Source organism: Triticum aestivum, chromosome 7B (genome assembly GCF_018294505.1).
Source record: "Triticum aestivum cultivar Chinese Spring chromosome 7B, IWGSC CS RefSeq v2.1, whole genome shotgun sequence".
Classification (NCBI taxonomy): domain Eukaryota; kingdom Viridiplantae; phylum Streptophyta; class Magnoliopsida; order Poales; family Poaceae; genus Triticum; species Triticum aestivum.
Window position 1 is genome coordinate 613,381,523 of NC_057813.1, and position 144,179 is coordinate 613,525,701.

The following is a 144,179-nucleotide window of genomic DNA, read 5'->3' on the forward strand; positions in this document are numbered from 1 at the left end:
GACAGAGCTCGGATCTTGGCTGGCTTTGCTTCAATTCCCCTATCGGATACGATGAAGCCCAATAGCTTTCCGGCTGGTACGCCGAAAACGCATTTTTCCGGGTTGAGCTTAATGTCATATGCTCAGAGATTGTCGAATGTGAGCCTCAAGTCGTCTACTAGAGTTTCGACATGCTTGGATTTGATGACCACATCATCTACGTATAATTCCACTGTTTTGCCGATCTGGTTTGCCAGACATGTCTGAATCATGCGCTGATATGTTGCGCCGGCGTTTTTGAGCCCGAAGGGCATTGTGTTGAAGCAGAATGGGCCGTATGAGTAATGAATGCCGTTGCGGCTTGGTCTGGCTCTGCCATATTAATTTGGTGGTAGCCGGAGTATGCTTCGAGGAAGCACAATGAATCGTGTCCTGCAGTGGCGTCGATGATTTGATCAATGCGGGGGAGGGGGAAGGGATCCTTTGGGCAAGCCTTATTTAGGTCTTTGAAATCGACGCATAGGTGCCAGGATTTGTCCTTCTTTGGTACCATCACCAGGTTTGCTAGCCAGTCCGGATGTTTTATATCTCTGATGAATCCGGCTTCTAGTAGTTTTGCTAGCTCCTCTCCCATGGCTTGTCTCTTGGGTTCAGAGAAACGCCGAAGAGTCTGCTTAACGGGCTTGAATCCTTTTAGGATGTTCAGGCTGTGCTCGGCCAGCCTGCGTGGGATTCCTGGCATGTCTGAAGGGTGCCAGGCAAAAATGTCCCAATTTTCTCGTAGGAATTCTCTAAGTGCGGCGTCTACATCAGGTTTTAGTTGTGCCCCGATGGAGGCCGTTTTTGTAGTGTCCCTTGGATGGACTTGGAACTTGACTATTTCGTCTGCCGGCTTGAAGGAGGTGGACTTGGATCTTTTGTCAAGTATCACATCGTCCCTGTCCACCGTGGAGCGCAACACAGTTAGTTCCTCGGCCGCCAGGGCTTCGGATAATGCCTCGAGGGCCAGTGCGGCTGTCTTGTTTTCGGCGCGGAGTGCTGTGTCCGGATCACTAGCAAGAGTGATGATTCTGTTGGGTCCGGGCATTTTGAGCTTCATGTACCCATAATGGGGTATAGCTTGAAAAATTGTGAATGCTTCTTGCCCTAACAGAGCGTGGTATCCGCTGCTGAACGGGGCCACTTGAAATGTGACCTCCTCGGATCTGTAATTATCCAGCGTGCCGAACACCACATCCAGTGTGATTTTCCCTAAACAGCATGCTTCCCGGCTGGGGATTATTCCTCTAAAGGTTGTGTTACTTCGCTCAATGCGGCTCCAGTCTATTTCCATTTTTCGCAGGGTTTCCTCGTAGATGAGGTTTAGTCCGCTACCACCGTCCATGAGTACCTTTGTAAGCCGGAAGCCATCCACTATCGGACTGAGGACCAGTGCAGCTGGTGTTCTGGCTGTCCGGAATTTAGGTTTGTCACTGGCATTAAAGGTAATAGCCATGTCACTCCATGGGTTTATTGTTGCTACTTGGTAGACTTCGGTAAGGCTGTGGAGCGTTCATTTCCTCGCATTGTTTGATGCGAAAGTCTCGAAGACTGTTGACACTGTACTGGCGTTTCTGGGGTGGTGCTCTGCGGATTCTGGAGTTAGAAGCTCCTCGCCACTTCTGGCCACCTACCGGAGTATCCAACATGCTCTAAGGCTGTGAGTTGGTGTGACTTCCCCTAAACTATGAATTTTATAGGGTCCATTGAGCCATCCCTCCAGTATGGTCCCATACCCTATAGAGGTTTTTTTTGCTGTTTGGCTCAGGTGCCTGGCAATAATGCGCCCTTTTGTTTCGGACTCGGATTGTATTCAGGGCCGGATTGTCCCAGAATTTAGTTTTGGTTTTCCGAACGCTTTCTGTCGCACAGTACTTTCGTATTATGGATGTCAAGTCAGCGAAGCGTGTAATTTCGCGGCGACTTATGGCATTGAGGATTCCGATGTCCGTGCAGTTGTTATAGAAGAATGAAATTGCGTCCTTCTCACGGCAGTCCTTTATCCTGTTCATAACCAGGAGGAATCTGGGCCAGTAGTGGTGTACTGTTTCCCCGGGCTCTTGCCGTATTTGGGATAGATCCCTTATATTTGGGTGGGCGGGTGGATTTAAATCAGGAACCTCACCCAATCTAAGACTCAGGAGCCAAGAAATTTCCGAATTCGGAAGCTTGTTTTCTTGGACGTTATTCAATGAATCAGGCCCGCTGCCTGACTTTAGGTTCAGGGCTTGGGCGACATCCTCCCCTCCGCGGATGTCCGGCTTGGAGGGGTCAGGAATCCGAACACATCTGGTCCTTAGGATGGGCGAAGATTCGCCGCATTGTTCTTCCACCACTTCAATGTGGTGGGTGACCTGGGGAGAGTCGATCTCTCTCTGATCAGGTTTAAGCCCAATATGGCTGTAATCTGTAGCGACTCCCAGGGGGCGATGCGATCCAAGAGCTTGTTTAGGGAAGAGAGCTCCATCGGATCTAACTGCTCGGCAAGTTCCAAGCTGATCTGGAGATTGCTTTCGATGACCCGAGAGGTCATCGCCGGCGCGGCGGCCGAACAGGCGGTCATCAAAAAACTGCTTAGCCGGAGAGTTTGGCCGACAGCCAAAGCTCCTTTAGCAACAGTGCTGTCTTTAAAGACGGGGTGCGGCATCCTTTCTGTCGGTGACGACACAGAGGAACTCTCAATGAAAGCACCAATGTCGGTGTCAAAACCGGTGGATCTCGGGTAGGGGGTCCTGAACTGTGTGTCTAGGCGGATGGTAACAGGAGAGAAGGGATACGATGTTTTTACCCAGGTTCGGTCCCCCTCGATGGAGGTAAAACCCTACTCCTGCTTGATTGATATTGATGATATGGGTAGTACAAGAGTTGATCTACCACGAGATCAGAGAGGCTAACCCCTAGAAGCTAGCCTATGGTATGATTGTTGTTCGTCCTACGGACTAAAACCCTCCGGTTTATATAGACACCGGAGAGGGCTAGGGTTACACAGAGTCGGTTACAATGGGAGGAGATCTTCATATCATATTGCCAAGCTTGCCTTCCACGCCAATGAAAGTCCCATCCGGACACGGGACGAAGTCTTCAATCTTGTATCTTCATAGTCCGGGAGTCCGGCCAAAGGTCATAGTCCGGCCATCCGGACACCCCCTAATCCAGGACTCCCTCACCTTCCTTTTGACAACATCATCGGGAATACCTGCAAGCTTAAATAATGAACAAACTTCATCCACAAAGATAAGGTGTAAATCAGGATGCAATGTTCCATCTCCTGCAAATGGATTAGCTAGCAGTTTCTCTATCATACCCGAAGGAATCTCAAAGTAAATATTTTCATAAAGTTCAGTAGGTTGAGGAGAAACTCTTTGCTCTTCTGGTTGGGGTGAAGATACCCCAAACAAGCCCCTCAAATGATTAGTTTCCATAGTGACAAGTAACAGAAAATTTCAGCACACTATATAAATGTTTCCTTACCAAGTTCCACTCACCAAAAGCGCTACACTCCCTGGCAACGGCGCCAGAAAAGAGTCTTGATGACCCACAAGTGTAGGGGATCAATCATAGTCCTTTCAATAAATAAGACTGTCGAACCCAACGAGGAGCAGAAGGAAATGATAAGCGGTTTTCGGTAAGGTGTTCTCTGCAAGCACTGAAATAGTAGGTAATAGATAGTTTTGTGATAAGATAAATAGTAACGAGTAACAAGTAAATAAAGTTCAGCAAGGTGGCCCAATCCTTTATGTAGCAAAGGATAAGCCTGGACAATTTCTAATAATGAGAAAGGAGCTCCCGAGGACACATGGGAATTATCGTCAAGCTAGTTTTCATCATGTTCATATGATTTGTGTTCGGTACTTTGATAGTTTGATATGTGGGTGGACCGGTGCTTGGGTACTGCCCTTACTTGGACAAGCATCCCACTTATGATTAACCCCTATTGCAAGCATCCGCAACTACAAAAGAAGTGTTAAGGTAAACCTAACCACAGCATTAAACATATGGATCCAAATCAGCCCCTAATGAAGCAACGCATAAACTAGGGTTTAAGCTTCTGTTACTCTAGCAACCCATCATCTACTTATTACTTCCCCATGCCTTCTGAGGGAGTCCTGGATTGGGGGGGGGGGTATCCGGACTCCCAGACTATATACATCGTCCGGACTATTGAAGCGTGAAGATACAAGACTCAAGATCTCGTTCCGTGTCCGGATGGGACTCTCCTTTGCGTGGAAGGCAAGCTTGGCAATCCGGATATTGTATTTCCTTCCTTGTAACCGACTCCATGTAAACCCAGCCCTCTCCAGTGTCTATATAAACCGAAGAGGTTGGTCCTTAGAAGGCCGATCACAATTACAATCATAATCATCAAGCTAGCTTCTAGGGTTTAGCCTCTACGATCTCGTGGTAGATCTACTCTTGTACTACTCGTATCTTCAATATTAATCAAGCAAGAAGTAGGGTTTTACCTCCATTGAGAGGGCGCGAACCTGGGTAAACATTGTGTCCCTTGCTTCCTGTTACCATCAGCCTAAGACGCACAGATCGGGACCCCCCACCCGAGATCCGCCGGTTTTGACACCGACATTGGTGCTTTCATTGAGAGTTCCTCTGTGTCGTCCCTCCAAGGCCCGATGGATCGTCTCGTTGTCAGGGACAACATCACCTCTGGGGAGCGCTGGCTGTAGGCCAAACCCTCCGATCATGGCCGCCCCTTCGGCCGTCGCACCAACGATGGCCTCTCGGGTCATCACTCATAACCTTCGCATCAATTCGGAACTCGCCGAACAGATGGATCCGATAGAGCTCTCCTCCCTTAATGAGCTCTTGGATCGCATCACCGCTCTGGGAGTTGCTACGGACTATGACCAGATCGGGCATAAACCCGACCAAAGGCACATTAAATCCCCGCCGGCCACCCATGAGATAGCGGTAGTGGAGGAACCACACGCGGATTATCCCTCAATTTTGAGGATGAATTATGTCTGGATCACCGAGCTCCGTGAGCCGAACACCCTCCCTAGGGAAGACATGACCCGGGTCCCAGACTTAGAACCGGGCACTGGGCCGGAGAAATTGGGCAGCACCCCGGATCCCGAGCCGTCGGACTCGGAAGCTCCCATGCCCCTGGGTGCCAGATCGGATCAGAATCCGGACTCAACAACTACTGCGCACCCGGACCTAAACCGTCTCTCCCATATCAGGCAAGAGCCCCAGGATATAGTACATCGTTACTGGGCCAGATTCCTTCTTGTGCTAAACAAAGTCAAGGACTGCCGCGAGGAGGACGTACTCTCCCTTTTCTGCAAAAACTGCACAAACAAAGGAATCCTTAATGCTATAAGTCGCCGTCACATAGTGCACTTTGCAGACTTGGCAACCATAGTATAGAAGTACTGTGCAATGGAAAGTGCCTGGAAAACCCAAACAGAATTTTGGGATAGTCCGGCTCTCACCAAAACCCTTGTCCGAACTAAACGGGCGAGCTCTTGTAAGTCGGCCGACCCAATCCCCAAGAAACCAAAGCCCACCCCAGGGCGGGGAACCGTATTGGAAGAATGGCTCAATGGGCCATGTAAGCTCCACAGTACTCCGGACACAATACCTACTCATAGCCTTAGGGCATGTTGGATACTCCGGCAGGTTGCAAAAAGTGGCGAGGATCTTCTTGCAAGCCATAAAGCAGAACAACATCTCGCCAACGAACACAATACGGTACTAACAGTCTTCGAGACTTTTGCCTCAAACAAAAGGCGCAAGCGAGCTCATTGAAGCTCCACTGAAATTTGCCATGTGGCAAAATAAACCCCTGGAACAACACTACTATAACTTTCAATGCCAGTGATGAACCTCGATTCCAGACTGTCCGGGCACCAGCCGCCTTGGTCCTTAGCCCAATCGTGGACGTCTTTCGTCTCATCAAAGTGCTCATGGAGGGCGGAAGCGGATTAAATTTGATCTATGAAGAAACACTCAACAAGATGGAAATTGACAAAAGCCTCATTGAACAAAGTGGCACGACCTTCAAGGGAATTATTCCTAGTCGGGAAGCGCGGTGTGCGGGAAAAATCACACTCGATGTGGTATTCGGCACCCTGGAGAATTGTAGGTCCGAAGAAATCACATTCCAAGTGGATCCTTTTAGCAGCGGATACCACGCCCTTCTAGGGAGGGATGCGTTTACAAGCTTTCAAGCTATACCCCATTATGGGTACATGAAGCTTAAAATGCCCAGACCCAATGGAATCATCACTCTAGCCAGTGATCCGGACGTCACACTTCGCGCCGAAAACAAAACCGCAGCACTAGCCCTGGAAGCACTATCCAAGGCCCAAGCAGCCGAAGAATTAACAACACTGTGGGCCACCGTGGACAGGGATGACGTGATACTCGACAAGCGACCCAAGTCCACCTCATTCAAACCCGCGGACGAGATAGTCAAATTCCAAGTCCATCCAACGGACCCCACGAAGACAGCTTCCATCGGGACACAGTTGAGCCCCGCAATGGACACTGCACTGCAAGACTTCTTACGTGAGAATTGGGACATTTTTGCTTGGCACCCATCGGACATGCCGAGCATCCCACGCAGATTGGCCGAACACAGCCTCAATATACTAAAAGGATACAAACCGGTCAAGCAGACTCTAAGGTGGTTTTTAGAGCCCAAACAGCAAGCCATGGGGGAAGAGCTAGCCAAACTACTCAAAGCCGGATTCATCAGAGATATCAAGCATCCAGATTGGCTGGCAAATCTGGTAATGGCACCAAAGAAGGACAAATCTTGGAGCCTATGTGTCGACTTTAAAGACCTCAACAAGGCTTGCCCCAAGGATCCCTTTCCCCTCCCACGCATCGATCAAATCGTCGATGCCACAGCAGGACACGACTCGCTGTGTTTCCTCGACGCATACTCTGGATACCACCAAATAAAGATGCCAGAGTCTGACCAAGCTGCAACAGCTTTCATAACGCCATATGGCCCTTTTTGCTTCAACACTATGCCTTTCGGGCTTAAGAACGCCGACGCAACCTATCAATGCATGATTCAAACATGCCTGCAAAAGCAAATCAGCAAAACAATGGAGGCATATGTGGACGACGTGGTCATAAAAACAAGACACGTCGAAACCCTAATAGATGACTTGAGGCTTACATTCGATAACCTCCGGACTTATGACATCAAGCTGAATCCGGAGAAATGCGTTTTCAGCGTCCCCTCAGGGAAACTGCTGGGCTTCATCATTTCCAATAGAGGAATTGAAGCGAATCCGGCAAAAATTCGAGCTCTGTCGCAGTTGGCTATACGAACAGACCTCAAGCACATCCAGAAACTAGCTGGATGTGTGGCCGCTTTGAGCCGCTTTATCTCCAGGTTAGGAGAAAAGGCACTACCTCTTTACCGCCTTCTTCGGCGCACCGAACACTTCATGTGGACGGATGTAGTGGCAGCCAGACTCAATGAAATAAAGACCTTACTGGCCAGTAATCCAGTCCTAACAGCGCCAAATATCAGCGAGCCTATGCTGTTGTACATAGCTGCAACACATCAAGTTGTAAGCGCAGTGCTCATCGTCGAACGAGAGGTTGACGGATACAAATTCCTGCTCCAAAAGCTGGTTTATTATGTATCCACAGTCCTCACCCCATGCAAATCCCGATACCCACACCATCAAAAAATAGCATAGGCGGTCTTCATGGCATCCCGGAAGCTGCGACACTACTTTCAAGAGTGTTCGGTTACGGTGGCCTCCGAAGTACCACTCAATGACATAATAAATAACCGCGACGCTACGGGCCGGATTGCTAAATGGGCTATCGAGCTCCTTCCGTTCGACATAACATACAAACCATGGCGGGCCATCAAGTCGCAAGTACTGGCTGACTCTATTGCCGAATGGGCAGAAGCCGAACTTCCTAAAGAGTACGACGCATACCACAACTGGATCATGCACTTCGATGGCTCTAAAATGCTGGCCGGATTGGGAGCGGGGGTAGTCCTGACTCTCCCACCTGAGACATGGTCCAGTACGTCCTCCAAATATTATACACAGACTCCAACAGTGCAGCCGAATACGAGGCTCTGTTGCACGGTCTTCGGATGGCAGTCTCTATGGGCATCCAACGCCTAGAAGTGCGCGGGGATTCGTGTCTCGCAATATCACAAATAAATGGAGACTTTGATGCCAAGTATCCGAAAATGGCGGCCTATCACAATGTTGTCCTCAAGATGTCAGCTCGGTTCGAGGGGCTCGAATTCCACCATGTGGCTCGAGAAAACAATCAAGCAGCGGACATCCTTGCCCGCATCGGTGCTAAACGCGACCCTGTCCCACCTAACATATTCCTGGAAAGGTTGTTCAAGCCATCTGTAGTATGGGAAGGGGAGTCCGGCAATACTAGCACGGATCCGAACACACCCCGAGATTCCGAACCATCAGACATAATCGGAGGCTCTACCACCGAAATAACATCTTCGGCCCATGAAATCATGGTTGTAATCGCCCCGTGGACCGAGCCTTTCTTGGCCTACCTAAATAGGCAGGAGCTCCCCGAAGACCAAAATGAAGCACGCTGCATCGTCCGGCGTTCTAAAGCTTACAAAGTCTATGAAGGGGAACTCTACAAGAAAAGTCCTACCGGAGTGCTCCAAAGATGCATCTCTGAAGAGGAAGGGTGGCAGCTCTTGGCTGAAATCCATGCCGGACTGGGTGGGCACCACGCCGCGGCTCGAGCACTAGTCAGAAAGGCCTTCCGTATAGGCTTCTAATGGCTGATGGCCCGAGCAGACGCACAGGACCTTGTCCAACATTGCGTCGGTTGCCAGCTCTTTGCCAATCAAAGTCATATGCCCCCTACCGCTCTCCAAACAATCCCCATAACTTGGCCCTTCACAGTCTGGGGGCTGGATATGGTCGGACCTCTTAAAGGGGGAAGCCATAAGAAAAAATACTTATTAGTCATGGTGGACAAGTTCACCAAATGGATAGAAGCCAAACCAGTCAAAACAGCCGAATCCGGACCAGTAATAGACTTCATATCCGGGGTCGTACACCGATATGGTGTCCCCCACAGCATCATCACTGATAATGGCTCAAATTTCACAGCCGATGAAGTGAAAACTTGGTGCAGAAAAATGGGCATTAAGCTTGATTACGCTTCCGTCTACCATCCCCAAACAAACGGCCAGGTAGAGCGGGCAAATGGTCTCATCATGAGCGGCATCAAACCCAGACTAGTGCGATACTTGATAGAGTCGGATACGCACTGGGTCGAAGAGCTCGACTCCATACTCTGGGGGCTGCAGACCACGCCGAATCGCACCACCGGATATACACCATTTTTATGGTATACGGTGCGGAAGCGGTACTACCCTGCGACATAATACATGATTCGGCACGCGTACGCATGTACGAAGCGAAGGAAGCCGAGTTAGATCGGCAGGATAACTTGGATGCCCTGGAGGAGGAGCGCGACGTCGCAAAAGCCCGCTCTGCATTCTATCAGCAGCAGGCTCGACAATATCAAAGCAGAGAAGTGTGGGCCAAAACTTACAATATTGGCGAGCTCGTTCTACGCCTACCGGAGAAGAAGAAGGACAAGCTCAAACCCAAGTGGGAAGCTCCCTTCGTCATTGACAAAGTTCTCATGGGAGGAGCGTACCGCTTACGTAATGCATCCGATAACAGACTCGAGCCGAACCATGGAATGCGGCCAGTCTCCGGAGATTCTACGCCTAACGCCGAACTTAGTGTTTGTCTCCTTACCCCTCCTTTTTAATTATGCTCCACCCCTTTTGCTTTCTCGACCTTTTTCCTCTTCACACAAAGTATTTAATACATTGCGGACTCCTGGATCACTCCGGCCGCACTATGTGTGTAAGCAATACCTGGGGGCTTCCTATACGGAGGCTAAATATAATTACTCAAATGGCTTTTTGCCCATCACATATGCGTTTCTTTTTTCATATGTGCCTTTTCTTCACCATTATATGCATTGATATGACTTAAGATGTGGCCAAGCTGGGTTGCCTGGCTCCTGTGTTTATGCCCTACGTTCACGTTAATTCGGCTAGGGCATAAGGGGAGCACCTCTGCGATTGTTACTGCCGGTTCAGCCGGATGTGTACCTCAGACTGGTGAAGCCGAAAGCTAGTTTCCTTAAGAGAATATTTGGTCGGTGAACAAAAGATGTATTCGTTTATTACAACGTAAATCCCCAGAAGTCTTGTATCATGCGCCATCATTCAGAGTCCAGACATGTGCATTGTCGCATGCGTACCTAGGGAAAGGAACCCCTAACGGAACTATTCTCCCTGGAAGATGTTTCTTACTATCCATGTAATATAACATAACTAGTTGGGTACTTGTCTGTTCAAGCACTTATGACCCCTACGCCTGGTTTCCACACATACACCGGTTTTGTATAACTGAGTGGGTATTCGGACACACCCCGGACTGTAGGATCCGGGGGCTAAAGCGAAAAGGTCCGCCATGACAAATAATTTTAATCCGGCTAGGGACTAATTATGTCCATTGAATTACACAGTCACTTGGACTGACTATATTCCTCCTCTATACCATCCAACAGGAAATCTAGCTTACAATCCTGTTGAGAATATTTGGCGGCTAACACTACCTGGTCATATACTAGACTCACGGGAATCTCTTGCCCATCGGGCCCCGCCGGTCCTACTTCGGCCATATGGTTCGGGTCCAGCTTGGTGTAGCGTGTCTTCACCATAGCCCAGGCTTCTCTTGCACCTTGCTAGCACGCTGACATCTTCCACAATCGGAAGCGCCGCCGTGCTCCTTGAAGCATATCCACAAGCTCCCCATGCCATTCGGCAGTACGCTTGATGGCCACAAGGCCTGAGCAACACCCTGCATTACTTGTCGAGCTCGCTCGTGCAGTTGCGAGAGGTCTTGAAATAAATCACTTGTAGATGAGGGCATTACCTCCTTAGGGCGACCCGTTAACATTCCTGCAAGCAAAATTATTTCAATATACTTCCTCACCGAACTATCATACAGTTCGTCTAGGCACTCACTATAAATGCCGCGTCAAAGTCTTTTGTTCTCCTTCACGGAGTCCGCCAGCTGGGTGTGGACGTCTTTTAATTCTACGTCCAGCCGGACATTGGCATCTTGAAGATTGTTCTTCTCCTGCCTAACTTGCGTAAGAATGCGCTCGCCAGCCTTTAGCTGCCTTTTGAGATGCGAGTCGTCATCCCTTACGCCCTCCGGATTCACCCCAGGATTGTCTGCAAAATCCTCTGTTAGACTTATTATACCAACCATTTACTAACTGGTGCATCTTCATACAATTGAGACAAATGTTACCAGATGAGGCCTTCTGGGATCCTCTAACTTGGCAACCATGTCCCTTAGCTGGGCCTTGCATTCCTCCAGCACCCGAGCCAATTGTTCATTCTTATCTACAAGGACCTGTGCATAAATTGATCCTTAAAACAGTTGTTCCAACCATTTCAAGTCTCAGGGGCTACTGCTATACATGCCTATCAAAATTTCTTACCCATATATCTTTGGTATACTGGTTTGTCGCTCGGGCAAGCCCGCCTTGAGCAGCTTGGATGTATGCGTCTCCCGAATTGAAGGCATTGAATGCCTCTTTGGAAAAGATGTTTTTCCGAAGCATGTCCCGTCGGCACCGGTGATTCATGGTGCTCTCTACTTCGGAGTTTGTGGCCGAGAGCATATCCGCGTCCTCTGTCGGAGAACTATGCGGCATCAGCCCTGCTTCCGCCTCCGCTCTCGAAGCCGGTTCTGGAATCCTGCTGGTGGAGGTGTGATTGGTGGGATCCCCGGATATAGTCCGGCTACTCCTCTTCCTGCCAGGACAGAAAGGGTGTTGTTATACATCAAATACCATAATCGCAGGACATGTGTTTTTCCTTACCTTTGCAGCGGCGTGTCGAGCCTTATAGCCTTTCTGTTGATCCTGCCCGATCCGGACGCCCGTGGTCGACGAGTCCCTAGGGGCTTGGCCCCGCGCTCCGACCGTCGTCTCTGTAAAAAACACGACACTTCAAGGGTAAGGCATGACATCTGATGGGAGTCCTCTTCGGATGATAGGGTTGTTCGGCTTGGCTTACACGCGACGTAGGTAGCGGTCCGGGATAGTCGGCAATAATGGCCACTAAGGCGCCATCACAGCTCGCTTGATAAAATGTCCCATTGACAAGCTCCACGGTAATATCCGGACCTTCTTTGGGTCCTGGATCTAGGGCCCTTTCGGGGTTCTCTGGCTGCGGGGAAGGGTCGGAAATTCCTTCTACGGCCCTCCTCAGTTCCTGTTCGGAAATATCAAGGCAGGTAATATTAGCGAAGAACGCTACAATAAGTGAAGCAGGGAAAAGAATGGCGACTTACCCAGTTTGGGGGGTTGTACATGGAGAATCCATCTCGCGTTTTAATGTGGAGGAATTCTTCCTCTTCTCCTTTGTATAAATCAGACAATATCCTTGCCAGTGCAGTAGTGGAGTCCGTACCCTTACGGCCACAACGGGTGGCATCATCTTCCCCATTGAAGTGCCACATGGGCTTCCCCCGATATTGTAGCGGTTGCACCCCCCGTATTATGCATATTGTCGTAACCTCGACTATTGTCAGTCCAGACTTGGCCAATAATTTTATCCTCCTCATCGGGAAGTGTATTTCCCTGGTATCCTCCTCTTGGGGGCCCCGGGGGCGCCAACTTAGACGTGCCCTCAGCGGGACGTCACTGAACTTGGGGAGACCTGTCCGGACTGGATCCGGAAGAGGAACATCATCAATATAAAACCACTCCGAAGGCCAGTTCTCAGGTGCCTTCTTGGGAGTGCCGGATAGGTATCCGGTCTCGGCAATGTGCCATACTTCGGCCCCGCCCACTTTACGTATGGATTCCCCCTAGTTGCGGGGGACAAGGCAGAATAGCTTTTTCCATAAACCAAAGTGAGGCTCGTAGCCTAAAAATAGCTCGCAAAGGGCAACGTACCCTGCTATGTGTAGTACGGAGGCAGGGGTAAGATTGTGCAGCTGGAGGCCATAGAACTCCAGGAGCCCGCGAAGGAACAGGTGGATGGGAACCTGACGCCCCTTAGTAGATGCGGGATGAGGCATATTCGCTCCTCTGGAGATGGATTAGGAGATCCCTCAGCTTGTTCCCCTCCGTTATAAGTGGCTATTCCGGCTCGAACGGGGACCATGAATGCCAGTGGGAGAAACCCTTGGGTTTGTAACTCTATCAAACGGCTATGGGGAACTGAACACTCTTCCCAATCCCCCGGCTTGGGGCGGGGAGAGCAAGCAGAAGAGCTGCGACGACCGGCCATGTTGGAATGGTTTTTTCAGGGGCGCTCTGTTGGATGCTTGCTCAAGGGGGGAGAGTGAGGTTTGGATCTGAGAATCCCCGTCTCTTCAAATAGACGGTCAGCCTGAAGGATTGAAGGTGGCAAATGCAAAAATGCCTTGGCTCCTCGCATTCGCTCGACACATGGAGATGGTCATTATTGAGACGCTGAAGCCGAGGAGTACAACATTGATGGGGAGCCGGACACTATTCGTCATAACAGGTACTTTGGAGTATTCGGAGATGGAACCCGCCTTGCAATGCCGAAAACAAGACTGCGCGCCGGACTCATCGTCATTGAAGCCTGGTTCAGGGGCTACTGAGGGAGTCCTGGATTGGGGGTATCTGGACTGCCGGACTATATACATCGTCCGGACTATTGAAGCGTGAAGATACAAGACTCAAGATCCCATTCCGTGTCCAGATGGGACTCTCCTTTGCATGGAAGGCAAGCTTCGCGATTCGGATATTGTATTTCCTTCCTTGTAACCGACTCCATGTAAACCCTAGCCATCTCCGGTGTCTATATAAACCGGAGAGGTTGGTCCTTAGAAGGCCGCTCACAATTACAATCATAATCATCATAGGCTAGCTTCTAGGGTTTAGCCTCTATGATCTCGTGGTAGATCTACTCTTGTACTACTCGTATCTTCAATATTAATCAAGCAGGAAGTAGGGTTTTACCTCCATCGAGAGGGCCCGAACTTGGGTAAACATTGTGTCCCTTGCTTCCTGTTACCATCAGCCTAAGACGCACAGATCGGGACCCCCTACCTGAGATCCGCCGGTTTTGACACCGACACCTTCCTCTAGGCCCAAATAATGGTGAAGTGTCATGTAGTCGACGTTCACATAACACCACTAGAGGAAAAGACAACATACATCTCATCAAAATATTGAATGAATACCAAATTCACATGACTACTAATAGCAAGACTTCACCCATGTCCTCAGGAACAAACGTAACTACTCACAAAGCATATTCATGTTCATAATCAGAGGACTAATAATATGCATAAAGGATCTGAACATATGATCTTCCACCAAGTAAACCAATTAGCATCAACTACAAGGAGTAATCAACACTACTAGCAACCCACAGGTACCAATTTGTGGTTTTGATACAAGATTGGATACAAGAGATGAACTAGGGTTTTGAGAGGAGATGGTGCTGGTGAAGATGTTGATGGAGATTGACCTCCTCCCAATGAGAGGATCGTTGGTGATGATGTTGGTGATGATTTCCCCCTCCCGGAGGGAAGTGTCCCCGGCAGAACAGTTCTGCCAGAGCCCTAGATTGGTTCCGCCAAGGTTCCGTCTCGTGGCGGCAGAGTTTCGTCCCGTAAGCTTGCCCACGATTTTTTCCAGGGTAAAAGCTCTGATATAGCAGAAGATGGACACCGGAGGCCCACCAGGGGGCCCAGGAGATAGGGGGCGCGCCCTCCACTCTCCTAGCCAGGGTGTGGGCCCCCTGGTGTATTTCTTTCGCTCAAAAATTCTTATTAATTCCAAAAAAATGTTTCGTGGAGTTTCAGGACTTTTGGAGCTGTGCAGAATAGGTTTCCAACGTTTGCTCCTTTTCCAGCCAGAATTCCAGCTGCCGGCATTCCCCCTCTTCATGGTAAACCTTGTAAAATAAGAGAGAATAGCAATAAGTATTGAGATATAATGTTTATTAATAGTCCATAATGCAATAAATATTGATATAAAAGAATGATGCAAAATGGACGTATCACAGAGCATTGTAGACATAGAATATTTGCAAACTACATACGGCTCTGAATGTGACAGGCCCGTTGACTAAACATTTCTCACGAGCAAAACATGATCATACATTAGTACTCTTTGGGTGTTAATCACATAGCGATTTGAACTAGATTATTGACTCCAGTAAACCTTTTGGGTGTTGGTCACATGACAATGTGAACTATGGGTGTTAATCACATACAGATGTGAATATTGGTGTTAAATCACATGATGATATGAACTAGATTATTGACTCTAGTGCAAGTGGGAGACTGAAGAAATATGCCCTAGAGGCAATAATAAAGTTATTATTTATTTCCTTATTTCCTAATAAATGTTTATTATTCATGCTAGAACTATATTAACCGCAAACTTAGTACATGTGTGAATACATAGACAAAACAGAGTGTCACTAGTAAGCCTCTACTTGACTAGCTCGTTAATCAAAGATGTTATGTTTCCTAACCATAGACATGAGTTGTCATTTGATTAATAGGATCACATCATTAGAGAATGATGTGATTGACTTGACCCATTCCATTAGCTTAGCACTTGATCATTTAGTTTGTTGCTATTGCTTTCTTCATGACTTATACATGTTCCTATGACTATGAGATTATGGAACTCCCGAATACCGGAGGAACACTTTGTGTGCTACCAAACGTCACAACATAACTGGGTGATTATAAAGGTGCTCTACAGGTGTCTCCGATGGTACTTGTTGAGTTGGCATAGATCAAGATTAGGATTTGTCACTCTGATTGTCGGAGAGGTATCTCTGGGCCCTCTCGGTAATGCACATCACTATAAGCCTTGCAAGCAATGTGCCTAATGAGTTAGTTGTGGGATTATGCATTACAGAACGAGTAAAGAGACTTGCCAGTAACGAGATTGAGCTAGGTATTGACATACCGACGATCGAATCTCGGGCAAGTAACATGCCGATGACAAAGGGAACAACGTATGTTGTTATGCGGTTTGACCGATAAAGATCTTCGTAGAATATGTAGGAGCCAATATGAGCATCCAGGTTCCGTTATTGGTTATTGACCGGAGACGTGTCTCGGTCATGTCTACATAGTTCTCGAACCCGTAGGGTCCACACGCTTAACATTCGGTGACGATCGGTAATATGAGTTTATGTGTTTTGATGTCCTGAAGGTAGTTAGGAGTCCCGGATGAGATCGGGGACATGACGAGGAGTCTCTAAATGGTCGAGACGTAAATATCGATATATTGGACGACTATATTCGGACATCGGAAAGGTTACAAGTGATTCGGGTATTTATCGGAGTACCGGAGAGTTACGGGAATTCGCCGGGGACTATATGGGCCTTATTGGGCTTCAGGGGAGAGAGAGCGGGGCTGCCTAGGGGAGGCCGCGCGCCGCCCAAGGCCTAGTACGAATTGGACAAGGGGGAGGGGCGGTGCCCCCTCCTTCCTTCTCTTCTCTCTTCCCCTTCCTTCTCTCCTACTCCTACTACTTGGAGCGGGGGAATCCTACTCCCGGTAGGAGTAGGACTCCCCAGGGCGTGCCATAGAGAGGGCCGGTCCCTCCCCTCCTCTACTCCTTTATATACGGGGAGGGGGCACCCCATGGACACACAAGTTGATCATTCCCTCGAAGCTCTGCTGGATCGTGAGTTCGTGGGATGTCACCGAGCTGAACGTGTGCAGATAGCGGAGGTGTCGTACGTTCGGTACTAGAGTCAGTCGATCGTGAAGACGTACGACTACATCAACCTCGTTGTCACAACGCTTCCGCTTACGGTCTACGAGGGTACGTGGACGACACTCTCCCATCTCATTGCTATGCATCACCATGATCTTGCGTGTGCGTAGGAAAATTTTGAAATTACTACGTTCCCCAACATCTCAACATAGAGAGATTCAAGGATCAGTGTTCTTCGCAATCTCTTCAACCGCTTCAAGAGAAATGACAATGAGAATGTCCAGCTGACATTTGATCGCCTCACTGATATCACATATGAGCTTCATGCACTCTGCACCACTAAGATCACCAAGCACGAAATCGTTAAGACACTTCTAAGATCTCTTGACAACTCATTTGACACCCTGGCCCTGATGATTCAAGAGCGCCCTGACTTCAAGACTCTCGATCCGTCTGACATACTTGAGAGGTTCAACACACATGAGTTCCAGCTATCTGAGAAAAGAGATATCTATAGTCCCAACTATGGCCATACTCGCGCTTTGAAGGAAAAGTTTGTCTCCTCATCTGAAGAAGAATCTGATTGTAGTTCTGGGGATCCTGAAGATATTCAAAAGGAGCTTGCTATGCTTGTGAAGAAGTTCCAGAAGTTTGCCAAGAAGAAAGACTTCGGAAAGTCTTCAAGATCTAGCTCAAGAAATGATGAAGCTTCCTCTCGTGATCACGAGAAGAGAACCTGCCACAAGTCCAAGAAACCTGGTCACTACATCTCTAAATGTCCACAATGGGACAATGAGACAAAGAAGAAGAAGAAGAAGAAGAAGAAGAGCAAGGAATATGATTCTGATGACAAGAAGAAGAAGAAGAAATCATCAAAGTCTTCTTCAAAGTCTTCATAACACAAGAAGAGCTCATCAAGCAAGGCTCGTGCATTTGTTGGCAAGGAGATGGATTCAGAGGAGGAGTCGGCATCTAAGGAGGCAGAGGTGGAGTCTGGACAGGAATCTGATTCTGGAGTACCAAACCTGGCTCTAGCTTCTGGGTATGTCGCCAAGTCCATCTTCAACAGTAAAGACAATGGCCTCGTCACCAATGCTGATGCCAAGGATGAGGATGACTCTGCTCCCACCTACTGCTTCATGGCACGTGGTGCCAAGGTAAACTCACGCGATGCTTACTTTCAAACATCAAGTGAAGATGACTCTAAAGAATCTAAACCTAGCTACAAAACACTTGCTAAAATTGCAACTGAACAATAGAATGCTATGGAACATATTCAAAAGTTGTTAGACAAGCGATGACCTGTTGGACACGGAAATGTCCTGAACTTAGTCCTTAATTGAAGACATTAAAAATCTTCATGTTAAGTACGAGGAACTTGAAAGTCGTCATGAAACGCTCTCAACTTCTCATGAAAAGCTCTCCTATGATTATCTTCAAAGGAAGCAAGAGCTTGAGAAATTGAGATCGGCTCATGAAGATCTTCAAAAGGAGAATGAGTCACTCCGCGCTCAATAGATCAGTTCCTCTCAGGAAGGATTTGAACCACCATGTCTAAAATTTCTTGAGCGTGATAATATTGCCTCTGTTGCTGAATGTTCAAATGTTGCTACTGTTGGAATATCTTCAACTGCTAATGTGGTAACTAACCCCTCTGCCGAAGATACCACTACTATTGCTGATGAGAATGCCAGGTTGAAGACATTGCTTGAGGCAGGAATGTACAAAAGTCTCAAAGGGTAGACACTATGTGATGTCCTCAAAAAGCAGATTCTGAACCGAAACCCTAGGAAAGAGGGTGTTGGGTTCGAGAGGAAAATGAATGTTGATGGTTCTTACTGGATGCTCGAGCAGTACCCCAAAACCACATGGGTTGCTGCTAAGGGACCTTCAGTGGACCCATCTACCTTATCTGGCTTCACTTGTGCTAACCCAATTATCATTGATGAATCCTTTGATGCAAACTATAAACTATTCAGGAATCAAAATGGTGAGGTGTTTGCGAGGTATATTGGTACTAACTGCAGGAATGGACCACCTTTTAAGAAGATCTGGGTACCCAAAAGTTGTCTTGAAAGTATTCTCGTGAATGTCATCATGACACCACCAGGGAAGAAAATAAATCCCGGACCATATGCTTCATATGGTCCAAAGGCTTCATACAGACAGAGGACTCATATGGGTCACCCTAACGCCAATGTTTTGCAGGGAAACTATACTCAGACTTTTGAATATGAGCGTGTTTCGTCAAACCGCTATGTTCATAAGTCCAAGAACTTTTCTGCGTCTTCTTATGAGTATTATTCACCTCCTGCAAGGCTATTTGCTAGGGCTTCAAAGCCGAAGTTCTCAAATGCTGCACTTAGACTCATTGCTTCTAAGCCACCCCTGAAGATGTGGGTGGTTAAGAAAACTTAACTCTCTTTTACAGGGTAAGTTCTCCAACCGGAAATCAAAGGCATCTGATGCTTATGCTGGGGACCTTAAACATTGGGACGCAAGATAAAATGTCCAAATGGTCTTACTATGTATTTCGTCCCGGGATTCCTTGACTATCATCCTATTTATCCTAACCAAGATCTGAACTTTCATTGTCCGCTTGTTCGTCAAATGTTTATGCTTCACAATACCCTTGGTGAAGCCTATCCCCCAAACTGTACTAGAGGATATGACACCAAAGGCTTCAAAATGGATTATGTATAGTGGTTGCACTAACCACATGACTGGTGATAGAAGTCTTCTGATGGATTCAACCCTATGCCCGTCTGACAAAAGTCACATCACATTTGCTGACACTGGTAAAAGCAAGGTATTGGGTCTGGGTAGAGTTGCAATCTCAAGGGATCAGCACATGGATAAAGTGATGCTTGTTGAATCCCTTGGTTTCACCTTAATGTCTGTCTCAATGCTTTGTGATTTGAACATGATTATGATATTTGGAAAATATCGTTGCCTTGTGCTTACGGAATCTGACAAGTCTCTAGTCTTTGAAGGGTATCGAAAGGATGACCTGTATATGGTAGATTTCTCAGCAGGACCACAGCTGGCCGTATGTCTTCTAGCAAAAGCTTCAGAGTGCTGCCTCTGGCATCGGAGGCTAGGACATGCCGGCATGAGGAACTTGTATACTCTCGCGAAGAAGAAGCATGTCGTGGGCATGAGGGTGTCAAGTTTAAGAAGGATCATCTGTGTGGTGCTTGTGAAGCTAGGAAGATGACTAGGGCCAAGCATCCCTCGAAGACAATCATGATGACATCACAACCCTTTGAGCTGCTTCACATGGACTTATTCGGCCCTACTCACTACTCTACTCTTACTACCACTGCTTGTCTCTATGGCTTCATCATTGTTGATGATTACTCAAGATATACATGGGTGCATATAATCCTCTACAAGACTAAAGTGCAGGATGTCTTCAAACGATTCGCCAATCGTGCCATGATGAACTATCGCATCAAGATCAAGAACATCAGAAGTGACAACGACATAGAATTTAAGAACACCGGCCTCGACACTTATCTTGATACACTGGGCATCACTCATGAGTTTTCACCTCCTTGCACACCTCAGTAGAATGGCATCATGGAGCGCAAGAACAGAACCCTCATTGAGATGGCTCGGACGATGCTTGATGAGTACAAGACTCCAAGGAAGTTCTGGCCTGAAGACATTGATACTGTATGCCATGTCATCAACCGTGTTTATCTTCACAAGCTTCTAGAGAAGACATCATATGAGCTGCTAACTGGTAAGAAGCCAAACGTCAGTTACTTCAGAGTATTTGGTGCTAGGTGCTGGATCAAGGATTCACATCACACTTCAAAATTTGCACCGAAAGCACATGAAGGTTTTATGCTTGGATACAGAAAGGATTCGCACTCCTACAGAGTCTTCAACCTCTTTCACTATAAAGTGGTTGAAACTATGGATGTGCGGTTCGATGAGACTAATGGCTCGCAAACAGAGCACCTGCCAAATGTGCTAGATGAAGTCCCTCCTAGTGAACCTATCAAGCTCATGGGTACTGGAGAAATCATACCTTCAGAAGATCAGGTTGAAGAAGAAATCATCATTGCACCAAATCAACGTAAAGACAATGCTCAGCCTGAAGTCAACGTTGAAGCTGAAGACAATGATCTGCAAGGGCAACTTTTATGCCTTGAAGAATGGCTCCCTCTCCCACCCAACCCCCCACCCCGGCGATCTCCACCACCTCCGGCGATCTCCACCACTAGCCACCAAATTTTAGTTTCTCTCCGGTAGATCTCTCTGGCGTCTTGAGATCTACTCATTCCTACCCATCTTTCATGGGTTCTAATGATGGTTCCACCCTTGGCTTGGACTTATCCAAGGGTTTGGTTTTTGCTGACAAGGTTTTTCAATCTACGGGCTTTTCGGTGCATCCCATGGAAGACTCGGAGATCTTCACCATGGTGGTCTCTTTTGGACGTCATTCCTTCCGTTTGAATGAAGATTCGGTGGCTGCGACTCTTGAGGCAGCAATTGGCGGCTCGGGCATTGATCTCATGGTTTTCTTGATCAAGGATAAGGTATTTGGCTTTCAGGTATCTTGCAAGGTTTTGGCCATGATCATTATTAGTCTTAGATCTTTTACTTGTGATCATTTCAAATGTTACTTTCATCTTTGGAGTAACGGTGGCCCGAATTGGAATCGTGAGTTTAAGATTTGGAAATTAGAATGTGATGCCGAGTGGATCCTCGTTAGTCCTTCTAAGCGGCGTGCAGCTCTTGGGGTTCTTGCTATGCATTCAAGGCCATCAAAATCTTCATTCAAATCTTCAAGCTCTGTTGGCCAGAAATTATCTTTTGCAGTCTTTTAAAATTATAATGCTTGTCGAGATTATCGGTATCTGGCTAAGGAAAATTGCATTCGGACTACTGAAGATGCTGGATATTCTATCCCTCCACATTAGAGAGTTGTCATCCATCCCGTGCCGCCAGTGAGCCTCCGGTGGACGTCGGCGAGGCCATCCATCTTGTTTGGTACGGTTCAGGATCTCCTGCCGTTAGCTGATCGCTTGCCGCCTATTTCGGGCGGGATTTCGGGTGCTTTGAATGTGGACGTGCCAAATATTGTTGGGTCCAATGCACGTGCCATGGGCCCTAGGCTGCTCTCTGTTGGGTTCGACCGGGCTGGCCCGGCCTCTTCAGCGGATAATTTGGATATTCCTTCTTCTCAGCAAGCCAGGGATGATTTTGAGGATTTAATTTCAAATATGGTTGATGAGGTTCTCACGTGTCAAAAGTGTTTGAGGAAGGGGCACTTTGCTGCTGCATGCACGTCCAAGTTGTGGTGCATCTCTTGCCTCCGGACGGGTAATGTCAGGAAGGATTGCAACAAATTCGCACAGGTTTTAGGGCTTGTTTGGCAACCCAAATCCACTAACACTACGGCTTCCGAGGCGCGCTGCGGGAATATCTCTCTGACAACACTTTTACCAAACTTGGACCTCTCTTCCACTTCCGCATTAACTCCCTCATCCAGTTCCATCAGCCCTGGCCCCAAGACTCCATCAGCCTCGCCACCTGAAACCCCTCCTCTGTTGTTGCACTCACCGTCGTCAGAGGCTGAGCCTTCGGCTCCAATGGCGAACTTTCATCTGGATCCCCTGCTATATGTCCCCGCTGGCCACCATATCATCGATGGTGGAGAAGATCGTCTTCCAAGAACTTTCGTCACGCCGCATACCCCAATTGTGCGCCGCCATGAGGAATTTATGCTTGCTGAGGTAATGCCTATCCCCCAGCAAGATGAGATTGGCGCTGCTAGAGAGGATGTAGTTCAGTGGTTGCAAGCGCATGGAGTTCTAGTCAGATCGGCTCAGCCTTGGATTCGCTCTGTGGGACTTTTTGAGCTTCGCGATGCTGTTGTTCATTTCCATCTGCTGCAGCTCCCGCCACTGCCCCTGGTAATGACCGCTTTGTGTGTTTTATGAAACACGTTGAGGGTGAGTCCTTCTGCGGCGTCCAGGGTTTCCGTGAGGGCCTCCTCATGTTCCTTGGCATTCCCTTAGATCTTCGCAATACAGAGTGTATCAGAGCTGCTGTCAACACCTTTGGCAAATTCCACCATTGGGTTAGCGAGGATCCTTACTTGGTCAGGTCTCTGGTGTGTGCCTCTTTCCCTGAAGACATTCTAGTGCCACGTGATGTGGTGTTCATGGATTTTGCTCCCTATGGAGGTGCAAGAGTTTCTTGGACTACTCCCCTGTATATCTTGGGTGCAAATTTTGCTGAGAAGATGCCCCAAGATGAGGATTGGATGCCCATCAATGGCAATCCGCACCCAGTGCCTGGAGTTCCTTTCCCTGAGATGCCTCCTTTCAACTTACCTGCTTTTCTTGCTTTGGGATGGAATGTAGTGCCCCCTCCTCTACCTGCACCTGTTGGAAATATGCCCTAGAGGCAATAATAAAAGGATTATTATTATATTTCTTTGTTCATGATAGTTGTCTTTTATTCATGCTATAATTGTATTATCCGGAAATCGTAATACACGTGTGAATACTTAGACCACAACATGTCCCTAGTGAGCCTCTAGTTGACTAGATCGTTGATCAACAGATAGTCATGGTTTCCTGACTATGGACATTGGATGTCGTTGATAACGGGATCACATCGTTGGGAGAATGATGTGATGGACAAGACCCAATCCTAAGCGTAGCACAAAGATCGTGTAGTTCGTTTGCTAGAGCTTTTCCAATGTCAAGTATCTTTTCCTTAGACCATGAGATCGTGTAACTCCCGGATACCGTAGGAGTGCTTTGGGTGTACCAAACGTCGCAACGTAACTGGGTGACTATAAAGGTGCACTACAGGTATCTCCGAAAGTGTCTGTTGGGTTGACATGGATCGAGACTGGGATTTGTCACTCCGTATAACGGAGAGGTATCACTGGGCCCACTCGGTAGTCATAATGAGCTCAAAGTGACCAAGTGTCTAGTCACGGGATCATGCATTACGGTACGAGTAAAGTGACTTGCCGGCAACGAGATTGAACGAGGTATTGGGATACGGACGATCGAATCTCGGGCAAGTAACATACCGTCTGACAAAGGGAATAGTATACGGGGTTGCTTGAATCCTCGACATCGTGGTTCATCCGATGAGATCATCGAGGAGTATGTGGGAGCCAACATGGGTATCCAGATCCCGCTGTTGGTTATTGACCGGAGAGCCGTCTCGGTCATGTCTGCATGTCTCCCGAACCCGTAGGGTCTACACACTTAAGGTTCGGTGACGCTAGGGTTGTATGAATATGAGTATGCAGCAAACCGAATGTTGTTAGGAGTCTCGGATGAGATCCCGGACATCACGAGGAGTTCCGGAATGGTCCGGAGGTAAAGAATTATATATAGGAAGTGTTGTTTCGGCCATCGGGAAAGTTTCGGGGTCACCCAGTATTGTACCGGGACCACCGGAAGGGTCCCGGGGGTCCACCGGGTGGGGCCACCTATCCCAGAGGGCCCCGTGGGCTGAAGTGGGGAGGGAACCAGCCCCTGGTGGGCTGGTGCGCCCCCCACTTGGGCTCCCCCTGCGCCTATGGTTGGAAACCCTAGGGTGGGGGCGCACCACTTGCCTTGGGGGGCACTCCACCCCCCTGGCCGCCGCCCCCCTTGGGAGATTCAATCTCCAGGCCCCCCCCTGGGGGCCTATATAAAGGAGGGGGAGGGAGGGCAGTCGCACCCCTGAGTCTTGGCGCCTCCCTCCCACTGCTACACCTCTTCCTCCTCCCGCGGCTGCTTGGCGAAGCCCTGCCGGAGTCCTGCTGCATCCACCACCACGCTGTCGTGCTGCTGGATCTTCATCAACCTCTCCTTCCCCCTTTCTGGGTCAAGACGGAGGAGACGTCATGCTGACCGTACGTGTGTTGAATGCGGAGGTGCCGTCCGTTCGGCGCTAGGATCTCCGGTGATAGGATCACGACGAGAACGACTACCTCAACCCCATTCTCTTGAACGCTTCCGCACACGATCTACAAGGGTATGTAGATGCATCTCTCTCTCTTGTTTCTAGATGAACTCATAGATAGATCTTGGTGAACGTAGGAAATTTTTTATTTTAATGCAACGTTCCCCAACAGTGGCATCATGAGCTAGGTCTATGCGTAGTTCTCTATTGCACGACTAGAACACAAATCTGTTGTGGGCGTAGATCTTGTCAACTTGCTTGCCACTACTAGTCTTTTCTTGCTTCGGCGGTATTGTGGGATGAAGCGGCCCGGACCGACCTTACACGTACGCTTACGTGAGACAGGTTCCACCGACTGACATGCACTAGTTGCATAAGGTGGCTAGCGGGTGTCTGTCTCTCCTACTTTAGTTGGAGCGGATTCGATGAAAAGGGTCCTTATGAAGGGTAAATAGAAGTTGACAAAATCACGTTGTGGTTATTCGTAGGTAAGAAAACGTTCTTGCTAGAACCCAATTGCAGCCACGTAAAAGATGCAACAACAATTAGAGGACGTCTAACTTGTTTTTGCAGCAATTATCATGTGATGTGATATGGCCAGAAGTTGTGATGAATGATGAATGATATATTGTGATGTATGAGATCATGTTCTTGTAATAGGAATCACGACTTGCATGTCGATGAGTATGACAACCGGTAGGAGCCATAGGAGTTATCCTAATTATTGTATGACCTGCGTGTCAGTGATTTAACGCCATGTAATTACCTTACTTTATTTCTAAACCGTTAGCTATAGTAGTAGAAGTAATAGTTGGCGAGCAACTTCATGGAGGCACAATGATGGAGATCATGATGATGGAGATCATGGTGTCATGCCAGTGACGAAGATGATCATGGAGCCCCGAAGATGGAGATCGAAGGAGCTATATGATATTGGCCATATCATGTCACTACTTTATATAATTGCATGTGATGTTTATTATGTTTTATGCATCTTGTTTACTTAGAACGGCGGTAGTAAATAAGATGATCCCTTATAATAATTTCAAGAAAGTGTTCCCCCTAACTATGCACCGTTGCTAAAGTTCGTCGTTTCGAAGCACCACGTGATGATCGGGTGTGATAGATCCTTACGTTCACATACAACGGGTGTAAGACAGTTTTACACATGCATAAACACTTAGGGTTAACTTGACGAGCCTAGCATGTACAGACATGGCCTCGGAACACAAGAGACCGAAAGGTCGAACATGAGTCGTATGGAAGATACGATCAACATGGAGATGTTCACCGATGATGACTAGTCCGTCTCACATGATGATCGGACACGGCCTAGTCGACTCGGATCATGTAACACTTAGATGACTAGAGGGATGTCAAATCTGAGTGGGAGTTCATTAAATAATTTGATTAGATGAACTTAATTATCATGAACTTAGTCTAAAATCTTTGCAAAATATGTCTTGTAGATCAAATGGCCAACGCTCATGTCAACATGAACTTCAACGCATTCCTAGAGAAAACCAAGCTGAAAGATGATGGCAGCAACTATTCGGACTGGGTCCGGAACCTGAGGATCATCCTCATAGCAGCCAAGAAAGCATATGTCCTAGAAGGACCGCTAGGTGAAGCACCCATCCCAGAGAACCAAGACGTTATGAACGCTTGGCAGTCACGTGCTGATGATTACTCCCTCGTTCAGTGCAGCATGCTTTACAGCTTAGAACCGGGGCTCCAAAAGTGTTTTGAGCAACACGGAACATATGAGATGTTCGAGGAGCTGAAAATGGTTTTTCAAGCTCATGCCCGGGTCGAGAGATATGAAGTCTCCGACAAGTTCTATAGTTGTAAGATGGAGGAAAAAACAGTTCTGTCAGTGAGCACATACTCAAAATGTCTGGGTTGCACAACCGCCTGTCCCAGCTGGAGATCAACCTCCCGGACGAGGCGGTCATTGACAGAATCCTTCAGTCGCTCCCACCGAGCTACAAGAGCTTTGTGATGAACTACAATATGCAGGGGATGGTGAAGACCATTCCTGAAGTATTTTCAATGCTGAAGTCAGCAGAGGTTGAAATCAAGAAAGAACATCAAGTGTTGATGGTCAATAAGACCACTAAGTTCAAGAAGGGCAAGGGTAAGAAGAACTTCAAGAAGGACGGCAAAGATGTTGCCTCGCCCGGTAAGCCAGTTGCCGGGAAGAAGTCAAAGAATGGACCCAAGCCTGAGACTGAGTGCTTTTATTGCAAAGGGAAGGGTCACTGGAAGCGGAACTGCCCCAAATACTTAGCGGACAAGAAGGCCGGCAACACTAAAGGTATATGTGATATACATGTAATTGATGTGTACCTTACCAGTACTCGTAGTAACTCCTGGGTATTTGATACCGGTGTCGTTGCTCATATTTGTAACTCATAGCAGGAGCTACGGAATAAGCGGAGACTAGCGAAGGACGAGGTGACAATGCGCGTCGGGAATGGTTCCAAGGTCGATGTGATCACCGTCGGCACGCTACCTCTACATTTACCTATGGGATTAGTTTTAAACCTCAATAATTGTTATTTAGTGCCAAGTTTGAGCATGAACATTGTATCTGGATCTCGTTTAATACGAGATGGCTACTCATTTAAATCCGAGAATAATGGTTGTTCTATTTATATGAGAGATATGTTTTATGGTCATGCCCCGATGGTCAATTGTTTATTCTTAATGAATCTCGAACGTAATGTTACACATATTCATAGTGTGAATACCAAAAGATGTAAAGTTGATAATGATAGTCCCACATACTTGTGGCACTGCCGCCTTGGTCACATTGGTGTCAAGTGCATGAAGAAGCTCCATGTTGATGGACTTTTAGAGTCTCTCGATTATGAATCATTTGACACATGCGAACCATGCCTCATGGGCAAAATGACCAAGACTCCGTTCTCCGGAACTATGGAGCGAGCAACCAACTTATTGGAAATCACACATATTGATGTGTGTGGTCCAATGCGTTGAGGCTCGCGGAGGATATCATTATGTTCTCACTCTCACTGATGACTTAAGTAGATATGGGTATGTCTACTTGATGAAACACAAGTCTGAGACCTTTGAAAAGTTCAAGGAATTTCAGAATGAAGTAGAGAATCAACGTGACCGAAAGATAAAATTCTTACGATCGGATTGTGGAGGAGAATATTTAAGTCACGAATTTGGTATGCTCTTAAGAAAATGTGGAATCGTTTCACAACTCACGCCGCCTGGAACACCTCGGTGTAACGGTGTGTCCGAACGTCGTAATCACACTCTATTAGATATGGTGCGATCTATGATGTCTCTTACCGATTTACCGCTATCATTTTGGGGATACGCTCTAGAGACAGCTGCATTCACTTTAAATAGGGCAACGTCTAAATCCGTTGAGACGACACCATATGAATTATGGTTTGGGAAGAAACCTAAGCTGTCGTTTCTAAAAGTTTGGGGATGTGATGCTTATGTCAAGAAACTTCAACCTGAAAAGCTCGAACCCTAGTCGGAAAAATGTGTCTTCATAGGATACCCCAAGGAAACCATTGGGTATACCTTCTACCTTAGATCCGAAGGCAATATCTTTATTGCCAAGAACGGATCCTTTCTAGAAAAAGAGTTTCTCTCGAAAGGAGTAAGTGGGAGGAAAGTAGAACTCGATGAAGTACTACCTCTTGAACCGGAAAGTAGTGCAGCTCAGGAAAATGTTCCTGTGGTGCCTACACCGAATGGAGAGGAAATTAATGATGGTGATCAAGGTACTTCGGATCAAGTTGCTACTGAACTTCGTAGGTCCACGAGGACACGTTCCACACCAGAGTGGTATGGCAACCCTGTCCTAGAAATCATGTTGTTAGACAACGGTGAACCTTCGAACTATGAAGAAGTGATGGCGGGCCCAGATTCCAACAAATGGCTAGAAGCCATGCAATCCGAGATAGAATCCATGTATGAAAATAAGGTATGGACTTTGACTGACTTGCCCGATGATCGGCGAGCGATAGAAAACAAATGGATCTTTAAGAAGAAGATGGACGCGGATGGTAATGTCACCATCTATAAAGCACGACTTGTTGCTAAGGGTTATCGACAAGTTCAAGGGGTTGACTACGATGAGACTTTCTCTCCCGTAGCGAAGCTTAAGTCTGTCCGAATCATGTTAGCAATTGCCGCATACTATGATTATGAGATATAGCAGATGGACGTCAAAACGACATTCCTTAACGGTTATCTTAAGGAAGAGCTGTATATGATGCAGTCGGAAGGTTTTGTCGATCCTAAGAATGCTAACAAAGTATGCAAGCTCCAGCGATCCATTTATGGGCTGGTGCAAGCATCTCAGAGTTGGAACATTCGCTTTGATGAGATGATCAAAGCGTTTGGGTTTATGCAGACTTATGGAGAAGCCTGCGTTTACAAGAAAGTGAGTGGGAGCTCTGTAGCATTTCTCATATTATATGTAGATGACATACTTTTGATGGGAAATGATATAGAATTCTTGGACAGCATTAAGGCCTACTTGAAAATGTTTTTCAATGAAGGACCTTGGAGAAGCTGCTTACATATTAGGCATCAAGATCTATAGGGATAGATCGAGACGCCTCATAGGTCTTTCACAAAGCACATACCTTGATAAGATTTTGAAGAAGTTCAAAATGGATCAGTCCAAGAAAGGGTTCTTGCCTATATTACAGGGTGTGAGATTGAGCTCGGCTCAATGCCCGACCACGGCAAAAGATAAAGAAGAGATGAGTGTCATCCCCTATGCCTCAGCCATAGGATCTATTATGTATGCCATGCTGTGTACCAGACCTAATGTAAACCTTGCCGTAAGTTTGGTAGGAAGGTACCAAAGTAATCCCGGCAAGAAACACTGGACAGCGGTCAAGAATATCCTAAAGTACCTGAAAAGGACAAAGGACATGTTTCTCGTTTATGGAGGTGACGAAGAGCTCGTCGTAAAGGATTACGTCGACGCTAGCTTCGACACAGATCTGGATGACTCTAAGTCGCAAACCGGATACGTGTATATGTTGAATCGTGGAGCAGTGAGCTGGTGCAGTTGCAAGTAGAGCGTCGTGGCGGGATCTACATGTGAAGCAGAGTACATGGCAGCCTCGGAAGCAGCGCATGAAGCAATATGGATGAAGGAGTTCATCACCGACCTAGGAGTCATACCCAATGTGTCGGGGCCAATCACTCTCTTCTGTGACAACACTGGAGCTATTGCCCTTGCCAAGGAGCCCAGGTTTCACAAGAAGACCAGGCACATCAAGCGTCGTTTCGACTCCATCCATGAAAATGTTCAAGATGGAGACATAGATATTTGCAAAGTACACACGGATCTGAATGTCGCAGATCCATTGACTAAACCTCTTCCGTGAGCAAAACATGATCAACACCACAACTCTATGGGTGTTCGATTCATCACAATGTAACTAGATTATTGACTCTAGTGCAAGTGGGAGACTATTGGAAATATGCCCTAGAGGCAATAATAAAAGGATTATTATTATATTTCTTTGTTCATGATAGTTGTCCTTTATTCATGCTATAATTGTATTATCCGGAAATCGTAATACACGTGTGAATACTTAGACCACAACATGTCCCTAGTGAGCCTCTAGTTGACTAGCTTGTTGATCAATAGATAGTCATGGTTTCCTGACTATGGACATTGGATGTCGTTGATAACGAGATCACATCATTGGGAGAATGATGTGATGGACAAGACCCAATCCTAAGCATAGCACAAAGATCGTGTAGTTCATTTGCTAGAGCTTTTCCAATGTCAAGTATATTTTCCTTAGACCATGAGATCGTGTAACTCCCGGATACCGTAGGAGTGCTTTGGGTGTACCAAACGTCGCAACACAACTGGGTGACTATAAAGGTGCACTACATGTATCTCCGAAAGTGTCTGTTGGGTTGACATGGATCGAGACTGGGATTTGTTACTCCGTATAATGGAGAGGTATCACTGGGCCCACTCGGTAGTGCGTCATCATAATGAGCTCAAAGTGACCAAGTGTCTGGTCACGTGATCATGCATTACAGTACGAGTAAAGTGACTTGCCGGCAACGAGATTGAACGAGGTATTGGGATACCGAAGATCGAATCTCGGGCAAGTAACATACCGTCTGACAAAGGGAATAGTATACGGGGTTTCTTGAATCCTCGACATCGTGGTTCATCCGATGAGATCATCGAGGAGTATGTGCGAGCCAACATGGGTATCCAGATCCCGCTGTTGGTTATTGACCGGAGAGCCGTCTCGGTCATGTCTGCATGTCTCCCGAACCTGTAGGGTCTACACACTTAAGGTTCAGTGACGCTAGGGTTGTATGAATATGAGTATGCAGCAAACCGAATGTTGTTCGGAGTCTCGGATGAGATCTCGGACATCACGAGGAGTTCCGGAATGGTCCGGAGGTAAAGAATTATATATAGGAAGTGCTGTTTCGTCCATCGGGAAAGTTTCGGGGTCACCCGGTATTGTACTGGGACCACCGGAAGGGTCCCGGGGGTCCACCGGGTGGGGCCACCTATCCCGGAGGGCCCCGTGGGCTGAAGTGGGGAGGGAACCAGCCCCTGGTGCGCTGGTGCGCCCCCCACTTGGGCTCCCCCTGCGCCTAGGGTTGGAAACCCTAGGGTGGGGGCGCACCACTTGCCTTGGGGGGCACTTCACCCCCCTGGCCGCCGCCCCCCTTGGGAGATTCAATCTCCAGGGCCAGCGCCCCCCCCCCCCTGGGGGCCTATATAAAGGAGGGGGGAGGGAGGGCAGCCGCACCCCTGAGTCTTGGCGCCTCCCTCCCCCTGCTACACCTCTTCCTCCTCCCGCAACTGCTTGGCGAAGCCCTGCCGGAGTCCTGCTGCATCCACCACCACGCCGTCGTGCTGCTGGATCTTCATCAACCTCTCCTTCCCCCTTGCTGGATCAAGACGTAGGAGACATCACGCTGACCATACGTGTGTTGAACGCTGAGGTGCCGTCCGTTCGGCGCTAGGATCTCCGGTGATAGGATCACGACGAGAACGACTACCTCAACCCCGTTCTCTTGAACGCTTCCGCACGCGATCTACAAGGGTATGTAGATGCATCTCTCTCTCTCGTTGCTAGATGAACTCATAGATGGATCTTGGTGAACGTAGGAAAAAAATTATTTTAATGCAACGTTCCCCAACAGCACCTCTGGTCACTGAGGTGGCTGATGACAATTGGGGAAATTGGGATGACAATGTAGCTCCTGATACTGTGCAGGACCAGGAATCCATGGTGGTGGATTTGTCTGCACAGCCAAGCTCTGCTGCTAATGCCCAGGTGCCACCTGCTGCTGTTATTTTGCTAGATGATGATCAGCCTGAAGCCCCTGTTCCTCCTCCAATCAATGAGGAGAATGCTCCTGATCAATGGGCCATTGTCGTTTACCAGCCTCCTGTGGTCAGAGAGGAAATTGTTCTGCCTGCCATGCCTTATGGGCCTCCTCTACCTCCTGACATGCTTTGGAGAAGGTCTTTTGAAAGTCTGCTACAAGCTCCTGTGGTTTTCTCTGTCCCCAAGCCCGTTTCAATGCAGCCTCTGTCGCCTGTTATACTGTTAAAGAGAAGCTGGGATTTTGCTTTTTCTGATTTGGACCGGCCACGTCTCACTTGGAAGGACCAGGAAGTGGCCAGGCTAGTCGTTAGAGCTCTGTTTGTTGATCCTACTCCTGATCAGGAGATTCCTCCTGCGGCTATGGTAAAAGCAAGAAGGCCACGACAACCTTTGGCGCCAACACCAATTGTTGATACTTCTGTCAGACGTTGCACGAGGAGTTCAGTCCAGCGGGATGGTTTCTGTTGGGGAACTAGTAATTTCAAAATTTCCTACGCACACGCAAGATCATGGTGATGCATAGCAACGAGAGGGGAGGGTGTAATCTACATACCCTTGTAGACCGAAAGCGCAAGCGTTAGAACAACGCGGTTGATGTAGTCGTACGTCTTCACGGCCCAACCGATCAAGCACCGAAACTACGGCACCTCCGAGTTCTAGCACACGTTCAGCTTGATGACGTCCCTCGAACTCCGATCCAGCCGAGTGTCGAGGGAGAGTTCCATCAGCACGACGGCGTGGTGACGATCTTGATGTTCTACCGTCGCAGGGCTTCACCTAAGCACCACTACAATATTATCGAGGAGGACTATGGTGGAGAGGGGCACCGCACACGGCTAATAGATCTCAAGGATCAATTGTTGTTGTGTCTTTGGGGTGCCCCCCTGCCCCCATATATATAGGAGCAAGGGGGGAGGCGGCCGGCCTATGGAGGAGGCGCACCAAGGGGGGAGTCCTACTCCCACCGGGAGTAGGACTCCTCCTTTCCTTGTTGGAGAAGGAAAGAGGAGGAGTAGGACTCCTCCTTTCCTTGTTGGAGAAGGAAAGAGGAGGAGAGGGAGAAGGAAAAGTGGGCTTCCCCCCTTGTCCAATTCGGACCAGAGGGGGGGCGCAGGCCTCCTTCCTTTTGGCCTCTCTCCTCTATTCCCGTATGGCCTAATAAGGCCCATATACTCCCCGGCGAATTCCCGTAACTCTCCGGTACTCCGAAAAATACCCGAATCACTCGGAACCTTTCCGAACTCCGAATATAGTCGTCCAATATATCGATCTTTACGTCGCGACCATTTTAAGACTCCTCGTCATGTCCCCGATCTCATCCGGGACTCCGAACTCCTTCGGTACATCAAAACTCATAAACTCATAATATAACTGTCATCGAAACCTTAAGCGTGCGGACCCTACGGGTTCGAGAACAATGTAGACATGACCTAGAACTATTCTCGGTCAATAACCAATAGTGGAACCTGGATGCTCATATTGGCTCCCACATATTCTACGAAGATCTTTATCGGTCAAACCGCATAACAACATACGTTGTTCCCTTTGTCATCGGTATGTTACTTGCCCGAGATTTGATCGTCGGTATCCAATACCTAGTTCAATCTCGTTACTGGCAAGTCTCTTTACTCGTTTACGTAATGCATCATTCCGTAACTAACTTATTAGCTACATTGCTTGCAAGGCTTATAGTGATGTGCATTACCGAGAGGGCCTAGAGATACCTCTCCGACAATCGGAGTGACAAAACCTAATCTCGAAATACGCCAACCCAACATTTACCTTTGGAGACACCTGTAGTACTCCTTTATAATCACCCAGTTACGTTGTGACATTTGGTAGCACCCAAAGTGTTCCTCCGGTAAACGGGAGTTGCATAATCTCATAGTTACAGGAACATGTATAAGTCATGAAGAAAGCAATAGCAATATACTAAACGATCAAGTGCTAGGCTAACGGAATGGGTCATGTCAATCACATCATTCTCCTAATGATGTGATCCCGTTAATCAAATGACAACTCATGTCTATGGCTAGGAAACATAACCATCTTTGATTCACGAGCTAGTCAAGTAGAGGCATACTAGTGACACTATGTTTGTCTATGTATTCCCACATGTATTATGTTTCCGGTTAATACAATTCTAGCATGAATAATAAACATTTATAATGAAATAAGGAAATAAATAATAACTTTATTATTGCCTCTAGGGCATATTTCCTTCAGTCTCCCACTTGCACTAGAGTCAATAATCTAGTTCACATCGCCATGTGATTTAACTCCAATATTCATATCTGTATATGATTAACACCCATAGTTCACATCGTTATGTGACCAACACCCAAAAGGTTTACTAGAGTCAATAATCTAGTTCACATCGCTTATGTGATTAACACCAAAAGAGTACTAAGGTGTGATCATGTTTTGCTTGTGAGAGAAGCTTAGTCAATGGGTCTGTCATATTCAGAGCCGTATGTATTTTGCAAATATTCTATGTCTACAATGTTCTGCACGGAGCTACTCTAGCTAAATGCTCCCACTTTCAATATGTATCCAGATTGAGACCTAGAGTCATCTGGATTGGTGTAAAATCTTGTATCGTTGTAACTTTTACGACGAGCTCTTTTATCACCTCCATAATCGAGAAACATATCCTTATTCTACTAAGGATAATTTTGACCAATGTCCAGTGATCTACTCCTAGATCACTATTGTACTGCCTTGCCAAACCAGGGCAGAGTATACAATAGGTCTGGTCCATAGCATGGCATACTTTTATAGAACCTATGATTGATGCATAGGGAATGACTTTCATTCTCTTTCTATTTTCTGCCATGGTCGGGTCTTGAGTCTTACTCAATTTCACACCTTTGCAACACAGGCAAGAACTCTTTCTTTGACTGTTCCATTTTGAACTATTTCAAAATCTTGACAAGGTATGTACTTATTGAAAAAACTTATCAAGCGTCTTGATCTATCTCAATAGATCTTGATGCTTAATATGTAAGCAGCTTCACTGAGGTCTTTCTTTGAAAAACTCATTTCAAACACTCATTTATGCTTTGTAGAATAATTTTACATTATTTCCGATCAACAATATGTCATTCACATATACTTATAAGAAATGTTGTAGTGCTCCCACTCACTTTCTTGTAAATACAGGCCTTTCCAAATTTCTGTATAAAACCATATGCTTTGATCAACTCATCAAAGCGTATATTCCAACTCTGAGATGCTTGCACCAGTCCATTGATGGATCGCTGGAGCTTGCACATTTTGTTAGTACCTTTAGGATTAACAAAACCTTCTGGTTGCATCATATACAACTCTTCTTTAATAAATGCATTAAAGAATGTAGTTTTGACATCCATTTGCCAGATTTCATAACATGTGACAAGTGCTAACATGATTCGGACAGACTTAAGCATCGCTACAGTTGAGAAAATCTCATTGTAGTCAACACCTTGAACTTGTCGAAAACCTTTTTGTGACAAGTCGAGCTTTGTAGATAGTAATACTACTATTAGTGTCTGTCTTCCTCTTGAAGATCCATTTATTTAACATGGCTTGCTGATCATCGAGCAAGTCAATCAAAGTCCATACTTTGTTCTCATACATGGATCCTATCTCAGATTTCATGGCCTCAAGCCATTTCGCGGAATCTGGGCTCATCATCGCTTCCTCATAGTTTGTAGGTTCATCATGGTCTATTAACATGACTTACAGAACATGATTACCGTACCACTCTGGTGCGGATCTTACTCTGGAAGACCTACGAGGTTTGGTAGCAACTTGATCTGAAGCTTCATGATCATCATCATTAACTTCCTCACTAATCGGTGTAGGCATCACTGGAACTGATTTCTGTGATGAACTACTTTTCAATTTGGGAGAAGGTACAATTACCTTATCAAGTTCTACTTTCCTCCCACTCACTTCTTTCGAGAGAAACTCCTTCTCTAGAAAGGATCCGAATTTAGCAATGAAAATCTTGCCCTCAGATCTTTGATAGAAGGTGTACCCAACAGTTTCTTTTGGGTATTCTATGAAGACGCACTTCTCCGATTTGGGTTCGAGTTTATCAGGTTGAAAACCTTTTTCATATAAGCATCGCAACTCCAAACTTTAAGAAACGACAGCTTAGTTTTACTGCTAAACCATAGTTCATACGGTGTCGTCTCAACGGATTTAGATGGTGCCCTATTAAACGTGAATGCAGCTGTCTCTAATGCATAACGCCAAAATGATAGTGGTAAAACCAATAAGAGACATCATAGATCGCACCATATCCAATAAAGTGTGGTTACGACGTTCGGACACACCGTTACGCTGTGGTGTTCCAGGTGGCATGAGTTTGTGAAACTATTCCACATTGTTTTAATTGAAGACCAAACTCGTAACTCAAATATTTGTCTCCGCGATCAAATTGCAGAAACTTTATTTTCCTTTTACGATGATTCTCCACTTCACTCTGAAATTCTTTGAACTTTTCAAATGTTTCAGACTTGTGCTTCATTAAGTAGATACTCATATCTGCTCAATTCATCTTGTGAAGGTCAGAAAAATAACGATACCCGCCACGAGCATCAACACTCATTGGACCGTATACATCGGTATGTATTATTTCCAATAAGTCACTAGCTCGTTCCATTGTTACGGAGAACGGAGTTTTAGTCATCTTGCCCAAAAGGCATGGTTCACAAGCATCAAATGATTCATAACCAAGTGATTCCAAAAATCCATCTTTATGGAGTTTCTTCATGCGCTTTACACCGATATGACCCAAACGGCAGTGCCACAAATAAGTTGCACTATCATTATTAACTTTGCATCTTTTGGCATCAATATTGTTAATATGTGTATCACTACAATCGAGATCCAACAAACTATTTTCATTGGGTGTATGACCATCGAAGGTTTTATTCATGTAAACAGAACAACAATTATTCTCTGACTTTAAGTGAATAACCGTATTGCAATAAACATGATCAAATCATATTCATGCTCAACGCAAACGCCAAATAATATTTATTTAGGTTTAACACTAATCCCGAAAGTATAGGGAGTGTGCGATGATGATCATATCAATCTTGGAACCACTTCCAACACACATCGTCACTTCACCCTCAACTAGTTTCTGTTTATTCTATAACTCCTGTTTCGAGTTACTAATATTTAGCAACCGAACAAGTATCAAATACTCAGGGGCTACTATAAACACTAGTAAAGTACACATCAATAACATGTATATCAAATATACCCTTGTTCACTTTGTCATCCTTCTTATCCACCAAATATTCAGCGCATTTCCGCTTCTAGTGACCATTTCCTTTGCAGTATAATCACTCAGTTTCAGGCTTTGGTCCAGCTTTGGGCTTCTTCACGGGAGTGACAACTTGCTTGTCATTCTACTTGAAGTTTCCCTTTCTTTCCCTTTGCCCTTTTCTTGAAACTAGTGATCTTGTCAACCATCAACACTTGATGCTCTTTCTTGATTTCTACCTTCGTCGGTTTCAACATCACGAAGAGCTCGGGAATCATTTTCGTCATCCCTTGCATACTATAGTTCATCACAAAGTTCTACTAACTTAGTGATGGTGACTAGAGAACTCTGTCAATCACTATCTTATCTGGAAGAATAACTCCCACTTGATTCAAGCGATTGTAGTACCCAGACAATCTGAGTACATGCTCACAAGTTGAGCGATTCTCCTCCATCTGTTAGCAATAGAACTTGTTGGAGACTTCATATCTCTCAACTCCGGTATTTGCTTGAAATATTAACTTCAACTTCTGGAACATCTCATATGGTCCATGACGTTCAAAACGTCTTTGAAGTCCCGATTCTAAGCCGTTAAGTATGGTGCACTAAACTATCAAGTAGTCATCATATTGATCTAGCCAAACATTCATAGCGTCTGCATCTGCTCCTGCAATAGGTCTGTCACCTAGTGGTGCATTAAGGACATAATTCTTCTGTGCAGCAATGAGGATAAAGCTCAGATCACGGATCCAATCTGCATCATTGCTACCAACATCTTTCAACACAATTTTCTCTAGGAACATATCAAAATAAACATATGAAAGCAACAATGCAAGCTATTGATCTACAACATAATTTGCAAAATACTACCAGGACTAAGTTCATGATAAATTTAAGTTCAATTAATCATATTACTTAAGAACTCCCACTTAGATAGACATCCCTCTAATCCTCTAAGTGATTACGTGATCCATATCAACTACACCATGTCCGATCATCACGTGAGATGGAGTAGTTTCAACAGTGAACATCAATATTTGATCATATCTACTATATGATTCACGCTCGACCTTTCGGTCTCCGTGTTCCGAGGCCATATCTGTTATATGCTAGGCTCGTCAAGTTTAACCTGAGTATTCCGCGTGTGCAACTGTTTTGCACCCGTTGTATTTGAACGTAGAACCTATCACACCCGATCATCACGTGGTGTCTCAGCACGAAGAACTTTCGCAACGGTGCATACTTAGGGAGAACACTTCTTGATAATTTAGTGAGAGATCATCTTAAAATGCTACCGTCAAACTAAGCAAAATAAGATGTATAAAAGATAAACATCACATGCAATCAATATAAGTGATATGATATGGCCCTCATCATCTTGTGCTTGTGATCTCCATCTCCAAAGTACTGTCATGATCTCTATCGTTACCGGCACGACACAATGATCTTCATCATCTTGATCTATATCAATGTGTCGTCACATGGTCGTCTCGCCAACTATTGCTCTTGCAACTATTGCTATCGTATAGAGATAAAGTAAAGCAATTATTTGGCACTTGCATCTTATGCAACAAAGAGACAACCATAGGGCTTCTGCCAGTTGCCGATATCTTCAACAAAACATGATCATCTCATACAACAACTTTATATCGCATCACGTCTTGACCATATCACATCACAACATGCCCTGCAAAAACAAGTTAGACGTCCTCTACTTTGTTGTTGCAAATTTTACGTGGCTGCTACGGGCTGAGCAAGAACCGTTCTTACCTACGCATCAAAACCACAACGATAGTTCGTCAAGTTAGTGCTGTTTTAACCTTCTCAAGGACCGGGCGTAGCCACACTCGGTTCAACTAAAGTTGGAGAAACAGACACCCGCTAGTCACTTGTGTGCGAAGCACGGTGGTAAAACCAGTCTCGCGTAAGTGTACACGTAATGTCGGTCCGGGCCGCTTCATCCAACAATACCGCTGAACCAAAGTATGACATGCTGGTAAGCAGTATGACTTGTATCGCCCACAACTCACTTGTGTTCTACTCGTGCAAGTAACATCAACGCATAAAACCTAGGCTCAGATGCCACTGTTGGGGAACGTAGTAATTTCAAAATTTCCTACGCACACGCAAGATCATGGTGATGCATAGCAACGAGAGGGGAGAGTGTAATCTACATACCCTTGTAGACCGAAAGCAGAAGCATTAGAACAACGTGGTTGATGTAGTCGTACGTCTTCACGGCCCAACCGATCAAGCACCGAAACTAGGCACCTCCGAGTTCTAGCACACGTTCAGCTCGATGACGTCCCTCGAACTCCGATCCAGCCGAGTGTCGAGGGAGAGTTCCGTCAGCACGACGGCGTGGTGACGATCTTGATGTTCTACCGTCGCAGGGCTTCGCCTAAGCACTGCTACAATATTATCGAGGAGGACTATGGTGGAGAGGGGCACCGCACACGGCTAATAGATCTCAAGGATCAATTGTTGTTGTGTCTTTGGGGTGCCCCCCTGCCCCCATATATATAGGAGCAAGGGGGGAGGCGGCCGGCCTATGGAGGAGGCGCACCAAGGGGGGAGTCCTACTCCCACCGGGAGTAGGACTCCTCCTTTCCTTGTTGGAGAAGGAAAGAGGAGGAGTAGGACTCCTCCTTTCCTTGTTGGAGAAGGAAAGAGGAGGAGAGGGAGAAGGAAAAGTGGGCTTCCCCCCTTGTCCAATTCGGACCAGAGGGGGGCGCGGGCCTCCTTCCTTTTGGCCTCTCTCCTCTATTCCCGTATGGCCCAATAAGGCCCATATACTCCCCGGCGAATTCCCGTAACTCTCCGGTACTCCGAAAAATACCCGAATCACTCGGAACCTTTCCGAACTCCGAATATAGTCGTCCAATATATCGATCTTTACGTCTCGACCATTTTGAGACTCCTCGTCATGTCCCCGATCTCATCCGGGACTCCGAACTCCTTCGGTACATCAGAACTCATAAACTCATAATATAACTGTCATCGAAACCTTAAGCGCGCGGACCCTACGGGTTCGAGAACAATGTAGACATGACCTACAACTATTCTCGGTCAATAACCAATAGCGGAACCTGGATGCTCATATTGGCTCCCACATATTCTACGAAGATCTTTATCGGTCAAACCGCATAACAACATACGTTGTTCCCTTTGTCATCGGTATGTTACTTGCCCGAGATTTGATCGTCGGTATCCAATACCTAGTTCAATCTCGTTACTGGCAAGTCTCTTTATTCGTTTATGTAATGCATCATTCCGTAACTAACTTATTAGCTACATTGCTTGCAAGGCTTATAGTGATGTGCATTACCGAGAGGGCCTAGAGATACCTCTCTGACAATCGGAGTGACAAAACCTAATCTCGAAATACGCCAACCCAACATTTACCTTTGGAGACACCTGTAGTACTCCTTTATAATCACCCAGTTACGTTGTGACATTTGGTAGCACCCAAAGTGTTCCTCCGGTAAACGGGAGTTGCATAATCTCATAGTTACAGGAACATGTATAAGTCATGAAGAAAGCAATAGCAATATACTAAACGATCAAGTGCTAGGCTAACGGAATGGGTCATGTCAATCACATCATTCTCCTAATGATGTGATCCCGTTAATCAAATGACAACTCATGTCTATGGCTAGGAAACTTAACCATCTTTGATTCACGAGCTAGTCAAGTAGAGGCATACTAGTGACACTATGTTTGTCTATGTATTCACACATGTATTATGTTTCCGGTTAATACAATTCTAGCATGAATAATAAACATTTATCATGAAATAAGGAAATAAATAATAACTTTATTATTGCCTCTAGGGCATATTTCCTTCAGTTTCAAGCCCGTTTTCCATGAGCTTGCTATTCAGCCCAAGAGGAAGAAGCCCAGAGCGAAGCCTTTCACGGCCCAGGAGACTGAAGAACCGGCTTCTGAAGAAATCCCCCCGGCGACACCTATTGCATGGCTTAAGGAAATTGGGCGAGAGTTGGAAATTGATGCCACTCTCCTCTTTGTGGATTAACTTATGGTGGACCCACTTGCTTCTGCCTCCGTCATCCCTGATGTTTAGTGTGCTATTGGTCTTCTGGGTGTGGCAGGCCCTTGAGCTTGCTTCTTTTCTGTTTTCTGTCTGTCAGTCATGTCATGAATTGACATTTATCTATGTGGTGGGTCAGACTTTGTTCTGCTATTTTGGACATGTGACATTGTGTGTCATATGGTTTATGCTTCTTAGTGTATGCTTTAATGAGTAACTTATGTAGAAATTGGAACGTGTTGTGCTGGAATGTTAGAGGTTTGAACTCTGAATCTAGGCAGAGAGCAGTTAGACAGAAAACTGAGGAAAGTCAATGCTCTATTGCCTGTTTACAAGAAACCAAATGCTCATCCTTTGATTCCAGATCAATCAAGAGTTTCTTCCCTAAGAGATTTGACTCTTTTGCTTGCTCCCCTTCAATAGGGGCTTCTGGTGGTATCCTTGTGGTTTGGAATTCTTTTGTTTTCATTGGAACTCTTGTTGAAGTTCAACAGTTTGCTGTGGTAATTCACTTTACCTCCAGGCAAAATAATGATAGTTGGACCTTGGTTGTTGTTTATGGCCCTTGTCAGGGTGAAGCTAGGGACAACTTTATAAGTTGGTTATATAACCTCTGTATCCCCATTGATGAGCACTGGTTGTTGCTAGGAGACTTTAATTTCCTTAGGTCAGTGGACAATAGAAACTTACCTGGTGGAGACATAAATGACATGTTCATTTTCAATGAGGTTATTGGCCACTTGGGACTTCTTGAATTACCAATTAAAGGTAGATCATATACTTGGTCCAATATGCACGACATCCCTCTTCTGGAGCAGTTGGATTGGTTCTTCACCTCAGTAGATTGGATTACTGACTATCCAATGACTGAGGTTTTGCCTCTGGCCAGGACTGCATCTGACCATATCCCTTGCTTAGTGTCAATCAAGACTACCATACCAAAGTCAAACCTTTTTAGGTTTGAAAACTATTGGGTGGAACTGGAGGGCTTTATGGACTGTGTTGAATCATCTTGGCTAGTCCCATCTAGGAAAGTTCACATTACTGCTAAGATTGCAGACAAGTTTAAGCATCTAAGAATGTGCCTTAAGAGATGGCAAATGAATGTGTCCAAATTGAAATTGCTGATTAGCAAGTGTAATCATGTTGTCTTCCTTCTGGATGAGTTGGAGGAATGGAGCCCCCTATTTAGGCAGGAATTCAATTTCAGGAAAATTGTGAAGGTACGTATGGAAAAGCTTTTGCACTTGCACTGCATGTACTGGAAAAAGAGATGCACTATCAGGTATATTAAGGTTGGGGTGAGAACACCAAAAAATTTCATGCAATGGCCACTGAGAGGCACAGGAGAAATTCAATTGCTAGTCTTAAATTACCTGATGGCTCTGTGGTCTCTGATCATGATCAAATGGCTGGAATTATTTGGAGCTGCTTCAAGAATAGAATGGGCACTTCTAGAGGGATTGTAATGGGCTTTGATTGTAATGGGCTTTGATCTATCATCTCTAATCACTCCAGTGGATGGCCTGGATGGGCTTACTAAACCTTTTGAAAAGGAGGAAATGGATGATGTGGTTAAGCACATGCCTGTGGATAAAGCACCTGGACCTGATGGCTTTAATGGACTATTCTTCAAGAGGTGCTGGCACATAATCTCAAATGATTTCTATGATCTGGCTCAGGCTTTTCATGAGGGGACTGCAGTCCTGGAGAACATTAATAGTTCTTTCATTACTCTAGTACCCAAGAAACTATCACCTGAGGAAGTGGGAGACTTTAGACCTATTTCTCTCACAAGTATGGGTCTGAAATTCCTTTCTAAGATGGCTGCCAATAGGTTTCAGAAGTTTATCATGAAATGCATCCATAAGAATCAGTATGGTTTCATTAAGAGCAGAACAATCCAGGACTGTATTGGTTGGACCTTTGAATATCTGCATCAGTGCCATCAGTCAAAGAGACCAATTGTGATTCTCAAATTGGACTTTGAGAGGGCATTTGATTCTGTTGAGCATGAGGCTATCTTCCAAATTCTCAGGCACAAAGGTTTTAATGAGAAGTGGATCTTATGGATGAAGCAGCTGCTTGCCACTGGTACTTCTTCTATCCTTCTGAATGGTGTCCCTGGGAGGAAATACCTTTGCAAAAAAGGAGTAAGGCAGGGGGACCCTGTTTCTTCTCTCCTTTTTGTGATAGCTGCTGATCTACTGCAAACAGTGATTAATGATATGTTCAGCAAGGGTATCCTAAAGCTACCTATTCCATGCCATGATCAAGACTACCCTGTCATACAATATGCTGATAATACTCTGATCATCCTGCCTGCTGACAAGCAGCAGCTTCTAGCCCTGAAGGATATGCTGGTGGTGTTCTCTCAGTCCACAGGTCTTGATGTCAACTACCATAAATCTTTTATCATTCCTATAAATGTTGAAAATGCAGTCATGACAGATCTTGGTTCTGTTTTTGGATGCCAAATTGGAAAGATGCCTTTTACTTATCCTTGTTTGCCTGTGGGTACTACTAGGCCTAAGATGGTGGACTTCATGCCTCTTGTGGATTGTATGGAGAGGAGAATGACTGTTAGCTCCTCCTTCCTTAATCAAGGTGAGAGGCTGTAGTTCTTGAACTCTGCTTTGTCTTCCATGTCAATTTTCTTTATGGGAAGCCTGGTTGTTCCAGCTGGTATCCTCAAGTAGCTGGAAAGAATTCAAAGACAATGTCTGTGGAGAAAAAATAGGGAGGAGCCTGCACCATCTCTTGCTGCTTGGGATCTGATTTGTAGACCAAAAAACAAGGGTGGTCTTGGTATTTTGAACCTGGGTGTTCAAAATGTGGCTTTTCTTCTCAAACATGCTAGCAATTTCCTTAACAGGAAAGACCTTCCTTGGGTGTCCTTAATTTGGGATTCATATTATTATGATGGAATGACCCAGGGAACAACCTCTTGTGGCTCTTTTTGGTGGAAGGATATTTGCAAGGTCTTGCAGAATTTTAGGGATTGCTCCTGGGTGCAAGTAAATGCTGGAGACATTGCTCTTTTCTGGTCTAACAATTGGAATCTTGGCAATGAAGTTTCTAGCTTACAGTCTAGATTTCCAAGATTATTCTCTTTTGCCAAGGATTCCATGGATTTCAGTAAAAGATATCTTCAATTCCCTGGACTTATACCAACATTTCCACCTCCCTTTGTCTGCTCAAGCTTTTGATGAGTTGAACTTAATAAGGGATATGTTAGTCTCCCATGGAAGAGATGATTCTTGTAAGGATTTATGGTTATGGCAGGGCTCTTCAAAGGTTTACAAACCAAAGTTGTTCTACTGCGATGCTTTTTAGAATGAAATATTCAACCACTTGCTGTGCTGGATCTGGAAATCCTCTTGCACTATTAAGATCAAGGTTTGCTTGGATGCTCATCATGGACAGACTCAACACTAAGGATATGGTTGATAGGAGGCACTGGCACATGGATGATGGTGTTACTTGTAAGCTCTGCCCCCTTCAAGCAAGAGAAACCAGAGACCATCTCTTTTTCAACTACAACTACAGTGTCAGAGTTTGGAATTATTTGCAGATTGATTGGTCAGCTGGGAACTCAATGTCTGATTTGGTAATCCAGGCAAGGAGGAGTTTTGATAAGCCCTTCTTCAATGAAGTAGTGTTCATTGCCTGCTGGAATATCAGGATCATCAGGAATGCCAAGGTTTTCAGAGGTGAGAGGGGAAGTTTCAATAAATGGAGAGGAGCTTTCAGGCATGACATAACTCTGATGCAGCACAGAATCAAATCTGTTTATAAGGATGACTTGCTCAAGTGGATTTCTTTCCTGCCACCTTAAGTTTAACTTTCTCTTTATTTTATTTTATTTCTACTTTACTTTTGGTTACCTCTTGTAATCATGTTGTTGTAACTGTTGTATGGGTTTTAATAAAGTTTTGAAATGTTGTGGGGGTTTTGCCCCACAGTTCACAGTCAAAAAAAAATGATTTGCAAGGGAAAAATCTTCGTCCAGTTCATCCCCGTGTTGCAAATGAAGTACAGATTGAGAAGATAATTGATAGCATCAATGCACCTGGTCCACTCACTCGTTCAAGAGCAACACAACTAGCAAATTTCTGTGGGAACTTTGCATTTGTCTCTATATCTGAACCCAAGAAAGTTGTTGAAGCCTTTATGGAACCTGAATGGATTCAAGCTATGCAAGAAGAACTTCATCTGTTCGAGCTGAACAATGTATGGAAACTGGTCAAGCGTCCTGATCCTCGCAAGCACAATATCATTGGCACCAAATGGATCTATCACAACAAACAAGACGAGCATGGTCAAGTTGTCAGAAACAAGGCTCGTCTAGTTGCTCAAGGCTACACTCAAGTAGAAGGAATTGACTTTGATGAAACATTTGCTCTTGTGGCAAGGCTTGAAGCCATTCGCATACTGCTAGCCTATGCCAACCATCACAACATTCTTTTGTACCAAATGGATGTGAAGAGTGCCTTGCTCAATGGAAAGATTGAAGAAGAAGTGTATGTCACACAACCACCTGGCTTTGAAGATCCAAAACATCCTGATATGGTATACAAGCTCAACAAGGCACTGTATGGCCTCAAACAAGCTCCTCGCGCTTGGTATGACACACTCAAAGACTTCCTGAAGAGCAAAGGCTTCAAACCTGGTTCTCTAGATCCTACACTCTTCACGAAGACATATGACGGTGAACTGTTTGTGTGTCAAATCTATGTGGATGACATTATCTTTGGCTGCACTGACAAAATATACAGTGATGAGTTTGGGCACATGATGCAAGAGCAATATCAGATGTCCATGATGGTGAGCTGAAATTTTTCCTTGGTCTTCAAATTCGTCAGCAGAGCAACGACATCTTCATATCACAAGAGAAATACCTCAAAGATTGCCTAAATAAGTTTGGAATGCAAGACTGCAAAGGATACAGGACGCCAATGCCAACCAAAGGTCATCTGGGCCCTGACGACAATGGTAAAGAGTTCGATCACAAGGTATACCGCTCCATGATTGGTTCTTTACTTTACTTATGTGCATCTAGGCCAGATATAATGCTTAGTGTTTGCATGTGTGCCTGATTCCAAGCGGCACCAAAGGAGTCGCATCACCTAGCGGTGAAGCGAATACTTAGATATTTGGCTTACACCCCAATAATAGGATTATGGTATCCAAAGGGCTCAACATTTGATCTGATTGGATATTCTGATGCTGATTATGTTGGTGACAAGGTTAACCGCAAGTACACTTCAGGAACATGTCACTTTCTTGATCGATCACTTGTCTGTTGGTCTTCAAAGAAGCAGAACTGTGTATCACTCTCCACTACTGAATCTGAATACATTGCTACTGGATCATGTTGTGCTTAGCCTCTATAGATGAAGCAAACACTCAAGGACTATGGCATCAACACGAAGAATGTACCACTCTTTTGTGATAATGAAGCGCCATCAAGCTTTCCAAGAATCCAGTTCAGCACTCGAAGACAAAGCACATTCAGATCCGTCATCACTTTCTCAGAGATCATGTCAACAAGGAAGATATTGATATCATTCACGTCAACACTAGAGAGCAATTGGCAGATATCTTCACTAAGCCCTTGGATGAGAAAAGGTTTTGCAAGTTGTGGTGTGAGCTAAATATCTTAGAATCCTCAAATGTCCTGTAATTGGACACACATCCTAACGCTTATGCATGTTGACGACTTAGATGTGCAACACACGAAGTAACATATATCTTCAATCAATGAAGACTTACCCTCTGAGTGTGAATACATTACTGTGGAATTTGACTTCGGAGCGCCACGATAATTGTGCGTTGTGTCTGGGTCTAATACTTCCTATACGATGGGTAACGCCACCACCAAATTCTTATTGAAGTGTTTCTGCTAACAAGGACTCAGAGAAGACAATTGACAGTTTTCAATAGAATGCATATGATTTGGACAGATAGAGTTTGAGGTAGAAGCACATAATAGGTTAGGGTCCAATCACATTCACTTAGATCAATAAAGATTCAATATATAGTTGCTTGTGTTCTGTGCTTCTACCTCAATAAAGATTCAATAAAGATTCAATATTGATCTAAGTGAATGTGATCGGACCCTAACCTATTATGTGCTTCTACCTCAAACTCTATCTGTCCAAACCATATGCATTCTATTGAAAACTGTCAATTGTCTTCTCTGAGTCCTTGTCAGCAGAAGACAATCTGACAAACATTTAAATATGTTTTAATGTTGTATCATTATTTCCTGAATATCGGAGAAGCCGGAATGACCACCCGACAATCCAGGCGTGCGTGGGAACATGGAACAACTTTCAATGAGTTGCATGCTTGCCACGTGTCTCTCAGATGTCAACCGCTAGGGGCACCTGCGTAATTGTGTTGCGCTTCCCTCCTCCTTCTTATAAATACTCACCCATGTGGTCAATATCTGTTCTTCCACCTTGCCACCTCGCACAAACCCTAGCGCCTCTGATAGCTCGCGTCGATGCCGGAGATGAAGCGCTTAGTTGCCGCGACATCTTCGACGCCATCTGAGGGAGTCCTGGATTAGGGGGTGTCCGGATGGCCGGACTAAGACCTTTGGCCGGACTCCCGGACTATGAATATACAAGATTGAAGACTCCGTCCCGTGTCCGAATGGGACTTTCCTTGGCGTGGAAGGCAAGCTTGGCGATACAATATGAAGATCTCCTCCCATTGTAACTGACTCTGTGTAACCCTAGCCCTCTCTGGTGTCTATATAAACCGGAGAGTTTTAGTCCGTAGGACGAACAACAATCATACCATAGGCTAGCTTCTAGGGTTTAGCCACTCCGATCTCGTGGTAGATCTACTCTTGTACTACCCATATCATCAATATTAATCAAGCAGGAGTAGGGTTTTACCTCCATCGAGAGGGCCCGAACCTGGGTAAAAACATCGTGTCCCTTGTCTCCTGTTACCATCCGCCTAGACGCACAGTTCGGGACCCCCTACCCGAGATCCGCCTGTTTTGACACCGACATTGGTGCTTTCATTGAGAGTTCCTCTGTGTCGTCACCTTCAGGCCCGATGGCTTCTTCGCTCGTCAATCGTGATGTGGTCCGGGACGAGGCTTTTCTCCCCGGACAGATCTTCGTATTCGGCGGCTTCGCACTACGGGCCAACTCGTTTGGCCGTCTGGAGCAGACCGAAAGCCACGCCCTTGACCGTCAGGTCAGGTTTGGAAGCTTAAACTACACGGCCGACATCCACGGGGACTTGATCTTCGACGGATTCGAGCCACGACCGGGCGCGCCGCACTGTCTCGATGGGCATGATTCAGCTCTGCCGCCGGACAACGCCCAGAGTGACGCTCCAGTGTTCACTGTGACCATTAGCTCGGAGCCGACTGCGCTAGCCCGGGATGGACGGTTGGACGCCGCCCCGGGAGTCGCAATCGCTGCGGCGATAGAGCTGAATACTAGCCTAGTCTTTCGCAAGGCCCGTGACTCCAAGGTGCCGGACTCCTTTCCGGACTCTGAATATTCCGCACCTCCTTCGATCGAACCTGATCGGGCTCCGATCGTGGAGTTCACCACCGCGGACGTCTTTCATCACTCGCCCTTTGGCGATATCCTAAATTCGCTAAAGTCTCTCTCTTTGTCAAAAGAGCCCCGGCCGGACTGCGGTCGGGGTGGTTGGGATGCGGACGACGAAGTTCAAATCCCACCCGCCACCCACTTGATAGCCACTATCGACGATCTAACCGACATGCTCGATTTTGACTCCGAAGATATCGACTGTATGAATGCCGATAAAGGAGACGATCAGAAACCAGCACCTATAGGGCGCCGGAAAGCCACCTCATCATACGATGTATGCATGGTGGACACATACAACAAAAACGACAACGAGGACCAAAAGGATGCGGCCAGGGATCGCTCCCCCGAAAAACAATCAAAGCGGTGGCGTAAGCGCAAGGCCAAGCCCCACCTTGACAAAGACCCAGCCATAGAGCGGGGTGAATCAACGGACGACGAACATGCCGTTGAGCATCCGTCCAAATAGTGCGGACAATCCGAACAACCAATCCCCGGGAAAGATAATAGCCCGGACGACCTCACGCCGGACAAATTGCTGGAACATCAGAACCTCCACCAAAGGCTCGTCGCCACTGCATGTAGCCTGAGAAAGCAGAAGCGGAGGCTCAAGACAGCAGAAGATGCACTCAGGATCAGATGGGGCAATGTACTCAATACGGCACACAAGTACGGCAGTAGTCGCCACACAAAGAGCTATCCGAAGCGGAAGCTACTACCGGAATTTGATGAAGTGGCCATAAAGCCCCCACAGTCAAAAAATAAGGAAGCCACAAGGTTGGATAGACGACCCCGCGATCAACCTCACGCATCAAAGGATGCCACACTCAATACGGCGCGCGATTCATCTAAGAATCCGCATCAAAGAACTGGCCCAATCAGATCAATCTATAGGCCAAGGAAGCAAGCTCCAGGGAGTGATGCAATACAACAAATACCCGAACATCGCGGCACGCCTAAATACAGGGGCGCCGCACACCCCCTATGTTTTACCAATGAGGTGCTGAACCATGAATTCCCAGCCGGATTCAAGCCAGTAAACATAGAAGCATACGACGGAACAACAGACCCCGGAGTCTGGATTGAGGACTACATCCTCCACATACACATGGCCCGAGGAGACGACCTCCACGCCATAAAATACTTACCCCTTAAGCTCAAAGGGCCAGCCCGGCATTAGCTTAAAAGCCTTCCCGAAAACACCATGGGAAGTTGGGAAGTGCTTGAGGATGCCTTCCGGGCAAATTTTCAAGGGACATATGTACGACCCCCGGATGCAGACGATCTGAGTCATATAACTCAGCAGCCCGGAGAGTCAGCCCGGAAGCTCTGGAACAGATTCCTTATCAAAAAGAATCAAATAGTCGACTATCCGGACGCAGAGGCCCTGGCAGCTTTCAAACATAGCGTCCGAGACGAATGGCTCGCCAGACACCTCGGCCAAGAAAAGCGCGAACAATGGCCGCGTTAACAAGCCTCATGACCCGCTTTTGTGCAGGAGAGGATAGCTGGTTGGCAAGAAGCAGCACCAGCAACCCGAATACGTCCGAACCTAGAGATAGGAACGGGAAGCCGCGCCATAACAAAGAACCGCACCGGACAAAGGACAAAAGCCCGATGAGCACGGCAGTAAACGCCGGATTCAAAAGCTCTCGGCAAAATCAGAAAAAGCCGCCTCCCAAAGACGATAGGGACGAGCTATCCAACGTCAACCAAATTTTGGACAAAATATGTCAAATCCACAGCACTCCGGGGAGACCGGCAAACCATACCCACAGAGATTGTTGGGTCTTTAAGCAGTCCGGCAAGATCAACGCCGAACACAAGGGGCTCAACACACCAAGAGAAGATGATGATGCACCCCACAAGCAGAACACCGAAGAACAAAAGAAGTTCCCACAAGAAGTCAAGACAGTAAATCTACTTCAGCTGACAAAAGGGAAGAGCAGAACGGCATCTACAAAGACACGCACTGTACAACCAGCCCTGGAGGAGCAACCCCACTGGTTGCTACAACCAATCACCTTCGATCATCAGGATTACTCTAGAGGAGACCGAAATGCAGGCTGGACTGCCTTGGTCGTAAATCCAATTATTAATGGACTCCAATTTACAAACGCCCTTATGGACGGTGGCAGCGACTTGAACCTGTTATATCAGGACACAGTTCGCAAACTCGGAGTAAACCCAGTTATAATACACCTCGGCAACACTTCCTTTCAAGGAGTAACGCCAGGTCCGGATACCCCAAGTATGGGTTCCCTTACGTTAGAAGTCACGTTCGGATCACCCGACAACTTCCGAAGCGAAACGCTAACATTCCACATCGCCCCATTCGTAAGTCGCTACCAAGCGCTACTGGGACGAGAGGCCTTCGCCCGCTTTAAAGCAATACCGCATTACGCATCCCTTACACTCAAAATGCCCGGCCCAAAGGGCATCATTTCATTACAGGGGAACATGAATTGACCCCCAAAGTACGGGCAAGGATGCGACTTCCTAGACAGCCACCCACAAATCCAGCCATACTATCCCGGACACGGCTCGACGAGTCCAGTGTCAACATGCTTAACAGCCGCATACCCCCATGCAAGGGGCTCCGTGTGCTCACGCCCAGAGACAATACGGCCCAACTCTTGCTCGAACTATATTTTATTTATTTCGACTTCTGGCACGCTTTTTTTACTAAGTTCCTCTCTTTCGCAGACGAACATCGTGCTACGCCCGTCCAGGATATGGCACAACGGAGACACAGGCGCAGATGTGCAGCAGGGACCCGTTCAAGGATTCTTTTCAGATTAAGACCCTGCGTAAACCTTTTTTACTGTCTCTTGTTGATAACATCCCCCGGATTTCTCTATAGCCGAGGAGGAGGCTGGCGTCTTGGCATGTGGCCACGCCAGAATTTTTGCACGTACCTGGACACTAGGGGCTTTTTTACCAAGGGCTCTATTTCGGCCCGTCTTCATAAAGACCGAATACCTTAGGGAGTGTTCGGCGTCGCGAGTTTGGCCCTATATGCATCAGCTCCGAATCATGTCTTTGGTCAAATGTTGGGTTTGCCCGGCTCCTGTGTTTTGCTGCCTTACGTTCTGTTATATCGGCTAACGCGGCACCAGGAGAACAACTGCGATTGTGCCCCAGTTCGGCCGGGTGAGCACCTCAGTAGAGAAAGCCGAAAACTGACTGTCATGATATAGCGAGAGACTGGTCAACCACTCGATGACTTTCGGAATCTTTAGGATTCCCCCGCATTAACGAAGGGCCGCTTCCCGGTCAGGCACACTAGCGCCCCGAATTCGGGCGAGCGCGGTGCCCCTAGGGGCTATTCAGTAGCCCCACTGTCAAACTCCTATGGCTAAGTGAAAGTGATAAAGCATTATAGTCCGGTTGCCTAGTTTGTCGCGCCACCACCTCCTTTGTAGGACCAAGACGTTGGATTAACTATGAAAAGGCACCTTTTGCGAACACCCCCGCATTCTATGCGTGGGGGCTGAAGCCAACGACTGCCATCTTTCAGGTTATATACAAATATATACATTAAACGGCCGCACAGGAGGCATCATGATTCTTGCAAGCACAAGTATAAAAAAGCTTTTTTCATAAACACAAAATTCGTTTTACAAATAGTATAAGCTATTCGAACACAACATCCTTCGAGCAGTGCGACTCTATTATACGAGCGCCAAGAAGAACTTCCTCAAAATAGTGCTTGGCAGGTACTCGGCTTTCGTCCGAATCCTGGGACGTAACAATGCTGGCCTTCATATCTGCCCAGTATGTTTTGACACGGGCAAGAGCCATCTGTGCGCCCTCGATGCACGCCGACCTCTTCATTGCATCAGCATGCGACACCGAACCAAGGAACTGCTGCACCAAGCCAAAATAACTCTTCGGCTCTGGCTTCTCCGTCCACAGACGACTCGCAACATACTTCATGACGAGTCCGGATAATCTGTTCAGCTCCGCCCAGGCGGCTAAACGGTCGGATACTGCCAGTGGGAGTTCTGGATTGTGGTACTGCGACCAAAACAGCTCTTCCAATTCATGGTCACCTCGGCTGCGGAAGTGTTTGGTCGCGTCCGCCACACTCGCGGCCAAATCCAGATAAGCATTTTACGCACTCCATTGTCGATCTAATGGAACATACTTGGGGTCTCCAAACTTCATCTGCAGCATATAAGGCTTTCCAGCTGTGATATCTCCGGCCTGATGCAGCTCCTCCTTCATCGCTCTCATGGCAGAGCGAGTATCCTTGGCTTCGGCAGTGATCTTTTCAAGGTCCTTCTGGGCCGCCCTATCTTTTTGTTCAAGAAATTTACAGCGATCGGTAGCATCCTTCAATTTTATGGCCATCTCGGCTATCTCCTTCTTGCTCTGGCAGTGAGCAGCATGTTCGGCTTTTAGCTCTTCAGCCGCTTTAACGGCAGCCACATCACTTTTCCTTGCCAGCTCCTTGGCTCGGGCAAGTTCCGCCCGAAGGTTCTCCACGGCAGCAGCACCATCTACATAAAGTATACACATATAAGGCCCGAGCATCAAGCTCCTATTACTGGGTGTCTTTTGAACATACCTTGAGCATCGTCCTGCCGCTTATTTACAAGCGCGATGTCGGCATCTGCTACGTCAAGTTGCCGCCTTAGTTCGGCCGATTCATCAGTCCGGCTAGCCACCGAACGCCTCGCGACCTTCATGGAATAGGCCACATATTATACCTGGGGTTATGATCCTCTGTGCGCCGTCACTCATGACGACACACAGAGTCTCAGGGGCTACCATTCATACAGGGCGCATTTAATATGCGGCTCTACCAAAAGGTACACCTTTCTACATACCTCAAAGCCTGTTAGTAAACTCCTGGCAGCCCCGTGCAATCCGCTTTCCGCGGATGAAATCCTTCCAATCACCGTATCCATCAACATACGGTGTTCTTCTGAGATGGACGCCCTACCAAGCAGATCCTTCAGCCCATCCGCCAGCGTGCAAAAGGGTGCCGGACTAGTCTGACGACCTTTTCCAGGGTCTGGACTTGAAAACACCCTCCGGGACGATACCTCGGGGTTGCCAGCCTCGTGGGACGGTGGAACAAGGGGAGGTGTTTTGCTCTCTATCATCTCTGGACGAAGATCCCCTGAAGATGAGCTCTGCTGAGAAGGGTTGAGATCCAAACTGCAAGATAATGTTTCGGTTATTTTCCTCAGAAATAAAACATGAATGTGATTCATTATGGAACCCCTCCCTTCACTTACGCCTCGGGGGGGAGCGGGTCCCCTTTAGGGGGCGATTCGGCTGGGGCGTTCTCCGGTGCCGAACCCTCTAACAAAGATTTCTTTCCCTGTTTTGAGGTTATCACCTCCGGGTCCTCAGAGGTAGTCCTTTTCTTTCCCTGATTGGGAGAATTTTCAATTCTTCCCTTCCTAACAGCCTCCTTCGTGGAGGCGGTAGCTCCTTGGTTCCCCCCTTCGCCTTCCGCCAATGGTGCGGCCTCCAACATCCTGGTTAACATGGGATTCGGCACGGTCTCGGGCAGGGGGGCCGGACACCTGATAAGCTTTGCCTTCGCCATCCACTCCTATTCAGAGGACAACTCCGCTAAAGGGTACATTTGATAAAAATATGGATGGTGTATTCAAATACGGGGCTACTTACTTTGGCATCCGGGCGATTGCAGCTCAGGCCTGCGTCCTCGGACAAATCCGGACACCTTGCTTGTGATCCGAAGAACAGTTTGTACATCTCCATGGGTGTCATTTCCATAAAATGTTGTAGGACTCATGGTCCCTCTGGATTAAACTCCTACAGGCGGAGAGGTCGATGTTTGCAGGGCAGTGTGCGGTGAATCACCATGACTTGCGCCACCACGGTCAAATTGATATCTCTTTCTAGAAGATCTCGAATACGGCCCTGCAGCAAGGGCACGTCTTTGGGCGGCCCCCAGATAAGTCCTTCATTAACCCATGACGCCAGCCGTGGTGGGGGACTCGAGCGAAAGGTAGGTGGTGCCACCCATGTGGTGCCCCTAGGGGCTGTGATGTAAAACCAGTCCCGTTGCCATAAGCCAAGCTCCTCTTGAAAAGAGCCTTCGGGCCATGGAGCGTCATCCATCTTGCTTATTGTAGCCGCTCCGCACTCAGCGTGATGCCCCTCAATCATTTTCGGTTCCACTTTGAAAGTTTTTAGCCACAATCCGAAGTGAGGGGTGATATGGAGGAAGGCCTCGCACATGACAATGAATGATGAGATCTGGAGGATGGACTCCAGAGCTAGGTCGTGGAACTCCAACCCGTAGTAAAACATAAGCCCCCTCACAAAGGGATTGATCGGGAAGCCTAGCCCCCGAAGGAAGTGAGATGCGAACACCACGCTTTCACCGGGCTGGGGAGCGGGAACAGCTTGCCCTTGAGTAGGCAGTCTGTGCGAGATTTCGCCGGTTAGATACCTGGCGTCTCTTAGCTTTCGCACATCTTCTTCCGTAATGGAGGAAGGCATCCACTGGCCTTGAAGGTCGGAGCCGGACATCTTCGCAGGTCCGAAGCGCCTAAAACTAGAGCTTTGGGTGTTGGAACTCGAAGCGAGGGGCGGATTTGATTGGTTTGAGAACAAGGGAGCCGGGCCTTGGTTCCTTTATAAAGGAGGTGAATACCAAGAACCCTCCCCGTAACCGTTTGAGACTCGCTTTCAATTAGGGAGTCATACCTAAGTCACGGTTGGGTTACCCACGCCCGTATTGATGAGAATCCCGGAATAAGGGGACACGATCTCTGCTTTGACAAGACGTGCCAAGGAAACCGCCTCGCTAAACGCGCTGAGGCAGAACAATAAAATGAATAAAAGCCTGGCCGTGGCATTATGTCACGCTGCGGAATACGTCAGCAGATCCGATTAACGCAAATACTATTCTCTCTACGGTGGAATGTCGAACTTATTGCAGAGCCGGACACTACCCTGGTGTTCAACATCTTCTATGAAGTATTCGGAGGAGGAACCCGCCTTGCAATGCCGAAGACAACTTGCGCACCGGACTCGTCGTCATTGAAGCCTGGTTCAGGGGCTACTGAGGGAGTCCTGGATTAGGGGGTGTCCGGATGGCCGGACTAAGACCTTTGGCCGGACTCCCGGACTATGAAGATACAAGATTGAAGACTCCGTCCCGTGTCCGGATGGGACTTTCCTTGGCGTGGAAGGCAAGCTTGGCGATACGATATGAAGATCTCCTCCCATTGTAACCGACTCTGTGTAACCCTAGCCCTCTCCGGTGTCTATATAAACCAGAGAGTTTTAGTCCGTAGGACGAACAACAATCATACCATAGGCTAGCTTCTAGGGTTTAGCCACTCCGATCTCGTGGTAGATCTACTCTTGTACTACCCATATCATCAATATTAATCAAGTAGGAGTAGGGTTTTACCTCCATCGAGAGGGCCCGAACCTGGGTAAAAACATCGTGTCCCTTGTCTCCTGTTACCATCCGCCTAGACGCACAGTTCGGGACCCCCTACCCGAGATCCGCCGGTTTTGACACCGACACCGTCCTCACGCCAGCCGCGGATCTCGTCCTCTCTGCCGCCGCTGTAGGTGTCTTCCGCCGCCAAGTTAGGGCACGGGAGATTGAACTGCTCGGCCTCTCGTCCAACCTCGTCTAGCAGTTCGTCAGCGGTAATTAAATCTTACTTTTTACTGCCTTTTTTTGATCCGTCAAATCCATCCACTTCAACCAAAAGTGGTTTCTTCACTTCCAAATTTGGATATATCTTCTCCTGCATCTCATACCATGCTAAGTATATTCACTTATGCTTCATAACTAGTTAGATTCCTCACTTGTACTTATTCATGGATTCGTACAAATCTGGAACCAACTCTCTCCAAATAAGTGAATGTCTTCCCACTATGAGGTCAATGTCTTCTAAACTGATTTAGCTTCAAAATCTTCTAAGAATTCATATGACCTCTTCCCCTTCCCTCGCATCTCTAATGATGTCACAGGTACATGTCTGTGGGAGAATCCCTTGGTTCTCATAGTCTGCATTCATTTGCAGAATACTTACAGCGTCACATTGAATCACCTGAAGCCAGTTCTTGTCTGACCAGCAGATAGAAGCCATTCACTGTGTTGAAGCCAATTAGTCTGAATATTACGGCTTCAAAGGATTCTGCACGAAAGGGTGGCAGGTAACACCGTGGCAACACTGCACTCGATCTGCATCCTGATCTGTATGAGATGTACAAGTCAGATCCTGAAGGAAACTACAACCCGCGCAAGAACCGGATTCAGTGGATCCGAAGATATTGGGCTGAGCAATGGTTCAAGTACAGGTTTGTCACACCTGAATATGCTGAAAAGAATGCCATCAAGCGCCCATGGGGTGACTGTCTATACCGCTCCTTGGTGCCAAAGAGCAAGGCTGAAGCCATTGAGCAAAAATTATATCCTTGCATGGTCAGAGGACCACAGCCTAAAAATGCCGACCCATCTTCTCTGTTATGGTGTCGTGAAGACAATCTTTTCAAGCGCAACTATAAGTTTGCTAAAGATTCTGCTGAGAAGAACAAAAAGGATTTTGGCCTCAACTTCAATCCTGGCCCCTCTGCTCCAAGATCTGATGGGACACGTGAAGCTAATGAGAACAGAATTAGCCCCTTCACCAATTTTGATGGGCTTCTGTCTCACATTGCTGCTCAGAGAGCAGTTGTGGAGCAATCTGATGGTGAAGCTGTGATACGTCTCCAACGTATCTATAATTTTTTATTGTTCCATGCTATTATATTACCCCTTTTGGATGTTTATGGGCTTTATTTTACACATCTATATCATTTTTTGGACTAACCTACTAACCGAAGGCCCAGCCCATATTGTTGTTTTATTGCCTGTTTCAGTATTTTGAAGAAAAGGAATATCAAACAGAGTCCAAACGGAATGAAACCTCCGGTAGCGTGATTTTTTGGAAGAATATGATCCGGGAGACATGGAGTTCACGTCAGAAGATCCTCGAGGAGTCCACGAGATAGGAGGGTGCCCCCCCTACTAGGCGCGCCCCCCTGTCTAGTGGGCCCCTCGAGCACCTCCCGACCGACTTCTTTCGCCTATATATACCTACGTACCCTAAAAACATAAAAAAAGATAGATCGGGAGTTCCGCCCGCCGCAAGCCTCTGTAGCCACCAAAAACCTCTCGAGAGCCCATTCCAGCACCCTGCCTGAGGGGGAATCCATCACCGGTGGCCATCTTCATCATCCCGGTACTCTCCATGACGAGGAGGGAGTAGTTCACCCTCGAGGTTGAGGGTATGTACCAGTAGCTATGTGTTTGATCTCTCCCTCTCTCTCTCTCGTGTTCTCTCTATGGCATGATCTTGATGTATCGCGAGCTTTGCTATTATAGTTGGATCTTATGATGTTTCTCCCCCTCTACTCTCTTGTGATGAATTGAGTTTCCCCTTTGAAGTTATCTTACTGGATTGAGTCTTTATTTGAGAGCACTTGATGTATGTCTTGCCGTTTTTATCTGTGGTGACAATGGGATTTCACGTGCCACTTGATGTATGGTTTGGTGACCAACTTGTAGGTTCCGCCCATGAACCTATGCATAGGGGTTGGCACATGTTTTCTTGACTCTTCAGTAGAAACTTTGGGGCACTCTTTGAAGTACTTTGTGTTGGTAGGATGAATCTGAGATTGTGTGATGCATATCGTATAATCATGCCCACGGATACTTGAGGTGACAATGGAGTATCTAGGTGACATTAGGGTTTTGGTTGATTTGTGTCTTAAGGTGTTATTCTAGTATGAACTCTTTAATAGATCGGTCCGAAAGAATAACTTTAAGGTGGTTTCGTACCCTACCATAATCTCTACGTTTGTTCTCCGCTATTAGTGGCGTTGGAGTGACTCCTTGTTGCATGTTGAGGGATTGTTATATGATCTATCTATGTTATTATTGTTGAGAGAACTTGCACTAGTGAAAGTATGAAACCTAGGCCTTGTTTCCTATCATTGCAATGCCGTTTATGCTCACTTTTATCATTAGTTACCTTGCTGTTTTCATATTTTCATATTACAAATACCCATATCTACTATCCATATTGCACTTGTATCTTCATCTCTTCACCGAACTAGTGCACCTATACAATTGACTATTGTATTGGGTGTGTTGGGGACACAAGAGACTCTTTATTATTTGGTTGCAGGGTTGCTTGAGAGAGACCATCATCATCCTACGCCTCCTACGGATTGATAAACCTTAGGTCATCCACTTGAGGGAAATTTGCTACTGTCCTACAAACATGTGCACTTGCAGGCCCAACAACGTCTACAAGAAGAAGGTTGTGTAGTAGACATCAAGCTCTTTTCTGGCGCCGTTGCCGGGGAGGCTAGGTAAAGGGCACTCACTCACATCCCTTCAACTAAGCTCTTTTCTGGCGCCGTTGCCGGGGAGGTGAGTGCTTGAAGGTATATCTTTAGATCTTGCAATTGAATCTTTTTGTTTCTAGTTTTATCACTAGTTTAGTTTATAAAAGAAAACTATAAAAAATGGATTTGAGTTTGTCTCATACGCTTCGTATTTTTAATATCTTTCGTGAGTATGATGGAAAAGAAAATTGTGCTCAAGTGCTAGAAGAAGAATGCATTAAAATGTTTGATACTAAATCTTTGAATAATGAGCATGATTGCAATGTTGTTGGTATGAATTCCTTGAATATCCATGATGCTAATGATATGCAAAGCCACAAGCTTGGGGAAGCTATGTTTGATGAATATGATATATTTTGTCCCCCAAGCTTTGATGAGCAAATTTATTTTGATGATAGCATGCCTCCTATTTATGATGATTATAAATATGAAAGTGGATTTGGAAGAGTGTCAACTTTATTTAGTGATGATTCCACTATTTCGGAAGAGGTTCCAATTGATTATGAGAACAAAGTTGCTATCTATGATGATTATTGTGATGACTTGCATGCTATTAGGAATAATGATAACCATGAAACTTGTCATCGTGATTTTAGTTTTCAATTGTATTATGCCTCACATGATAACTATTTTGTTGAGTTTGCTCCCACTATTCCGAATGAGAAGAATTTTGCCTATATGGAGAGTAGTACATTTTCTATGCTTGTAGATCATGAAAAGAATGCTTTAGGTGCTGCTTATATTGTTGAATTCATTCATGATGCTACTTAAAATTATTATGATAGAGGAATGTATGCTTGTAGGAGTTGCAACAATGTCAAGTTTCCTCCCTATGTGCTTAAAGTCTTGAAGTTATGCTTGTTTTACCTTCCTATGTCAGTTGATTATTGTTCCCATAATTTTTTTGCTCACAAAATCCCTATGCATAGGAAGTGGGTTAGACTTAAATGTGCTAGTCATATGCCTCATGATGCTCCCGTTATGTTTCACTTCTTATCTTTTATGTGAGCATCATTGTCATCATCATGCCTAGCTAAAAAGGCATTAAAGAAAAGCGCTTGTTGGGAGACAACCCAATACTTATCCTTACTGTTTTTGTGTGTCCACATGATTATGCTACTGTATTAATCATGTTTTATAGCTTTTATTTCAATAAAGTACCAAGTAAGAACTTTAGGATAGCTTACGGTGATAGTTGTGTTGATCCTGCTGAAAATCAGAAACTTCTGCACCCAGTAAATTAGTTTTGTTAATTCACAGAAATGTGCTTATGATCTGATTCTTTTTGATCTGGATTGGTACACGAATTGCTTAGGACTTCCTAATTTGGTAGGATTTTTGGAGTTTCAGAAGTATACGTTTGATACAGATTACTACAGACTGTTCTGTTTTTGACAGATTCTGTTGAAGGAAATATGCCCTAGAGGCAATAATAAAAGTTATTATTTATTTCCTTATTTCATGATAAATGTTTATTATTCATGCTAGAATTGTATTAACTGGAAACATAATACATGTGTGAATACATAGACAAACATAGTGTCGCTAGTACGCCTCTACTTGACTAGCTCGTTAATCAAAGATGGTTAAGTTTCCTAACCATAGACATGAGTTGTCATTTGATTAAACGGGATCACATCATTAGAAGAATGATGTGATTGACTTGACCCATTCCGTTAGCCTAGCACTTGATCGTTTAGTATCTTGCTATTGCTTTCTTCATGACTTATACATGTTCCTGTAACTATGAGATTATGCAACTCCCGTTTACCGGAGGAACACTTTGTGTGCTACCAAACGTCACAACGTAACTGGGTGATTATAAAGGAGCTCTACAGGTGTCTCCAAAGGTACATGTTGGGTTGGCATATTTCAAGATTAGGTTCTGTCACTACGATTGTCGGAGAGGTATCTCTGGGCCCTCTCGGTAATGCACATCACTATAAGCCTTGCAAGCAATGTAGCTAATGAGTTAGTTACGGAATGATGCATTACGTAACGAGTAAAGAGACTTGCCGGTAACGAGATTAAACTAGGTATTAGATACCGACGATCGAATCTCGGGCAAGTAACATGCCGATGACAAAGGGAACAACGTATGTTGTTATGCGGTTTGACCGATAAAGATCTTCGTAGAATATGTGGGAGCCAATATGAGCATCCAGGTTCCGCTATAGGTTATTGATCGATAATAGTTCTAGGTCATGTCTACATAGTTCTCGAACCCGTAGGGTCTGCACGCTTAACGTTACGATGACAGTTTTATTATGAGTTTAAATGTTTTGATGTACCGAAGGTTGTTCGGAGTCCCGGATGTGATCCCGGACATGACGAGGAGTCTCAAAATGGTCGAGACATAAAGATTGATATATTGGAAGCCTATATTTGGATATCGGAATCATTCCGGGAGAAACCGGGATTTTTCTGGAGTACCGGGGGGTTACCGGAACCCCCCCTCCCGGGGGGGGGGGGTATTGGGCCTACATGGGCCATGAGGGAGAAGAGGAGGCCTGGCCAGGGTAGGCCGCGTGCCCCCTCCCCACCTAGTCTGAATAGGACAAGGAGGGGGGGGCTTTCCTCTTTCCCCTCCCCCCTTTCCTTCTCCACCAAGGCAAGAAGGGGGAGTCCTACTCCCGGTGGTAGTAGGACTCCTCCAGGCGCACCCCTAGGGGGCCGGCTGCACCTTCCCCCTCCCTCCTTTATATACGGGGGCAGGGGCACCTCTAGACACACAAGTTGATCTCCGTGATCGTTCCTTGTGTGCGGTGCCCCCCTCCACCATATTCCACCTCGGTCATATCGTTGCGGTGCTTAAGCGAAGCCCTGCGTCGGTGGAACATCATCATCGTCACCACGCCGTCGTGCTGACGGAACTCATCCCAGACACCCTGCTAGATCGGAGTCCGGGGATCGTCATTGAGCTGAACGTGTGCTGAACTCGGAGGTGCCGTACGTTCGGTGCTTGGATCGGTCGAATCGTGAAGACGTACGACTACATCAACCGCGTTGTCATAACGCTTCCGCTTTTGGTCTACGAGGGTATGTGGACACACTCTTCCCTCTCGTTTCTATGCATCACCGTGATCTTGCGTGTGCGTAGGAAATTTTTTGAAAGTACTACGTTCCCCAACAGTGGTATCTGAGCCAGGTTTTATGCGTTGATGTTATATGCACGAGTAGAACACAAGTGAGTTGTGGGAGATACAAGTCATACTGCTTACCAGCATGTCATACTTTGGTTCGGCGATATTGTTGGATGAAGTGGCCCGGACCGACATTACGCGTACACTTACGCGAGACTGGTTTTACCGCCGTGCTTTGCACATAGGTGACTAGTGGGTGTCTGTTTCTCCAACTTTAGTTGAACCAAGTGTGGCTACGCCCGGTCCTTGCGAAGGTTAAAACAACACTAACTTGACAAACTATCGTTGTGGTTTTGATGCGTAGGTAGGTACGGTTCTTGCTCAGCCCGTAGCAGCCACGTAAAATTTGCAACAACAAAGTAGAGGACGTCTAACTTGTTTTTGCAGGGCATGTTGTGATGTGATATGGTCAAGACATGATGCTACATTTTATTGTATGAGATGATCATGTTTTGTAACCGAAATTATCAGCAACTGGCAGGAGCCATATGGTTGTCGCTTTATTGTATGAAATGCAAACGCCCTGTAATTGCTTTACTTTATCACTAAGCGGTAGCGATAGTCGTAGAAGCAATAGGTGGCGTAACGACAACGATGCTACGATGGAGATCAAGGTGTCGCGCCGGTGACGATGGTGATCACGATGGTGCTTCGGAGATGGAGATCACAAGCACAAGATGATGATGGCCATATCATATCACTTATATTGATTGCATGTGATGTTTATCCTTTATGCATCTTATCTTGCTTTGATTGACGGTAGCATTTTAAGATGATCTCTCACTAAAAATTATCAAGAAGTGTTTTCCCTGAGTATGCACCGTTGCGAAATTTCTTCGTGCTGAGACACCACGTGATGATCGGGTGTGATAGGCTCTACGTTCAAATACAATGGGTGCAAAACAGTTGCACACGCGGAATACTCAGGTTAAACTTGACGAGCCTAGCATATAACAGATATGGCCTCGGAACACGGAGACCGAAAGGTCGAGCATGAATCATATAGTAGATATGATCAACATAGTGATGTTCACCATTGAAACTACTCCATCTCACATGATGATCGGACATGGTTTATTTGATTTGGATCACGTGATCACTTAGAAGATTAGAGGGATGTCTATCTAAGTGGGAGTTCTTAAGTAATATGATTAATTGAACTTTAATTTATCATGAACTTAGTCCTGGTAGTATTTTGCAAATTATGTTGTAGATCAATAGCTCACGCTGTTGCTTCCCTATGTTTTTTATGTGTTCCTAGAGAAAACTATGTTGAAAGATGTTAGTAGCAATGATACGGATTCGATCCGTGATCTGAGGATTATCCTCGTTGCTGCATAGAAGAATTATGTCCTTGATGCACCGCTAGGTGACAGACCTATTGCAGGAGCAGATGCAGACGTTATGAACGTTTGGCTAGCTCAATATGATGACTACTTAATAGTTTTGTGCACCATGCTTTATGGCTTAGAACCGGAACTACAAAAACGTTTTTGAAACGTCATGGAACATATAAGATGTTTCAAGAGATGAAATTGGTATTTCAGACTCATGCCCATGTCAAGAGGTATGAGACCTTTGACAAATACTTCGCCTAAAAGATGGAGGAGAATTGCTCAACTAGTGAGCAAGTACTTAGATTGTCTGAGTACTACAATCGCTTGAATCAAGTGGGAGTTAATCTTCCAGATAAGATAGTGATTAGCAGAGTTCTCTAGTCACCATCACCAAGTTACTAGAACTTCGTGATGAACTATAATGCAAGGGATGACGAAAACGATTCCCGAGCTCTTCGTGATGCTGAAATCGATGAAGGTAGAAATCAAGAAAGAGATCAAGTGTTGATGATTGACAAGACCACTAGTTTCAAGAAAAGGGCAAAGGGAAAGAAAAGGGAACTTCAAGTAGAATGGCAAGCAAGTTGTCACTCCCGCGAAGAATCCCAAAGCTGGACCAAAACCTGAAACTGAGTGCTTACACTGCAAAGGAAATGGTCAATGGAAGCGGAAATGCCCTGAATATTTGGTGGATAAGAAGGATGACAAAGTGAACAAGGGTATATTTGATATACAGGTTATTGATGTGTACCTTACTGGTGTTTATAGTAGCCCCTAAGTATTTGATACTTGTTTGGTTGCTAAAAATTAGTTACTCGAAACAGGAGTTACAGAATAATCAGAGACTAGTTAAGGGTGAAGTGGCGATGAGTGTTGGAAGTAGTTCCAAGATTGATATGATCATCATCGCACACTCCCTATACTTTCGGGATTAGTGTTAAACCTAAATAAATGTTATTTGGCATTTGCGTTGAGCATAAATATGATTTGATCATGTTTATTGCAATACGGTTATTCATTTAAAGTCAGAGAATAATTGTTGTTCTGTTTACATGAATAAAACCTTCGATGGTCATACACCCAATGAAAATAGTTTATTGGATCTCGATCGTAGTGATACACATAATCATAATATTGATGCCAAAAGATGCAAAGTTAATAATGATAGTGCAACTTGTTTGTGGCACTGCCGTTTAGGTCATATCGGTGTAAAGCGCATGAAGAAACTCCATAAAGATGGATTTTTTGAATCATTTGATTATGAATCATTTGATGCTTGCGAACCGTGCCTTATGGGCAAGATGACTAAAACTCCGTTCTCCGGAACAATGGTACGAGCTAGTGACTTATTGGAAATAATACATACTGATGTATGCGGTCCAATGAGTATTGATGCTCGTGGCGGATATCATTGTTTTCTGACCTTCACAAGATGATTTGAGCAGATATGAGTATATCTACTTGATGAAATATAAGTCTGAAATAGTTGAAAGGTTCAAAGAATTTCAGAGTGAAGTGGAAAATCATCGTAACAAGAAAATAAAGTTTCTGGGATCTGATCGTGGAGATGAATATTTGAGTTACGAGTTTGGTCTTCATATAAAACAATGTGGAATAGTTCCACAGTTCACACCACCTAGAACACTATAGCGTTATGGTGTGTCTGAAAGTCATAACCACACTTTATTGGATATTGTGCAATCTATAATATCTCTTATCGGTTTACCACTATCGTTTTGGGGTTATGCATTAGAGACAGTTGCATTCACTTTAAATAGGGCACCATCGAAATCCGTTGAGACGACGCCTTACGAACTGTGGTTTGGCAAGAAACCAAAGTTGTTGTTTCTTAAAGTTTGGGGCTGCGATGCTTATGTGAAAAAGTTTCAACCTGATAAGCTCAAACCCAAATCGGAGAAGTGCGTCTTCATAGAATACCCAAAGGAAACTGTTGGGTACACCTTCTATCACAGATCCGAAAGCAAGATTCGTTGCTAAGATGGATCCTTTCTAGAGAAGGAGTTTCTCTCGAAAGAAGTGAGTGGGAGGAAAGTAGAACTTGATAAAATAATTGTATCTTCTCCCAAATTGGAAAGTAGTTCATCACAGAAATCAGTTCCATTGATGCCTACACCGATTAGTGAGGAAGTTAATGATGATGATCATGAAACTTCGGATCAAGTTACTACAGAAACTCGTAGGTCTTCCAGAGTATGGTTCGCACCAGAGTGGTACGGTAATCCTGTTCTGAAAGTCATGTTACTAGACCATGATAAACCTATGAACTATGAGGAAGCGATGATGAGCCCAGATTCCACGAAATGGTTTAAGGCCATGAAATCTGAGATGGGATCCATGTATGAGAACAAAGTGTGGACTTTGGTTGACTTGCTCGATGATCAGCAAGCCATGTTAAATAAATGGATCTTCAAGAGGAAGACGGACACTGATAGTAGTGTTACTATCTACAAAGCTCGACTTGTTACGAAAGGTTTTCGACAAGTTCAAGGTGTTGAATATGATGAGATTTTCTCACTCATAACGATGCTTAAGTCTGTCCAAATCATGTTAGCAATTGCCATTTTATGAAATCTGGCAAATGGATATCAAAATTGTGTTCCTGAATGGATTTCTGGAAGAAGAGTTGTATATGATGCAATCAGAAGGTTTTGTCGATCCGAAAGGTGCTAACAAAATGTGCAAGCTCCAGCGATCCATCGATGGACTGGTGCAAGCATCTCGGAGTTGGAATATACGCTTTGATGAGTTGATCAAAGCATATGGTTTTGTACATACTTTTGGAAAGGCCTGTATTTACAAGAAAGTGAGTGGGAGCACTACAGCCTTTCTGATAAGTATATGTGAATGACATATTGTTGATCGGAAATGATGTAGAATTTTCTGCAAAGCATAAAGAAGTGTTTGAAAGGAGTTTTTCAAAGAAAGACCTCGGTGAAGCTGCTTACACATTGAGCATCAAGATCTATAGAGATAGATCAAGACGCTTCACTACAAGAAATATGTCAACTTATGACCTTCTGTCAGTGACCCTGGAAGAAATGGTCATAAATTTATGACCATTTTAGACCAATTGGTCAAAAGTTGTCTGGGGGGCTCCAAACCCTAAACCATTGCGACCATTTTGGTTAGAAAGGTCATAATTTCCTTACACGAAATGGTCATAAAGCAAACAGCGCTAGTCCGCTGCCTTATTTCTAGTTGTTAACGACCAATATAGATGGTCATAGCCTTGTAAATTGTGGTGGGTTGCGATGACTAGGCGCCATCTCATCAGTTTTGCCTATGTGTCATGTCCATGTGGCAGTTTTTGCCCTAGGTTGTGAAGCAACCTATATTTCTGTCATTCCCAAAATTCCCAAACAAATCTCATAAATTCTTTGGGTCATATCTTCGTCAAATATGTAAAAACCTTCCTTTCCTAGTTCAAAAATAATTCAAAAATACTCATTTTCCTATTCTGTTCAGAACAACAATTTGTGAAGGAAGTACCACTTTGGCATGTCCAAATAGTATCCATTTTCTACAGTGCTTTCCTATGCCCAAATAACCATCCTCCACCAAATGCCAGCTCAATCCATTCATTATTTTGAGCTGAGCTTCAACATTCGTATTTATGTCCAGTTTGGTGGTTTGCAAAGCAAGTACCACCTAGGCTCCTCCTTTTGAGCTGAAAATTTGTGAAGACGGTCTTCTTAGTAACTGATCATCCTCAGCCAAAACTCACGGCCATTAGCCATGTACATTTCCCGTATCGCTAATCAAACACTTGGCTGCTTATTCATGTTTAAGCATCGATCGGTCTCCTCGTGAGAATCTTATGTTGTGATTTTCTTCCTAGCACCTACCTGGGGAGTTCCCAAACCACTAGACATGCCTAGGCCACCCAGAACACATGGCAACGCCACGGTCACGCGGTGACCACGCGGCGGGCATGCGAGCTTACGCGCTCTAGAGTTGGGGCCCTCGGCCACCATCGAAACCTCGATGTCTCTCCATCAAACCATGTATTTCTGATTAAATAGGTACTTATGTAACTAGAAATGGTTTTTGGAAAAAATAAATAGCAAACTATGAGGCAGCTGCACTTCAAATTTGACCCGCTTCCACCTGAATCGACGGGAATTTGTCTTTTTCACCAGAGGTGGATCAAAATTTTTGACACCCAACCATTTTGTAAATTGTGCATTAAATATGTCCTAATATTTTAGAAAATTGATTTGGTCCAATTTTGCAACAATTATTTGGTAGTTCCTTCACAAAAAAACCTCCTTTCGGGCACTCGGAAAATGAAAAATGGTTTTTTCGTCCAAAGAAAATGAAAACTTCCTTAGGCAACATTGTTTGCCATTCCAATATGCACTCTTGTGCACAATATGAGATCATTTGAATAAACTATGCCACGAATGTGGCAATAAGATTGATCATTTGGCTTGAAAGCCATGAATCTTCAGAGATGATAGCTCATTTCTGAGAACACTTTTTTAAAATAATTGTCGTATTACAAGTTTGTTATTTTTCCTGGGAACTTGGCCACATATAATGACACAATGCGAAGGTTTCCCAATTTTTTGATTTTTTTTTTGAATTTTTATGCCCGTTTCAAAATGCGGTCAAAACGGTGGGAATGACCGTTCCTAGCTAGTTGCTGAATCTTGGATTTTTTTCGGTGTTTCTCTGATTAAATAGATACTTCTGTACCTAGAAATGATTTTTTTGAAAAATAAATAGCAAACTATGAGGTAGCTGCAGTTCAAATTTGACCCGCTTCCAGCTGAATCGACGAAATTTGTCTTTTTCACGAGAGGTGGATAAAAGCTTTTGACACCCAACCATTTGGTCAATTGTGCATTAAATATGTCCTAGTATTTTATAAAAATGATTTGGTCCAATTTTGCAACAATTATTTGGTAGTTCCTTCACAAAAAAACCATTTTGAGCACTCAAAAAATGATTAAAAATAGCTAGAAATATGAAAAATGCATACAAATTGGTCCTAATCCATAAAATGTGGTCTAACTCTAGTGAAAATTTGTGTGGTGCACATTTGCAAAATATTTTTGATAGCTACTTCATAAAATCTCTTTATTTTTAGTACTTAAAAACTATTCTACATCACTGATTTTCTGAACCAATCATAACTCTGTCCACGGATCGATGACATGGCGTCCATCCATCCATCCATCCATCTCTCCATCCCACATCCATCCATCCATCTATCTACAGAAAAGAAAAAAAAGAAAAGAAAAAGAGATACCCACCACCCGCAGCCCAAACCCTAGCTCAGATCGACCCCTCCCCCCGTCGCCCCCTTCCTCCCTCGTCCCCATCTCCTCGCCACCGCCCCCTTCCCGATCTAGCTTCTCTCTCTCGCTCTCTCTTGCAGCAAACCCCTCTCAACCCTAGCGCTTGCAGCCGCCTCCCACCGCTACTCCCCGATTCAGATCCACCGCTGCTCCCCGATCCAGATCCGCCGCCATCTCCCTGTCCCCTCGCCGCCGGTCTGCACCCTCCCATCCCCCACCTTTGCCGCCCATCCACCACCGCCGCCCCACCCACGTCGCCTCGCTGCTCCAGTCATCTTCGCCATTGGCGGCCGCCTGCCTCACCATCAACGAACACGCCAACTACTCCGTTCGCCTCGCTGCTCCAACGAAGACGCCTGCCCGCGGAGCAGATCGGGCGAGATTCATAGACAAGCGAGAAGAGGAGCCCCCCGACTACTCTACGCGTGCCGCCAGATCTTCAACGCCCAGCGCCGACGTCTTCCTCCTTGGTCCGCCCAGGCTACCCCTCGGTCCACGTCCCTGAGATGGTAAGCTGGTGCTGCGGGCTGGTTCGATGATTTGATTCATGTTGGTACGAGCGTCCCGTTGATGATGTGTTGTTTGTTTGTTTTTTTACTCAGGTAGGGCGCAAGGAGACGGCGCTCGACCTGGCAAGTTCGTCGACAAGGGCGTCCAGGTCAAGCTCACCGGCGGCCTTCAAGGTTGATCCGATTCGCACAGCCCAAATCCCCTCATTTTTCTTCTGTCCCTTCCCAGTGTTATGATAGATACATCGTCGGATCCACTAGAGGGCTCCCTATTTGTTTTACAAAATATGGTTATTTCTGGGTACATGTGCACTAGATAGGTTATGTTTCTTAGTACTCTGGACCTTGAAGATATGTCATGTTATAGAATGCAAGTATGTATATCATGGTCGTCTCCTTAGTCTGCAAACAAATAAATCATTTCAAGTTTTTTGTCCATGTGTAGTCCATAAATATTAACAAAATTCAAATGATCAATTAATGAAAAGGATTAATCCCTAGATTCACTATATAGTCCATCAAGATTATATGTTTTTCCTATAACAGAAGTATTTCATATCATAGGATAATTGTAGCTCGGAGACCACGGTCATGGTAGCTCATTTCATATCATTTGAATTTTTCCTATAAATATTACAATGACGCTGGATTGGAATGGATGCAGGTGGGTGGCCGAGGAGGACCACTAGCTGTCTGTCAATCGGACCACCGTCCTTGATCAACTTCCCGCGGCAGTCAAGCCAGCCATGCATATACATGATGCTGCTGCTACAAGTATGGTATCTTCCATAGCAAGGTTGAAAGGATCCTTAAAACAAGCTAGCTAGGCAACATCTGATCTGAGAGTACATAGTTATGGGCATGCATGTATAAGTGCTGTAGGGAAGGGTTAATTAGCCATGGAGTAGTTGCCAGTAACCTCTTTCTGTTTATGGAGTGTAAACAAAATAAGAGCCCACATACACTTGCATCTTTTCTGAACATTCAGCCCGTCCTGTTTAGTCGAACGAAGAAAAAATGCAAGGACACCAAAAGGTGTGTAGATACACAGATAACAAATATGTGGTTCCATACTAGTTGGAACACTTTTCGCTTAAATGATGTGCATGACAGATTTATCCAGCCGCTGCACTTTACTGAACAGTTGTTTCCTAGACATGTTGGGTTTTTCAAACCTTTTCTTGGGAGTAATTATACTTGTTAACTGCTGTCCTTTTGCAAGAAAAAGAAAAGCTGCTGTCCTGAATGAATGTAAAAATACTTTAACAAGCCCTTCTTTGTTGCATTTAGGGGCATTGCAAGGCACTGCAATTACCTCGGAGATCTACTCTTGGCGTTGATTAGCTACAGAAGAAGAAGGCCATGTTGTATTGTTATTGTAGACCGTGATGATCATGCAGAACTAAATGGCAAGTTCTTCTATACATTATTCTTTGATATCCAGTTTTGAATTGAAGTTGCATCGATCTCTAGCTTTGACGCAGCGTTGTGATCTAATCTGGTGCGTGCAGGCGCTGCGGGCCAAGGACCTGAACGAGATGTTCCCGGTGGTGGACGCAGAGGCGGCACCCATGGAGGACGCCCCTCCACCACTGCTCCGACGCCTCCAGGTCTTCTTACCTTCAGTTTCTTCTTCTTCCCTTACCCTCCATTCCTTTGACTGAGATGTGATGTGGTTTCCTGCCATGAATGAGCAGTTGTCGCCGGATGGATGTAGGACGACCGACCATGGATGAGCAGCAGCAGCACCCCCATGGTGAGCCCCTCCACCCCTTTGTTCCCCTCTGTTTTCTGTGATGCTATAGTTTGGCCTCGGTTCCATGGCTTATTACTTGCTGTACGCCACGTTGAGGACCGAGTGTTTGAGCTGATTTGTGTTGTTGGTGGTCATCTAGCTACTGATTTTCTGCTGCAAGTTAGAATGCCTACTGTTCTGTGATGTAGATGACTACTAAATTATCTTGTTTGCATCCCTTTGATGTCATGTATGCTACTGATTCGTTGCAGGTAATTAGAATGATGTAGGTTCAGTACTAACATGGCCTAATCCATTGGAATAAATTAGATGGGAATATATCTAGTTTGTTAATATAAATCTGATTAGTATGTTTGCTGCCATTTTGTATAAATTAGATGGGAATAAATTAGATGGGCATAATCTATAACAAGCCCTAATTGAACGAATCAATCTGATTAGTATGTTTGCTGCCATTTTGTTAGTCTGCAGAAGCATATCTAGTTTGTTAGTCGGCCACTTTTTTGCTAGAACCATAAATCCTGATGCATGCTGATTATGGTCTGGTATGTTAGATCTGTTCTCCTGTTGCTTAAAATTTGACTGGATTCTGAATGTGTATCTGCTGGTGTGTATCTGCTGTTGCCTGGATTCTGAATGAACATGTCAGTATACTATATACCCAAAAAAACATGCTTACAGTTCTTTTCATTTCTATGATCAATTTAGTTAGAGTTGCACATGTCAGTATACTATATACCAAAAAAATCCTAGCTAGTGAGAACATTTGTCACTCCATGAACACGTACTGGTTAGTGTTAGTCATACTATTTATCTACATGGCATTTGATGTCAATTCTTGCTTATAAGTTATTGGATCACTCCATGAACACATTCTTATTCTTATATTTTCATTCTTATTCTTTGCACAGGTGAAGTGTGAATCCAAGGCCGAAGCTGTGAATCATATCAACAAAGAGGAGCATATTATGTGTTGTAATTGTACGCATATCTGGGTTGTAGTATACTGAATTGTAATAGACTAATGTAGTCTTGTTTTGGACGAATTTCATTTGCTCTCTAGTATGTTCAAAACAATGATTGTGTATGTGATTTGAATACCCGTGAAATGGAAACATGACAAGAGGGTCCAAGTTATAATGGTTGTTTGACAAATTTCGAAATTTCTGACATGTGGGACATATTTTGAGATAAGCATGACATGTGGGGCTGGCTTACTAGTGGTACCCCAATGTATAATGGCTGAAACTATAAAAATCAATGGACTAAAAAGGCTACGGCCCAAAAATAAAATGGCTTAAATGTTGGGCCTGGCCCATGTAGTTGACCAAAATTAATCAAGAAAAAATATATAAAAAGGCCGAATTGTTGGGCTAGGCCCATGTAGAAAACCGAATTGGACCGGGCTGAATCTTGTGCCACATCAGCTTGCCATGCTGGATGCCTACTTGGCCTGGGGAGGTTGCTAGTGACCAAAACGAAACAATAGACGTATTTTGGTCGTAAATGTCTTCGACCATTCCAGAAGAAAGGTCGCTATAGTCAGTTTATGACGGCCAGCTTTTGACCTTCTGTTTTTTGTCACAAAAAGGTCGCAAATGGAAATTTGTGACCTTTCAGTGACCAATAGTGGTGGTCACAAGTTGACATATTTCTTGTAGTGCTTGATAAGATTTTTCAATGAGTACATACCTTGACAAGATTTTGAAGTAGTTCAAAATGGAACAGTCAAAGAAAGAGTTCTTGCCTGTGATGCAAAGGTGTGAAGTTGAGTAAGACTCAAAACCCGACCATGGAAGAAAGTAGAAAGAGAATGAAAAGTCATTCCCTATGCCTTAGTCATAGGTTCTATAAAGTATGCTATGCTATGAACCAGACCTATTGTATACCTTGCTCTGAGTGTGGCAAAGGAATACAATTTTGATCTAAGAGTAGATCACAGGACAGCGGTCAAGAATATCCTTAGTGAGGACCAAGGAGATGTTTCTCGATTATGGAGGTGATAAAAGAGTTCGTCATAAAGAGTTACATCGATGCAAGCTTTTACGCCGATCCAGATGACTCTAAGTCTCAATCTGGATACATATTGAAAGTGGGAGAAATTAGCTAGAGTAGCTCCGTGCAGAGCATTGTAGACATAGAGTATTTGCAAAATACATACGGCTCTGAATGTGACAGACCCGTTGACTAAACTTCTCTCACGAGCAAAACATGATCATACCTTAGTACTCTTTGGGTCTTAATCAGATAGCGATGTGAACTAGATTATTGACTCTAGTAAACCCTATGGGTGTTGATCACATGACGATGTGAACTATGGGTATTAATCACATACAGATGTGAATATTGGTGTTAAATCACATGGCGATGTGAACTAGATTATTGACTCTAGTGCAAGTGGGAGACTGAAGGAAATATGCCCTAGAGGCAATAATAAAAGTTATTATTTATTTCCTTATTTCATGATAAATTTTTATTATTCATGGTAGAATTGTATTAACCGGAAACATAATACATGTGTGAATACATAGACAAACATAGTGTCACTAGTATGCCTCTACTTGACTAGCTCGTTAATCAAAGATGGTTAAGTTTCCTAACCATAGACATGAGTTGTCATTTGATTAAACGGGATCACATCATTAGAAGAATGATGTGATTGACTTGACCCATTCCGTTAGCCTAGCACTTGATCGTTTAGTATGTTGCTATTGCTTTCTTCATGACTTATACATGTTCCTGTAACTATGAGATTATGCAACTCCCGTTTACCAGAGGAACACTTTGTGTGCTACCAAACATCACAACGTAACTGGGTGATTCTAAAGGAGCTCTACAGGTGTCTCCAAAGGTACATGTTGGGTTGGCGTATTTCGAGATTAGGTTTTGTCACTCCAATTGTCGGAGAGGTATCTCTGGGCCCTCTCGGTAATGCACATCACAATAAGCCTTGCAAGTAATGTAGCTAATGAGTTAGTTACGGAATGATGCATTACGTAACGAGTAAAGAGACTTGCCAGTAACGAGATTAAACTAGGTATTAGATACCGACGATCAAATCTCGGGCAAGTAACATGCCGATGACAAAGGGAACAACGTATGTTGTTATGCGGTTTGACCGATAAAGATCTTCGTAGAATATGTGGGAGCCAATATGAGCATCCAGGTTCTGCTATTGGTTATTGACCGAGAATAGTTCTAGGTCTACATAGTTCTCGAACCCGTAGGGTCCGCACGCTTAACGTTACGATGACAGTTTTATTATGAGTTTATATGTTTTGATGTACCGAAGGTTGTTCGTAGTCCCGGATGTGATCCCGGACATGACGAGGAGTCTCGAAATGGTCGAGACATAAAGATTGATATATTGGAAGCCTATATTTGGATATCGGAATCATTCCGGGAGAAACCAGGATTTTTCCGGAGTACCGGGGGGTTATTGGAACCCCCCGCCTCGGGGGTTATTGGGCCTACATGGGCCATGAGGGAGAAGAGGAGGGCCGGCCAGGGCAGGCCGCGCGCCCCCTCCCCCCCTAGTCCGAATAGGACAAGGAAGGGGGGTGGCGCCCCCCTTTCCTCTTTCCCCTCCCCCCTTTCCTTCTCCGCCAAGGCAAGAAGGGGATCGGAGTCCTACTCCCGGTGGGAGTAGGACTCCTCCAGGCGCACCCCTAGGGGGCTGGCTGCACCTCCCCCCTCCCTCCTTTATATACGGGGGCAGGGGGGCACCTCTAGACACACAAGTTGATCTTCGTGATCGTTCCTTAGCCGTGTGCGGTGCCCCCCTCCACCATATTCCACCTCGGTCATATCGTTGTGGTGCTTAGGCGAAGCACTGCGTCGGTAGAACATCATCATCGTCACCATGCCGTCGTGCTGACGGAACTCATCCCCGACACCCTGCTGGATCGGAGTCCGGGGATCCTCATCGAGCTGAACGTGTGCTGAACTCGGAGGTGCCGTACGTTCGGTGCTTGGATCGGTCGGATCGTGAAGACGTACGACTACATCAACCGCGTTGTCATAACGCTTCCGCTTTCGGTCTACGAGGGTACGTGGACACACTCTCCCCTCTCGTTGCTATGCATCACCATGATCTTGCGTGTGCGTAGGAAAAAATTTGAAATTACTACGTTCCCCAACATCTGTTTTCTATGTGTTGTTTGCTTATTTTTGATGAATCTATGGCTAGTATTAAGTGGTATGAACCATAGAAAAGTTGGAATACAGTAGATATTACACCAATGTGAATTTAGAATGAGTTCATTACAGTATCTAAGTGGTTGTTTTATTTTCTTATACTAACGGAGCTTACGAGTTTTCTGTTGAGTTTTGTGTTGTGGAGTTTTCAAGTTTTGGGTAAAGATTCGATGGACTATGGAATAAGGAGTGGCAAGAGCCTAAGCTTGGGGATGCCCCGGATGGCATCCCCTCGTTCGTCTTCGTTCATCGGTAACTTTACTTGGAGCTATATTTTTATTCACCACATGATATGTGTTTTGCTTGGAGCGTCATTTTATTTTGTTAGTATTTTCTTGCTGTTAGAATAATGTTTTGCATCTTTAGTTTCAATAAAAAAGTCAAGGATGGCCTTTGCCATGCTTATTTTGCTAGTATACATGTTGCTGTTTGAAAACAGAAAGTTTACCGCTGTTGCAAAAATTCCCTAGAAAAGTCAGAGCATGATATAATGTTGAAACTTTTTGCATAATGAGCTCTGATAAATTTACTACAGTGGGAATTTTATTTCATAATTTTTGGAGTTAGTTAAGTATTGATACTCTTGCATTCTTTACATACTGTACTGTTTTGGCAGATTGCTGTTATGTTTGCGTTGTTTGCATATGTTTGCTTGTTTAGTGATTCTATTTGAGGATAGGAGTATTAAATATGCAGAGGCATTTAGTATTCAATGTTGAATAACAATTTTAGTGATTTTGTTACAGTAGAAAATGATAAGGTTTTGCATTGGTTTATACTAACCTATCTCACGAGTCCTTGTTGAGTTTGTTGTGGATGAAGCTTTTGCTAAAAAGATAAACCATGATATGAGAGGAATTAAGGAGACACAAAAGTTCAAGCTTGGGGATGCCCAAGGCACCCCAAGATAATATGTCAAGAAGTCTCAAGCATCTAAGCTTGGGGATGCCCCGGTAGGCATCCCACCTTTCTTCTTCAACAACTATTGGTTAGTATCGGTTGAGCCTAAGTTTTTGCTTCTTCACATGAGTTGTGCTATCCTTGCAATGTCATTTTATTTTGTTTTTCTTGCTGTTTGAATAAGATACCAAGATCTGAAATTCTTTAATGAGAAGAGAGTCTTCGCATAGTTACATAATTACTTAGCTACTCATTGATCTTCACTTATATCTTTTTTGAGTAGTTTGTCATTTTCTCTAGTGCATCACTTATATCTTTTAGAGCACAGTGGTGGTTATATTTTTTAGAAATTTCTAGTCTCTCATGCTTCACTTATATCTTTTTGAGAGTCTTTTAGAACAGCATGGTATATTTGCTATGGTTACAAAGTTGGTCCTAGAATGATGAGCATCCAAGTTGGGTATAATAAAAACTATCATAGAAAGTGAATTGGATGCTATGATCAACTTGATGCTTGATAATTGTTTTGAGATATGGAGGTAGTGATATTAAAGTCATGCTAGTTGGGTGATTATGAATTCAAAGAATGCTTGTGTCGAAGCTTGTGATTCCCGTAGCATGCACGTATGGTCAACCGCTTTGTGATGAAGTTGGAGCACAATTTTATTTATTGATTGTCTTCCTTATGAGTGGCGGTCGGGGACGAGCGATGGTCTTTTCCTACCAATCTATCCCCCTAGGAGCATGCGCGTAGTGCTTTGGTTTTTGATGACTTCTAAATTTTTGCAACAAGTATATGAGTTCTTTTGATTAATGTTGAGTCCATGGATTATACGCACTCCTTCGCCCTTCCACCATTGCTAGCCTCTCTTGTACCGTGCAACTTCCGCCGGTACCATACACCCACCATACTCCTTCCTCAAAACAGCCACCATACCTACCTATTATGGGATTTCCATATCCATTCCGAGATATATTACCATGCAACTTTCCACCGTTCCATTCATATGAAATGCATTACTTTTGTTATATTGCTTTTTGCATGATCATGTAGTTTACATTGTATTTGTGGCAAGGCCACCTTCATAATTTTCATACATGTCGCTCTTGATTCATTGCATATCCTGGTACACCGCCGGAGGCATTCATATTGTAACGCCCCGGATTCGATGCGCCAGGTGTCTGCCAGTTATTCGTCTTTGTTTCCATGTCATTTGCTTGCGTGTTGCATTTTATCATGTCATCATGTGCATTGCATTGCATACGTGTTCGTTTCTTGCATCCGAACATTTTCCCCGTTGTCCGTTTTGCAATCCGGCACTCCTATGTCCTCCGGCGTCCCCCTTTTGTCTCTCATTGTGAGCGGGTGTTAAAAGTTCTCGGAATGGCCCGAGTCTTGCCAAGAGGCCTTGGTATAGCACCGGTAGACCGCCTGTCAATTTTCGTGCCATTTGGAGTTCGTTTGGTACTCCAACGGTTAACCGCGTAGCCCAAAACCCCTCTTTCTCTTTGAAGCCCAACACCCTTCGAAAGTGGCCCAAAACCCAGCAAACTCCCCTCCATGCTCTCCGCCATTCGATCACGATCGCGTGGCCGAAATCCGTGCTACATTTGGACTCTCCTAGCTCCCAGAAACTATAAATATGTGTTCTCCCCGAAATTCCGCAGTCCAAACCCCCGAAACCCTAGCCTCCTTCTTCCTCCACGCCCGGACACATCCGCCCCGGCCAGACGCGTCCGCGCCGCCGCGCCCAACCAGCCAGGACCTGCCACGTGCACCGCAGCGCCGTCCTCCGCCGCCGGCCCGCGGAGCCCATCCGGGGCCCACGTGGGCCCAGATCCGCCGCCGCCTGGCCCGCGCCCGCCGGCGCCTCGCCGTCCCGCGCCCGCCTCGCCGCCGGTGCACCCATTCGCCGCCGCCGTGGGCTCGCCGGAGCCCCTCGACCTCGCCGCCTCGGCCCTCCGCCACCATTGCCGGCGCCGCCCGCCGATGTGCCTCCGCTCCCCGCCGCCGCGTCCCTCCGGCCGGCCCCCGAGTCCGGCCGCACCGCCGCCCCGCGGCTTCCCGCTCGCCGCGCCCCGAGGCGGCGCCGCCCCGTGGCCTCCCGCTCGCCGCGCCCCGCCGCGCCTTCGGTCGCCATCCGCCGCCGCCGCCCGAGGCCGCCGCCTCCTCGCCGGACTTCGCCGGTCCCGCCGTCTCCAGCCTCCGCGCTGCTCGCCGGAGCTCCCCGCCGCCGTCCTCGCCCGTCTCCGGTCAGATCCGGACGGGTGGATGAGATCCACCCGTCCCGCGATCCAAACGGCCTCCCCATCCCGGATCTCTCCGTCCCAAACCGCTCCGTCCCGTTGACTTTTCTGCGAGGTGGTTATTTTCTTCTAAGTCACCAGATCTGCAATATTATCATGCCATGTTCATTGCATCATATCTCCATGCATACTGCTCCGTTGCGTGCGTGTAATATGTCAAATTGTTCGTCTCAACGAGTACTTCATTTCATTCCATTGTGTCATGTTCATTTGAGCTCATCTTGATGCATGAATCATCGTTGCAAGAGTGCTTCATGATGTTGTCTGCTGTCTGTTAACAGAACTTGCTCATTTGTCATTTTTGCCATGATTGATGTGTGCATCCTATGAGGTTGACGTCTACATGTGTTTTGATCTATGTCATGCCATATTTACAGTGGTGTATGCCATGTATTTTTGTGATCAATGTGGTGACTAGCACAAGCATGTAAACTAGGCTCCGTTATGTTGCTGATTTTAGTCCCTGTTCTGCTATTATTTTGATGCCATCTAAACATGATCCTACAGAGAGATCCATACTTATTTTGAGATACTTCAGTAAGGATGTTTTGAACATATGGTTATGCTCTATCCATTCATGCCCCTGTTTGCAATTATGGAGTAGTCTAGCATGTCATTTTCGTGCTCTACTTTTGCTCCAAAATGTTTCCTGGTAGATTGTTTACATGTTATTTAATTTTGCCAAGGTTGTTGTAGTTGATCCTTCCATGCTATGAACTTGTTCTTGCCTTGGTTTGTTTCATAAACATGTCTTATTGCTGATGCGATGCTTATATTGTCATGCAATGACTTGTGATGAGTGAATCAAGCTTGTTAAGTAGGGTACTTGTTGTTGCTGTTTTGCTAGGCTGAATCTGTTATTTCGTGATGCTATGTAAACCTGCTTCTACAAGTCATTCTATGCTTAATATGGAGATGTTCACTAAGGGTGTTTTGTTCTACATGTCATGCTCTATCCATTCATGCCCCTGGTTGCATTTATAGCCTTATGTAGCTTGTTGTAATCTTGCTCCAAAGTTGCTAAATAATGTTGCTGTCAGCCTGTTAACATTAAGTTCAGTTTTGTTATGTGTTTTGCTAGTGATCCATGCACCCTATGAACTTTCTCTTGCCATGTTTAGCTTCATAAACATGCCTTCTTACTGTTGGTTGCTTTGCCATGCCATTTATTGCTCTATAGTGAGTTGTAAAAGCTCACCAACATGCCTACTTATCGTTGTTCCTGCCATGTATGAATCTGTATTATAACTTGCTATGTTTACATGGGTGCCATCATATCTTCTGATCCTTTTTGGATCATGGTCAGTAAGGGTCTTTTGTTCTATGCATTTAGTAGGTTCATGTCCATGCCTTTTTTTTGTATATTGTGGTGCTGTAGCATGTTGTTTTGGTGCTTGCAATATGCCTAGTTGCTGTTTTGGACAGTTTGTTGCTATAACTTGTATAGTGTGTGTGTGTGTTGAACCGTTGCTCCGTTTTGAGTGTGCTCTATATGAAAATTGCTTGATTTTGCATGTAGTTTCATATTATCATGTTGCATCCTTGTTTTGAGGTGGTTGCTTGATGTTTGTATGCATTTTGCATCAATGCCATGTTTAACTTGTTTTGCTCATATCTTCTAGGCCGTAGCTCCGAACTAAATGAACTTTATATGTAACTTGACTAGAATTTTGTGTAGATCATCTTTGTGCATCTTAACTTGCTGTTCAACAACTTGAACATAAGGTTTATTCAGATCTGGACCAATTTCGAAATATGCATATGAGGACTTACCGGAATTGTTATATGTTGTTCCCAGCCTCATTTAAACTTGCCTTGATGTGTTGCTCTTGTTTGCATCATATCTTACCATGAGTAGCTTCATGTAGCCTTGTCATGCATCATGCTTGCTTGAGCATCATGTCTTGATTATGTGTGGTGTGTTTACCGTGTTGTGTGCTTCTCTCGATAGTTCCCGTTTCGTTGCGATCGTGAGGACTCGTTCGTCTATGCTTGGTTCGTCTTCGTGGCTTCATCTTCTTCATGGACTCGTTCTTCTTCCTTGCAGGATTTCAGGCAAGATGACCGCTACCCTGGACCTCACTACTATCATTGCTATGCTAGTTGCTTCATTCTATCGCTATGCTGCGTTACCTATCTTTTACTCATCAAGCCTCCCAAATTGCCATGAACCTCTAACCTTTGACACCCTTCCTAGCAAACCATTGCTTGGCTACGTTACCGCTTTGCTCAGCCCTCTTATAGTGTTGCTAGTTGCAGGTGAAGTTGAAGATTGCTCCATGGTGGACAGGTTTATGTTGGGATATCACAATATCTCTTATATTATTAATGCATCTATATAATTGGTAAAGGGTGGAAGGCTCGGCCTTATGCCTGGTGTTTTGTTCCACTCTTGCCGCCCTAGTTTCCGTCATACCAGTGTTATGTTCCCGGATTTTGCGTTCCTTACGCGGTTGGGTGATTTATGGGACCCCCTTGACAGTTTGCTTTCAATAAAACTCCTCCAGCAAGGCCCAACATTGGTTTTACCATTTGCCTCACCACCACCTACATTTCCCTTGGGAGTAATTAACCCAAGGGTCATCTTTATTATAGCCCCCCCCCCCGGGCCAGTGCTTGTCTAAGTGTTGGTCCAAACCAGAGCCACTTGCAGCGCCACCTTGGGGAAACTCGAGGTCTGGTTTTAGTTGTACGTAGTGTTCATACGGTGTTGCCCTGAGAACGAGATATGTGCAGCTCCTATCGGGATTGTTGGCGCATCAGGCGGTTTTGCTGGTCTTGTTTTACCATTGTCGAAATGTCTTGTAAACCGGGATTCCGAGTCTGATCGGGTTTTCCTGGGAGAAGGTATATCCTTCGTTGATCGTGAGAGCTTATCATGGGCTAAGTTGGGACACCCCTGCAGGGTATAATCTTTCGAAAGCCGTGCCTGCGGTTATAGGCAGATGGGAATTTGTTAATGTACGGTTGTAGATAACTTGACACCAGATCCGATTTAAAACGCATCAACCGCGTGTGTAGCCGTGATGGTCTCTTTTCGGCGGAGTCCAGGAAGTGAACACGGTTTTGGGTTATGTTTGACGTAAGTAGGAGTTCAGGATCACTTCTTAGTCATTGCTAGCTTCACGACCGTTCCATTTGCTCTCTTCTCGCTCTTATTTGTGTATGTTAGCCACCGTATATGCTTAGTCGCTGCTGCAGCCTCACCACTTTACCCCTTCCTTTCCCATTAAGCTTTGCTAGTCTTGATACCCATGGTAATGGGATTGCTGAGTCCTTGTGGCTCACAGATTACTACAACAACAGTTGCAGGTACAGGTTGTGCGATGATCGTGACGCGAGAGCGATGTTTGCTTGTTTTGGAGTTCTTCTTCTGCTTCTTCTTCGATCAGGGGATAGGTTCCAGGTCGGCAGCCTAGGCTAGCAGGGTGGATGTCGTTTGTGTTTCATCCGTAGTCGGATGATGCTCTTATGTATTGTGATGTTGTATTCGTGTGGCATTGTATGCCTCTTGTATGTATCCCCATCTATTATGTAATGGTGATGTAATGATATCCACCTTGCAAAAGCATTTCAATATGCGGGTCTGTCCTTGGTGGGACCTTCGAGTTCCTTTTGGATAGGGTCGCATATTGGGCGTGACACATATAGAGTCATATCTTGTTCTAGCTTTGAGTTGTAAATCCGTAAAAGTGTGATGATCTTCATTATTAGAGCATTGTCCTAGTGAGGAAAGGATGATGAAGACTATGATTCCCCCACAAGTCGGGATGAGACTTCGGACTTTACAAAAAAAAGAGGCCAAAAAGAAAAAGAAAAAAGAAAAGAAAGGCCAAAGAAAAAAAGAAAAAAAAGAAAAAAAAGAAAAGAAATAAATAAAATGAGAGAAAAGGATAGAAGGGACAATGCTACTATCTCTTTTTCCACACTTGTGCTTCAAAATAGCACCATGATCTTCATGATAGAGAGTCTCATATGTTGTCACTTTCATATGCTAGTGGGAATTTTTCATTATAGAACTTGGCTTGTATATTCCAATGGTGGCTTCCTCAAAAGTGCCCTAGGTCTTCGTGATCAAGCAAGTTGGATGCACACCCACTTAGTTTCTTTTGTTGAGCTTTCATATATTTATAGATCTAGTGCATCCGTTGCATGGCAATCCCTACTCACTCACATTGATATCTATTAATGTGCATCTCCATAGCCCATTGATACGCCTAGTTGATGTGAGACTATCTTCTCCTTTTTGTCTTCTCCACAACCACCATTCTATTCCACATATAGTGTTATGTCCATGGCTCATGCTCATGTATTGCGTGAAAGTTGAAAGAGTTTGAGATTATTAAAGTATGAAACAATTGCTTGGCTTGTCATCAGGGTTGTGCATGATTAAATACTTTGTGTGATGAAGATAGAGCAATAGCCAGACTATATGATTTTGTAGGGATAACTTTCTTTGGCCATGTTATTTTGAGAAGACATGATTACTTTATTTAGTATGCTTGAAGTATCACCATTTTCATGTTAATATGAACTTTTATTTTGAATCATTTGGATCTGAACATTCATGCCACAATAAAGAGAAATTACATTGAGAATCATGCTAGGTAGCATTCCACATCAAAAATTCTGTTTTTATCATTTACCTACTCGAGGACGAGCAGGAATTAAGCTTGGGGATGCTTGATATGTCTCCAATGTATCTATAATTTTTTATTGTTCCATGCTATTATATTACCCCTTTTGGATGTTTATGGACTTTATTTTACACATCTATATCATTTTTGGGACTAACCTACTAACCGGAGGCCCAGCCCATATTGCTGTTTTATTGCCTGTTTCAGTATTTCGAAGAAAAGGAATATCAAACGGAGTCCAAACGGAATGAAACCTTCGGCAGCGTGATTTTTTGGAAGAATATGATCCGGGAGACTTGGAGTTCACGTCAGAAGATCCTCAAGGGGTCCACAAGATAGGAGGGCACCCCCCCCTACTGGGCGCGCCCCCCTGTCTCGTGGGCCCCTCGAGCACCTTCCGACCGACTTCTTTCACCTATATATACCTACGTACCCTAAAAACATTAAAAAAAGATAGATCGGGAGTTCCGCCGCCGCAAGCCTCTGTAGCCACCAAAAACCTCTCGGGAGCCCGTTCCGGCACCCTGCCGGAGGGGGAATCCATCACCGGTGGCCATCTTCATCTTCCCGACGCTCTCCATGACGAGGAGGGAGTAGTTCAGCCTCGAGGCTGAGGGTATGTACCAGTAGCTATGTGTTTGATCTCTCTCTCTCGTGTTCTCTCTATGGAACGATCTTGATGTATCGCGAGCTTTGCTATTATAGTTGGATCTTATGATGTTTCTCCTCCTCTACTCTCTTGTGATGAATTGAGTTTCCCCTTTGAAGTTATCTTATCGGATTGAGTCTTTATTTGAGAGCACTTGATGTATGTCTTGCCGTGTTTATCTATGGTGACAATGGGATTTCACGTGCCACTTGATGTATGTTTTGGTGACCAACTTGCGAGTTCCGCCCATGAACCTATGCATAGGGGTTGGCACATGTTTTCTTGACTCTCCGGTAGAAACTTTGTGGCACTCTTTGAAGTACTTTGTGTTGGTAGGATGAATCTGAGATTGTGTGATGCATATCGTATAATCATGCCCACAGATACTTGAGGTGACAATGGAGTATCTAGGTGACACTAGGGTTTTGGTTGATTTGTGTCTTAAGGTGTTATTCTAGTACGAACTCTTTAATAGATCAATCCGAAAGAATAACTTTGAGCTGGTTTCGTACCCTACCATAATCTCTATGTTTGTTCTCCGCTATTAGTGGCTTTGGAGTGACTCTTTGTTGCATGTTGAGGGATTGTTATATGATCTATCTATGTTATTATTGTTGAGAGAACTTGCACTAGTGAAAGTATGAACCCTAGGCCTAGTTTCCTATCATTGCAATACCATTTACGCTCACTTTTATCATTAGTTACCTTGCTGTTTTTATATTTTCTGATTACAAATACCCATATCTACTATCCATATTGCACTTGTATCTTCATCTCTTCGCCGAACTAGTGCACCTATACAATTTACCATTGTATTGGGTGTGTTGGGGCATAGGAGACTCTTTGTTATTTGGTTGCAGGGTTGCTTGAGAGAGACCATCTTCATCCTACGCCTCCTACGGATTGATAAACCTTAGGTCATCCACTTGAGGGAAATTTGCTACTGTCCTACAAACCTGTGCACTTCCAGGCCCAACAACGTCTACAAGAAGAAGGTTGTGTAGTAGACATCAAGCTGATTCTGAAGATGCTCCCTCACCTCCAAAGGAGAATAAGAAGGCAAAAGCTTCAAATCCATCTTCTTCACCAAAAGCTTCAACCAGGAAGACTCTGAAGACTGCACCGCCTGAATCCAGTGTGCAGTCTCAAGACTTATCTCGCGTGTCCAAGAGGACCAAGAAGCCATTGCCCAAGAAGGCCACTGGGCAACCCCTGACACCGTTTGTTGCTCTGCGCAACGAAGATGAAGCCATTGATCTGTCCAGCGATGAAGATCTTGGTGATGATGCTCTGGAGATGCTTATTAAGAGCAAGCAAGAGGCAGAAATCTTCAACAATCTGTCCCTCCTTGATGTTGATATTCTGAATAACTTCATCGATGAGTGGTTCGACGACCAGCGCATCAGTATTGATGATCTTCAGCTCCCCGTGGACATCAGCGTCACCTTCCATGGTGCCATTGCTAGTGAGTTGTCCTTGGCCCAGAAGATTGTTGAGCTGAAAAACAAGATTGATTATGAGAAGGCTCACTTCTAGAAGAACATGGCCAAGCTCAGCGTGGCAGATGTTCAAATCTTCAAGAAGATGTTGCACGACCTCAAGGAGGAGTTCCACAAGAAGCGTAGTGAAGCTAAAGGCTCACGAGAGCGCATGAAGTATTTTGCTCAGAAATGCGTTCAAGCCCACAATGAAGCTGAGAAGTGCAAAGCTCTTGGGCACCCTGGCATCGATCCCAGGATGGCTGCCAAACAGAAGAAGCCTGCTGCGACCCAAACTGCACCAAGGCAAGAAGAACCTTGCATTGTCTTCCCTGCCAGTATGACAGGCTCGAAGCCTAAGGTCCCATCAGCAGCTTCAGAGCTGAAGAAGACAAGGGCAGTTCAAGCCGAAGCCAAGAAGCGCAAGCACAAGGACGTATCTGACGATGCCCCTTCCAAGAAGAAATTGAAGACTAAGGGAACTAAGTCTTCAAAGAAAGTGTGTACTACTGCCTCTCAGCCTCTCATTATTGAACCTATTATCGGTGTCAAAACCGGCGGATCTCGGGTAGGGGGTCCCAATCTGTGCGTCAAGGCTGATGGTAACAGGAAGCAAGGGACACAGATGTTTACCCAGGTTCGGGCCCTCTCGATGGAGGTAAAACCCTACTTCCTTCTTGATTAATATTGAAGATATGGGTAGTACAAGAGTAGATCTACCATGAGATCGTAGAGGCTAAACCCTAAGAGCTAGCCTATGATGCTATGATTGTAATTGTGATCGGCCTTCTAAGGACCAACCTCTCCGGTTTATATAGACACAGGAGAGGGCTAGGGTTTACATGGAGTCGGTTACAAGGAAGGAAACACAATATCCGGATCGCCAAGCTTGCCTTCCACGCCAAGGAGAGTCCCATCCGGACACGGGCCGAAGTCTTGAGTCTTTTATCTTCACGCTTCAATAGTCCGGACGTTGTACACAGTCCAGCTGTCTGGATACCCCCTAATCCAGGACTCCCTCAGTAGCCCCTGAACCAGGCTTCAATGACGATGAGTCCGGCGCGCAGCCTTATCTTCGGCATTGCAGGGCGGGTTCCATCTCCGAATACTCCAAAGTAATTATCGAACACTTGAATCGTGTCCGGATCCACAAAATGATCTTTACACACCACTGTAGAGAGAATGATATTTCACAAATGCAATCTGCTGACAACTTTCTCAGACGACGTGACATGTTATTACGGTCGGATCATTATTCTAACCGTTTTCCCACAACGAGCCACAGCGCATATTGTGAGGCGGTTTCTTTGACATGTCTTGTCAAAGCAGAGATCGTGTCCCCTTATCACGGGATTCTCATTGATGCGGGTATGGGTAATCCCACCATGCCATCAATCATGGCGCTGGGGAAGCAAGTGATTCCCAACGGGCAAGTGGGGAGGCGCACCGCTTTCGGCGCCTCTATAAAGGGATAAGATTTCCCCATTTTCGCCCACGCCTTCTTCCTCCTTCTCCCACTCTTGCCCCCTCGAGCTCCAGCGCCCAAGCCCAAGTCTTCTCCGCACAGCTAAATATGTCCGGAGCAGGAGGCAAGTGGGTGGCTTCCACCGTCAAGGAGAAGCACATCACAAATCTTCGGGCGGCCGGATACTTGGCCGCAGACATAGCGCACCGGCTACCAGACGTCGGGCAGGTCATTCCGACCCTAGGACCCCACGAGAGGGTCGTATTTGTCGCCCACTTCGTCCGTGGACTGGGATTTCCACTCCATCCCTTTGTCCGCGGGCTCATGTTCTACTACGGGCTAGATTTCCATGATCTAGCCCAGAATTTCGTCCTCAACATCTCGGCGTTCATCGTCGTATGCGAGGCCTTCCTCCGCATCCGGCCTTACTTTGGCCTATGGCTGCAAACCTTCTGCGTGAAGCCGAAGATTGTAAGCGGCCAGCAAGCAAAGTGTGGACGGACCATGGTGGGCAAGATGCCTAACGTCACCTGGCTGGACGGCTCCTTTGCAGAGACCATAAAAGGGTGGCAATCAAGGTGGTTCTATATCACTGAGCCGCGCGGCGCCAACCGGGCGGTGGCCCCGAGTTCCGATCCGGAGCCCCCATGCGGCTCACCTCCTGGGAAAAGAAGGGCATGTCCTGGGGCGAATCTATGGAGCTGACCGGACTCCAGACCTGCATCAAAAGCATGAAGGACAAGAACATCAAGCTTGTCAACATGATCCAGGTCATGCTCGTTCGCCGGATTCTGCCCTGCCGAAGGCGGGCATTCAATATGTGGGAGATCGTCCCGGCCGAACACCAAACGCTCCGGAAGTTCTACGACATGACGCACAAAGGCAAATGGAAGGTGTTGTTCAAGGCCTCCGAAGTACCTCCACCCACATCCGAGGACCGCGGGCTTCACGCCGCATGGCCTCCTAGTCAGGTGACTTCTCAGACTACCACCGGATTCGGTTCTTCCCAATATATTCATGGGAGAGCCTTAAGTAGTTATGCATATTTGCTCAGGATTATGTGGAGACAGCGGAGCAGGTTTACTGTCCGGCTCCGCTGCCAGAAGGCCCAGCTGATGCTCTCCTGACGGAGATGTTGGTCCCGGCACCGTACAAGGTGCCGGAGAAGAAGGCCGAAAAGAAGGCCCCGGGGACCCGAAAGAGTCTCCGGCGTAAGGTTGTGCCAGAAGCCTCGTCCAAAGACGACGAGGCACACTCCTCCCACGAAGGGGAGGAAGAAGAAGAAGAAGAAGATGCCCCATCCGGAAAGGATGAGGGGCCCGGGGAGGCGGACCAGGGGGCCGGAAAAGGCCCTCCGTGCAAGGCCATCATACCCACGTCGTCCAACGACAACGAGACATATTCCTCCCACGGAGGCGGGGGGAAGCAAGAAGAAACTCTACCTCCCCACACTGGGAGGAGAAAAAGAGAAAATCCGCCCCGGAGGGGGAGGCTGGGGCATCCAAGAAGGGAAGAGTGTCCTTTCCGGACTACTCCGCCACGGCCGCTCACAGCGAGGAGGGGTGGCTGCCCAGGGGGAAGCCCCCAGTGCGATCGTAAGTGTCCGCGCTCTATCATGATTTCACTTTATAGTTTTTGTATTTATAATGCCGAACATATATGCAGTCCGGCCAGGGTTCATCCCGAGGTATCTTCCTCCAGATCCCTGAGCGATTCAGAGATGAATTCGCTTCCGACGGCCACTACTACTCAACCCGCGGATGACACGGAGGTGTTGTCCCGAAGGCTCCCTAAGCGGGGGGAGGTGACTCTGGAGACGCCCCAAGGAGGGATTCCAGATGTCGGACACGCGGGGTTCAAGATTCTTGCGGATCGCGTAGATGAGAGCCACGGTAAGCCGGGCTCTCAGCCGAACACAGTTTCGGAACCTTCAATGGTTCCGGACTCAAGCGGGCGGCCCCTCATTAGGGAGGGCGAGCAGTCTGTGTCGAGGACATCCGTTGCGCCTGAGGCGCCGGATTGTCTGCAGGAAGCGCTTCGCGATGCTTCCATGGATGAAGAGTGTCGGTGTCATCTCGGGTAGGGGGTCCCGATCTGTGCATCAAGGCTGATGGTAACAACAAGTAAGGGACACGGATGTTTACCCAGGTTCGGGCCCTCTCGATGGAGGTAAAACCCTACTTCCTGCTTGATTAATATTGATGATATGGGTAGTACAAGAGTAGATCTACCACGAGATCGTAGAGGCTAAACCCTAAGAGCTAGCCTATGATGGTATGAATGTAATTGTGATCGGCCTTCTAAGGACCAACCTCTCCGGTTTATATAGACACCGGAGAGGGCTAGGGTTTACATGGAGTCGGTTACAAGGAAGGAAACATAATATCCGGATCGCCAAGGAAAGTCCCATCCGGACACGGGCCGAAGTCTTGAGTCTTGTAGCTTCATGCTTCAATAGTCCAGACGTTATTCATAGTCCGGCTATCCGGATACCCCCTAATCCAGGACTCCCTCAGTAGCCCCTGAACCAGGCTTCAATGACGATGAGTCTGGCGCGCAGTATTGTCTTCGGCATTGCAAGGTGGGTTCCTCCTCCGAATACTCCAACATGGTTATCGAACACACAGCCGTGTCCGAATCCGCAGGATGATCTCTGTATGGTATAGATTTGATTTGCTGGCAATCTTCGTGCGTCGTGCCCTCGGATCATGGCTTGGTCCAATGTGAACCAACGTCTCCTATCCCACAATGACTCGCATTACAAGGCAATTTTATTGGCGCGTCCCATCGAGGCAGAGATCGTGTCCCTTTTATTGCGGGATTTTCCATCAATATGAGCATGCGCGACCCCACGACGGCCGTTGGTATTACCCCATGTGCTTTTAGATAAACCTCAAACGGTCATACTGGGGACTCTTGATATTTACCCTCTTTATAAAGGGGTCGAGACCTACGCCTCTTTCTTCACCTCCATCGCGCCTTCTCGCACCTCGAGTTCTAACACCCAAAACCCAAGCTCCACCCCTCCGGAATCCGCCAGTATGTCCGGATCTGATCCTCAAGGCCGGTGGGTCGCCTCCTCGATCGAGGAGAAGGACATTGCGAAGCTTAGGGAGGTTGGATACCTAACCGCAGATATCCGGCACAGGCTTCCTGCTCCAGGGCAAGTTATCCCCACGCCGGAGCCCAATGAGTGTGTAGTTTTTGTCCCACACTTCCTCCGTGGCTTGGGTTTCACCCTCCATACTTTCGTGAGGGGGCTCATGTTCTATTACGGGCTGGATTTTCATGATCTGGCTCCGGATGCTATCCTCCATATCTCGTTGTTCATTATCATGTGCGAGGCTTTTCTTCACATCGCCCCGCACTTCGGCTTATGGCTCAAGACCTTCAATGTGAAGCCGAAGATGATCGGGGGCGACATGTGGAGTGCAGAGGTGCTGTGATAAACAGAAACGCCGATGCCCCATGGCCGGAGGGTTCTTTCCCAGAACTATCTGACATATGGCAGCGGAGGTGGTTTTATGCTACGGCCCCAAGGGGCACAAACTGGGTAGCTGCCCCTGAGTTCCGCTCGGGCCCTCCATTGCAGTTGGCGTCCTGGACCGACATAGGATGTAATTGGGGGCCCGAGGGTGATGTACCAATACTGCAGAACCGCATCCGGGAGCTTCTCGAGGGGGATATCAACCTCGTTAGCGTAATGCAAGTGATGTTAATCCGGCGGATGTTGCCGTGCCAACGCCGGCCTCTTCGGATGTGGGAGTTCAATCCGGAGGATCCGAGGTCTGTGAAGCACTTATTCGGTTTAAAGCTCAAAGAGATGTGCAAACTATTCTTCGGACGGAAAGTAACGTGTCCGGATACCACCGAGGATGCGGGCCTAAGCTGCAATCGCCTAGATACTCAAGTAAGTAGCCTTGATGCCGGACACCCTATTTTGTGTTTGTCATACTTGTTTATTCTGAACATCATCCGCGTCCAGGAATGGATCAGCAAGGTGGAGAGAATCAGGTGTCCGGCCCCACTTCCTGAAGGCTCGTCCGCCCCTACCATGGCCAAGATGCTCGATCGGGTACTCAGCAGAATGCCCTCGGGGAAAGACAAGGGGAAGGATGAAAAATCTGAACCCCACACACTACGCATCCGAACGGGGGATAATCGGAGAGGAGAGGTCGAGGCCGCCTCCCCACGCGGGAAGAAGAGGGCCGCCTCCGAAGATTTGGAGGCAGGGATGCCCAAACTGGGGAAAAGGGGATCCCCAGGGGTCCTTGCCCCGACAAGCACCCTCACCGCATCATGCCCTCCAACGGGCCAACCCTCCAATGAGTCGTAAGTCAGTCATTAACTTGAAAGTACTGTATTTCTCCTGGATCAATGACCAGGACTCACCTTTTTGCAGTCCGGCTGGCATCTCTTCTCAACAGGGATTGTCTTCAGGCGACCTTCCTCCAGAGATGATGGAGAGTGAGACCCCACCCGCCTCTCCGGTTTTTGACGCAGGCAACACCGAGGTGTCGTCACGGAGGAGCCCGGATCCGCCGAGGTCGGAAGCCAATGCATCAGCCGCCCTGAGTCCGGACGTACTGACGGGATTACTGGAGCGAGCTGCGCTCTCGGAAGAGCACTGCTCATTAATGAGCGCGGTGCTCAAGAAGATTTCATCTGCTACAAGCGGTTTGAATGAAGCATTCACAAGCCTGCTCAGAGGCTTTGAGGTATGTAATGGAGAACTCACTATTTCTTTGGTTGTAAGGCACGCGCTAGGTGTGCTCCATATAGATAGTAGCCCCTGAGACTCTGGTTGCCCGCCCTAGGCGGCAAACGGGGGATCATAAACCAATGATAGTGTTGTAAATGTGTGCAGGTAACTGTGGGTCCGGCCGCCGGCCCGTCCATTGAAGTTGCCAAACTATCGAGGCAAATTGGGTCGATTGATGCCAATATTACTCTGATGAATGAGCGGCTGGATACCTCCCAAGGTATCTGCCCTGCCTCCCATTGTATAGAAAAAATGAAGGTGGCATGTATTAATATAATTTGTTTGGACTGCAGATAGTGCTTCTGCCGTGGAGGCCCTAAGGGCTGAACTTGCTCTAGCCAAGGAACAAGCTCGGGTGAGCAATGCGGCTGCCCTAAAGGTGGCCGAGGAGTTGAGAGCCGAACAGGCTGCTCATCGCCGAAGCGAGGAAAAGATAGCCGAAATGGCTATCGAGTTAAAACATGTTGCTGACCGGTATGAGCTCCTGAAGAAGGAGCATGAAGATAAGTCGGCTGACCTGAGAAAGGCGTTGAACGCCACCAAGGAAATACGGACCGAGCTCAGGGGTGCGCGGGAGGAGCTTCAACAGGCCGGAAAAATCGCGGATGGAGGCTCCTATTTGCTGCAGACAAAATTCTTCGATCCGAAGTACGCTCCCCTTGATGGACGTTGGAGCTCGCCGGACGCCTACGCGAACCTGGCGAAGAATACAACTGATGCTTTGGAGTTCTTCAAAGATCAGGGTGGAAAGGAGGTGGAGAAGCTTTTTTGATCGCAGTTCCATGCTCCCACTCTCCCACTGCAGTTGAGTGATAAGATGGTTGCCGTGGCGGAGCTTCACAGGCTGTCCGGGCTTGCGATGCAGTCTGTAATAGATCATCTTTGGCCGAAGGAGCCGAAGCCGGACAGCTACTTTGGTGTAGTGCAACAATTCCTTGGGGCCGTGCCCCGGATCAATGCCATGAGGAGGTCAGCATGCATAGAGGGTGCACGGATGGCCCTTGCACGCGTTAAAGCGTATTGGACGGACATGGATGCCACTATGGTAGCGTCTCAGGATCCGGTAGGGGGCCAATATCCGGCCGGGCACTACTTGGCGCAGGTCACGGAGGGTGCCCGCCTGATAGAGGCGCAGTGCCCGAAGAATCTCCTCTTCGAGTGATGATTCAAATCATTGTAAAAACATTTTAATTAGAAGGTTATATTTATACTTTGTGTCTGAAAATATGATTGTGTCCCCTATGCGGCCGTTTATATATATGTAATCCGAAAGATAGCAGTCGTTGGCTTCAGCACCCACGCCTACGATGCGGGGGTGTTCGCGAAAAAATGTGAATGATCACTCTTTATCCAACGTCTTGGTCCGGCAAGGAGGTGATCGCACGTCAAACTAGGCAACCGGACTATATAGCTGTAGCACTTTCGCTTAGCTGCGGGATTCTAATATTGGGGCTACTATGTAGCCCCTGGTACCGTCGCGTGCATCCGAATATGGGCACGTATGTACCTGGCCAGGAAATGGCCCTTCATTAATGCGGAGGAATCCTAGAGATTCCGGTGAGTCGTCAAGTGGTTGATCAGTCTCTCCCTGTATCATAACGGTCAGTTTTCGGCTTTCTCTACTGAGGCGCTCATCCGGAATAACCAGGGCACAATCGTAGTAGTTCTCCTTTGGCCACCTTAGACGATTATAACGGAACATAAGGCGGCAAACCCAGGAGCCGGGCAATCCCAACATTTGACCGAAGACATGATTCGGAGCTGATGCATATAAGGCCAAACTCGTGACGCCGAACACTCCCGAAGGTATTCGAACTTTTTAACAAATGATGAGCTCAAGAATGCCCATTCATTATAAACCCTGTATGTCCAGGTGCGTGCATTAATCTGTCGTGGCGTAATGCCAAAAACGGCAGTATCCTCTGTGGGTATGGAACCATGGGATAATGAAACAACAAGAGGCAATAGAAAAGGTTTACACAGGGGCTTAATCTAAAAAGAAACATGTTGGACAGGGCCCTGCTGCACGTCTGGGCCTTTGTCTCCATTGGGCCGCATCCTGGAAGGGTATAGCGCGAACGTTGTCTGCGGAAAGAGGGGATCTCATAGAAGAGTGCAACGTAAGTGTGCGATGGATAGTAGAAAATGTAAAATGCTGGCCTGCCAATAAGGTTGAGCCGAGAATGTGGGGCTTTATTATTAGCCCCTGGTGTCCACTATAGAATTACATAGACGATGCCTGATACATCCATTTTGCATCATGCTTTTATGTCAATATTTATTGCATTATGGGCTGTTATTTCACGTTATGTCACAATACTTATGGCTATTCTCTCTTATTTTACAAGGTTTACATGAAGAGGGAGAATGCCGGCAGCTGGAATTCTGGGCTGGAAAAGGAGCAAATATTGGAAGACTATTCTGCGCAACTCCAAAAGTCCTGGAACTCCACGGAATACCTTAAAATAAATAAAGAAAAACCGTCGCCAAAGATGAAGGCCAGGGGGCCCACACCCTGCTCACGAGGGTGGGGGGCGCCCCCCCTGGGCGCGCCCCCTACCTCGTGGGCCCCCTGGTGGCTCTCCGACGCCCGTCTTCTCCTATATGAAGTCTTTCGATGAGAAAAAAATAGAAGGCAACCTTTCGGGACGAGACTCCGCCGCCACGAGGTGGAACCTTGGCGGAACCAATCTAGGGCTCCGGCAGAGCTGTTCTGCCAAGGACACTTCCCTCCGGGAGGGGGAAATCATCACCATCGTCATCACCAACGCTCCTCTCATCGCGAGAGGGCAATATCCATCAACATCTTCACCAGCACCATCTCATCTCCAAACCCTAGTTCATCTCTTGTATCCAATTCTTGTCTCCAAGTCCGGGATTGGTGCTAGTAGGTTGCTAGTAGTGTTGATTACTCCTTGTAGTTGATGCTAGTTGGTTTACTTGGTGGAAGATCATATGTTCAGATCCTTTAGGCATATTATTACCCCTCTAATTCTGAACATGAATATGCTTTGTGAGTAATTACGTTTGTTCCTGAGGACAAGGGAGAAGTCTTGCTATTAGTAGTCATGTGAATTTGGTATTCGTTCGATATTTTGATAAGATGTATGTTGTCTAGCTTCTAGTGGTTTTATGTGAACGTCGACTACATAACACTTCACCATTATTTGGGCCTAGAGGAAGGCATTGGGAAGTAATAAGTAGATGATGGGTTGCTAGAGTGACAGAAGCTTAAACCCTAGTTTATGCGTTGCTTCGTAAGGGTCTGATTTGGATCCATATGTTTCATGCTATGGTTAGGATTACCTTAATACTTTTGTTGTACTTGCGGATGCTTGCAATAGAGGTTAATCATAAGTGGGATGCTTGTCCAAGTAAGGGCAGTACCCAAGCACCGGTCCACCCACATATCAAATTATCAAAGTACCGAACGCGAATCATATGAGCGTGTTGAAAACTAGCTTGACGATATTCCCATGTGTCCTCGGGAGCGCTTTTCCTATTATAAGAGTTCGTCCAGGCTTGTCCTTTGCTACAAAAAGGATTGGGCCACCTTGCTGCACTTTATTCACTTTTTTTACTTGTTGCTCGTTACAATTTATCTTATTAACAAACTATCTGTTACCACTTATTTCAGTACTTGCAGAGTATACCTTGGTGAAAACCGCTTATCATTTCCTTCTGCTCCTCGTTGGGTTTGACACTCTTACTTATAGAAAGGACTACGATAGATCCCCTATACTTGTGGGTCATAAAGACTCTTTTCTGGCACCGTTGCCGGGGAGTGAAGCGCCTTTGGTAGGTGGAATTTGGTAAGGAAAAATTTATTTAGTGTGCTGAAATTTTCTGTCACTTGTTACTACGGAAAGTAATTGTCTGAGGGGCTTGTTTGGGGTATCTTCATCCCGCCCACTTGAGCCAAGAGTTGATCCTCAACCTACTGAACCTATTGAACCTACTGAAAATGAAACTCCTTTTCAGATTCCTTCGGGTATGATGGAAAAACTGCTAGCTAACACTTTTGCAGGAGATGGAACAAAACATCCTGACGAACATCTACGCTATGTGGATGATATTTGTGGACTATTTAAGCTTGCAGGTATACCTGATGATGTTGTTAAGAAGAAGGCTTTCCCTTTATCTTTGGAGGGAGACGCATTGACATGGCATAGGCTATGTGATGATATGAGATCATGGAACTATAAAAGATTGAAATTGGAATTTCATCAAAAGTATTACCCTATGCATCTTGTTCATCGTGATCGCAATTATATATATATTTTTGGCCTCGCGAAGGAGAAAGCATCGCTCAAGCTTGGGGGAGGCTTAAATCAATGTTATATTCATGCCCCAATCATGAGCTCGCAAAAGAAGTAATTATGCAAAGTTTTTATGCTCGGCTTTCTGGTAACAATCGCACCATGCTCGATAATTGTTGTGCTGGTTCTTTTATGATGAAGCCTGTTGAATTTAGATGGAATTTACTGGGTAGAATTAAATGCAACTCTGAAGATTGGGACCTCGACAAGGTAAAGAGTCAGGTATGACACCTAAGTTTGATTGTGTTAAATCTTTTATGGATATCGATATTTTCCGTAAGTTTAGCACTAAATATGGACTTGACTCTGAGATAGTAGCTTCTTTCTGTGAATCTTTTTCTACTTAAGTTGATCTCCCCAAGGAGAAGTGGTTTAAATATCATCCTGCCATAGAAGTAAAAGTAGCTACACCTATTAAAGTTGAAGAAAAGATTGTCACTTATAATGATCCTATTGTTCCTACTTCTTATGCTGAGAAACCACCTTTCCCTGTTAGAATGAAGGATCATGCTAAAGCTTCAACTGTTGTTCGTAAAAGCAATACTAGGACTTATACACCTCCGGAGAAAGTCAAAGTAGAACCTAATATTGCTATTGTTAAAGATCTCTTGTCTGATAATATTGATGGGCATGTTATTCAATTCTCTGGTGAAAATGCTAGAATTGCTAAACCCTGTGATAGAGATAAACATAGACCTGTGGTAGGCATGCCCGTTATTTCTGTTAAAATAGGAGATCATTGTTATCATGGCTTATGTGATATGGGTGCTAGTGCTAGTGTTATACCCATTGACTTGTACAAAGAAATTATGCATGATATTGCACCGGCTGTGTTAGAAGAAATTGATGTCACAATTAAACTTGCTAATAGAGATACTATTTCACCAGTGGGAATTGTTAGAGATGTTGAAGTCTTGTGTGGGAAAACCAAATATCCCGCTGATTTTCTTGTTCTTGGTTCTCCACAAGATAGCTTTTGTCCCATTATATTTGGTAGACCCTTCTTGAATACTATTAATGCTACGATAGACTGCAAAAAGAATGTTGTTACTGTTGGTTTCGATGATATGGTTCATGAGTTTAGTTTCTCTAAATTTAGTAAACAACATCATGAGGAAGAATTGCCTAGTAAGGATGAAATTATTGGTCTTGCTTCTATTGTTGTACCTCCTAGTGATCCTTTAGAACACTATTTGCTAGACCATGAAAATGATATGTTCATGAATGAAAGAAGGGAAATAGATGAAGTATTCTTTAAACAGGAACCTATTCTGCAACACAATTTGCCTGTTGAAATCCTAGGGGATCCTTCTCCACCCAAGGGTGATCCCGTGTTTGATCTTAAACCATTGCCTGATAATCTTAAATATGCTTATCTTGATGAAAAGAAAATATATCTTGTCATTATTAGTGCTAACCTTTCAGAGCATGAAGAAGAAAGATTATTGAAAACTCTGAAAAAGCATCGTGCTGCTATTGGATGTACTCTGGATGATCTTAAGGGCATTAGTCCCACTCTATGTCAACATAAAATAAATTTGGAAGCTGATGCCAAACCAGTTTGTGATCCTCAACGACGTTTGAATCCTAAAATGAAAGAAGTGGTAAGAAAGGAAATACTCAAGCTTCTGGAGGCAGGTATAATTTATCCCGTTGCTGATAGTCAGTGGGTAAGTCCTGTCCATTGTGTCCCTAAGAAGGGAGGTATTATTGTTGTCCCTAATGACAAAGATGAATTGATTCCGCAAAGAATTATCATAGGTTATAGGATGGTAATTGATTTCCGCAAATTGAATAAGGCTACTAAGAAAGATCATTACCCCTTACCTTTTATTGATCAAATGCTAGAAAGATTATGCAAACACACACATTATTGCTTTCTAGATGGTTATTCCGGTTTTTCTCAAATACCTGTGTCGGCTAAAGATCAATCAAAGACTACTTTACATGCCCTTTTGGTACTTTTGCTTATAGACATATGCCTTTCGGTTTATCTAATGCACCTGCTACCTTTCAAAGATGCATGATGGCTATATTCTCTGACTTCTGCGAGAAAATTTGTGAAGTTTTCATGGACGACTTTTCCGTCTATGGTTCCTCTTTTGATGATTGCTTGAGCAATCTTGCTCGAGTTTTGCAGAGATGTGAAGAAATTAATCTTGTCTTGAATTGGGAAAAGTGCTACTTTATGGTTAATGAAGGTATTGTCTTGGGGCACAAAGTTTCTGAAAGAAGTATTGAAGTTGATAAAGCCAAGGTTGATGATATTGAAAAGATGCCATGTCCCAAGGACATCAAAGGTATAAGAAGTTTCCTTGGTCACGCCGGATTTTATAGGAGGTTCATTAAGGACTTCTCAAAAATCTCTCGGCCTCTGACCAATTTATTACAAAAAGATGTATCATTTGTCTTTGATGATGATTGTGTAGAAGCATTTGAAATACTTAAGAAAGCATTAGTCTCTGCACCTGTTGTTCAGCCACCTGATTGGAATTTACCCTTTGTGATGCTAGTGATTATGCTGTAGGTGTTGTTCTAGGGCAAAGAGTTGATAAGAAATTAAATGTTATCCATTATGCTAGTAAGACTCTAGACAATGCTCAAAGAAATTATGCTACTACCGAAAAGGAACTTTTAGCAGTTGTATTTGATTGTGATAAATTCAGACCTTGATTCTAAAGTAACTATTCACACAGATCATGCTGCTATTAAATATCTTATGGAAAAGAAAGACACAAAACCTAGACTTATTAGATGGGTTCTCCTGCTGCAAGAATTTGATTTACATTTGATAGAAAAGGAGCTGAGAACCCCGTTGCAGACAACTTGTCTAGGTTAGAGAATGTTCTTGATGACCCACTACCTATTGATGATAGCTTTCCTGATGAACAATTAAATGTCATAAGTACCTCTCGTAGGACTCCATGGTATGCTGATTATGCTAATTATATTGTTGCTAAATTTATACCGCCTAGCTTCACATACCAACAAAAGAAAAAGTTTTTCTATGACTTGCGACATTACTTTTGGGATGACCCACATCTTTACAAAGAAGGAGTAGATGGTGTTATTAGACGTTGTGTACCTGAGCATGAACAGGAATAGATCCTACGCAAGTGTCACTCCGAAGCTTATGGAGGACACCACGCTGGAGATAGAACTGCACATAAGGTATTGCAATCCGGTTTTTATTGGCCTACTCTCTTCAAGGATGCCCGTAAGTTTGTTTTGTCTTGCGATGAATGTCAAAGAATTGGTAATATTAGTAGACGTCAAGAAATGCCTATGAATTATTCACTTGTTATTGAACCACTTGATGTATGGGGCTTTGATTATATGGGACCTTTTCCTGCCTCTAATGGATATACACATATTTTAGTTGTTGTTGATTACATTACTAAGTGGGTAGAAGCTATTCCAACTAGTAGTGCTGATCATAACACTTCTATTAAAATGCTTAAGGAAGTTATTTTTCCGAGGTTTGGAGTCCCTAGACATTTAATGACTGATGGTGGTTCACACTTTATTCATGGTGCTTTCCGTAAGATGCTTGCTAAATACGACGTTAATCATAGAATTGCATCTCCATATCACCCTCATTCTAGTGGTCAGGTAGAATTGAGCAATAGAGAGCTCAAATTAATTTTGCAAAAGACTGTCAATAGGTCTAGAAAGAATTGGTCCAAGAAACTTGATGATGCATTATGGGCCTATAGAACTGCATACAAAAATCCTATGGGTATGTCTCCGTATAAAATGTTTTATGGAAAAGCTTGTCACTTACCTCTCGAACTAGAACATAAGGCGTACTGGGCTATTAAAGAGCTCAACTATGATTTCAAACTTGCCGGTGAGAAGAGGTTATTTGATATTAGCTCACTTGATGAATGGAGAACCCAAGCTTATGAAAATGCCAAGTTGTTTAAAGAAAAGGTTAAAAGATGGCATGACAAAAGAATACAAAATCGTGAGTTTAATGTAGGTGATTATGTATTGCTATACAACTCTCGTTTAAGATTTTTTGCAGGAAAACTTCTCTCTAAATGGGAAGGTCCTTACGTTATCGAGGAGGTCTATCGTTCCGGTGCTATAAAAATCAACAACTTCGCAGGCACAAATCCGAAGGTGGTAAACGGTCAAAGGATCAAACACTATATCTCAGGTAATCCTATAAATGTTGAAACTAATATTATTGAAACCGTAACCACGGAGGAGTACATAAAGGACACTTTCCAGAACGTCCCAGACTCCAAAAAGGAATAGGTATGTGGTACGGTAAGTAAACCGACTCCAAAACAATTTTTAAGGCAATATTTCTCCGTTTTGGAATATTTAGAAAAATAGAAAAATAAGTAGCAGTCCGGGGAGGACACGAGGCCTCCACGAGGGTGGAGGGCGCGCCCTACCCCCCCCCCCCCTGGACGCGCCCCCCTACCTCGTGAGCACCCCGTGTGCCCTCCGGATTCCGTTTCCTTGCATGATACGTATTTTGGTCGGTAAAAATTCATTATATATACTCCCGAAGGTTTTGACTCTCGCATCATGCAAATATCCTCTATTTTCGTTTAGAGCTATTTCTGAGCAGATTTAGAGCACCATGACTTCTCCCTCCTCCAACAACGAAGACAAGGATGCCTGGCTATTGAAGATAGAGTTGAAAAGAGAGGAACCAGAAGAGATCAACAAGGATGAAAGGATCAAGAAGGCTATGGAGGTTCAAGATCCGGTGGTGAAAGAAGAAGACATCCCTCAACCTTTACCTAACCTTTTCACTCCAATAGAGATTGAAGCCTTCCAGATGATTGAGTTAGCCCGCATACAGAACAAGTATCTTACACAGGAGAATATTTTGTTGAAGGATCATATTGCCGGGCTCAAGAACATTATCCGCAACTTGGAGGGACTTTTACGCTCGATGTGCGATTATCCACCGTCATCATCACCACCTCCATCACCTCCGAGGACATAATCACATGGGTATGTGCACTCCCCTTGGCAACTGCCAAGCTTGGGGGAGGTGCCCTGGTATCGTATCACCATCACAACTCCTATCTTTACCTTTTTTCTTAGTTCGATCCTATTAGTAGTATCTTGATTTAGTAGAATAAAATCATGGCATGGTCTAGTTTTAAGTTTTACTTTATGATCCTTCTTTTGTAATCGAGTCCATGAGCTATATAATAAAGATTAGTGTTGAGTCAAGGGCTTGAGTATTTTGCCATGATCTTGGGTGATTAGAAGAAAAAGAATAGAAGGAATCAAAGAGTTCATATTGATCTTAGTGAAAGTAATGACTTCACATAGAAAGAGTATGATGATTAAAGGTTGTTGGGAGTTGGCAAATATAGCTTTGGTCATCGTTGCAATTAATAGGAAGTAATAAGGAAAGAGAGGTTTCACATATAGATATATTATCATTGACATCTTTTATGATTGGGAGCACTCATTAAAATATGACATGCTAAAGAGTTGATGTTGGACAAAGAAGACAACATAATGAGTTATGTTTTCTTACATATGAGATAAAGTATGTTGTCATGGATCCTCTACCGTGTTGAGCTTTCCTTTCCCCTGATGCTAGCCAAATTCTCAGCACCAAGTAGAAATACTACTTGTGCTTCCAAATACCCTTAAACCAATTTTGCCATGCGAGTCCACCATATCTACCTATGGATTGAGTAAGATCCTTCAAGTAAGTTGTCATCGGTGCAAGCAATAAAAATTGCTCTTTAAATATGCATGACTTATTAGTGTAGAGAAATAAGCTTTGTATGAACTTGTTGTGGACGCAATAAAAGCGACGTACTACATAATAAAGGTTCACATACAAGGGGCAATATAAAGTGATGTTCTTTTGCATTAAGATTTTGTGCATCAACCCTAAACGCGCATGACAACCTCTGCTTCCCTCTGCGAAGGGCCTATCTTTTATTATTATCCTCTACCTTATGCAAGAGTCACAGTGATCTTCACCTTTCCTTTTTCATTTTATCCTTTGGCAAGCTCAGCATGTTGGAAAGAACATGATATATATATATATATATATATATATATATATATATATATATATCTAATTGGATGTGGGGGAGCATGAATTATTATTGTTGACATTACCCTTGAGGTAAAAGGTTGTGGGGCAAAACTATAAGCCCCTATCTTTCTCTGTGTCCGATTAAAACTCCGTAACCACAAGTATTGCGTGAGTGTTAGCAATTATGAAGGACTAAGTGATAGTTGAGTATGTGGACTTGCTTTTAAGCTCTGACATAGACTCTTTCCGATGTTATGATAAATTGCAATTGCTTCAATGACTGAGGGTATAATTTGTTGGTGCCCAATAAGGTTTCTGACTCATACTTTGGCTTTGTGAAAAGATCATCACTTGAACATGAGTAATCATATGACAAAATCTATTTATGTTGCTGTTATAAAATAATCATGATGCCTTCATGTCCGTATTTTGTTTTTATCGACACCTCTACCTCTAAACATGAGGACATATTTATTGTTATCGGCTTTTCGCTTGAGGACAAGTGAAGTCTAAGCTTGGGGGAGTTGATACGTCCATTTTGCATCATGCTTTTATGTCAATATTTATTGCATTATGGGCTGTTATTTCATGTTATGTCACAATACTTATGGCTATTCTCTCTTATTTTACAAGGTTTACATGCAGAGGGGGAATGCCGGCAGCTGGAATTTTGGGCTGGAAAAGGAGCAAATATTGGAGGACTATTCTGCGCAACTCCAAAAGTCCTGAAACTCCACGGAATACCTTAAAATAAATAAAGAAAAATCATCGCCAAAGATGAAGGCCAGGGGGCCCACACCCTGCTCACGAGGGTGGGGGGCGCGCCCTCCCCCCTGGGCACGCCCCCCTACCTCGTGGTCCCCCTGGTGGCTCTCCGACGCCCGTCTTCTCCTATATGAAGTCTTTCGATGAGAAAAAAATAGAAGGCAACCTTTCGGGACGAGACTCCGCCGCCACGAGGCGGAACCTTGGCGGAACCAATCTAGGACTCCGGCAGAGCTGTTCTGCCAGGGACACTTCCCTCCGGGAGGGGGAAATCATCACCATTGTCATCACCAATGCTCCTCTCATCGGGAGAGGGCAATCTCCATCAACATCTTCACCAGCACCATCTCATCTCCAAACCCTAGTTCATCTCTTGTATCCAATTCTTGTCTCCAAGTCCGGGATTGGTGCTAGTAGGTTGCTAGTAGTGTTGATTACTCCTTGTAGTTGATGCTAGTTGGTTTACTTGGTGGAAGATCATATGTTTAGATCCTTTATGCATATTATTACCCCTCTGATTATGAACATGAATATGCTTTGTGAGTAATTACATTTGTTCCTGAGGACAAGGGAGAAGTCTTGCTATTGGTAGTCATGTGAATTTGGTATTCGTTCGATATTTTGATAAGATGTATGTTGTCTAGCTTCTAGTGGTGTTATGTGGACGTCGACTACATAAAACTTCACCATTATTTGAGCCTAGAGGAAGGCATTGGGAGGTAATAAGTAGATGATGGGTTGCTAGAGTGACAGAAGCTTAAACCCTAGTTTATGCATTGCTTCGTAAGGGGCTGATTTGAATCCATATGTTTCATGCTATGGTTAGGATTACCTTAATACTTTTGTTGTAGTTGCGGATGCTTGCAATAGAGGTTAATCATAAGTGGGATGCTTGTCCAAGTAAGGGCAGTACCCAAGCACCGGTCCACCCACATATCAAATTATCAAAGTATCGAACGCGAATCATATGAGCGTGATGAAAACTAGCTTGAGGATATTCCCATGTGTCCTCGGGAGCGCTTTTCCTATTATAAGAGTTCGTCCAGGCTTGTCCTTTGCTACAAAAAGGATTGGGCCACCTTGCTGCACTTTATTCACTTTTGTTACTTGTTGCTCGTTACAATTTATCTTATCACAAAACTATCTGTTACCACTTATTTCAGTACTTGCAGAGAATACCTTGTTGAAAACCGCTTATCATTTCCTTCTGCTCCTCGTTGGGTTCGACACTCTTACTTATCGAAAGGACTATGATAGATCCCCTATACTTGTGGGTCATCAATGCCCTGGTTTAATGTGGGCTACCGGACTCGTCTAACCGTGTCTGTGGTCTTAACGACCTGGTATAATTTTGTTAGAGGCCGCTTATAGTCCGGCTGCTAGGGCCATCGCGTATTCCTCTGCGTGCGAAAAGCGCTCCGTTGTTCCGCTGACGGTGATGACGCCGCGTGGACCGGGCATCTTTAGTGTAAGGTAGCCATAGTGCAGTAATGCGTTGAAGCGGGCGAAGGCCGTTCTTCCAAGCTGCTTGATAGCTGCTTTGGAAGGGTGCAATGATGAAGACTAGTTCTTCGCTTCTGGAGTTACCTGGAGAGCCGAATGTTACCTCCAGTATGACGGAGCCCTTGCTATAGGATTCAATGCCTGGTATCACCCCTTCAAAGGTGGTGTGAATCTTGCTGATTCTGGATGAGTCTATCCCCATCCTGCGGACAGTGTCCTCAGGTATTAAGTTTAGACTCCTGCCGCCGTCCATGAGGACGTGAGTGAGGTGGTATCCATCGATTATTGGGTCAAGCACCAAGGCATTTGATCCTTTGTGTCGAATACTAGTTCAGCCGTCTAGGAGATCAAAGGTGATCGAACAAGACATCCAGTAATTAGGTGTGGATACGATGGGCTCTATATCACGGGCGTCCTTGTGGGCGCGTTCGTGCCTTCCCAAGGATGTGCGAGTCGCGTGGATCATGTTCACCGTTTTAACCTCTGGCGGGAATGTTTTCTGTCCCCCAGTGTTCGTTTGGCGAGGTTCATCCTCGTCTTCACTTGGTGTTTCCCTTCCCTTGTGTTCAGTCTTTAGTTTGCCGGCCTGCTTGAAGACCCGGCACTCTCTGTGCGTGTGGTTCGCAGGTTTGTCAGGGGTGCCATGAATTTGGCATAGTCTGTCCAGAACTCTGTTTAAACCGGACGGTCCCTCTTTACTGCCTTTAAGTTGCTTATTTTGCTGGTTAGGTCGAGAGCTTCGGAATCCGGCATTAACCATTGTGTTGTCCGGGCTCTCTTCCTTGTTTTGCCGTTTGTTTTTATTACGCCGTGGCTTCCTGTTGCCATCCCTTACTTCGGATGTGCTGGGGTCGTTGGTGCCTTTACGGGTGAGCCAGCTATCTTCTCCCGCACAAAAGCGGGTCATGAGGCTTGTTAGGGCTGCCATTGTCCTTGGATTTTCTTGGCCGAGGTGTCTGGCGAGCCACTCGTCCCGGATGCTGTGCTTGAATGCCGCTAAGGCTTCGGCATCCCGGCAGTCAACGATTTGGTTCTTCTTAGTGAGGAATCTGTTCCAAAGCTTGTGGGCGGACTCTTCGGGTTGTTGGATTATGTGACTTAAATCATTAGCGTCCGGAGGCCGGACATAAGTCCCTTGAAAATTGGCCCTGAAAGCGTCCTCTAGTTCCTCCCAACTCCCGATTGAATTTTCGGGGAGGCTTTTCAACCAATGTCAGGCTGGTCCCTTCAGTTTGAGGGGAAGGTATTTGATGGCATGGAGATCATCTCTACAGGCCATGTGTATGTGGAGGATAAAGTCCTCGATCCAGACCCCTGGGTCTATCGTTCCATCGTATGCCTCTATGTTTACAGGTTTAAAGCCCTGTGGGAATTCATGGTCTAGTACTTCATCAGTAAAGCACAGGGGGTGAGCAGCCCCTCTGTATCTGGACGCGTTGTGGCATGCCGTCGGCTGTTGTTGTGTTCGGTGTTTGTTCCGAACTGGTGCTTGATTGTCATAATTGTTTTGACGACCGTAATCCCTTGCCGGGGCGTGTCCTTTAGATCCGTAAATGGACCTAGCTGCACCAGCTTTCTTCTCCAGGTGCTCACGTAGATCGTGGGCGTCTTTGGCGGCTGATTTGTTGCGGTTATGAAGTGGTACTCCTGGTCTCCTAGTCATGTTGTTCTTCGGTGGAACGGCCTCGTCGTCGAATTCTGGCAGTAGCTTGTGTTTTGGGTAGCTCTTTGTATGACGATCATCGCCATATCTTTCTTTAGTGTCTAGTACTTTGTTCCCTCTATGATTGAGTGTTTCCTGTGCTGCTTTAAGCCATTGCTTCTGCTTCTTCAGACTTCTTGCTGTGGCCATAAGATTTCTATGGAGGTTCTCTCGATCCACACGTTCTTCCAGGACGATGAATGCGTCGTCGTCCGGACTGTCTTCTTGTCCTGGGCCGGATTGGTGATCTCGTCCATCTGGATCGTTCTCCTCGGGCGTATGACCTGGACTATGTTCGGCGTGACCTGGTTTGTCCTGCTCCATCGTTGGTTCTGTTTGGTCATTATTGCCATCGCGGTTGACCGGAGTATCCATTCTTCTAGCGCTCTTGTTGATATTGTTACTGTTGCCAGATTTGGAACGGCGTCTGCACCGTCGCTTCGGTTTTTGCCCAGGGTGTTATCTTCCGGATTCTCACCATCGCCTTCCTTGGGCGTATCCACCATATATATGTCATGTGGCGAGGCGTGAATCCGGCACCTCATAGATTCTGAGCCTTCTCCTGCATCGTCGTCCATACCGTCGATACCTTCGGAGTCAAAGTCCAGCACATCGGTTAAATCATCAACAGTCGCTATGAAGTGGGTGGTGGGTGGGCAATGAATATCTTCATCGCCTGCTTCCCACTCGAGCCGGACATAATTCGGCCCGGGATTCTCTGTCAAAGAGAGAGTTTTGAATGAGTTTAGTATGTCGCCAAAGGGCGAGTGCTGAAAGATGTCCGCCGCGGTGAACTCCAGCCCTCGGGCCCAACCGGGATCGGCGGGCCTGGGGACGCATGGACTGGAGCCTACAACCGGACACGAGTCCAGGGGCCCGGGGTCACCGGCTTCCTCAAAAGTGAGGCCTGTGTTTGGCTCCATCGCCGATGAGGGTACGGCCTGCGGGTCGGGGTCCAACCCTCCGTCCTTAGGCAACGCCACTTGTCCCGGATTTAGGTCCGGGGTTTCTGCCGGGATGATATCCCAAACAACGTCTAACAGCAGGTCTAACCGTGCTCATCGTGACCGTTCGGCGCTTTTGGCACTGTCCCAAATCTGTCGAAGATCAGGCCTCCTCGGGTATCCGCCGTGTAGTTCAGGTTTCCAAACCTTATTTGATGGTCGGCGGCATAGCTATCGATCTGCTCCAAGTGGCCAAGCGAATTGGCCCGCAGCGCGAAGCCGCCAAACACAAAGATCTGTCCGGGGAGAAAAGTCTCACCCTGGACAGCCTCGTTAATGACGATTGAAGGAACCATCGAGCCTGACGGCGACGTCACAGAGGAACTCTCAATGAAAGCACCAATCTCGGTGTCAAAACAGGCGGATCTCGGGTAGGGGGTCCCGATCTGTGCGTCAAGGCTGATGGTAACAAGAAGTAAGGGACACAAATGTTTACCCAGGTTCGGGCCCTCTCGATGGAGTTAAAACCCTACTTCCTGCTTGATTAATATTGATGATATGGGTAGTACAAGATTAGATCTACCACGAGATCGTAGAGGCTAAACCCTAAGAGCTAGCCTATGATGGTATGAATGTAATTGTGATCGGCCTTCTAAGGACCAACCTCTCCGGTTTATATAGACACGGAGAGGGCTAGGGTTTACATGGACTCGGTTACAAGGAAGGAAATATAATATCCGGATCGCCAAGCTTGCCTTCCACGCCAAGGAAAGTCCCATCCGGACACGGGCCAAAGTCTTGAGTCTTGTATCTTCACACTTCAATAGTCCGGACGTTGTTCATAGTCTGGCTGTCCGGATACCCCCTAATCCAGGACTCCCTCAAAGAGCGCTGCACTCTTATGAGTGCGGTGATTCATAAGGTTTCGTCTGCCAAGAGCGGACTAACCGAAGCCTGCACCAACCTGCTGACCGGCTTTGAGGTAAGTAATAAAAAATGTATGAGATTACCACCCGATAGGTAGTAGCCCTGATACTCTGTTTGGTGTTCGGAAGGAAAAGCCAAACAGAGGGTCAATTATGATCCGCGGGAGTTTAATAATAAATATTCGTGTGAATAAGCAGGTTGTGCTGCTTGCCACTGTCGCTCGCACAGCCGAGGTTGCCGAACTAAAGCAGGACCTGGAGCAGGCGCAGGGAGAGCTCGACCTCACTAAGAGGCGGCTCGAAGAGAACAAGGGTAAGTGGTTCCCTGCTATTATGTATTTAAGGATAGACAGAATTGGTTAGTCTAACACCAAAGCGTCGTGACTGTGTGACAGGGGCCACCGTCAAAGTGGCGTCCCTGAAGAAAGCGTTGTCCGAGGCCGAAGACAAGGCGGCCTTGGAATGCAAGGAGCGCGAAAAGCAAAGTGCTAGAGTGGTCGAGGTACAGCAAGAGCTCCGGGACCTCGATAAGAAGTACGAGTCTGTGGAGCATGATCTGAAGATGAAAGAGGCCGAGCTTGCGAAGGCCCTTGTGAGTATAAAAGACGCCAAGGCCGAAGCCGAGAAGGCACAGCAGGAAATCCAGGAGGCCAAAAAGATAGCAGCGGGTAAGAAATTCTTTATGCAAAGCAAACATGTGGAGGAGGCGTTCTTTTACTTACTCGAATTCGGAGCTCTCCAGGGGCATTCGCAGATCTGCCACGCAGCGTATAAGACGCTGCGGAGTTCTACCGTGCCCAGGAGGGGAGCTCAACAGAGAAGTTGTTCTGGTCCCAGTATGCTGGGTCCGAACACCCAATGCCTCTGAGTGACCAACTGAAGCAGTTGGTCGAACTCCACAGGGCGGCCGAACTGGCTATGAAAGGTTTCATAGTCCGGATGTGGCCTGGTGAGCTCCTGCCCACTAGCTACTTTGGCCTGATCAAGCGGATGGTGGATGCCTGTCCGCGGCTTGAAGTGATCAAGCGATCCATTTGCATTGAGGGTGCCCTCCGAGCCTTTGCCTGCGTCAAGGTGCATTGGGGAAAGCTGGATGCGGAGAAGCTGGTGAAGGACGGGCCGCCGGAGGGCAAGGCGCATCGCCATCCCGAGATGTACTATGATGGCGTATGAAGGGTGCTCATCTCGTGGCCGATGAATGTACCAAGGACACCATTTTAGAATGAATTCACTTCTGTCATGTTTGTAATTTAAAGACGAAGTTACTTGCGCTATGTAGCGCTTTTGTTATTTAAAATATTACCTTCTGTGCGGCTGTTTATAAAATTCTGAAAGTAGGCCAGTCGTCGGCTTCCGCCCCCACGTAACTAGTACTAGGGTGTTCGTGGAAAACCCGGACACTCTTTATCCAAATGTTTGGTCCCTTAAGGAGGTGTCCGGCGTAGCGAACAAGGCAATCGGACTATGCGGCTTTATAACTTTCACTTAGCCATAGAAGTCTACAATTTTAAATTTTGGCGAAGCCCCTAGAATCCGGAAGGCCGAATTGGGGCGCTATATACGCCTAGATCGGACAAAGCCGATTTATCGCCTAAAGCGGAAAATCTTTAAGGATTTTAGGACCTCTCGAACAGCGACCAGCTCTCGCCACATCATGCCGGTCAGTTTTCGGCTTTCTCTACTGAGGTGCTCGTCCGGAAGAACCGGGACACAATCGCAGTAGTTCTCCCTGCACTACCTTAGCCGGTATAACGGAACGTAAGGTACCAAAACAAGGGAGCCGGGCTAACCCAACTGTAGACCCAAGACATGATTCGGAGCTGATGCATATAGTGCTATAAGTTCGGGGTGCCGCACTGTTGAAAGTATTCGGACTTGTATTGCCGTATTATGGGGCGCCATAAGAAGCCCCTGGCAAACTGACCGTACCAAGGTGTACGGATGCAATATCAAATAAACATTTATGAGAAAAAATGCTCAAATAAGAATAGTAAGTTGACGCTATATATGATCTCCCATTTATGAATAATACGTTTAAGCATATGTTTACAGTGGATGCATTAAGCGGAGATAAATAGGACTATTTGACATGTCCTATCAAGGGGCAGGCTGTGTACAGATAGATAAAGCAGGTATAATGATCGTAAATAGATTCCACCTAGGTATTTCCTTCTGTGCACAACGCCTGTTGCCTCCTTGGTTGTCTCTCCCCTGTAAGTCCGGCAATCCGGCTCTTCTGAGGATGCTGCGCTAGAGCGATGTCCCTAAAGGTAAAAGGGAAAGATTATGAAGGTATTTGGCGGTTAACCGCACTATTGATTGAGTCATTGTTGTGCCTCCGCCTATGCCCATGGTATCTTGAGTGCGTAATTGTGTACGTGTGGCACGAATGCTGCTTTGATGGCGCTTGAGCAGAGATCGGACTGCTAATCACGCTCTTGGCATTCCTGATGATCCTGTTGCAGGGTGCTCCGGACTTGCTTGACGGTGCTTGAGGTTGTCGTCGCCGGATTGGTGGTTTGCCGGAGGAGGCCGCAATGTACTTCTGCCGTGAGGGCTGCAGTATGCTCTTCTGTACGGAGAGAGCGGTCCATGTTTCCGTTGACTGTTATGACCCCGCACGGACCTAGCATCTTGAGCTTGAGGTATGCATAATGTGGTACCGCATTGAATCTAGCGAATGCGGTTCGTCTGAGTAGTGCCTGGTAACCACTACTGAAAGGGACGATATCGAAGATTAACTCTTCACTCCGGAAGTTGTCCAGGGATCCGAAGACCACTTCCAATGTTATAGAGCCCGTACAGCGGGCCTCTACTCCAGGAATTACACCTTTAAAGGTGGCTTTGGTGGGCTTGATCCTTGAAGGGTCAATGCCAATTTTGCGCACTGTGTCCTAATAAAGTAGGTTCAGGCTGCTGCCGCCGTCCATAAGGACTCACGTGAGGTGGAATCTGTCGATGATTGGGTCTAAGACCAATGAGGCTGAGCCGCCGTGACGGATGCTAGTAGGATGATCCTTACAATCAAAGGTGATCGGACAAGCTGACCATGGGTTGAATTTGGGGGCGACTGCCTCCATCGCATAGACGTCTTGTAGTGCTCGCTTCCGTTCCCGCTTGGGGATGTCAGTGGCGTAGATCATGTTGACCGTTTTCACCTGGGGGGGAGGGAATTTCTTTTGTCCCCCCGTGTTCGGACGCGGGGCTCTTCGTCATCGTCGTTGTGCAGCCCCTTGTCCTTGTTTTCAGCGTTTATTTTGCCAGCCTATTTGAACACCCAGCAGTCCCTATTGGTGTGGTTGGATGGCTTGTCCGGGGTGCCATGAATTTGGCACGAGCGCTCCAGTATGCGGTCCAGACTGGACGGTCCCTAATTATTTCTTTTGAACGGCTTTTTCCGCTGACCGGACTTGGATCTGCTGAATCCGGTGTTTACTATCGTGTCTTCAGTGTTGTCATCATTGTTCTGTCGCTTATGTCTGTTGCGTCGTGGCTTGTCGTTGTTATCGCGGACATCCGAAGTGCCGGAATGTGGCATGGTGCCGCTGCGAGCCAACCAGCTGTCCTCGCCCGCGCAAAAGTGGGTCATTAGTGTTGTGAGAGCTGCCATGGACTTGGGTTTTTCCTGGCCGAGGTGTCGAGCAAGCCACTCGTCACTGATATTATGCTTAAAAGCCGCCAGGGCTTCGGCGTTCGGACAGTCAACTATTTGGTTCTTTTTAGTTAGGAACCGAGTCCAGAATTTCCTGGCTGACTCTCCGGGCTGTTGAGTAATGTAGCTCAGATCATCAGCGTCCGGTGGTCGCACATATTTGCCCTGGAAGTTGTCGAGGAATGCGTCTTCCAGGTTTTCCCAACTGCCAATGCAATTTGCTGGCAGGCTGTTTAGCCAGTTCCGGGCTGGTCCTTTGAGCTTAAGGGGAAGATACTTGATGGCGTGTAGATCATCTCCGCGGGCCATGTGAATGTGGAGAAGGAAATCTTCAATCCATACTGTGGGGTCTGTTGTGCCATCGTATGATTCGATGTTTACGGGTTTGAACCCTTCTGGGAATTCATGATCCATCACTTCATCAGTGAAGCAGAGGGGGTGTGCGGCGCCGCTGTGTCGGGCTATGTGGCTACGCAGTTCGAATTGGTCTGGGTTGTTGTGTTCGGCCCGGCCGGACTTGTTGATAATGTATCCGGCGTGACGGTCATCTTCGCGTGCTGGGGCGCGCCCTCGTGATCCGTAGATCGATCTTGGTTGTCCTGCTTTGTTTTCTAGAATATCTTGCAGGTCTTGCCTGTTGCCCTGGGCCGTAGTGTATCGGCGTGGGGGTGCGGGCTGGTATTTGGGCTGATATCCCGTTTTATCCCGGCCACGGGGTGGCTGGTCAGCCGTTTGGTGCTCGAGTCCGTATTCCTCGGCTGCCAGGACTTTAGTCCATCTGTCTGTGAGTAGGTCTTGATCAGCTTGGAGTTGCTGCTGCTTCTTCTTCAGGCTCCTCGCAGTGGCTATAAGCCGACACTTGAAGCGCACCTGCTCCGCGGGATCCTCAGGCACGCTGAACTTGTCGTCACCGAGGCTAATCTCGTCTTAGGAGGGGGGCATGTAGTTGTCCTCCTCCGGGTATCCGTCCGTCGCCTGTTCTTCTGGGCTGACCTGCTCATCTTCCTATTCGGCCTGCTCAAAGGCGGGCTGGTCAGGGTTATATTCCTCTTCGGCGCCATCCAGATTGCTTTCGTCTCCGGGGCTAGTATTGCTGTGGTGGGGCTTGGAGCGACGCCGATGATGCCCATGCTTTGCTTTTCTTCCTGAGGGGTTATCCTCCGTTGCCTCATCGCCATTGGTTTCCTTCGGAGTGTCCACCATATATATATCGTATGAGGAGGTGGCCGTCCACCGCCGTGTGAGCGGTGGCTCCTATAATTCTCCTGCATCGTCGTCCATACCATCGATGTCTTCGGAGTCGAAGTCAAGCACGTCGGTTAGATCATCGACCGTGGCAATGAAGTGGGTGGTGGGTGGGCAACGAATTCCGTCGTCGCCTGCTTCCCACTCAAGCCGGACATAGTTCGGCCCAGAGCCTCCTGAGAGAGACTTCAATGAGTTCAGCCTGTCGCCAAAGGGCAAGTGCTGAAAGATGTCCGCGGTGGTAAACTCCATTACCGGAGCCCAGCCTGGCTCGGCTGGCTCAAGGGTGTGCGGACCGGAACCAACAACCGGAGTAGAGTCCGGGGGGGCAGGTATATAGGCTTCTACAGAGATGAGACCTGTGCTCGGCTCCACCACCGATGAGTTTGCGGCCTACGGGGCGGGGTCCAGCCCTCCGTCCTTAGGCAACGCAACCTGCTCCGGATTTAGATATGAGGCTTCTGCCGGGGTGATATCCCGCGCATCGTCTGACAGCAGGTCTAAGCCGTGCTCATCGTGACTGTTCGGTGCTCCTGGCACAGGCCCGAATCCATCGAAGATCAAGTCTCCGCGAATGTCCGCCGTGTAGTTCAAGTTTCCAAACCTGACCTGGTGGCTAGGGACATAGCTGTCGATCTGCTCCAGATGGCCAAGCGAATTGGCCCGCAGCGCGAAGCCGCCGAACACGAAGATCTGTCCAGGGAGAAAAGTCTCGCCCTGGACCGTGTTGTTGACGATTGGAGGCGCCATCAAGCCCTGTAGCGACGACATAGAGGAACTCTCAATGAAAGCACCAATGTCGGTGTCAAAACTGGCGGATCTCGGGTAGGGGGTCCCGATATGTGCGTCAAGGCTGATGGTAACAGGAAGAAAGGGACACAGATGTTTACCCAGGTTCAGGCCCTCTCGATGGAGGTAAAACCCTACTTCCTGCTTGGTTAATATTGAAGATATGGGTAGTACAAGAGTAGATCTACCACAAGATCGTAGAGGCTAAACCCTAAGAGCTAGCCTATGATGGTATGATTGTAATTGTGATCGGCCTTCTAAGGACCAACCTCTCCGGTTTATATAGACACCGGAGAGGGCTAGGGTTTACATGGAGTCAGTTACAAGGAAGGAAACACAATATCCGGATCGCCAAGCTTGCCTTCCACGCCAAGGAGAGTCCCGTCCAGACACGGGCCAAAGTCTTGAGTCTTGTATCTTCACGCTTCAATAGTCCGGACGTTGTACACAGTCCGGCTGTCCGGATACCCCCTAATCCAGGACTCCCTCACCTATCTCAGTTGCTCCTCCTCCTGCCACCCACCAAGAACGACGTGTTGTGCTCCACCAGCCTGCTTCTACAGAGGCTCATGAAGATGAGCAAGTTCTAGTTGTTGACCCCAACGCAGCTAATGACATTGGTCGTGAAGACAATGTTGTTGATGATGAAGTCCTTCCTAAACTCGAGCACCACTTGGTATCATCGCCTGCTCCAACGAGCAGTGAATATGTTAGCATTGGTCGTCCTTTGACGGCAATCACTCAAGATGATTCCTGGGCTGAGCGCCCTCAAGAAGAAACCCCAGTTCATGATGAAACACCACGTACTCCACCAGCACCAGTCACCAATCAAGTGCTGAATGACGACAACTACATGGAGACCACACCATCACCAAAGGCGTCGCCCGTGTTTCAACGGCTTCGCAGAGGTCTCAGGCCATCTGTATCCATGTCAACCATCCCAGAAGAAGATTTACAACAATCTTGCTCAGTGGCACGTCAAGTGTTCCCTGAAGAGAATCCTTCTGTGACGGTTCCAGTGTCTGAAGCCAAAGCTGCTGAAGACATTCCGGCTACATAAGCCGACGAAGAAGAAAGAAAAGAAGAGAGAGTTGCCACACCCCCTGCCCCAGATCAAGTCATTCTCGAGGAGAATGTGATTGTGCAAGACCCTCCATTCGTTGACCAAATGGAGGTTGAGAACAATGAGGCTGCCACAAACATTGTTGAAGCCAATGACCCTCTCTTGGCTGAAGATCATGTGGAGCCTGAAGCTCATGTTGTGCCTGAAGCTAATGTGAATCCTGAAGCTTCTATGATGTCGGTCCCCACTGACGGCGTTGTTCCTCCCCCAAGGCCTCACACTATGGAAAGGGCCTTCAATCGTGATGGGGAGATGGTCACAGTTCGCTGGCCAATCTTGGTTCCTCCCACTGCTCCCGGACCCCAATATGATTATCATGTGGAGCAGCCACCACAAATTCAGAAGCCTAAGCCAAGGCTGCCAAGGCTTCCAGGTGCTGCTACATCACCAGGATCATTCAATGTAAACAGCTTCAGGGCACACAAGACCTTCTTTGACAAGGAGAAGAACCCATACTCGAAACCAAAGATCTCTTCAGATCGCTTCTGGAGCCATCAACAGCGCAACTACTACTCGTGTATCCTCTACAATCAAGAGAGAATTTTTCCTCACACGCGTCTTGATTGTGAAGCTATTGCTGGGCTCCCCTGTCTTGAAGAAGCTCTGGACTGCTTTTGGGATGCTGGTCTTCTGCAATTTGTCACTGCCAAAGAGCACTGGAATGAAGAGCTTCTGCTGCAGTTCTATGCTACTCTTCACATTCGTGGCTACAACAGGGATCCGAAGACATGGATCCTCGAGTGGATGACAGGAGATGTGCACAATGAAGCCAAAGCTCAAGATATCATCGAGCTTACCTCCCTGCCCACTCCAGGTGAACTGTATGAGCCTGGTTGTCAGCTTCACAGAGACGAACTGCATAGCATTTTTCAGAGGCCTGAACCCAATATGAGTCAGGTGCTCAGCATGATGAAGCCATTGCCTCAAGATGCAGAATATCCCAAGGAATTCTTTGTCAAGGACCTCGAGTACTTGCCCCGCACATTCTATCATATATTGAGGCGTACTCTATGGCCAATCAAGGGACATTCTTCTGAAGCCAAACTTGAAGGAGCCATGAAGACTTTGGTCTTCTATATTGTCAATGGCATCAGATTCAACTCCCAGGATTTCTTCATCAGACAACTTGCTGCATCTGGGATTGATCTGTTTGGCCTGAAGTTTTATGCTCCATGGGTGATGCGCCTGATCAAACTACATTCTACTGTCGACTATCAGCCTTCAGCACGCAACCATCTTGTTTTTCTGCCTGAGGTTGATCTGTCAGTTGAAGCCATCTACCCCGAGCCTGCCAAGGAGCTGCTATATCTTCATAATGTTGATCATCAAAGCTTCACTCAGCCAATAGAAGGAGTTCATGTACCAAATGTTGTTATTCCTGCTTATCCTCTGTCTGGCAATGTGTGTATGCCTCATCGAGTAAATACCAAAGCCATTGCCAGTACAATTGCTCAAAGGCCTCGGAAGCGTTCTCGTGTACTCAATGACCGAGAGCTGCTTGTGGCCTTACATCAGAAGTAGGACAAGCACCACGACTGGCTAAAGCGTCAGATGCATAGACTCTTGGTGGATGTCAATCGCATTCGCAACCTGGCGACCAAGAACTCATTTTTTTCCCATGAGAATGCCCGGCGGTCCTGGAAGACGCTTCACCGAGAGCTTAAAGTTTGATTCTAGGCCTCCACCAAATGCAAGCTAGCGTCACACTCCCTCTCTTGAAGATTCTGAATATTCATCTTCGGCTGCAACTGTTGTTGCGAATGTCATCCATGAAGAAGACGATGCCACTTCACCGACCATGGCTACACTGCCTCGACACTGCATCAGGCCCTTCTGCACCACCAAACTCCAACGTCAACCCTGCTCCACCATCTGCTCCTTCTGTGAACGAGTAGATGCTCTATGCCTTCAAACCTTTTTGGTCATTACTGACAAAAGGGGGAGAAGCATATGAGTTGATAGTCTTCAAGCGGGTCCTTATGGGTGGTTGCATTATTTTGCCAAGTTTCTATAACTCTCATATTTTGATACATTTGGTTCTTTGAGTTCTAACACTTAAACTCGATGGTCGTCTGCTACTTTTTCTTCTACTCTGTGTTGCGATGATAAATTCCGCATGAAGTCATTCTGCAGACGTCCATTTTCCATTATGCATATCATTATCTTCATTATCTTTCTATATGCATAATGTATTGTCTTCACACTTTGAAGATGGCCTCTGATACGTCTCCGTCATATCTATAATTTTTTATTGTTCCATGCCAATATTATTCAACTTTTATATACTTTTGGCAACTTTTTATACTATTTTTTGGGACTAACATATTGATCCAGTGCCCAGTGCCAGTTCCTGTCTGTTGCATGTTTTTTGTTTCGCAGAAACCCAATATCAAACAGAGTCCAAACAGGATAAAAACGGATGGACATTTTTTTGGAATATTTATGATTTTTGGGAAGTAAAATCAACGCGAAACAGTGTCCGGGGTGGCCACGAGACAGGGGGGTGCCCTCCCCCCTGGGCGCGGCCTGGGCTCTCGTGGGCCACCCGTAAGGCGGTTGACGCTCTTCTTTTGGCGCAAGAAAGCTAATTTTATGAGAAAGATCTGGGCGAAAGATTCACCCCAATCGGAGTTACGGATCTCCGGATATTTAAGAAATGGCGAAGGGGTAGAATCTGAGAAGGCAGAAACAAAGAGATAGATCCAATCTCGGAGGGGCTCTCGCCCCTCCCACGCCATGGGAGCCAAGGACCAGAGGGGAAACCCTTCTACCATCTAGGGAGGAGGTCAAGGAAGAAGAAGAAGAAGAAGAAGAAGAAGGGGGCCCTCTCCCCCTTTCTTCCGGTGGCGCCGGAGCGCTGCCGGGGGCCATCATCATCACCGCGATCTTCACCAACAACTTCACCGCCTTCATCACCAACTCTTCCTCCCTCTATGCAGCGGCGTAACCTCTCTCTTACCCACTGTAATCTCTACTTAAACATGGTGCTCAACGCTATATATTATTTCCCAATGATGTATGGCTATCTTATGATGTTTGAGTAGATCAGTTTTGTCCTATGGGTTAATTGATGATCGTGATTGGTTTGAGTTGCATGTTTTATTATTGGTGCTGTCCTATGGTGCTCTCTGTGTCGCGCAAGCGTGAGGGATCCCCAATGTAGGGTTTGCAATATGTTTATGATTTGCTTATGGTGGGTGGTGTGAGTGAACAGAAGCACAGACCCAAGTAAGTAGGTTGTTTGCGTATGGGATAAAAGGGGACTTGATACTTTAATGCTATGGTTGGGTTTTACCCTAATGAATATTTAGTAGTTGCGGACGCTTGCTAGAGTTCCAATCATAAGTGCATATGATCCAAGTAGAGAAAGTACGTTAGATTATGCCTCTCCCTTGAATAGAATTGCAACAATGATTACCAGTCTAGTTATCGATTGCCTTGGACAAATAACTTTCTCGTAACAAAAGGCTCTCTACTAATATTTACTTTATTGCATCTTTATCTAAACAGCCCCTAGCCTTTATTTACGTGCTTTTTATTATCTTGCAAACCTATCCTATCACACCTACAAAGTACTTCTAGTTTCATACTTGTTCTAGGTAAAGTGAACGTCAAGCGTGCGTAGAGTTGTATCGGTGGTCGATAGAACTTGAGGGAATATTTATTCTACCTTTAGCTCCTCGTTGGGTTTGACACTCTTACTTATCGAAAACTGTTGCGATCCCCTACACTTGTGGGTTATCAAGACCTTTTTCTGGCACCGTTGCCGGGGAGTCATAGCGTGGGGTGAATATTCTCGTGTGTGCTTGTTTGCTTTATCACTAAGTAATTTTTATTTGATGTTCTAAGTTGTTCTCTATCTTTAGTTATGGATATGGAACACAAAATACCAAAAAAAATTAGGTGTACTTGCTACTCATGGAGATGGGGTAACTCCTAAAACCCTCGATTCTCATTATGCGAAAGATATTATGTACTACTTTGATAATCCTGAGAAAACCCCATTCAACTTTATAATGGGACACACGTTGGATCAACATGAATACTTTAGGGATTATCGCTCGACACAAAAAGGGAAACTATTATGGGATCAATTTATTATGTTGCGTTGGTATGCCTGGAATCTATGCTTGAGATATGATATTACTTGTTGCTCTAGGATGGAGGCTCCACACCTTCCCTTTTCATGCAAATTTAATGATAATGAAACCTTAGAGACTTATGATAATGGTATATATGATTACTATGATGTGGAACAAATAGAAGAATTTGTTGCTTTTAAGGCTGCTTATGAAATTGAATCTTTGTTTGAAAAGTATGAAGCTTTAGATGATGATGCTTATAGGCCTGAAAATCTTGCTATACTTAGATATTGCTATGAAAATTATGAATAAAATTACTATATTAATGCATTTTTTGAGAAAGTCTCCGCTTTCCAAGAGGAGATTAATATTTTGCAGGAAGCTATGGAAGAAGAAATTGATGAAACAGTGAGCTCATTGGATGAAAAATATGATGACGAGAGCGAAGAACAAAAGGAGGAAGAGCGGATTAGCTACCCGTGCCCACCTTCTAATGAGAGTAACCCTCCAACTCATACATTATTTAATTCCCCTTCGTGCTTACTGAAGGATGATTGCTATGATGATTGCTATGATCCCGTTGATTCTCTTGAAATATCCCTTTTTGATGATGCTTGCTATGCTTGTGGCCAAGATGCCAATATGAATTATGCTTATGGAGATGAACTTGCTATAGTTCCTTATGTTAAACATGAAATTGTTGCTATTGCACCCACGCATGATAGTCCTATTATCTTTTTGAATTCTCCAAACTACACTATATCGGAGAAGTTTGTGCTTATTAAGGATTATATTGATGGGTTGCCTTTTACCATTGCACATGATGATTTTGATGAATGTAATATGCATGTGCTAGATGCTCCTACTTGCAATTATTATGAGAGAGGAACTATATCTCCACCTCTCTATGTTTCCAATATGATAGAATTGCAAAAACTGCTTATACTATGCATTGGCCTTTACTTGGTGTGCATGAATTGTTCTTTTATGACATGCCGATGCATAGGAAGAGAGTTAGACTTTGTTGTTGCTTGATATATGTTACTTTGTGCTTACTACTAAATTACAAATCATTGTTAATTAAAATTGTCTTTGATATACATTGGGATCCGGGTGGATTCATTACTTGAGCACTAAATGCCTAGCTTAATGGCTTTAAAGAAAGCGCTGCCAGGGAGACAACCCGGAAGTTTTAGAGAGTCATCTATTTATGTTGAGTGCTTTCATATAGTTTAAAAACAAAAAATATAAAGAGGGGAACCTAAAAACTTTTCAAAAAGGAAAGTGAAAGTGAGAGAGACAAGCATTGTTGAAGTGGGAGAGCTCCTTGAACTTTGTTCATGCTCACGGAAACTTTGTGAATCTTGATTACAGAATTTTTTCAACAAAAATAATTATCCCCTTGTACAATTCCATTGTATTATAATAATAATGGGCCAAGGTTTGCCTTTAGGATGTTTACAATGCTTGTTGGTTTGTACGGTGCAGGACAGAAACTTTGGCTGTAGTGCACGATTTTATATTTTTAACTGAAACGTCAAATGGTTCTGATTCCTTTTGTGCTGTTTTTCTGTACAAATTGTTTATTTTTCCTAATGTTGGTAGATTTTTTGGGGTACCAGAAGTATGGTGGATGTTCAGATTACTACAGACTGTTCTGTTTTTGACAGATTCTGTTTTTGATGCATAGTTTGCTTGTTTTGATGAATCTATCATTTTATATCAGTGGATTAAGCCATGGAAAAGCTATATTACAGTAGACACAATGCAAAAACAAAATATGAATTGATTTGCAACAGTACTTAGAGTGGTGATTTGCTTTATTATACTAACGGATCTTACCGAGTTTTCTGTTGAAGTTTTGTGTGGATGTAGTGTCTAATCGAGGATGTCTTGATATGAGGAAAAGGAAGAGAGGCAAGAGCTCAAGCTTGGGGATGCCCGAGGCACCCCAAGTAAATATTCAAGGAGGCTCAAGCATATAAGCTTGGGGATGCCCCGGAAGGCATCCCCTCTTTCTTCAACAAGTATCGGTATGTTTTTGAATTTGTTTCGTTCATGCATTATGTGCAAGTCTTGGAGCGTCTTTTGCATTTAGTTTTCACTTTTCTTTTATGCACCATGCTGGTATGAGATAGTCCTTGGTTGATTTATAGAATGCTCATTGCACTTCACTTATATCTTTTGAGTGTGGCTTTATAGAATGCTTCATGTGCTTCACTTATATCATTTGAAGTTTGGATTGCCTGTTTCTCTTCATATAGACAACCACCATTTGTAGAATGCTATTTTGCTTCACTTATAATTATTAGAGCGCGGGCATATCTTTTGTAGAAATAATTAAACTCTCTTGCTTCACTTATATCTATTTAGAGAGATGACAGGAATTGGTCGTTCACATGGTTAGTCATAAAATCCTACATAAACTTGTAGGTCGTTGAATATGATATGTTTGATTCCTTGCAATAGTTTTGTGATATAAAGGTAGTGATATTAGAGTCATGCTAGTGGGTGGTTGTGGATCGTAGAGACACTTGTGTTGAGGTTTGTGATTCCCATAGCATGCACGTATGGTGAACCGCTTTGTGATGAAGTTGGAGCACAATTTTATTTATTGATTGTCTTCCTTATGAGTGGCGGTCGGGGACGAGCGATGGTCTTTTCCTACCAATCTATTCCCCTAGGAGCATGCGCGTAGTACTTTGTTTTCAATGGCTTGTAGATTTTTGCAATAAGTATATGAGTTCCTTATGACTAATGTTGAGTCCATGGATTATACGCACTCTCACCCTTCCATCATTGCTAGCCTCTTCGGTACCGTGCATTGCCCTTTCTCACCTCGAGAGTTGGTGCAAACTTCGCCGGTGCATCCAAACCCCATGATATGATACGCTCTGTCACACATAAGCCTCCTTATATCTTCCTCAAAACAGCCACCATACCTACCTATCATGGCATCTCCATAGCCATTCCGAGATATATTGCCATGCAACTTCCATCATCATCATATACATGACTTGAGCATTCATTGTCATATTGCTTTGCATGATCGTAAGATAGCTAGCATGATGCTTTCATGGCTTGTCCGTTTTTTTATGTCATTGCTATGCTAGATCATTGCACATCCCAGTACACCGTCGGAAGCATTCATATAGAGTCATATCTTTGTCCTAGATATTGAGTTGTAAGTAAATAAAAGTGTGATGATCATCATTATTAGAGCATTGCCCCAGTGAGGAAGGATGATGGAGACTATGATTCCCCCACAAGTCGGGATGAGACTCCGGACTTTATGAAAAATAAAAGAGGCCAAAGAAGCCCAAATAGAAAAAAAAAGGCCAAAGAAGACCACCAAAAAGAAAAAAAAGAAAAAAAGAAAAAAAAGAAAAAAAAAGAAAAAAGAAGAAGAAAAAAGAAGAAAAAAGGAGAAAATAAAAATGAGAGAAAAAGAGAGAAGGGGCAATGTTACTATCCTTTTACCACACTTGTGCTTCAGAGTAGCACCATGTTCTTCATAGAGAGAGTCTCCTATGCTTTCACTTTCATATACTAGTGGGAATTTTCGTTATAGAACTTGGCTTGTATATTCCGATGATGGGCTTCCTCAAATTCCCGAGGTCTTCATGAGCAAGCAAGTTGGATGCACACCCACTTAGTTTCAGTTTGAGCTTCCATACACTTATAGCTCTAGTGCATCCGTTGCATGGCAATCCCTACTCACTCACATTGATATCTATTGATGGGTGTCGGTGTCAAAACCGGCGGATCTCAGGTAGGGGGTCCCGAACTGTGCGTCTAGGCGGATGGTAACAGGAGACAAGGGACATGGTGTTTTTACCCAGGTTCGGGCCCTCTCGATGGAGGTAAAACCCTACTCCTGCTTGATTAATATTGATGATATGGGTAGTACAAGAGTTGATCTACCACGAGATCAGAGAGGCTAAACCCTAGAAGCTAGCCTATGGTATGATTGTTGTCCTTCCTACGGACTAAAACTCTCCTGTTTATATAGACACCGGAGAGGGCTAGGGTTACACAAAGTTGGTTACAATGGGAGGAGATCTTCATATCGTATCGCCAAGCTTGCCTTCCACGCCAAGGAAAATCCCATCCAGACACGGGACGAAGTCTTCAATCTTGTATCTTCATAGTCCGGGAGTACGGCCAAAGGTCATAGTCCGGCCATCCGGACACCCCCTAATCCAGGACTCCCTCAGTAGCCCCCGAACCAGGCTCCAATGACGATAAGTCCGGCGCGCAAGTTTATCTTCGGCATTGCAAGGCGGGTTCTTCTCCAAAATCCATGTACCTGTCGGATGTGTCCGGCTTCTAGTGCGTGCCACTCTCCTCGGCTTCTGTGCTCAATAATGACCATCTTCCATGTGTCAAACGAATGCGAAAAGCCATGTTTTTTTTCGTTTACCCCCCCCCCCCGGCCGCGTAAATGAGCCACTCATAAAAGAGACGGGGATTTAGATCCAATTCACACCACCTTCCCTCCGTGAGTATTCATTAGAGCGCTTTCGATAGAGATCCATTCCACCATGGCCGGCCGAAGCAGCTCCTCCTCTCGCCTCTCCAGCCCTTGGCCCGGAGACTGGGAGCGGTGTTCCGTCCCGTATAGCAAGCTAGTAGTGCTTTAATCCAAGGGGCTCCTCCCCCCAGCATATATGGTCCCAGTTTGATCCGGGATTGCCACCTATAGCGGCAGAGAGCAGGCGGAGAGCGTCCCCAATCCCTCTCAAGGAGAGCAGGTGTGCCTAGTTCCTTATTTAATAAGAGGACTTGGATTTCCAATTCATACGTTTCTCCGAGGTCTACTGGAGTTCTACGGCCTCCAGCTACACAACCTCACGCCCGCCCCCATACTACATGTTGCGGGCTTCGTGGCCCTCTGCGAGCTGTTCTTGGGCATCGAGGCCCATTTCGCGCTGTGGAAGAGGTTGTTCTGCCTTGTGCCCCGCTCTCAGGAGGGGTCAATTTATCAAGTGGGCGGAGCCGAACTATGGCGCATCGCCGGGACCGGATATCTATCCGGTACCCCAAAGAAGGCGTCCGAGGACTGGCCTTCGGAATGGTTTTATATGGATGACGTCCCCCTGCCGGACCCTGTACGGATCGGCCTCCCTGAGTTTAATAACGCTCCGTTGAAGAAACGCCTGAGCTGGCGCCCACGGAACCCACAGAGGGAAACTGACAGGGACATTCTTTACCTGATGAGCCGGATAAGATTGTTGGCTCATTCCGGATTGACCATGATCGAGGTCATGGCCACATGCATTACGCGGGGGGTGCAGCCGCTTCAGTACAGAGGCCACCCCATGTGGGATTTCAACAGGGAGGACGACGCCACCCGGTGCGGTCGCAAGGGGCCGGATTCGGCTGCCACTCTAACGAAGATCTTATCTGCTTGTACAAGGGAGAAGAAGAGGAATTCCACCGGGTCAACCCACGGGGCGGATTCTCCATGTATAGTCCTCCAAGCTGGGTGAGCGAACATTTTCACCTGCCTACCTATTTTCAAGTTCCCATAATTGAGTACTCAGTCTAGTAATTCTAACGCAGGAGCTGCGCCAGACTGTGAAAGAGATAAGCAGCCCTCCTCCACAACCCGAGGACCCGGAGCGGTCCCTCGATCCGGACTCCCAAGAGGACCCGGACTTATGTGTGGATCTAATTGATGGGGTGTTTCACCAACTGAGTAAGGACAATACCTTAGTGGCCATTACGACCGACTATCCCAGACTACTTCCGGCCTCAAAGGTAACCGAGACCGAAGTCCCAGTACTTTCAAGAGGATCCATCCATGCCTTATTTTGAATGTCGTAAACCAATAGTGTTTTGTTTTGCAAGGGAAATCCTTGAGGCGGAGGGCCGAGCCTGTGGTGGGCAGCCAACAAGGGCCGCTAAAGCCAGGCGGGCTAAAAAGAAGTGCGGACCAGATCGAGATTCCGGTGCAACGGTACGGCGTGCAAATTTAACGCCTAGGGTTTATACCGTCAAGTCACACTAACGCTCATGCTCTCCTCAGGAAGAAGAGATCCCGCCGGACTATATCCATCGGCCAGGCTTCAAGGCCGGGTCCGGAAGCGGAGGCGAACACGGGGCGCGCATCGGACGTTCCTCCGACAGAGGATGCAGACGGGCTATCTGCCACCAATTCAGAGGTGGAGAGTGCCATGAACCACAGGCGTCGTCAGACTGTTCTTCGTGACGCATGTTTTTCCCCAGAGGCGTTGGACGCCTTTAATACAGGAGATGCGTACCTTCGTGCCACTCAAAATGGTCTAGCCAGAGCCACAGAGCAGTATGTGAAAGACATACGGGTGAGTAAATCTAATGGTTATATATGTCAGTAGCCCTCGAGACTTGAAACAGTTAAGATAACTGATTTAAGGATCATATGTTATGCAGGATCTTGCAAAAAAGAACACGCAACTGTCCCAGGAGTTGGAAAAGTGCAAGGCCCAACTCGAGGCCGCACTAGCCGCTTCAGATAGTGCCAAGGGGACCCCCTCAGGTAATATATGCTTCGAAAGATAATTCCGTTGTGAAGTGCGGCATGTGTGCAATTCTGACGATAACAGTGCAGATGGGGCCGGAGTGAATCCGGACAAGCAACAACTCCTACGCCAACTAAAGGCTGGCGAGAGCGTGCTCACGAGGGTGAGGCAAGAGAAGAACAAACTTCAAGATGCCAATACCCAGCTGGGCGAGGAACTAAAGGATGTTCGTGCTCAGCTGTCTGATTCCGTAAAGGAGAATCGGCGACTTCGACGCGGCATTTTTAGTAAGTGCTTGAACGAATCTTCGAAAAAAGAGTTCGGCGAGGAAGTCGGTTGACAGAGCTATGTCTGTAGATATGCTGACAGGTCATCCTGCGGAGGAAATGCCCGATTTAGCGGGGGACCTTCTTCTCGAGCTGTTGCAACTGCACGAGCGAGTTCGGCAGGCGATGCAAGGCGTCGTCCAGGCTATGTGGCCATCCCTCTCCATGCCCGAAGGCCTTGGAGAGCTTGTAGAGAAGCTGAAGGGAGTGCGGCAGCGCTTCCGGTTATGGAAGATATCGGCCTGCCGTCAAGGTGCCAGGGAGGCCTGGGCCATGGTGAAGACTCGGTACACGAAGGCTGACCCGAACCACATGGCCAAGGTCGGCCCTATGGGGCCCGATGGGAGGGAGATCCCTGTCAGTTTGGTGTATGGCCAGGTAGAGATGGCTGCCAAGTATTCTCAACAGGACTGTAAATTAGACAGCCTGTTGGATGGTATTGAAGAAGAATATACCTAGTCGAATTGACTATGTAATTTAAAATGACATGTAAAATGCCTTCTAGCCGGATTGTAGATCGTTTGTCATTGCGGACCTTTTCGTTTCAACCTCTAGACCCGATAGTCCGGAGTGTGTCCGAATACCCTCTCAATTATGTAAGAACCGGGGCATGCATGGAGACCAGGCGTAGGGGTCATAAGTGCTTTAGCAGACAAGTGCCCAACTAGTTATGTTATATTACATGGTTAGTAAGAAACATCTTCCAGGGAGAATAGTTCCGTTAGGGGTTCCTTTCCCTGGGAGGCATGCCCTAAAGTGCATGTCCGAACTGCGAGAAAAAAGCAGAAAAGCATCTGGGGGCAGATAAATAAACAAGAAAAATCATATTTTAGTTCACCGACCGAATACTCCCTTAAGAACGCTAGCTTTCGGCTTCACCCAGTCTGAGGTACACATCCGGCTGACCCGGCAGTAACAATCGCAGAGGTGCTCCCTTTACCACCTAGCCGAACAAACGGGAACGTAGGGGTAAGCACAGGAGCCAGGCAACCCAGCTTGGCCAAAACTTAAGTCATATCGATGCATATAATGGTGTATAAAAGGTTCATGCGGAAGTGTCACACATGTTTTGGGCATGAGGCCCGTTTATATAAACTTCTGATAAAGAAGCCCCCAGGTATAATGAGCGCGGGTGGCGCGTCAAGTATGTGCGAACAACGCGCAGGCAAGCCCCTAAAGGCTTGGGAGAAAAAGGGAGGGAGAAGGAGAGAAATACCAGGCAGCTAATTTGAAATAAATAATTAAAAAAGGGGACAGAGGAAGGTGACGAACACAGAGTCCGGCGCTAGGCGTAGAATCTTCGTAGGCGTGCTGCGTTCCATGGGTTCGGCTCGAGTCGGTTGTCTGATGCGTTTCGCAGACGGTACGCTCCACCAGTCAGGACTTGGTCGATTATGAAGGGACCCTCCCATTTGGGCTTTAGTTTGTCCTTTTTCTTGTCCGGCAGGCGTAGAACTAGTTCGCCAACGTTATAAGTTTTGGCCCGTACTTCTCTGCTTTGATATCTTCGAGCCTGCTGTTGATAGAATGCGGAACGGGCTTTTGCCACGTCGCGCTCCTCCTCCAATGCGTCCAAGCTGTCCTGCCGATCGAGCTCGGCTTCTCTTTCTTCGTACATGCGCACGCGAGGTGAGTCATGAATTATGTCGCAGGGCAGGACTGCCTCTGCGCCGTATACCATAAAAAATGGTGTGAATCCGGTAGTGCGATTCGGCGTGGTCCGCAGCCCCCAGAGTACGGAGTCAAGCTCCTCTACCCAGTGCGTGTTAGATTCCTTGAGGGATCGCACTAGTCTGGGTTTGATGCCGCTCATGATGAGACCGTTGGCTCGCTCGACTTGACCGTTGGTTTGTGGGTGATAGACTGAAGCGTAGTCGAGCTTAATGCCCATGTTTTTGCACCAGAGTTTAACTTCCTCGGCCGTAAAGTTTGTGCCGTTGTCAGTGATGATGCTGTGGGGGACGCCGTAACGGTGTACAACCCCGGATATGAAGTCTATCACCAGTCCGGATTCTGCCGTCTTTACAGGCTTGGCCTCTATCCATTTGGTGAATTTATCCACCATGACCAGTAGGTATTTTTGCTTGTGGGTTCCTCCTTTAAGGGGTCCAACCATGTCAAGCCCCCAGACCACAAAAGGCCAGGTAATGGGTATGGTTTGTAGGGCGGTAGGCGGCATGTGGCTTTGATTAGCGAATAATTGGCAACCGACGCATCGCTGCACTAAGTCCTAAGCGTCTGCCCAAGCCGTCGGCCAATAAAATCCGGTACGGAAGGCCTTGCTTACAAGTGCGCGGGCTGCGACGTGGTGTCCGCCGAGTCTGGCGTGAATTTCCGCCAGAAGTTTCCGCCCTTCTTCTTCGGAGATACACCTTTGAAGGACTCTGGTGGTGCTTTTCTTATAAAGCTCTCCTTTGTGAACTTTATAGGCTTTAGATCGCCGCGCTATGCAGCGTGCCTCATTTTTGTCCTCGGGGAGTTTCTGCCTAGTTAAGTAGGCTAAGAATGGTTCTGTCCACGGGGCAATTACTGCCATTATTACATGGGCTGAGGGTGTGACTTCATTGACGGAGTCTTCCGTTGTGTCATGGTGTTCGGGGTCAGGTAATGCGGCCTGGTCCGGTTTGTTAATTCCGGATTCCGCTTCCCACTGTACGGATGGCTTGAATAACCTTTCCAGGAAAATGTTGGGGGGGGACTACATCGCGCTTTGCGCCGATGCATGCCAGGACGTCTGCTGCCTGATTATTTTCTCGGGCTATATGGTGGAATTCCAGCCCTTCGAACCGAGCTGACATATTTAGGACGGCGTTGCGGTAAGCTGCCATTTTCGGATCTTTGGCGTTAAAGTCTCCGTTTATTTGGGATATCACGAGGTTCGAATCCCCACGCACCTCTAGGCGTTGAATGCCCATGGAGACTGCCATCCGGAGGCCATGTAGGAGGGCCTCGTATTCGGCTGCATTGTTGGAGTCCGTATACATTATCTGGAGTACATATTGGACTGTATCTCCTGTTGGGGACGTCAGGACGACGCCAGCCCCCAGACCTGCCAGCATTTTGGAGCCGTCGAAGTGCATGGTCCAGTTGGAATATGTGTCGTACTCTTTAGGGAGTTCGGCTTCAGTCCATTCCGCGACAAAGTCGGCCAAGGCTTGCGACTTGATGGCTCGCCGTGGCTTATATGTTATGTCAAACGGGAGGAGCTCAATGGCCCATTTGGCAATCCGGCCTGTTGCGTCGCGGTTGTTTATGATATCGTTAAGAGGTACTTCGGAGGCTACTGTTATCGAACACTCTTGAAAGTAGTGTCGTAGCTTCCGGGATGCCATGAACACTGCGTATGCTATTTTTTGGTAATGCGGGTACCGGGACTTGCATGGAGTGAGGACAGTGGACACGTAGTACACTGGTTTCTGTACAGGGAATTTGTGTCCGTCCGCTTCTCGTTCGACGACGAGGACTGCACTTACAACTTGGTGAGTTGCCGCGATGTATAACAACATTGGTTCGCCGATGTTTGGCGCGGCCAGGACAGGGTTTGTTGCCAGTATGGCTTTTATTTCTTCGAGTCCGGCCGCGGCGGCATCCATCCACTCGAAGTGTTCGGTGCGCCGGAGGAGGCGGTAAAGGGGTAATGCCTTTTCCCCCAAGCGGGAGATGAAGCGGCTTAGAGCCGCCACGCATCCAGTCAATTTTTGTATTTGCTTGAGATCTTTTGGAATATCCAATTGTGACAGAGCTTGGATCTTGGCTGGGTTTGCTTCAATTCCTCTACCGGATACAATGAAGCCCAAGAGCTTTCCGGCTGGTACGCCGAAAACGCATTTTTCCGGGTTGAGCCTAATGTCATATGTTCGGAGGTTATCGAACGTGAGCCTCAAGTCGTCTATTAGAGTTTCGACGTGTTTGGTTTTGACGACCACGTCATCCACGTACGCTTCAACTGTTTTGCCAATCTGGTTGGCCAGACATGTCTGAATCATGCGCTGATATGTCGCGCCGGCATTTTTGAGCCCGAAGGGCATTGTGTTGAAGCAGAATGGGCCGTATGGGGAGATGAATGCCGTTGCGGCTTGGTCTGACTCTGCCATCTTGATTTGGTGGTAGCCAGAGTATGCATCGAGGAAACACAATGAATCGTGTCCTGCAGTGGCGTCGATGATTTGATCAATGCGGGGGAGGGGGGAAGGGATCCTTTGGGCAGGCCTTATTTAGGTCTTTGAAATCGACGCATAGGCGCCAGGATTTGTCCTTCTTTGGTACCATCACCAGGTTTGCTAGCCAGTCCGGATGTTTTATATCTCTGATGAATTCGGCTTCCAGTAGTTTTGCTAGCTCCTCTCCCATGGCTTGTCTCTTGGGTTCGGAGAAACGCCGAAGAGTCTGCTTAACGGGCTTGAATCCTTTTAGGATGTTCAGGCTGTGCTCGGCCAGCCTGCGTGGGATTCCTGGCATGTCTGAAGGGTGCCAGGCAAAAATGTCCCAGTTTTCTCGTAGGAATTCTCTGAGTGCGGCGTCTACATCAGGTTTAGTTGTGCCCCGATGGAGGCCGTTTTTGTAGTGTCCGTTGGATGGACTTGGAACTTGACTATTTTGTCTGCCGGCTTGAAGGAGGTGGACTTGGATCTTTTGTCGAGTATCACGTCATCCCTGTCCACCATGGAGCGCAACACAGTTAGTTCCTCGGCCGCCAGGGCTTCGGATAATGCCTCGAGGGCCAGTGCGGCTGTCTTGTTTTCGGTGCGGAGCACTGTATCCAGATCACTAGCAAGAGTGATGATTCCGTTGGGTCCGGGCATTTTGAGCTTCATGTACCCGTAATGGGGTATAGCTTGAAAAATTGTGAATGCTTCTCGCCCTAACAGAGCGTGGTATCCGCTGCTGAACAGGGCCACTTGAAATGTGACCTCCTCGAATATGTAATTATCCGGCGTGCCGAACACCACATCCAGTGTGATTTTTCCTGAACAGCACGCTTCCCGGCTAGGGATTATTCCTCTAAAGGTTGTGTTTCTTCGCTCAATGCGGCTCCAGTCTATTTCCATTTTTCGCAGGGTTTCCTCGTAGATGAGGTTTAGTCTGCTGCCACCGTCCATGAGTACCTTTGCAAGCCGGAAGCCGTCCACTATCGGACCGAGGACCAGTGCAGCTGGTGCTCGGGCTGTCCGGAATTTAGGTTCGTCGCTGGCATTAAAGGTAATAGCCGCGTCACTCCATGGGTTTATTGTTGCTACTTGGTAGACTTCGGTAAGGCTGCGGAGCGTTCGTTTCCTCGCATTGTTTGATGCGAAAGTCTCGAAGACTGTTGACACCGTACTGGCGTTTCTGGGGTGGTGTTCTATGGATTCTGGGTTTAGGAGCTCCTCGCCGCTTCTGGCCACCTGCCGGAGTATCCAACATGCTCTAAGGCTATGGGTTGGTGTGACTTCCTCTGTACTATGAATTTTACAGGGTCCATTGAGCCATCCCTTCAGTACGGTTCCATACCCTATAGAGGTTTTTTTTTTGTTGTTTGGCCCAGGTGCTTGGCGATAATGCGCCCTTTTGTTCCGGACTAAGATTGTATTCGGGGTCATATTGTCCTAGAATTTTGTTTCGGTTTTCCGAATGCTTTCTGTCACACAGTACTTTCGTACTATAGATGTCAAGTCGGTGAAGCGTGTAATTTCGCGACAACTTATGGCGTTGAGGATTCCGATGTCCGTGCAGTTGTTACAGAAGAATGAAATTGCGTCCTTCTCACGACAGTCCTTTATCCTGTTCATAACCAGGAGGAATCTGGCCCAGTAGTGGTGTACTATTTCCCCGGGCTCTTGCCGTATTTGGGATAGATCCCTTATATTTGGGTGGGCGGGTGGATTTAAATCCGGAACCTCGCCCGATCTAAGACTCAGGGGCCAAGAAATTTCCGAATTCGGAAGCTTGTTTTCTTGGACGTTATTCAATGAATCAGGCCTGCTGCCTGACTTTAGGTTCAGGGCTTGGGCGACGTCCTCCCCTCCGCGGATGTCCGGCTTGGAGGGGTCGGGAATCCGGACACATCTGGTCCTTAGGATGGGCGAAGATTCGCCGCATTGATCTTCCACCACTTCAACGTGGTGGGTGACCTAGGGAGAGTCGATCTCTCTCTGATCGGATTTAAGCCCAATCTGGCCGTAATCTGTAGCGACTCCCAGGGCGGCGATGCGATCCAAGAGCTCGTTTAGGGAAGAGAGCTCCATCGGATCTAACTGCTCGGCAAGTTCCGAGCTGATCTGGAGATTGCTTTCGATGACCCGAGAGGTCATCGCCGGCGCGGCGGCCGAACAGGCGGTCATCAAAAAACTGCCTAGCCGGAGAGTTTGGCCGACAGCCAAAGCTCCTTTAGCAACAGCACCGTCTTTAAAGACGGGGTGCGGCATCCTTCCTGTAGATGATGACACAGAGGAACTCTCAATGAAAGCACCAATGTCGGTGTCAAAACCGGCGGATCTCGGGTAGGGGGTCCCGAACTGTGCGTCTAGGCGGATGGTAACAGGAGACAAGGGACACGATGTTTTTACCCAGGTTCGGGCCCTCTCGATGGAGGTAAAACCCTACTCCTGCGTGATTAATATTGATGATATGGGTAGTACAAGAGTTGATCTACCACGAGATCAGAGAGGCTAAACCCTAGAAGCTAGCCTATGGTATGATTGTTGTCCTTCCTACGGACTAAAACTCTCCGGTTTATATAGACACCGGAGAGGGCTAGGGTTACACAGAGTCGGTTACAATGGGAGGAGATCTTCATATCGTATCGCCAAGCTTGCCTTCCACGCCAAGGAAAATCCCATCCGGACACGGGATGAAGTCTTCAATCTTGTATCTTCATAGTCCGGGAGTCCGGCCAAAGGTCATAGTCCGGCCATCCGGACACCCCCTAATCCAGGACTCCCTCAATGGGCATCTCCATAGCCCGTTGATACGCCTAGTTGATGTGAGGCTTTCTCCCTTTTTGTCTTCTCTACATAACCTCCACCATCATATTCTATTCCACCTATAGTGCTATATCCATGGCTCACGCTCATGTATTGCGTGAAAGTTGAAAAAGTTTGAGATTATTAAAGTATGAAACAATTGCTTGGCTTGTCATCGTGGTTGTGCATGATTAAATACTTTGTGTGATGAAGATAGAGCAACAACTAGACTATATGATTTTGTAGGGATAACTTTCTTTGGCCATGTTGTTTTGAAAAGACATGATTGCTTTATTGGTACGCATGAAGTATTATTGTTTTTATGTCAAATGATAGACTATTGCTTTGAATCACTTGTGTCTTAATATTCATGCCATGATTAGACATATGATCAAGATTATGCTAGGTAGCATTCCACATCAAAAATTATCTTTTTTATCATTTACCTACTCGAGGACGAGCAGGAATTAAGCTTGGGGATGCTGATACGTCTCCATTGTATCTATAATTTTTGATTGTTCCATGCCAATATTATTCAACTTTTATATACTTTTGGCAACTTTTTATACTATTTTTTGGGACTAACATATTGATCCAGTGCCCAGTGCCAGTTCCTGTCTGTTGCATGTTTTTTGTTTCGCAGAAACCCAATATCAAACGGAGTCCAAACGGGGTAAAAACGGACAGAGATTTTTTTTGGAATATTTATGATTTTTGGGAAGTAAAATCAACGCGAAACGGTGTCCGGGGTGGCCACGAGACAGGGGGCGCGCCCTCCCCCCTGGGCGCGGCCTAGGCTCTTGTGGGCCACCTGTAAGGCGGTTGACGCTCTTCTTTTGGCGCAAGAAAGCTAATTTTATGAGAAAGATCTGGGTGAAAGATTCACCCCAATCAGAGTTATGGATCTCCGGATATTTAAGAAACGGCAAAGGGGTAGAATCTGAGAAGGCAGAAACAGAGAGATAGATCCAATCTCGGAGGGGCTCTCGCCCCTCCCACGCCATGGGAGCCAAGGACCAGAGGGGAAACCCTTCTACCATCTAGGGAGGAGGTCAAGGAAGAAGAAGAAGAAGAAGGGGGCCCCTCTCCCCCTTGCTTCCGGTGGCGCCGGAGCGCTGCCGGGGGCCATCATCATCACCGCGATCTTCACCAACAACTTCACCGCCTTCATCACCAACTCTTCCTCCCTCTATGCAGCGGCGTAACCTCTCTCTTACCCGCTGTAATCTCTACTTAAACATGGTGCTCAATGCTATATATTTTTTCCCAATGATGTATGGCTATCTTATGATGTTTGAGTAGATCTGCTTTGTCCTATGGGTTAATTGATGATCGTGATTGGTTTGAGTTGCATGTTTTATTATTGGTGCTGTCCTATGGTGCTCTTCGTGTCGTGCAAGCGTGAGGGATCCCCGCTGTAGGGTTTGCAATATGTTTATGATTTGCTTATGGTGGGTGGCGTGAGTGAACAAAAGCACAAACCCGAGTAAGTAGGTTGTTTGCGTATGGGATAAAAGGGGACTTGATACTTTAATGCTATGGTTGGGTTTTACCTTAATGAATCTTTAGTAGTTGCGGACGCTTGCTAGAGTTCCAATCATAAGTGCATATGATCCAAGTAGAGAAAATATGTTAGCTTATGCCTCTCCCTCGAATAGAATTGCAACAGTGATTACCGTTCTAGTTATCGATTGCCTTGGACAAATAACTTTCTCGTAACAAAAGGCTCTCTACTAATATTTACTTTATTGCATCTTTATCTAAACAGCCCCTAGCCTTTATTTACGTGCTTTTTATTATCTTGCAAACCTCCTATCACACCTACAAAGTACTTCTAGTTTCATACTTGTTCTAGGTAAAGCGAACGTCAAGCGTGCGTAGAGTTGTATCGGTGGTCGATAGAACTTGAGGGAATATTTATTCTACCTTTAGCTCCTCGTTGGGTTCGGCACTCTTACTTATCAAAAACTGTTGCGATTCCCTACACTTGTGGGTTATCAGACTCCACAAAGCAAAACCTGCCATGTGCATTTGCATTCAAAAGCAAATCATTTATATGCACATCTTCAAGGGCAGCCTCGTCATTTGTATGAAGACAATACTCACAACACTAAACTTTCACATACTTTTATCCCCGTTGAAAACTTCACCCGGTTTGTCATCAATCACCAAAAAGGGGGAGATTGTAAGTGCACCTAGTGCCACCCCTAGTTGGTTTTGGAGTATTGACGACAAACTTGGTTGAGGGACTAATGTGTTTGTGAGAATTGCAGGATAACACGGGTAGTAGTCCCATATTGATTCGGTTTACCTACCAGAGATGACCCCTAAAAATGTGTGAAGACATTGATGACAATGGTGGTCTGTGAAGATATTCACATTGAAGACTATGACAAGAGAAGACATCGCATGAAGACTATGGAGTGCGAAGACATAGTTGTTTCGTAGTTTCCTTTTCTTCTTTGTTGAGTCATAGGAACCACCATATTGTTAAGTGGGATCCAAGTGAACAAAGTCAGAGTGACCGAAGTGATGCTCAACCAAATCCTATGTCTTCAAGCGAAGACAATGAGAGCAAATCCTATCCAGAGCTGGATGAGTCAGCTTTACTTGTAGCCCAAGTAAAGCTGTCGTGTGTGTTTGAAATCTGACCGTTGGACACGTGTCAGTTCCTTAGTGACCTAGGGTCATTTTGGAAAAATCAGGTTCGGTTGCCTCCTAGCTATAAATAGCCCACCCCCTACACCATAAATTGGTGGCTGCTCAGAGTTAGTGCACGACTTTTGTCGTTTGAGAGCAACCCACCTCTGAAGCCTTTGAGAGAGTAATCCTTGCAAGGACAAAGCCCAAAACACCCAGAGCCAAAGAGTGTTAGGCATCACTGAAGTCTTTCTGTCCGCGTGATTTGAAGACTTATTACACTTGAGGACTGTGAATCCTCCATCCGGTTAGGCGTCGCGTTCTAAGCATCCAAGAGTCATTGTGGATTGCCGGTGAACGAAGTCTGTGAAGGTTTGGAAGTCGCCCTTGAAGACTTACCAGAGTTATTGGGCGAGGACTAAGTGTTCTTAGCTCAAGGAGAATAAGGTGAAGACGCGGTCTTCTGAGTTGAATCTCAGCCTCCCTAACCAGACGTACAGTTGTCACAGCAGCTGGAAATGGTCCATCAAATTCCTTGTCCTCTCCGAGCAACTGGTCCTATCCTTCCTCTCTCTCTCTTTACTTATAGTTTGTCTTCGTGAAGTCTTTGCCCATTTGCCTGATCTGATTGACTTCACCGAGTGAAGACTGTTTACTGTTTGACTTCATACTATCTTCCATCCTGATCCATACTACCTAGCTGCTGATAGTCTTCGTGCTTTCACTACATTGCTTACTTGACTATGGCTTGTCTAGTGTACTCTACCTTCTGTTGCATATCAATAGGTTCATTTCTATTGTTTGTCTTCAAAGCACCCATGTTTCGAAGACTTTCATAAAAATCGCCTATTCACCCCCTCTCTAGTCGAATACTAGCACTTTCAACATGCAAGCACAAGCCAATTTTGGCAACATCACACATGTTGCACGCACCTGTTCGGATGCTTCGTCTCTGTTCCTATTTCTCAACCACTCTCGGGAGTGGCTGCTTCCCTGCTCCAGCCATGAACTAACCGCCTTGCCGCCAATGAACAACCTCGATGCCGAGGAAGAGTTCGCCACTGATCTGAGTGCACCCTTGGCGAACAACCCGCCGCCGAGAAGAGAAACAAGGGTGCGCCTGAGACCATCCGTATGAGTTTAGCTATGAAACTTTTTAAGTGTCATGTGCTAGCAATGTGCAACAGTGTTGCATGTACGAGTCAAATTGGGGGCAGCAAAATTTGGAATTTCTTGTTGTTTCCATGTATGATCTTGATTAGTAATTTAACAATTACTATAGTACACCTATTCATTTGATCTTTGGCCCCACCATATATTCTTGTCAAGCTTCACCACTGTATGTGAGGCTTACGATCCAAGTGATATTCTAACACTCCTCCTCAATAATAACTCATCTAAACTATAAGATTGTTTTCTTAGACTTCAAGATACCGTACCAACAGAGGTTTGGTAAATTCGTTCGCCAGTTGACCACCAAATGATTGTAGCGAATCTCAAGCAATTTGCTCGCCACAGGCTCAACACAAAATGATAATCCACCGCAGTATGCTCAGTTTGGTCATGAAAGATTGAGTTGACTCACAAATATGCCGCCCCTAAATTATCACACCATGACACTGTCGTTTGAGGATGAGGTACTCCCAACCCCTTGAGCAAAAACTTAGTGAGAGCACTTTAAATTATTTTTTGTAGAGGTACCTTCGTTTCCCTTTTCCTTCGCTAGAGGGAAGTCCCTTCACCGTTGTATCGGCAGTGTAACATCCTCTACGTTGGTCCAACCTTCTAGCCTTCCTCAGGCACACATTGTTTCGCAAAGCAAAGGGCTCGTAAACAAGACTTGTTTTCACCCCATGCCCTCCTCTCCCCCTCTTACTTCCTCCTACATACTCTTCTCCTCGTCCGCCTTCCACCCTCAACCCTCGCAAATCTGATGAGGGAACCAAATAAACTCACTTTAGAAAAATGCCAAAAAAAAAACTGACCAATTTATCCTCTCAAGCTATGAAATCTTAGGACCAAAATATATTAAATGTGAATTTCCAAATTATATTTTTTTGAGACAAAATTTTCAAATTATATGATTTTTACAAATGATACCTGACGTGATACAAATGGGCCGCACAGTAGCCCCTGCCCAGCTTCTTCACCCAGGCACTGTTCGGCCCATTTTTATCGCGGTCAGCCCTTCAGTTCCTGGGCTGGTCCGTCGGGCTTACTTGGGGGCAGGCGCTGCTCCGAGGCCTCTCGGTTCGTCCGTCGTCGCCCTCGTGCCCTTCCTCCCTCCTCCATTCCTCCCTCGCCTCCCTCCTCCCGCCGGCGCCGCCCGCCTCCCCGTCTCCGGATCGCCGGCGCGCGCTCGAGAGATGCGGGAAATGCTCGATCCTCCTCCGCGCCGCGGCCCGGCCTTCAAGACGAAGCTGTGCGCGCTGTGGAGGCGCGGCCCCTGCCCCCGCGGCCCCTCCTGCGGCTTCGCCCACGGCGAAGGCGAGCTCCGCACGCCGCCTCCCTACTCCACCTTCCCGCCGCGCACTGGACCTGGTATACTCCATACGCATCTCCCCCCTCCCCCATCCCTCCCTCCCCCCGCCTGCTTTTCTACGTGCACTCGGTTAGGGATTTTTGCCTGCTTAGCGACTGTGGTGTGTCCAGAAAGCACCGATGGTTTCTGCAGTGTGAGTGGGCAGTAAAATTGCCGCTGTTGAAGGTACTTGCGATACGGAGTAAGTCTGGGTGATCTGCTGCTAGTGCAAGAGGATGGTGTTCTGTGATATTTTTAGGCAGGGAGTATCAGCGATCCAGCAGAGGAGGAGCATTCTTTTCAAGAGATTCAAGTATTTATGTGTGTGTTGGGTTTTGTTATAGCCGCGGACAGTTTGTTATTTGCGGGGGCTGGGCAGACGGTGTAAGATTCTGGTTGTAGATGGAGGAACAAGAGGTATCAGATGCCATGCTTTCCACAGAGTGCACTCAAAATGTTGTGGGGGAGTTTGCAGCGATGAGAAATACTTGGAACAGTAACTCCATTGTAGCAACTGACAAGAGCACCCTTACAAATTGGTATGCTTCTGCAATTATTGGACCAGGAGGTGTCAAATGCCATATGACTTCCAAGCTTCTGGAGAAAACACTGAAAATCTTGTGTTTGGAGTTAGCAATGAGAGGAAATAGTTGGAAGAATAACACCATTGTAGCAACTGACAAGAGCACCATTGGAGTTTATACAAAGTGGCATCCTTCTGCTATTTCTAGTTACTTGTGGTGGCTGAGAGAACTCTGCAGTCTGCTTCGCAAACTTGGGGTCATGTTATAGTATGGAAATTTAGCACTATGATGATATTTTCTTTACATGTGCAGACGTCAGAGATTGACTACCAGTTGTGTCATGTCTTGTTGTATTAACTTTCATATATGATCTCCTATCCTTTCGATATAGTAGTTGAACTGAGGTCAAAGCTTCTTGCAGAACATCGTGGCATTCCTGCTGGTTATTCCATTGATTTTACCACCCAAATTAGCTGTCACCTGAGCAGATTTCTTAGGATTGATCACTTCCAGAGGATGACTCGTCCTATTTGCATTGCTTTCGTTTTCAGTCAGTGAACATATATTTTGTGGTCACTTGCATGGCCATCCTCTTACCAGAGCATTTTATTCAGGGATATCACGTGGTTCCTCATCTCAATCAGATGCATGATAAGTTCAGTTTGCGAAAACCATATATTTCAGCTTTGCAATCAATTGTTCTTTGAATATGCTAGGAGTTCCAAGTTTTCTTCTTCGGCTTTATTCTTGCCTGTCATTCCAAGTGCTGTCACTGAACAAGAATAATTAAAGTCAATATGGAAATATCTGGACAAGTGAAATTAGATTTACTTGGCTGTATTGGAGTTGTGGAAGATCTTTATTCATGGTAATGAAAGCATGATATCCAAATCTGGAGTATCCATCAATTTCACTTCAGATGACTGATGTTGCAAGTGCTGGATCTATTTTTAAGCGGTGCACCGCAATGTGTAATCATATGTTGGTATCTCTTCTTGCATTAGTCTTATTGGCTCTTCCATTTAATGGCCTTTGGGGTTATCCTGGACTCTCTACTACTTATTGCTAAATGACTAATCATATGGCTCAAGGTTGTGGTAAGCTTACATGTTTTGTGTGTTGCCTTGTCTCTGTATAACTCCATCTGTTTTCGCAGTGGTGTAGTTTCTTTCTATTATTGCCAATGAATAGTCATATAGCTCAAGGTTGTGGCAAGCTTAAATGTTCTTCTGTTTTGCCTTGTCTCTGTCCATCTATATTTGTTGTGGTGTAGTTCTTCTTTATATTATTATATAAGCTTTTACACTCCTAACCTGTAGGGGGGCGAGATCATAGAATTCATGAATTTAGAGGCAGGCCTGAGAGAAGAAACTCACCCCGGCGGAGGTATTCCCCTGACAGAGATACCAGAGGCCATTTATTTCGTAACAAGATGCCACCACGTTCTCGAGGTAGGGATAACCTCTCTTTCGTGTGTGTGCAGCGGCGCACGTGTCACATGCTTCCCATATTTATTTTTTTACTTAAACTTGATAATTATTAAAAAAAGAATCCAGACGTCTAATTTTGTTTCTATTTAAATCTTATTTGCAGGATCTAGTCAATCAAGATCCCCCATCAGGAAGAGGTATGTAAAAAGTATCTCAGTGTATTCCATTCCAGTATGTGGTCTTTGTTATCCACTCAGTTAACTTTAGATGTTATAAATGCATCGACCTTTCCAAGTGATTATGTGGATTTTCCAGTGAGAGAAGGTCTAAGAAGGAAGTAGATGGTGAAAAAAGCGATTCATCAGGAAGTTTCAACACCTCTGAAAATGAAGATAGAAAAAAAGACAACAGACATTCCAGCAGTGATGAGAAGGATGAGAAGGATGACGGTGAAGCACAGGTTTGAACTGTACAATCCATCTCATTAGCATATAGGTGGAGCTGTCTCCATATTCCTGGAACGCTGTTATATGTTTATGTATGCTCTGCAGCTGAAACAAATTGCACTGGATATGAAAGCATTGCATGAAGATAAATCCAAACTACAGGTCAGTGTTCAATGTCTCAATAAGCATGTTATAGATGACACTCAATTATGAGTTGTAAATACAGGTGCAACGGCACACACTTATCAGTTATTACGTTATGTTTTGGTTGCGTGTGTGGTTCCAACATTTTTCTGCCTTAACTAGATAGTTGATGCATGCCCATTTTTATGATGGAGAAATTTAGACCTTCAAGTTTAAAAGAGGTTCACTCCACCATATATGATCATACATTCATGCGGAAGGTACTACCGATGTTTCTCCCTCCAGATTATGATGCCACAAACTAATGAGTAATCATTCATGCTTGAGAAAATATTGACGTGAGAACATGCTCTGATTGAACACAGAGATAACCAGTTGGGCTGTCACAAATGCCTGACAAAATGCTTTCTTGAACTTCTCTGGGTTATGGCGTTTTACTTTCATATAGTTGTGGTTGAGATTTCTACAATAGCCTTTCTATTTTCATTTATATATACATACTATCACAGATGATATTGGACGAGAAAATCGACGAAGCAGGCATACTTTCTGGCAGAGTAGATGATCTTGAATCACAGTTGAACAAAGAGAAAGAAGATTGTGAAAGGTTCTCAATTTCTACAACATATGAGCATACTTCTATGTAATCCAAATTTTAGTAGGCGGACTCTTCAGTTCAGGAGAAGCTCTCCAAGTATTTGGTTATTGATAGTACTGCCTTTTGGATGTAGGATGACCTCCAAAATAAAGAAACTCATCAAAGCATATGGGCGTTACGTGAAAGCACAGGATGATTTAAAAAGGCATGTTTCTTTTATGTGAACTGCTATGAATTTTTATTTCATTTGGATCACCACATAACTGCACCTCTGATTTTAGTCTTGACATGATTTTCATAGCTATTGACCCATTGGTTATCTGCAGGTCTCAAGGCCGTTTTGAGAGGTTGGCTGATTCACTTGCTTCTGATTCCTTGAAATCTGGTACCAAAGAACAAGGTTCCAGTGTGAATGCTGGTAATGATGACCCATATAATGCTTATGAAATGAGCCCAGATGACCAGCGGCAGAAGAATGGTTCAGCAGCTAGAAAAAGATCTGCTGCCCTTTCAACAAGCGAAGAAGAAAAAACTGGTAACACCTTGAAGAACTTGTGTGATACTACTTTATTTTGGTATACCAGCATTTTTCTAGCCATCTTAACGTCGCCAGCCTGTTAAACTCGTTACTGATATGTAAAGATCGCATCTTATTACTAGTTTATAATGACATTATAGAAGCTAACAGTGTCATGTGTCCACAAGGTATTCAAGTTAAAAATGGCACCCGGTTAATTTTATTAGATGTTGAACCCATTTGTCCTTTAAAATATGATATGTTTCTTGTTCGGACACACGGGCCATTGTTGTCTTGAATATTATGCATTCCCTGAGGCAAATGTGCCAACAAAGGAAAGAAAGTATGTCTTTTCATGTAAAAACTGTTGTTACTTTTTCAGGGAAGAAAAGGAGAGTGAATGGTAATGATATGATCCATGTGCCACGGAAACATATACCAGGAGGTGCTCTAGAGTCTCTTAAAAATAGCAATGGAACTGAATCTCTGAAAAAATTAGGGGAGGATGACAATAATGACGAAATAAATGTCATTTCTTCTGGCAATGATTTTACAGACAGGGTGAGTATATTTCTCACAGCAGATCATATTTGCAGCCAATTATTTATTTAATATACATGAATGTTATTAGGCAGAGATAAGTCAGTTGATGGCTCATTATCTTATTATCCTATTATGTGTATATCTCATTCACTGCAATTTTGTAAGTTACAGGCTACTTTTGGTTGTTCCTTCAGGTTTGATTGATAGCTCATCTAGGTGTAGTTCATTTGGTTAGGTTTATGGTTTAGCCACCTGCATGTCATCTAGGGGTTAAACTGATACATCGCCACTTACAGGTAGAATGTTCTAGAGTGAAGCGTGTTCTGTTCTCTGCTGATCTAGTTAACGATGTAGTTGGTCCTGTTCAAATTGTTGGGATAGATTATAAATGTGGACAAATAGATGTCTATTTTGGTACAGTTTTTTTTTTACTATAATATTTTGGTACAAATGATGTGGGCTGTATGGCATTTTGTTTATTTGTTTATGATGGCACCTCCAATGAGTCCAAAAGACTTGTGTATCTTCATTTTCCAAGCAATAACATGCTTGGTCATATAAATAGCTGACGCAAGTACTTACCAATGGCTGGTGTACCATAGCACACGCAACTACTTTCCAATGGCTGGTGTTCCATAGCAGGGAACCGCGTACTCTTATTTCATACAATTAATCTGTCAGCACAGCAGCTTAACTTTGGCATGTCCTGTAAAATCATATTCAGTCATATGCATTTGCAAAGATCTGTTACTGTAATATGATACCACCATGGTACTTTGTTATTGTCTTTTAACTCTGCAAGAATTTTAGAGTATTCCCCCCTCGAGTTACCAGCTGGTCCTAGCGGTTTTATTATGGTCAGTATGCGGATCATTTGCATCCTTTGCCATTCAAGTTTTTTAAAAGCAGTCTGCGGCAATTAAACCAATTTGCAAAAACTGATCGTATTTTCAGTTATTCCCGTGTTCTTGCTACTTTTTCCTTTTCTTTTTGTTAACTTCCCTATTTTCATTTTTGCTATGTTTATACTTTATACTGCAAATGCATCGACAGGGTTAGCAGCTACTTTCCGCCAGTACTACGTGCCCGTGTTCTGTTGAGCATTATGCTGACATTTTATGCTCTTTGTTTTTGCCTGCAGTACAATGGCAACGAGGAGGATGATCCTGTGGACTTGTAGACTCGGGTGGTGGGTGGCAGATGTCAGCTGTAAGGAGTTAGATTGAAACATTGAATGGAGGAAAACCTGGGTGGCTTTGAAACCCAGTACTTTTTGCTATATTATATCCAGTTCTCTATACATCGGGCGGTCGAAGCTCAGCGTCCCCGCAGCTGTGCTCTGCAGCAGTTAACTTACGCGAAGACAGATTTTACAGTATTGCCGAAACATGTTTTGCCTTATGGGGGAAGTTTTCTTCTTAATATCGCCGGACCTCGAAGTTGCTACCTGAGCTTGTATGGAGCCTATGACAGCCCTTCCTGAAAATTGTTTAGAGGTTTTGACACCCGTCATACGTTACACTGCTGCTATTTTAAAGCCCTTCTTGTGCCTGTGGAAGTGAAATGCATTATATCGCATGCCGCCTATATTTGCAATGCAATGCCAATTTGGTCCCTGAACTTGAGGGTTACACATTTATGCCTCTGTGCTAAATTTATGCATATGAAACTATAAATAGGCCAACCAGGATCCAGATCCTCCTCTATCCGGTAACTGGCGATGACATAGAGTTTTCGCTTCGCTTTTTTTGACCATGCGATTGTCGTCTAAAATTATGTGTAGAGTATAGTTGATGCCTTTTGTGGTTGCCACATGTGGCCATGGCTTCACACAATGGCAACAACACCGCCATCCTCTTCTATTGCGTTCATGTCCCTAGTGGAAATGCCAGCGCCGAAATTTTGTGGATTCAAGCGCACTGAATTCTAGTATCTCTTTTTGTTTTGCACAAATTTGAATAAAGCTAAGGGTGTAATCAAAAAAGGCTGACCCCACAACTTACGTGTAGAATTCTCGTTGCACGTCTCCATGCTTGCCAAAACTACTGGGTTTGCTTCCAACTGTTTCAGCCTCCCTACCCCCCCCCC

The 144,179-nt window shown here is 45.9% G+C and overlaps 1 protein-coding gene across 3 annotated transcripts; it reads left to right on the plus strand.

Moving 5' to 3' along the window:
* Positions 1 to 137,598: 137,598 nt before the first annotated feature.
* LOC123156785 (zinc finger CCCH domain-containing protein 13) lies at positions 137,599 to 143,730 on the plus strand. Of its 3 annotated transcripts, none has more exons than XM_044574962.1 (10): positions 137,599 to 137,909; positions 139,733 to 139,864; positions 140,007 to 140,040; positions 140,159 to 140,303; positions 140,395 to 140,451; positions 140,943 to 141,040; positions 141,165 to 141,236; positions 141,358 to 141,566; positions 141,931 to 142,109; positions 143,233 to 143,730. In XM_044574962.1, the coding sequence occupies exons 1-10, from the start codon at positions 137,735 to 137,737 to the stop codon at positions 143,269 to 143,271; spliced, it is 1,140 nt and encodes a 379-aa protein (XP_044430897.1). In that variant the 5' UTR covers positions 137,599 to 137,734; the 3' UTR covers positions 143,272 to 143,730. The 3 variants fall into 3 exon arrangements, with proteins under 3 accessions (XP_044430897.1, XP_044430898.1, XP_044430899.1); XM_044574963.1 differs by lacking the exon at positions 137,599 to 137,909 and adding an exon at positions 138,238 to 139,510; XM_044574964.1 differs by lacking the exon at positions 137,599 to 137,909 and adding an exon at positions 138,238 to 139,504.
* Positions 143,731 to 144,179: the final 449 nt, after the last annotated feature.

Bases quoted from the DNA above. Each gene is read 5' to 3' on its own strand.
- LOC123156785 (XM_044574962.1), top strand. From the start codon at position 137,735: ATGCGGGAAATGCTCGATCCTCCTCCGCGCCGCGGCCCGGCCTTCAAG. The intron at 137,910-139,732 runs GTATACTCCATA...CCTAACCTGTAG, and splicing joins CCCGCCGCGCACTGGACCTG to GGGGGCGAGATCATAGAATT. The intron at 140,041-140,158 runs GTATGTAAAAAG...TGGATTTTCCAG, and splicing joins AGATCCCCCATCAGGAAGAG to TGAGAGAAGGTCTAAGAAGG.